This window comes from Sminthopsis crassicaudata, chromosome 4 (genome assembly GCF_048593235.1).
Source record: "Sminthopsis crassicaudata isolate SCR6 chromosome 4, ASM4859323v1, whole genome shotgun sequence".
In the NCBI taxonomy this organism is placed as follows: domain Eukaryota; kingdom Metazoa; phylum Chordata; class Mammalia; order Dasyuromorphia; family Dasyuridae; genus Sminthopsis; species Sminthopsis crassicaudata.
Window position 1 is genome coordinate 293,721,589 of NC_133620.1, and position 144,179 is coordinate 293,865,767.

General features: G+C 37.4%; 4 protein-coding genes and 9 non-coding genes across 16 annotated transcripts; 6 read left to right on the top strand and 7 right to left on the bottom strand.

The window, feature by feature from the left end:
- Positions 1 to 1,604: 1,604 nt before the first annotated feature.
- On the bottom strand, positions 1,605 to 1,676 carry TRNAP-UGG (transfer RNA proline (anticodon UGG)). Its single transcript has one exon. It is a non-coding gene; the product is annotated as a tRNA-Pro (tRNA).
- Positions 1,677 to 17,570: 15,894 nt separating this feature from the next.
- Positions 17,571 to 17,643, bottom strand: TRNAT-UGU (transfer RNA threonine (anticodon UGU)). Its single transcript has one exon. It is a non-coding gene; the product is annotated as a tRNA-Thr (tRNA).
- A 7,999-nt stretch (positions 17,644 to 25,642) lies between these two features.
- On the bottom strand, positions 25,643 to 46,228 carry TRIM7 (tripartite motif containing 7). 3 transcript variants are annotated; one of them, XR_012489373.1, is made up of 8 exons: positions 45,631 to 46,228; positions 43,434 to 43,529; positions 41,031 to 41,064; positions 38,554 to 38,784; positions 36,726 to 36,748; positions 36,083 to 36,198; positions 35,306 to 35,341; positions 25,643 to 34,388 (listed from the first exon to the last, which is right to left on the bottom strand). XR_012489373.1 is itself a non-coding variant. In XM_074311524.1 (8 exons), exons 1-8 carry the CDS (start codon positions 46,123 to 46,125, stop codon positions 33,874 to 33,876), a joined length of 1,593 nt encoding a protein of 530 aa, XP_074167625.1. In that variant the 5' UTR covers positions 46,126 to 46,219; the 3' UTR covers positions 25,643 to 33,873. The 3 variants fall into 3 exon arrangements, 2 of the variants coding, with proteins under 2 accessions (XP_074167625.1, XP_074167626.1); XM_074311524.1 differs by lacking the exon at positions 41,031 to 41,064 and adding an exon at positions 34,720 to 34,800 and having other exon boundaries at positions 45,631 to 46,219; XM_074311525.1 differs by lacking the exon at positions 41,031 to 41,064 and having other exon boundaries at positions 45,631 to 46,216.
- A 16,684-nt stretch (positions 46,229 to 62,912) lies between these two features.
- On the top strand, positions 62,913 to 62,984 carry TRNAA-UGC (transfer RNA alanine (anticodon UGC)). The gene has a single exon. It is a non-coding gene; the product is annotated as a tRNA-Ala (tRNA).
- Positions 62,985 to 63,721: 737 nt separating this feature from the next.
- Positions 63,722 to 63,794, top strand: TRNAK-CUU (transfer RNA lysine (anticodon CUU)). Its single transcript has one exon. It is a non-coding gene; the product is annotated as a tRNA-Lys (tRNA).
- Positions 63,795 to 68,033: 4,239 nt separating this feature from the next.
- Positions 68,034 to 68,139, top strand: TRNAL-CAA (transfer RNA leucine (anticodon CAA)). The gene is made up of 2 exons: positions 68,034 to 68,071; positions 68,094 to 68,139. It is a non-coding gene; the product is annotated as a tRNA-Leu (tRNA).
- A 1,160-nt stretch (positions 68,140 to 69,299) lies between these two features.
- TRNAL-CAA (transfer RNA leucine (anticodon CAA)) lies at positions 69,300 to 69,405 on the top strand. Its single transcript has 2 exons — positions 69,300 to 69,337; positions 69,360 to 69,405. It is a non-coding gene; the product is annotated as a tRNA-Leu (tRNA).
- Positions 69,406 to 74,724: 5,319 nt separating this feature from the next.
- On the bottom strand, positions 74,725 to 74,798 carry TRNAK-CUU (transfer RNA lysine (anticodon CUU)). The gene has a single exon. It is a non-coding gene; the product is annotated as a tRNA-Lys (tRNA).
- Positions 74,799 to 75,029: 231 nt separating this feature from the next.
- On the bottom strand, positions 75,030 to 75,102 carry TRNAV-CAC (transfer RNA valine (anticodon CAC)). Its single transcript has one exon. It is a non-coding gene; the product is annotated as a tRNA-Val (tRNA).
- Positions 75,103 to 76,050: 948 nt separating this feature from the next.
- Positions 76,051 to 86,380, top strand: TRIM41 (tripartite motif containing 41). Of its 2 annotated transcripts, none has more exons than XM_074311550.1 (6): positions 76,051 to 77,225; positions 79,097 to 79,198; positions 79,754 to 79,984; positions 84,199 to 84,221; positions 84,509 to 84,636; positions 84,938 to 86,380. In XM_074311550.1, the coding sequence occupies exons 1-6, from the start codon at positions 76,422 to 76,424 to the stop codon at positions 85,540 to 85,542; spliced, it is 1,893 nt and encodes a 630-aa protein (XP_074167651.1). In that variant the 5' UTR covers positions 76,051 to 76,421; the 3' UTR covers positions 85,543 to 86,380. The 2 variants fall into 2 exon arrangements, with proteins under 2 accessions (XP_074167651.1, XP_074167652.1); XM_074311551.1 differs by having other exon boundaries at positions 79,097 to 79,192.
- Positions 86,381 to 88,251: 1,871 nt separating this feature from the next.
- On the bottom strand, positions 88,252 to 94,961 carry RACK1 (receptor for activated C kinase 1). The gene is made up of 8 exons (XM_074311552.1): positions 94,695 to 94,961; positions 91,942 to 92,113; positions 91,003 to 91,150; positions 90,689 to 90,784; positions 89,742 to 89,852; positions 89,281 to 89,421; positions 88,715 to 88,825; positions 88,252 to 88,376 (listed from the first exon to the last, which is right to left on the bottom strand). Exons 1-8 carry the CDS (start codon positions 94,801 to 94,803, stop codon positions 88,311 to 88,313), a joined length of 954 nt encoding a protein of 317 aa, XP_074167653.1. The 5' UTR covers positions 94,804 to 94,961; the 3' UTR covers positions 88,252 to 88,310.
- LOC141542020 (small nucleolar RNA SNORD95) lies at positions 89,144 to 89,212 on the bottom strand. Its single transcript, XR_012482026.1, has one exon. It is a non-coding gene; the product is annotated as a small nucleolar RNA SNORD95 (small nucleolar RNA).
- Positions 94,962 to 138,232: 43,271 nt separating the features above from the next.
- LOC141541288 (putative olfactory receptor 1F12P) lies at positions 138,233 to 139,174 on the top strand. Its single transcript, XM_074265451.1, has one exon. It carries the CDS (start codon positions 138,233 to 138,235, stop codon positions 139,172 to 139,174), a length of 942 nt encoding a protein of 313 aa, XP_074121552.1.
- Positions 139,175 to 144,179: the final 5,005 nt, after the last annotated feature.

Here is a 144,179-nt window from a genome sequence, read left to right on the forward strand (position 1 = left end):
CCCATCAGTTGGGGAATGGCTGAATAAATTATGGCATATATTTATATAAATGAAATGGAATATTATTGTTCTATAAGAAATGAAGACTGAATGTGAATCAAAGCATTGTTTTTTGTTTGTTTACTTTTTCTTTCTCATGATTTTTCCCTTTTGTTCTGAGGTATTTTTTTTTCACAACATGACTAACATGGAAATATGTTTAAAATTATTGAACATATATCACCTATATTAAATTGTTTGGGGGGGAGGAAGTAAAGGAGGAAATGAGAAAAAAATTTGAAGTCAAAATCTTATGAAAATGAATGTGGAAAACTCTACGTGTAATTGAAAAAATAAAATACCACTGAGAAAAAATTTAAATTGACTTTTAATTTAAAACTATGCCTAAAGGTCATTCCCTTTAAGCAATGCCATACTAGACTTATACCCCAGGGAGATAAAAGGGGAGAAAAAAGGACCTGTATGCATAAAAATATTTATAACAATTCTTTTTGAGAAAGCAAAAAGTTGAAAATTAAGGGGATATTCGTTAACTAAAGAATGAGTAGGAGAGGGATAAGGAGGAGAGGGAATTCGGAATTCAATATTATAAAAGAATGTATAAAATAAAATAAAAGTGAGGGGAAGAAGACATGCATGGAGTATACTCATTAAAGGTGGTGTGGTATATGTTTATTAAGCATGATGCACTGCACACACAACAAAGTGCGTGGCTCACACAAAGCCCATTTCACACAGACCAATAGCACAAATGTCGATCCACAATAGTAATCAGGAAAGTATTCATTCACACTCTCTCAACAAAGTGCCCTTTTTGCCCCTGTAGTCTCCACCTCAGGAAGGCTGGGGATTCTCTACCCTTCTTCTCTGAAACGCAATGCCAACAGAGGGAAAACAGGAAATTCACCAAGCCACGCTGCAGCACAGACCGAAGGCGCAGGCTACCCTCGCTATGCAGCACCTGCACAGCAGCCTCGGCACCGCTAGCTTTTTTGCGCTGACCGGAGAACCAAAATGACATCACTACATTAGAGTGGATACAGCGCAATGTGTCTGTGGGTGACCCAATCAGCACAAATAGTCCGTACGAACATTCGGGTGGAATCCCTACATTTTCCGTCTCGTTTCTTTTGCGCTTTGCCCATAGAGCACAGCGCTCTCTCTGACGAGGGCGCAGCGGGCTGAGAGGTCCTGTGACAGTAAAGGACCGCAGCGTCTGGTATCTCCTCCTGCCCGGAGGTCTTCCGAACCTTCTTAAAACAATTCAAATGAAAAGTATTCCGTTTCATGGCTTAGCGCAGCCACACGTCACAGGTATAAAACACATAAAGACTTCTTCTCTCCCACACCTTCCTTGGGAACTTCCCGAACACTTCGCTCGCTCTAGCAAACGTGTCATCAATGTGTACATCCCTAGAAAGTACACTATAAGGAAACAGTTATTACGTCATAGACATGTTAACATATGCAAGATAGCAACATTTACTCTTCCACTGCAATTTTCCCCACTTTTTGATGTTTTGAAAAACAAAGCAAGTCACACTTATTAAATTTTTAATTTGTATTTCTAATAGGGAGAAAGTGGGGAGGGGAGAGAAAAAGGTGGGCTCGTCCGGGATTTGAACCCGGGACCTCTCGCACCCAAAGCGAGAATCATACCCCTAGACCAACGAGCCAGTTGAAAAAACTCGCTGACCAGAATGCCTATGAGTTTATTTAACTTCGTCTGTTTACAATTAATAGTCATTTATATTTTTTTTAATTAATGTCAAATTTCGCAATATTTAAGTCAGTCATCAGACTTTAAAATCTAACTCTACGATTAATCTATATTAACCCAAATTGTATAACCTCAGTAACGTAATCGTCTGAATTCAACCCCAAGTTCTGATTTTTTTTCCCCTCAATTTCGTTCTAATGGGCAATCAATTCATATTTACAGGCACTATATGCTAAGCTCTAGCGATACATAAAAAAAAAAAAAAAAAAGCAGGCAGGCTTCCTTATTTTCTTCATTTCCTCTCCCTCTCTCTGAGCCCTAATTTAGTTAGTAAATAAGTAGCTACTAGAGATTGCTCTGTGCTTTGCAAATATTTGAAGAAATACATTTGGAAAACTGCAATAACTTTGATGAGGTCCAAAACGGTCTAGGAAGAATTGTTCAGGACCACATTTTACAGATAAAAAAAAATTACAGCCTACAACTTGTAAATGTCAAAAGAGCGTTTTGAAAAGAGAGAGTTCTTCCAGACTCCAAAGTCAGACTTCTAATCACTGTCTCCACATAATCTCTGCAACTGATTCCCAAAATATCCTCTCGTGCAAAGCTAATAACAGTCTGTTAGAAGGAAAAGACTGGGGCCCAGGGGAGGGTTGAGGTACTTAACAGAATTCATAATTTCCAAACTTTTTTTGTTGGGGAAAAAAAAATCAGAGCCCTTCAAAATCAAAACATAAGACGACAAAAAAAAAAAAAAATTTAATCAAAGGCTTACATTTTGAAATAAGTTAAAGATTATGGTCTCTTAATAGTTCCACTCTCTCTAAGATCAGTCAGCTAAATCAAAGCTTAACCAAACAAACTCTGGGCAAGCATATTCATAAAACAAACAAAAATGTTCTGCTGAGGAAGGGAGAAAAGACAGGAATTTACAGGTCTTTATGTCATTGGGAATCCACTTGCAGGTAGGGAAAGGATTGTGTCAAGTGAAAAACTAGCTGGTTGAAGGGTGGGGACCAAGAGGGGAAAAAAGGAAAGCTTCAGTGATTTGAGTGTGGCCTGAGAAAGGAGAATAAAGACAGATCTTAATGTTCCAAACACTATAAATTGTACATACCCAGTACTGATTCCTATCCTTTTTTTTTCTCCCCAAGAAGAAACATAACAGAGAGAGAAGCCAAATTTAGCCATCATAACTATGAATATGAATGTGATAAACTTGGCCAGACAACAGATGTAGAATGGATTACAAAGAAGAATCCAAATAACTGCTAAGAAAAACAGATTTAAAACATAATATTCACAGAGACATGAGGCCTTGAAACAGAATTTATTATGATTCAGGTGAACCCCAAAAAAAGCAGAAGCGGCAGTCACAACCTTGAAAAGGAATGAATAAATAAAAGTAAAAGAGAAACAAGAAAAAAAAAACACATTATATTTAATATTACAAAAGGAGGAGGGAGGGAGATAATAAGGGCCTTCATAGAGTGATATCTGAAGGGAAAGAGAGAAGACATGGAGCCCTCCTATGCACTAGAACCAGTGGAATTTCTCCATTGAGGCAACCTCTCTGTCTGCAGTCTTAAGGTTATGGTGTAACTACACTGCAGGGCCTGTCCTTTGTAATGCCAGAGAAACTGAGGCAAAGCAGAGATTGGTTTTTAATCTTTTAATTGGGGACAGTTTAGGCTAGTCGACCAAATTGAACTCATGGTCAAAAATCATTCAGTCCAGAATGACTGGGGAACAGCATTTATATAGCAAAGCAAGCAGATGATACAGAAGCAAAAAGAATGCAGTTAGGTCATCAGGCAGCTGGTATACAAAAAATTATATTTCTCACAGGCTAAAGTATTAAAGGATTGCACACAATGATGGGAATGGTCTTAAGGAGACCTTCAGAGAACAATAACTGATCTTATCTGTAGAAGCACCTCACAGGTCTGATGCCCAAGTAAGCAGAAGAACAGAAATAGGCTTCCCTGCTCCCTCTTGGTAGAGTCCCATAGCTTAGCAGGCAAGGTCACTCTATGATCATACTTGTCACTTTGATCTAGTGTGTGAGGCTAATTTCAGGTTCTCATGAGAAACTTAGAGAGTCCTTTAAGATTTAGCAAACTTTAGAAACTTTACAGGGTTCAGCACCTTCAGTAGTAAGGGCTATGCTATCCCATTATTCTTGCCACTGTTGCCACCTGAAATCCTGGTTCAATCCCATGTGTGAGAAATACTCAGGTTTCCACAAGATGTTACAAATTTCAAAGTAATGTAGGATAGTAAGCACTACTGATCAATCAGCTTTCAGAAGGAAATAACCTAATTGCAAAGTCCTGATAAAGGGGAGTAGGCTAGAAAGTAGTTTAAAGTAGCTGGGTCAATAGTTGGGAGGCAGCTTTTCTTCATTGCTTGCTTAATAAGCTCAATGCATATTATCTGACATACCCTGAGGGCCAAGATAGCTGCCATTTTTGAGCATGGAATATATGACCAGGAAACATGTTATAAAGAAGTGGATAAGGAAGATCATAACCAGAAACACACAGCCCAAACAGAACTCTGAAGGGAGGAGTAGAACTAACCTTAGAATATAAAAGCTTGTTTTCCTTTTTATATCAATGTATGAACTCATATAGAGTTTTACACCGCTTCTATAAGAGTTTCTAAAAAATTTAAACTGTTTCACTCATCCTGAGGTTGTTCATTTACTGCACCCTTCTGAAGATTCAAAATTTTATTTATAAAACACAGACAACAGAAGATCTCAAATTTGACCTAATTCGTGCATGCTAGATTAATTATTGTGCTATGATAATGAATTTTATGAGGTGCAAATGATGAAGTTAGTGGTAGTGAAGAGGTCTGAGAATTGGAATCCCCTCTGTCTGGGCAGGTCTAATGCAAAAAAAAAAAAAAAAAAAAAAAAAAAAAAAAAATTTCACAAAAATCCGAAATCCATGTGGCAAGAAAAGGAAATTTTATTGTTCACTAAGAAGGAAGCTTTCTTAGTGGGCAAAACTTATTAGGAATTGCCTTTGCTAGGAAGACAGACTTCTTAATGGCAAGGGACTGTCAGGAAGGCCACAAAAGTTGAGAAGAGACTATCTTCACAGGGGGCAGTGTCCTGGCAGGAAGCTTTGCCAAGAAGAGAGGTTCTTCTGCAAAGATTGGGGGTTCAGAGTTGTCTTTTATTATCAGTCTGAGGCTTAGGGCTTCAATTCAAAATTGAATGAGATTCCTTCAATGTTCTCAATGTCCCAGGCCTAGATTTCCAGTTGTAAAGAGATTACTTATTTTGGAGTTATTCAATAGGATTATCAGACTTAGATCTCCAACTGAATGAGATCAATTAACTTGGGGAGGAGGGCTTTGCCTGGAAAAGGTATCCTTTTCCCAGGGGATAGGCTGAGACCCTGAATCTTCCTTCTTTTACAGATTAAAGGGGACACAGTTTCAGGGTTCACCCCCATCAAATTCAGTATTAGTATCAAATCCTATGATTCTATTATGTCTTAAGCTTATTAACTAGGATCATCACTTTGATATTTGATATTATCAAATAAGACTGCTTTACTTTTAGGATTTTATTGTGGAAAGGAATGCAGAATAAAAAGTGACAAAGCCTGGATTACAGACCTAGCCCCAATCCTTCCGGGAAAAATGGATTTGAGAAACTAAGTTTGAAAAAGCCCTAAACTTAAAATGGCCCAACAAAGCCAAACTTCTTTTGCATACCTTAAAAAAATCATGTCTCCTTTTCTGTCAGAACCCTCGCTGGCATAAGAATAGCAATGGAAACCTCATGCAAAACCTCTGTCTCCCTCTTCTTGTCTTTGAAGTATTTTCTTAACAGCAGCTGTTAACCAGTTGTTTGGTTTCTGTCAACCCTGCTTCCACAAATCCTATAAAAGACAAGTTTCTCTTTTGTTTAACCACCACACAATCTGGATAAGAATCCTGTGTGGTCAGTCGACTTTCAATAAATTCTCAGATTAAAAATTAATATTTCTCAACTTGCCTCTATATCGTACCATAATAAAAGTTGCTCTTCTTCTTCAGTCTTACAGACTGAAACTTCAAAAAAGGAGATGTGTGGTGAATTGAACAAACCAAACAAGGATCTTAGGAGAAGAAAAGAGATGAAAGAAAGTATATTACTTTAAATCAGTGGTTCTCAAAGTATGGAGAGCAGAACGTTTTCAGAGGAGTCAGTGAAATCAAAACTAGTTTCATAATAATACTGTCATTTTAATTTCTATTACAGCAAATATAAATATAACCCACTTAAAAACTTTATTTAAAAGGATTATCAATAAGATTTAAGAAGTTCTGAAACTAAAAATTTAGTCAAAGAAGTTCAAAAGATAAAATTTAATTGAACCCTGAGGATTTCACCTCAATCACAAAATCACAAAATGGGATAACACTGAGTATCTATTCTAAAAGAACTAAAGTAAATGAATGAATAGATATATAAATGTATTAAAAATATATAAACGAGGGGCAGCTAGGTGGCGCAGTAGATAGAGCACCAGCCCTGAATTCAGGAGGACCCGAGTTCAAAATCAGACACTTAATACTTCCTAGCTGTGTGACCCTGGGCAAGTCACTTAACCCCAGCCTCCAAAAAAAAAAAAAAAAAAAAAAAAATATATATATATATATATATATATATATAAATGAATAAATACTTTTTTAAATAGGAACCACACAATGTGAGAAATAAATCTCTTAGACTCACAAAGGAGTGAAGTTAAAAGACATAGATTCCTCTGACTCATTATATAAAGATATATGCAGTCTATATGCACATGGATAAACTATCAGGAGTCAGAAATCAGAATCTGGAATTAAAAATATAAAATTGAGTATCTCAATACAAAGTCTCAAGGGACAGCCCTGGGGGTTAGCAAGAAGGAAGAATGGGAAAGGTCTTCTGCCAAAGGTAATATCTGAGCTGATACAAAGAAAAGCTAAATAGCCAAGAATCAGAGGTAAGGAAGTAGAGCATTCTAGGCATGAGGGACAGCCACGGAATATACATTTTTTACATATATATAATCAAGTGTGTCATGTGGCAAAAACAGAAGGGACAGTGTCACTAGATAATAGAGTACGTGGAGCAGACTAATTATAATACTAGAAAGGTGGGAAGGGGCCAGGCTGTAACTTTAAAAGCCAAACAAAGGGTTTTATATTTGATCTTGAAATAATAGGGAACCACTAGAGTTTGAATGAAGAAAAGAGAGGTAGAGTGACATGATCAGATTTATACTTTGCAACTGAATGGGGGACCAATAAGAGTGAAGAAAACTTGAGGCAGAGAAACCAATTAGACATTTACTGCCTAGTCCAGAAGTGAGATGGTGGGAGTCTGTCTACACCTGAAGGGCATTAAATGGAGAAACAAAAGCTTAGGACAGACATTGTAAAGATTTGACAATAGACTGGGTATATAGGGTATATTCAAGGGAAGAGCTGAGGTTGGCATGAAGTTTATTAAATTCCTGTTATTTGGTAGGCATGGGCTTACATACTTGTTAGGATTACTAAGTGAGAACTCAGGTTTTCTGGACAATTACAAGGTGAGAACTCAGGTTGACTTGATAGAGGGGGCAAGCTCATTGGCTGGGGTGGTTCTTCCCAGAAGCCCTTGCATTATCCCACGCCCATTCTCTGGGAGGATAAAAAGAGACAGCACTGGGCGCAGAGAGCAGATCGGCCTGGAGAAGGATAAGAGTTGGAGGAGATTCAGAGCCAGGATTCAAGAAGAAGACTCTGAATTGCATCAGGCTTGACGGGGCTCTCTGCAGGAAGGGAAGTCACTTCTTTGGACAAGAGTTAACAGCAACTGCCTGGAGACAACGGTTCATTACAGGAAGAAGAATCTGTCGGAGAGATTTGAGTAGAAGACACAGCAGATCTCTTCCCAGAGAGCGATCCAGCAGCTTCTAGAGACGACAGCACGCTACACATACTATCTATGTGTGTTCTTTGGAAATGCATGCTTCCTCTCCCATGCATATTCTCTCCCAGTGTGTATGGCCTCTCCATACTGTTCTTTACATGTTTTCCTTCCCAAGATTCCTATTCATATATATATATATATATATATATATATATATATATGTGTATATATATATATATATATATATGTAAATTTTTTTTACAGTATATATGCATGAGTAATTTTTTTTAAACATTATCCCTTGTATTCATTTTTCCAAATTATCCCCTCCCTCCCCTAGATGACAGGCAATCCCATACATTTTACATGTGTTACAATATAGTCTAGATACAATATATGTGTGTAAATACCATTTTCTTGTTGCACGTTAAGTATTAGATTCCGAAGGTATAAGTAACCTGGGTAGATAGACAGTAGTGCTAACAATTTACATTCACGTCCCAGTGTTCCTTCTCTGGGTGTAGTTGTTTCTGTCCATCATTGATCAACTGGAAGTGAGTTGGATCTTCTTTATGTTGAAGATACCAAGATTCCTATTCTTGACATAATATAAAAATCTGCTGTACTGTATGTATAAAAAGATTTACACTTAGCATTTATTTTATAATGCTACTCAATGCGGCTTTGAATGAATGCTGACCCATGTTATATTGTTTGAAACTAGGGTAGCTTTCATGAGGGCCATTACTATGGGAGAGGCCTGGCTTGTAAATTTTAAGACTCAAGACCATAGGATTGTACAAATCCTATCTATTGCCCAAATTAGAGAATAAATGGCAGTCTTACAGTCTCAGTGACAAAAATTTGACCCTTCATGGCTGTCAGTCAAGATTCTCAGTTTGTGCTACTAAAGAGTTCTAGTTACTTCTTATTAACTTATTGAGATATCCAGCAGCTATCTGCTATATTTGGGTCCCTTCAGACTCCTTTCTCACTAGATGGATCATAAATAGCTGAGAATTGTATTTACATTTTTTAATTCATTCTAATCTGAGCATCTCTTCTGCTGTCCTGTATGTGAGGCCTCTCAAAAATCATTCTGGGTGGTCCATTAAGAACAGTGAATATGTCTCTTCCTTTATATGAATAATCAATTATCTTCCTCCCTCCACTTCCATCCCCTAGACATGACCTAGGCCTCACTTGCCTTACCTAAAACAAGGGTGTAAAATTAGATGGCCTCTGTCAAGAGTCTATTAGGATATACTCTGTTTTCTAGAGCTAAGGCCTGAGCTTGGCCTAACAACAATCCTTTGCCCCCACCCTCTGGATGATCTCAGAATTGTTTCACATAATTACTGTATTGCTTTGACCAGTACTAGTTGTTCTCTGAGCTCAGATAGTAGTAGGGAACAATCTCAGACAAGTTCTGCTCATAAAATCCTGCTACAAATCACACTTGTCACATTGTCATTGTTAGCTCTATTGTCAGGGTTACATTTCACTTCTTAGGCATTGGTAAAAGTATTGAGATTTCCCCACTAAAGTGGGTACCTCATTGGGGAGTAAGTGGAGGGAGGATGGGAAAGTGGAGCAACATGTATATCTACTTTCCCTCCTTGCTCAAGTAATTTCCCTCATTATAGAAAATAAACTTCTGTCTTAGTTTATACTAAATTCTTACTTGTTCTATCTGTTCATCTCAGGCCTCTGCTGGCCAAGAGGTTGGTTCCAATTGACAACTCTAAAGTCTAGATTTGTATACCCTATAAGCTTATTGACAAATAATACAATGAATCTTATCCAGTCTTACACAGCCTTGAGTCTAATTTCATTTAAAGCTGTTGGTTGATTAGATTCAGTTCAATCATTGGATGTCTATGTGTAAGGCTATAAACTGGAAGACAGAAAATGAAAAGGACACAATCCCTGCCCTGACCACATCATTTAAAATTTGAAACCCATTCATATCTCAATGTCATTTGCATTTTAAACTATTTAAGGGAATAATTTTAGTTTACATTTGTACAACACAATCACAAAATACTTTACCTCACTTCTCCAGATTCCTGCTCTCACAATCATCCCAGAGAGGTAGACAGAACAAATATCATTTCTCCCATTTTACGGAGTAGAAAACTGAACCTCTATAGAATAAGGAACACTGACAAAACTTCAGAGTTGATAAAGTACTAGAATGAAGGACTCTATCCCTTCTGACTCCAAGCACAGTGCTCTTTTCACTCTCTGCTGTATAACAGTGATGAAAGCACGTTTTGTTCTTTTAAACAAAGTTGGGATTCAACTTTGGAACTTGATGGAAGATGGGTTAAATGAGAAGAGGGGGACTAAAATCACAAGAGATCTTAGTGGGAGGGGCCTTGGACTATAAACTAATTTAAGATTCAAGACTATAAAGTTGTAATAATAGTAATCCTATCTATTTTCCAAATTGGAAAGCTAACTCCATAGCCTCAGTGACAAAATTTACTTAAAGGTAACCTGTTAGTACTTTAAAGGCAATTTGGAATTGGGGGGAGTAGCCTAGGAAGGGGGTTCATTCTCCATATTCACTTGTTATTTGTTAAATGAGTATTGTAATTACCTCCCTTCCAAGGTTCAAATGCCAGGCCTTTAATGGGAGGAAGAAGGAAAAAAGAAACTTTTATTTAGTTTCCCTAGAAACATAAACCTTAAGACCACCAGTTTTTTTTAACCAAATATCTTTTTTCATTGAAGCTTTTTATTTCAAACATATGAAAGGATAATTTTTCACCATTGACCCTTGCAAAACCTTGTATTCTAATTTCTCTCCCTTCCTCCCTACCCCTTCCTCTATATGGCAAGTAATCCAATATATGCTAACAATATATGTAAATCCAATATGTATTTATGCAATTATCTTGCTGTACAAGAAAAAAATCAGGTCAAAAAGGAAAAAAAAATGAGAAAGAAAATACAATTCAAGCAAACAACAACAAAAGAAATGAAAATGCTATGTTATGATCTAATTCAGTTCCCACAGACCTTTCTTGTGTCTGTCTGTGTATGTTTGTCTGCTTTGCATTGCTTCTGTTCTGTGTTAAAAGTTAGCAAGCTCATAAGAGATAAGAATTCAGCCTCTGTGTTACAGGCTTAGAAAAATAACAGGCTGAATTGTGGAAATTGGAATTCATTCAGAATAGTAATTCTTTCAGAGTGGTCTTAAATCATGGAATATCTAGGCATTCCCTGTGAAGGCAGAGAAATGCATTAAAATGGGCTTGGAAGTTTAGAGAAACTCTGTTTGGATTCCGGGAGGGAAGAATGTTCAAGGTGAAACAAACTTCTCTCTGGCAGCGGGAGTCCTAGGAAAAGCCTCTAGTTTGCTTTGGTGATTTAAGAGCTTTGTTAAGTTTTAAAAACAATGATTAAGAAATTTGGGAATTGATTATTTTAATGTCACTTAATATAAAAATTGTTTGTGATTTTAAACTTTTTAACCTGTTGTACCAATTTGTAAGTAAAACAAAAGAAAAAACTTGACTATTTTCAAAGCCTGCTAAAGGGGAGTAACAGCATTACAATCTTATCTGCTTAATACCATACCGCCTGAGAAACTTCTACTAGTGGCCTTGAAGCACTCAGGCAGAAAAAAAAAAAAAAAAAAAAAAAAAGAAAAACTATTTGGTTTGCTTCTGAAACATTGGGTAATTTGTTATCATTATGGGTTATGAATCTTAAAGTTTAAAGTTTAAAAAAAAAAAAAAAAAAAAAGGGGTGATTAAAGAAAAGGGACAAGAGAGATTGATTTGCAAAATTAATTAATAGTTTAAATGAAGCATCTAGTCAGAAGAGTTATTGGTTTGGAAGTGTTTAAAGTATGTCAGAGAAAGTTTGAGCAAGTAGGCATTGGGAAGAGAAAGACAGAGAGATGGGACAGGAGAATGAAGGTGATTTAAGAAGGATTGATTAGTGGGAGCAAAAAGATTTCAAGAAGAAATCAGTGGGAAAAGAAGGAACTAGTTGGAAAGGGGAGTCACGGAGAGATGACTGTGAGACAGGATGTGTTTTTACAGGGGGAGAACAGCAGTACGAAGCTGCAGCTGTTTTTGGTTGAAGAAAGCAAACTGATAAAGGGTCAAGCCACTCTTACAAGATGTTAATTGAGTGAACATTTGTTTCTAAAATACATAATGGTTTTTGTGTTTAAAGAATATGATCAGAAATGTGATATATAGTCTGAAAGGGTTATTTATAAAAAAAAAATGTTTAATTGATGTTTTTAAGAATTTTTCAGATTCCTTTATGTGAAAATAGAAGTTTTAATTAATTGTATTGATTCCAATTATTTACAGGGACTCCAAGTATAATAGTTCTTGCCTTTGTCCTTTTGAAAATGTTTTTGTTATGGCAATATGTAATTTGGGATTTTTCTGTGTATTGGGTATTTTAAAAACAAAATAATTGGTACAATGTTCAACTTATAAAACATCTACTTGGGTATATAAGAATTGTGTGAACATTCTGGGATAAATTTCTTATTGTTAAAAGTCTTACAAAATGTAGATGATCTTTTTGTGACAAAAAAAAAAAAAAAAAAAAAAAAAAAAAGTGACCTTGTCCAAGTCACTATCAGTTTGTTAAATTATTTAGGAGCACAGGGATTGAGAATTTCTTAAAACAAATTTCAATTTGTGAAACATGAGGTAAAATATAAATACAGTAAACAATGTGGCTTTAGGAGTGTTATCAGCCACAGCACTTTTGGTACAAGAAAAGTCAGAAATTAACCTTTGGGAATAGTTTAATAGTGAATGTCCTGCACCAGGTTCAATCAATTCTGAATCAAAGAGGCCAGGAGGTGGCTAATTGATTCAAGGATTTTAAAAGATGAAGCAATACTATTGGAAAGAGATGATTTGGCACTCTCACCAGATCATAACTTTAATCCAGCCATGTTCTTATCTGCTTCCCCTGGGAAACATGTGTCCCTTGAACATGATTGTCCAAATGTGATTTACCAAACTAAGGTTAGGGAAGATTTGTAGGAAGTCCCTTTGTTGAAAGGCACTGAATAGTTCATAGATGGTTCTTCACAAATAGTTAATGGGAAAAGGAAAAATGGTTATGCTATTGTTAATGGGAAAATTTGACTCTGGTTCAAGCTGGATTCTTGCCAAAAGAATGGTCAGCTCAAAATTTGTGAATTATATGCAATAAATCAAGCCCTAAAATTGCTTGAAGGACTGATTCAAAATATGCTTGGGGAATTGTTCATATATTTGGGAAATATGGGAAGAAAGGGGAATGGTAAACAGTAAAGGAAAGGGATTGGCACACAGGGCATTGGTCACTGAAATTTTGACTAATCTTATGTTACCTAAGAATGCTGCAGTGATTCATGTGCAGGAGCACCAAAGAGGAAATTCATTTGAGATAAGGAGAAACTGCTTTGCAGATGAGGAAGCAAAGCAGCCTGGAGAAGAGGAATCTGTAAATACAGAGGAGATGGTGGAGCAGGCAGATTTAGGCCAAAGCACCTGTTTCACAGCTAAGATCCTCCAATCTGTGGCCCAAGCTATAGCATCCTCCCTCATCATGTAAAGTGGAAAGGGTGGATAAGGAAATTAAACAACAATTGAGTGAATTGGCATTAGAGACACAATTGCCCTGGACCAAGTGCCTTCCCCTTGCCTTATTAAGAATTAAAACAAAACCCCTGAAGAGATGTGGAATTGTCACCTTATGAATTATTGTATGGTCACCCTTATCCAAAAGGGATTCAAAATTCTTCCTTGTATCCAATATTTGAAACCAAGGATTTGTTTTTAAGGAAATATGTTATGTCTTTACTGTAACATCTGAAAACTTTATAACTAAACAGGCTTATTGCTCAGTCTCCTCCCTTAGGATTTCAACAGTGCATGAGTTCTAGCTTGGAGATGGGGTCCTGGTTCAGACATGGAAGGAGGACAAGCTGACCCTGAGATGGAAAGGACTGTTCCAGATCCTCTTGACATCAGATACAGCAGTGCTACACAGGAAAGAGAGTGGACTCAACATACCAGAATTAAAGGACTGGTGGACTCCGAGGGTGTGGACTTCCCAACTGAATGCAGAGAACAAGCTGAGACAGACATTGAAAAGCAACTAATGAACTGTGCATGTAAAATCTTGATAGCAGTATTGAAGCCTCACTATTAGATAAAATATCTATTACTGACACCTCTCCCATTTTTCCCTGGTGTCTTTCCAAGACTTGGTCTCAATCATGTCCTACCCCATTTCTTATGTAAGCTGTGACTGAGCCCATGACGGGATTAGTGTGACCCCGGGTGGTGGATGATTTGAGGTTTGACTTATTATTTCCAGAACCATGGCAGTAAGACCACGCAATTGCCATGACGGGCAACCTCGAGAGGTCTGTTTCCCACCCACTTAAGACAGAATCTGGTATAATATACCCCTGAGTTGGTGTGGTTGACCCCGATGACCTAAGACAGCATTTGGTGGCATGCTATTGACATAGATCAAATGCTCACTCCCCACAACCGGAGGCAGGTCACATAGCCTAAGACAGGCCTGTCACCTTACAAATGAAAAAAGGGGGACATGCCAGAGCCCTTCACCCAGACATCTACAAACCATTTTAAGATTAGACAAGAGTCTTGGCCCCAAAGGAATGTCCTGGATGTGTGAGAACTCCCTGCCCCAAGGTTTTTCTGACCCAAGCATTAACTGTCAAAAACATGACGAATGTTCCAACCGCAAATCGTCACATATTGCCTTGACTTTCTGATGGAAATTTACTTTGCTACATGGCATTCGCTCCACAACATATAAAAACCCTTTGCTTTGTCTCAATAAACGAGCTATTCTGTCACTACACAGAGTAGTTTCCATTCTTTCTTTCTTTTCAGCCCATTCCCAGGCAAACGCCTTCCCCAGCCTCCGGCTTACAGACTGATGTGTGACTTCAGCCGTCCCTAGTTCGAGACCCGCAGGCCGGGTCACTTTCTTTGGGTGTAGATGGCTCTCATCAACATAAGATCATTGGAACTGGCCTGGATCATCTCACTGTTGAGAAGAGTCCTGTCTATCAGAATTGATCATCATCTAATCTTGCTGTTGCCATATACAATGATCTCCTGGTTCTGTTCATTTCACTTAGCATCAGTTCTTTCCAGGCTTCGATGAAATCATCCTTCTGATTGTTTCTTATAGAACAATAATATTCCACAACATTCATATACCACAACTTATTCAGCCATTCTCCAACTGATGGACATCCAGTCAATTTCCAGTTTCTTCCCACTTCAAAAACAGCTGCCACAAACATTTCTGCACATGTGGGTCCCTTTCTCTCCTTTAAGATCTCTTTGGGATATAAGCCTAATAGAAACACTGCTGAATCAAAAGGTATGCACAGTCTAACCAAATTTAAAGGAAATATTTGCAAGTCAAAATTCAAAACATGGTTTATATCTTTTGGTCTCATAATCTGTATAATTATCCTAGTGTGTGGGACAGTGAACCGAAATTAAAATCAAAGACTCTCAGTATAGGAAAAAAGCAAAAAAGAGATTTATTACAATCTCCCAAGAAAAGGCATCTCCCAATCAGGGCATCTCCCAGCTGACAGGATATCAGTTAAAAGTGTGCAAAGTACAAATTACAAAACACAAGATTTTAAAAAGAACAGAGGACCCTCCTTTAACCTTTTCTCCCATTGTCTAGGGAAGTCCAGGCTTATACTCTAAATGCAAAAATCTATTCCAGAAACAAAACAATAAATTGCCTTTAAAAGAAGTACTTAAATGCTAACTAAGAGTGGGGAAACAGGAGGGGATTCCAGACAATCGAACCTGCATTTTTTTTAGCTGTAGCTCAACTTGTTATGATGTGGTGCTAATAGTAGAGAATTGAGATGTGTTTGCTGTGTAAGAAATGACCAGCAGGATGAATACAGAGATGTTTGAAGAGACTTACATCAACTGATGCTGAGTGAAAGGAGCAGAACCAGGAGATCATTATACACTTCAACAACAATACTGTATGAAGATGTATGCTGATGGAAATTGATATCTTCAACATAAAGAAGATCCAACTCATTTCCAGTTGATCAGTGATGGACAGAAACGGCTACACCCAGAGAAGGAACACTGGGAAGTGAATGTAAATTGTTAGCACTGCTGTCTATCAGCCCAGGTTACTTATACCTTCAGGATCCAATTCTTAACGTGCAACAAGAAAATTGCATTTACATACATCTATTGTATCTAGGTTATACTGTAACACATTTAATATGTATGGGATTGCCTGTCATCTAGGGGAGGAAGTAGAGGGAGGGAGGGGAAAATTTGGAAAAATGAATACAAGGGATAATGTTATAAAAAAAAAATTACTCATGCGTATATACTGTCAAAAAAAATTTTTATAAATATAAAATTAATTTTAAAAAAAAAGAGAGAATTGAGATGTGAGAATCCCCTCTGCTTGGCACATAAGTCCAAAGTGAAAGAATTCACAAACTCTAAAAGTCTGAAGGACAAAAAGGAAGCTTCTTATCACTGAGAAGCCAGCTTTGCTAGGAAGACAAGACTTCTTAATGGCAAGAGGTCCTGTTAGTGAAATAAAGGTTATCACTGAGAAGAGGGTATCTTCACAATGGGTAAGAGTCCTGGCAGGCAGCTGTGCCAAGAAGAGAGGTCTCTGTAGAGATCTGAAGTTCAAAATTGTCTTTTATTGGCAGTCTGAGGCTTGGGCTTCCATTGAAAATTGAATGAGAATCCCTCAATGTTGTCTATGCCCCCAGGCCTAGATTTCCAGTTGAAAAAAGAGTACTTATCTTGGAGTTTCAAGCCACTCAATAGGACTATCAGGCCCAGATCTCCAACTGAATAAAATCATTTTGAAGGCTTTTCCTCAGAGTCTGGAATTTCCTGAAGAGGATCTGGGCCCTCCCAAAAGATCCATGGAGGGTGATTTGACCAAGATCTCCAATTGAATGACTCTGCTTAACTTGGAAAAGGCTCCTGGAACCCCTGGTTCAAAGGCTGAGTGATCCCTATCTTCTAACATGATTTCAGATTATATTCCAGAAGGTCGGACCAATTCAAAGCTCCACTAACATTAGCTTGCCTATATTCCACAGGTTCTTCAATATTGACTGTTTCCCTCAGATTATCGATTTGCTGTATGCCGGATAAAATTTCAGAGTTATTTTAACTTGCTTTTAAAAATTATTAGTGATTTGAAAGGTTTTCTCATAAGACAGGTGATCATTTTCATTGTTCTCTTAAAAATGGTTCATATAACTTTTGACCAAGAAATTGGCTTTAAAAGGAATTTACAATCTGCAACATTCCCCTTGCAGAACATAATTTATTAAGGATCTTGGAACCTTGTCCATTTTCTTATGGGCTTGACTGTTGGAAATTGACAAAATCTGCAGAGGAAAAGATGAGCAGGGAAAACTTAAAAGGACTGGAAAACAGGACAGGATATGCAGCATTCAGAAGACACACTAGAATCATACAAGTTGTTGTTTTTTTTTCCTTCCTTCTTTCCTTCCAATTTTTCCTCTTCCCATCTTTTTACCTTCCTTCTTTCCATCCATCCTTCCTTTCTTATCTGGCAGTGACTAGCACGTAGTAAGCACTTAAATAGCACATAGTAAGTGTTTAATAAAATGCTTGTTACCTGCCTTCTTTCCTTCCTTCCTTTCTTGCCTGCCTCCTTGCATCTGTATTGTTTCTAAGAAAAGAAAGGCAGAAGATGGAAATAAAAGGGAAGGTCAAACAATAAAAGAGTAATTAGAAGAAAGAGAAGTAGGCAGCCACCGATCGACATTGCTAAATATGATGGAAATCCGTGTCTCTTCTGCCCCGAGATTGTCTCCTTTTCACTAAGCAATTTCAAATGAAAACAAAACATATACCGATTTCAAAAGTGTCACGCAGGCCCCAGCGAGATTTGAACTCGCGACCCCTGGTTTACAAGACCAGTGCTCTAACCCCTGAGCTATGGAGCCGGCAACGCTTAAGCTGTGCTGAGGCGCTCCTATGTTGTTGTCGCCTGATGTGCCGTTGTACCACGTTGAAAGGGTAAGGGTGGGTTTAGCGTTGAGGGCGCGCCCGCAGCCAACCAGGCGGCGAAACTATTGGGCGAATAAAACAATGGGAAACCGGAGACCAATGAAATGCAACGGGCACGGACGGACGGGGAAAGGACCAGAAATCTGGCACCGAGAAAGATAGAGGAAAGTAGGAGAAAAATGACGGAGCCTGGATTAGGGGACAGTACGGAAAAGAGCATAGATCCCTAACCCGGTAGTGGAGAAACGTGGGCTTTAATGGCTGCTGGTCACTCACTGCCCGGCTGTGTGACCAAGTTGCCCGTGGGCCTCGGCTTCCTCATCTACAGAAAAAGCAAAGCTGGGACATTCTCTGAGATAGAGGGGTGGAGAGCTGATTCTGGGGAGGGGCTGCGGTGGCAATTGGAGGAGGCGGGGTCTGTGAGTGGCAGCACTGACAAATGGGCCCGAATCCGCCCGTGCAAATAGCCCAGAAACGGGCCCGTCCTCAGGTTAGGCTGGTAAACGGCAATGTGCCTGGCGGCAGAGCTGGGAGACAGAGAGGAGTAAGGTCCGCCTGGGGAAAATAATTCTGGCACTAGTGGAGAGGGTAGATTGGAAAGATGCGGCCGGTGGATTAGCAGGAGGAGGGAGCTCCTCGGAGAATGCTCCAGGGTCCCCGGGGCAGGAGCCTATGGAGCCCAGAAGAATGCAAGCTGCGGCCCACTTGGTGTTGGAAAGAGAGTAGTCACAGGCAAGAAAATTTGCTGATGAGGAATGGGGAATTAAAAGAAGGGGGAAAAGGGAAAGCGAAAAACTAAAATCTAAGAGGGTATTTTACATTGCCTCTTAAGATAACTGGGGATTGGTTGGACAAAATGTAGCATAGTAATATAACAAAATATTGTTTTATCTTTACAAATGATTAAAAAGTTACTTCAGGAAATCCTGCTAAGTATAAACTGAAATAGTTCAGTAGACAGAACTAGAATAATTTATACAAAGAAAGCAATATAATAAAGAAAAACCTGGAAAGACTTGAGAACTCTGATCAACACAATGACCGCGGGAGACATCAGAGAACGAATGATTGTGTGGGACAGGGAACCCAAATTACAATCAGAGGCCCTCAGTAAGAAAAAGCAGAAAGGGGTTTATTATCATCTCCCAATAAAGGACAACTCCCATCTGAGAAGGTATTTGTCGGCAAAGGAGTGCAAAGCATAAACTGCAAAATACAAGATTATTGACCAGAAGCTCCCTCCCCTTGACTTTTCCCCCCATTCTAAGTGGGAAAATCTATCCCAGAAACAAAAGAATTGTCTTTAAAAGAAGTACGTGAGTTCTGATTAAGAGGTGGTGACAAACAGGAGGGGGAGGAGGGGGAATGTTCATCCAAGACAATCAAACACCTGCTAACAGCAGGCCATAGATGCAAGCCACATCCTTATGAGAAATCTTCACCCAGTTTATCCCATACAATACCTCAATTTATTTACCTTTGAAGAGCTTACACCATTCTTGATACTTTTCCTCAAGCATCTTGTTCTCAGTCTCCTGTTCTTCTGCGTCTTGTTTGAATTTTTTCTACTGGAGTACTGCTTCTTTAATCTGAGTAGCTTGATCAATCTTTGTTGTCTGGTTAATAATTATTTTCACTGTGGCCTGGAATCTAATGAGCCTATTCAGCATACAAATTGGAGTTCTATACCCCAGATCCCATCTGAGGCCTTCACCCCAACCATTTGTGTCCCTAGTGATTTTCACAAAGAAAAATACTTATGACTAAAGTCAGCAACAGTAAAAATGCTAAAAGAAACACATATGCACCTAGCAGATGACTAGGCCAAATACTCAGTTACTTAGGATATAATGGCTACATATTTTCAGATAGGAAACTGCAAGATCTTACCTACTTGAACTGTGCTCTCTTTCTGATTATAAAAATTTGATATAAGAGGAAAAAACAGGGATATGATTATAATCAAAAACTGGTCCTCAGGCCTGAGAGCACATAACATATCAGGATAAAGCATTGTTAGCTAATTGTATGTGACAACAATTCCACTTTATAGCTAGACTCAGGAATAATCAGGTGGATTCTTATTCAAAGGAACACCACTGGGAAACGAGTTAGAAGGATCCCACCTTAAGGAGAGGCCAAGGTTGTCCGTCTAATTCTTGCCCAGATACTAATTTCCACCAGTAATAATTCAGGATCACATTCCTCTGAGTAGCTTGTAGCTTCTTCCTTTCAGATAGTGGATTGCTGGCTTGATGATCCATCAGACAATCACACCTTGTAACGTGCTCTCCCGGCAGTTACAATTACTAGTCTGTCCTAGACCCACCAGAGTACCTTTGACCACTGTCCTTTGCAGTGTGAACTCTACCCGGCTCGCCTCCTCTGAGGCCTTCTAAGGTCTCTGGCCACAATCTCTTGAATCTATAGCTTAATAACCGGTAGCGCACTCAAGAACAACCACGTGTAATCTTAAAAGCCTTTATTATACCTACTCACATAATGCCCTAACTGATGCCCTGACTTGTTGGTTCCCTGGTGAACACCTGGTCAGAAGACCCATGTGTTCACTACCAAAACCCTTACCTCTTTTGGCTACCCATCTTGGCTTGGCCACCCAGGCTAGGGAGCCAGAGTGAAGAGCACCAGGTTAAAGAGGGCGGTTGCTGCCTGCAGTGGGCTTACATAGGGCCTGTGAGGTCACACACACAGCCAATCAGCGAGAGAGTCACCCATTACAAAGCTATCTCAATATGGCCAGGATCCCGCCCAAGGGCAGTCCTAATATCCACAGAAATTATTTCTGGGCCTCAATCCCGATGCACTGTGTCCGCCCATTTAAAGGGCCCTTACAACACCTGAATTCGAAACTTCAAATAATGTCAGCTACAGTTCCAAGAGATTTTATCTTAAATAGTAAGTTTCTTTAATCAAAATTTCAGGTGAACTTAGCTCTCAAGGATTACATATCCTAACTAAATATTACTATAACCTTACATTGATAACAGTAAGAGATTCATCCAAGAAAGTTCTCAACTTGTCTTTATATCTAAGTAGATAGGTTTAAAATTTAACATTACACAAATCATTTTACTTTAAGATGCTCAATAACCAATCCATATCAAAACATGTTCAGTATTAACCATATTCAAAGGGAAAAAGACAAAGATCACTGTTCTCTGAATCTCCCTAATAAACAATGGGAATGACCAATTACAACTTACATAGAATACAGAATATACTATCCTAATTTCACACTAAAGAACCCTATCATAATTAACATTAATCATTTTTCATCCTAAAAATGTTAATTCAACTTCCTCTAATCAAAGCGTCCCTATACATTTTTCTTGAAATATGAACAACAGATTTATTGTTAAAATTCCTCTAAGCACAAACATTCTCACCTCCCATCAAAACATTCCTAACTGCAAAGTCGATATTAGAGGTTATAAATTGTCCTTAACAGTCCATTCTTGATGTTTCCCCAAAAGTCCTTTAAGCCTGGTGTTCTCAGCCTGCAGACTGCAGTTTTTGTCAACTGTAATGTTGGGTAAGGTACTTCCCATTCTGCTTCTTCAAGGACTTAGTAAGCATCCATTCTCTTGGAACTGGAAATTTCAAAGATGTCTGGGCCAGAAAGGGATGAGAATACTGCCAGTATAGAATTCCTTAAAAATGCATTTATTTCTCTTCCCAAATAAAATAAACTAACCAGCATATGGGGAAAATCCCAGATCACTTCTGGGAACAGTTCTGATTTTTTAACAAACCAATAGGCAAACATATGGTTTAAGGCAATTTAGATTCTAATATCAATTTGGTAATGTTTCTTAAGAATATGTTTCATTCTTTACACTTTTCCTGATGAGAAAAGATGCCCAGATATATGAATTGCCACTCATTTTGCAATTCCCTCCCCATCATTTCTTATAAAACCTTAGAAGTAACATATGTTCCTTTATCTGAATCAATAGTCTCTACCAATCTTAGATGTTCCAATGTTTTTTCATTAATCTCTCAAAGCAGCAGAGCCCAGAGGAAAGCTTCCACCCATTCACTATATCTCAGTTTTCCCCACTGCATCATTTCATTAAAACCTAACCTAAATATTTTGGAACCAGGCTCCTTTCCTCTGGAGAGACATCTCCTCAATACTTCTTATTTATCTTTAAGACATGTTACACACCTTTCACATTCAATTTATTCTGCAATTAGACATATCCCTATATGCCAAATTTTCTTGATTTTACTTCTTTGTTAAAGAAAGAAAGCAAGACAAACTTTAAGATTAATATTCTAAATATCTTTGGACCAAATTTCACCACAATGTTATACCACAATGATGAGGTATAGAATTGGGATACCCAAATGAAAATGAAGTCTAGTGGCAGGTTTGGGGTATAAGGAGTCAAATAGAGCTCCCCTGCAACTCCTTTGGATTCGACGCAAGGAGAGGGAGTTAAATGAGGTCTAATGGTGGCACAAGAGTCCCCTGTAAAGGAATTTATAGGCCCGAAAACCTAGATTGATAAAAGAGATATATTATGGGATTTAGAAGTAAGGTTAAAGTCTAGTTAGTAAAAGATGTTAGGTAAAGAGAAGAAGGCACTGGAAATATTATTCCAGTGGGAAGAGACCCTTGGCATGCTAGGCATAAGGCTGCCATGTTTGGAACCTCTGCAAAGAGAGGACTCCAGCTTGGCTCTTTTATAATGAGAGATTTAGCTAAAGAGGCTTGTGGGTAGAGTCCCAAGTTGGCTCAGATCCCATGGGGGTTGGGACAGGCCTGGATCTCCTATTGGAATTCAAAGAGGTACTTTTGTCGGGGATTTGTGAATCAAAGGTCCTAGCTTCTTGACTTAACTTAATGCCTCAGCCAGGAGGGATTGGGAATCAGAAAGAAATAAATCATTCTGAAAGGATTCGTTTCTTAAAGGGACCACAAGGCGCTTCAACAATGTTAAAGCACAGCTCATACAATTTTTGCAAATTACCCAATACAAAATTTAGAAAGTAACATAGTAGCTTAAATATATTTCATCTAATTGGGAGACAAACATGTGACTTCTTTAAGTAAGTTATCAGAGATTCAAAATTTTTAACTTAAAATCAAATGAAATACTGATTTACATTTCTAGAAACAATACTTAAATATTAATACACACATATTTATAAAATCTTATATCAGAATAAACAAATTCACAATCTTAGCATGCACTAGTTCATAGTAATTATTTCATACAATTTCAGAATCAGAATTCCAATTTAAACTCAGCCCCAAAATTTAAGGTGGCAGAACACTTCCCTTTCAAATCCATCTACAGGGCTTTAAGAAACTGGTGAACTTTCGAGTTGAGGGGAGGAAAATAGGGTTGGAGAAATTTAGACCCAAGTGTCCAGATGTAGGCCTGTGACTGAGTGATTAACCCATTCTCCATGACAGAAATGGGGGGGGGTGAATCGTGTCAAAGATATTGGGGTACCAGCACAAATCCCAGAAGAATCTAGGTTAGCCAGGGACACCAACCTAGGCAGGATAGATTCCACAAACCTGAGAAGTTTAGAAAACTCCAGAAAGGATATTTTTTTCCTTCTGCAGTTTTTCTATAAGCCTCAAGTTCTGGCCCTTCAAATGCTTTGTCATGTAAATTAGGCCCACTTAAAAATACAATGGACTAACTTATAAAGGGCTGAAACTCTTGAGTTAATGCACTGAGGTCAGAACAATCGAGCACTTAAGGCTAATTACTGATTGGACAATACTCTATTAGAATATGATTGGGGGCAGATAGGTGGCACAGTGGATAGAGCACCAGCCTTGAATTCAGAAAGTTCAAATCTGATTTCAGACACTTAATACTTCCTAGCTGTGTGATCCTGGGCAAGTCACTTAACCCCAGCCTAAAAAAAAAAAGAATATGCTTGGAAAATGGCCCTTCCCACTATTCTGTGCTGGCCCAATCATTTGATGGATACAGAGAATTGTAGGTGGAACTAGGGGGTGCAGTGAGACTAGCCAGAGTCACTTTGGGGCAGGAAACTAAGAGGTGAGGTCTCGGAGATCCTGCGTCCATCCCCTATACTTCCTTCTACCGCTAAAGACCAAGAATAAAGACCAAGGACTTTTGCTTATCCTGACTCTGGCTGATTCTAAGGTATCCAGGGTGTTAATGCGGTCATCACACTAACTCAAGTTAGCCGATTAGAGACAGTGCCAAGTAATTTCATGATTATTCTCAAAAACCCCAGAATCTGCAGTTCTTTTAACTATTTCTGCAGACCCCAAATTGGCCAGTTCTAGGTCCACAGAAAGGTCAGTTGTTGGTTTTTTTCCTTTTTGGTCTGACAGTTAAAAACTTTCCCTATCTCAGAACTAGTCTTTCTTCTCTCTAGCTAAAAGCTATCTGCATAAGTTCAATTATACAAAGCAAGCCCATTTAAATCCCAAATAGCCAGATCTTTTTCTAAGTACTGACTGAGACTAACACAGAAGACAAAACATAATCGAGGAGAGGAATTCTGGAGCCAAAACTTTGAATTTACACCCAGCCCTCAGAGAGGGAGGGGTGGAGAATGGACAGTTCCTGAGCCAACAGTGAGCCTGACCAAACAAAACAAAAATAGTTAGCCCCTATAAATTTTGGTACTTCATCCCAATTCTTTTTAAAGAGCTATCTTCCCAGGACACTAGATAAGAGAACCAACTAGGTTCACAGTTTCTAGTCCTCTTTATCTAATCAAAGGAAAATAGGAGAATCCTTATGGATTTGAACCACTTAGGATTTTCCTAGTATTAAAGGGAAGTAGAAACCTTTTATAGACTTTAACCACCTACACTCTTCCAATCCCAATCCCAGTCACCCAGGTAGCTCACCAGTTCTTGGTATAGGGAAGAATCTAACCATTTAGGATTCTAAATCCTTCTGGGCCATATTAATCCTCTATCTTTACTAGCCTACTTCCATTTTTGTTGTCTCCAAGTGTCTCTCTTCAAGAGTTTTTCCAAATCTGGAGTGGGAGTTCCCTAGCTGAGTCCAAGGACCACCTGAGAATTCTCTGAAGAGTGCCTGCCCAAGGATGGAAGAGACCCCTCACAAATAGAAAATACCCTGGATGAGCCTTTCAGAATAAGAAAAAGCAAAAAGGGATTTATTACAATCTCCCAAGAAAGGGTAACTCCTATCTGACAAGGTGTTTGTCAGTAAAGGTGGGCAAAACATAAACTACAAAACACAAAATTATATTAACCAAAGGCTCCTACTCCCCATTGACCTTTTTTTTCCATTGTCTGGGGGAATAAAGGCTTACATTCTAAAAGGAGAAATTTATCCCAGAAACAAAGAATAAATTGCCTTTAAAAGAAGTATTTAAATGTTAATTAAGAGGTGGTAGCAAATAGGAGGGGAATGTTCATCCAAGAACCCCTGCAGCTTTTTAGCTATAGCTCAAGTTGTTATTGAAAAGTCTCAAGTCACAATCAGGGATAGGTTGAAGCCACAGCCTTATGAGAGGTCTTTTCTCAGTTCATCCCATACATGACAAGCATACTCATCTCCTGACACATAAGTTATGGTCACAAGATGCAGACATATGCTGTAGGCATGGTAACTATGTGGATTCATTTTGTTTGGCTCTTGTTTATTTGCTATAAGGATTGCTGCTTCCTCTTGGTTTTTAATTGGGGTAGGAGATAGTGTTAAGAAAGAGGCATTAGCAATTGTGAGAGCCATTAAACCCAGAAGGAAACACAGATAAGCATGTCAGTTTTGAAAATAACATGTAGAATTTATTATACACCTTTTTAAAAAGTGATATAAAATAGAGATCCCTAGTTTCATATAGAATCATTCTTTGTGTGCTCCTGTATGTGTAGAAATGCTTTTTTTAATAGGATTTAAAAAAAAAAAGAAAAAAAAACAGTAGTCAATGCAATTTCTAGAACAAAAACATTTATTAAGATGGTACATACCAATACAATTGGTCTAAAACATTCCTCACATAAAACTGGGGAGAAGTGCCCCACAAATACATCTGTGGAGAATATGGGCAAAGACTTTAGGTACAATGATAATGAGGCACGAGTGCAAGACATAGCAATGGAAAAGGCACCTCCCAAGTCTTGGTATTTCAGACCCAGCAGCCTTTTCTCTCTTTAGGCAAGCCTTTCAAAGTTGCACTTTTGAGTTCTGAGTCTGCTGGGCTAGTTGCTCAACTGGACTCTCAAAATATTTTCTTGAGCCTCTCTCTTCTCTCTGCTGCTAATTTCCTTGGAGCTGTTTCCTCCCTTGGGCCTCTATCTGAATCTATATATGGAACATGGGTCTCTGCTTCCAGCTGAATCTGCCATTTTTCTATTGGTCAAATACTGATTCAAAGCAAAGCTCTTCCCTCTTGCTGTCTGGCAAGAATCTCTACCACAACTGCTTCCAACTCTCCAATTCTGAAATTCATTCAAGGCACAAAGGGGAAAGATAATTTTCTGTCAATCCTTGTTCCTTTCTTGACTCAATACAAAAGATTTCATATCTCATAAAGGGATCGAGTCATAGAAGGCCATTTACTTTCAACTTCATTATCACTTTGTGATTATATTCTGGGCTCTCTAGGACTAGAATCAACTGAGATATGAGTCTCTTAGACATATCTCATCTCCGGTTGTCGATAGGTCAACCTTAGAGACAGGAAAACCTAAATACAAGTCTTTTAATTACTGGTTTCATGATTATGAAGCAGGTCAAAACTTTTTAACTAAATTTCATTCAACAAGCACCTTTAGAGCACTTCACTATGTTCTTCAGACACTGTGAGAAGATATACACAGTGTATAACATAGCATATAATACTTTTTTTTCCCATTTGAGGACCAGTTTGTTCATTTTCTTTACTTTTTTTTTCTTTTTTCTTTAAAAAAAAAATAAAGGATAGCTCTCTTGAGATGGGCTCAGTGGTTGCAAAAATTTCAGAAGAAATCAACTTTTTTAAAAGTATTAATACATTGTTTTGACATAATACTTTCCTCTACCCATCTTATCATGCCTTACAACAATGATTAAAAAAAAAAAAAAAGTTCATGATGCTGAGTGAAGCAGTAGAACAGGAAAACATTGCACACAGTAACAAAATTGTATGACAACTATAATAGACTTGGTTCATCTCAGCAATTCAGTGATCAAAAGTAATTCCAGTAACTTTGGATGGAAATGCCATCATCAGAGAGATGACAGCCTATGAAGGCCGAATGTGGAGCAATGCATACTATCTTCACTTTTTTTTTTCTCTCATGGTTTTTCCTTTTGTTTTGGTTTTTCCCTCCCAACATAACTCAAATGGAAATATGTAAAAGGTGTTATGTATAACCATGTATAATCTAAAAAAAATTTTTTTTAAATTAAAAAATTCAGCTAAACTAACTGATACATCAACCATATCTGGTGTATTCAATATTCCACATCCATAGTCTCCTATTTCTGCAAAGAAGGGAGGGAGGTTTATCTTCTCTAAGGCTAAGTTGAGACTCTGACCACAGCACTTAGTTTTGTTTCCAATAGATAATCTCAAAGTATAAATTTGTCACATTTCTGCTCAAGAAGCTCCATTACCTCCCTATTCAATTCAATTCAATAAGTATGTATTAGTCAACTACTATGTACTATACACTTTGCTAGGTAACAAGCCTACAAATGGAAAAAAAAACAAAAACAAAAAAAACAAATACCAACCCCACCAAGCCCTCAAAGACCTTATAAAAAGGGAAGAGGACAGAAGCAGAAAAAAGGCAGTCCCAAAATATATATAGAAAATTAAAATAAAGTAATTTTGAAGGCCAGAACACTGCAGACTTACTGTAGGAAATAGCACATCTCTAGGATAAAATACAAACTTCTGTTTTGCATTTAGTCCTTTGCAATCTTGCTATAACCTAGCTTTCCAGACTGACTACACATTATTTGCTTTCATATCCATTTTCCTTACAAAAAGGCCGGAATTGCTATTCTCTGAATAAGGTACTTCAAGTCTCATTTATGGGCCTTTGTACAAGTTGTACCCCACAACTGAAATACTATAGTTCTTCCCTCCCTCTCCATCCCCACATAGACTATAGTGCCTTAAGGACAGGAAGGCAAGATTTTTGTTTTTTAATTTTGGTTTTTTAATCCCTAGCTTTCTTCAAGGGTAGCCAAGAAACCTCCTTCTTTAGCTGGGAAGTAACATTCTAATCACATACTGCCTAGAAAATCCTCCCTCCTCTACTACGGAAGTAGTTCAGGAATGATGTCCATGGACATACTCTTCTGTGGCAATGTGTATAAGTTTATATACCTGTCCAGAATATTAAATCTAATAACATGACGTTTTGTCATCTCTTGACAAACGTTAACTCTCAAGTCTCAGATTTACAAGCACAAATGAAAAAAAGGAACTTTTTTTTTTTTTTCCAGACTCACTTGGATAAACACATTGAGGTTCTGCTCTAAGGAAGTCTGTAATTACCAGGGGAAGGGAGAGAGGAAAGGAAGGAGAAAAGGAAGAGAAATTCCTCCTCTCTCCTTATCTGGCAGCATTGCAGAAGTTGACAGGAAACAGGTGAAAAGAAGCCTAGAAAGCTCCAAGAGGTCTATACACTTCTTTTTCACATATATAAAACACAAAATGGTGACCTTTTTTTTTTTTTTTTAAAACTAAAGTCCATCCTCTTAAATCTTCAAATCAACCAATTCACCTTTGAACCAATTTATGTCTTCCTAGGCTTCTCATTATTCATTTTCTAGATATACCATTACATTTGCTTAGCCATTTCCCAACAGATGAGTATCTACTTGTTTCCAGTTCTTTGTGACCACAAGAGAAGCTATAAACATTTTAGAATATGTAGAAACTTTCTTTTTCTCAAAGACTTCTCTGGGGTCATTATGGACAATGGAATCCCTAAAGGGTATGGACATTTTAGTCACTTCATTTGCACTCTTCCAAAATGGATTGTACCAATTCACAGCTCCACCAATAATGCATTAATCTTCATCTTTTCACTTCTCATCTTTTCATCATTTATAATCATTACCATTTGGCTGAATGTAAAGTAAAATCTCAGACTTGTTTTGATTTACATTTCTCTTAGTAGTAGTATTTTAAAGCATACTTCTATCTAGTTAGTAGTTTGCAATTTGGAGGGGAATTGTTCATATATTTTAACCATCTTCAATTAGAAAACAGCTTTTAGTTTTTATTTTTAATTCCTTGTTAATTCTGATAATGTACCTTAGGAAATCCTTATCAGAAATATTTGAAAGATTACTTCTCTTATCGTAGTTTGTACAAGTTTTTCAATTTCATATAACCAAAATTGTTTTATATCTTCAGACAGTTTAACAATTTATTTCTTACCCAAAACAGTGAAAAGTATATGCTTCTTTTAGTATGATCTTTCATATTCAGATCACACATCCACCTTTATTATTGTAGAAAAAGACGTTGGTCTAAACCCATTTTCTACAAGACATTTTTCTTAGGTGTTCTTATCAACTAAGGTCTTTCCAAGGTAATTTGTTTTGGCATTTATTGAATATGAGGTTCGAAAATTTCTGATTCTTTCTAATTTCATATGTTCTGATGATTTATTATTTTTAAAAACTGGTACCAAATGGTTTTGATGACTTTTGCTTTGTATTATGTTTAAAGACATGAAAAGATATTCTACATTAATTCCTACCTTTTTATCATTTTCCTTGATAATGTAAATATCTTCTTCCTCCAAATAGTTTTGTCATCTAGCACTGAAAAGTATCTTATTTGATACATATATTAAATCTGCATATTAACTTTGGTACTATTTGAATATAAATATTGACCCAGCTTAGCCACGTGTACTGTATATTCTTCCAAGTACTTAAATGATTCTTTATTTCTGTAAGGGGTATTTTGTAACTCAATCTATGCATGTAGTGAGGATATTTTAGAAGACTGTCTAGCAGCTTTAAAAAAATTTAAAGAATTATCAGTTTGGCAGCTTCATGAAGGATGGAAACTTTTGCAGTATCTCAAGAGATGATAAGGGCACAAATAACTCTAAAATCTAACCTTTTCAACCTTAATCTATTCATTTCTCACTTACTATCTTATCTCTTCAACCTTAATCTAGTCATTTCTTATCTAATATTCTAGTATACAGTACCAGATTACCCCTATTTATTTCATTTTCTTTCCAGTTGACCTTCAATTATTATTACTAAGTTTTCTTCCCTTATTGTTGTGCTGACTATCCCATCCCCCTCCTTAAGTGCTTAACATAATATTGCAGAGCAGGTCCAAAATCCTGTCTTAAACCTTTCAATAAACTCTCTACAAATTATGACTTTCTTAATCTCAGAACTTCTCTTTCTACACTTAGATAAATTGAGTCAATATTCCTTTAATTAAACATGACTTTCTTGCCTCTGGGCTTTTTGCTAGGTTACACCTGTTGCCTGGAAATAGCTACTCACCAAAGAATGACAAAACATATCACCACTTTTATTCAGGGTTTTCTAAAGATTTTCCTCCTCTGTATTACCTTCCTGATTAGACTCATAGGAACATGGATTCAGAACAGTAAAAGACCTTAGAGATCACACACATAGAGCAAACTCCTCATTCTACAGATAAATGAAACCAAGAAAGTGAACATTTTCCCCCAGATTACAAAGTTGATTCAATGAAACTCCAATAATATCCTGATACCTCTGAAAATACAAACTCCTATTTGGCATTTAAAGCTCTTCAAAATCTGACTCGAACCTATCTTTCCAGTAATATTACATTTTTCCCTTATTCACATGAGTCAAATTGATTTACTTGCTGTTCCTCATAATATCCTATCTCTGTGCCTTTGAAGAAACTATAGATCTCTGGGCCTGGAATGTACTTCATTATACTGGCCATTTCCTTAGAGCTCAGCTCTATGTGAAGCCTTGTCTGATCTCCCTAGAATCTTGTGCCTGTATCTCCCAAAAAATTGTCTTGTATTTCATATTATCCTATTCATGTACTATACTTGTCTCCTTCAATAGGATACAGACTTAAGAATTTTTCATTTTATATTTGCATTCCCAAATAAATGAAAAAGCTGGGGTCTGGATTCAGGTCCTTATCTTCAAACCTAGTGATCTCTCTACTATATTAAAAGCAGTCAATTCCTAGTGATCCACAGCTATAATTAAATGCCTGACTCTGAACACAAGACACAAATTCAAATCCTGCCTACTTAACTGTACAAACCCTGGATGAGTCATTTAACTCCTTTCCTCAATTTCCTCATCTATAAAATGAGGATAAAAATAGCTACTACTTCCCAGGGTTGCTGAGATAAAATATGGTATTTATTTATAAAGCACTAAACTATAAAGTTAAGTGATGTAGAAATGCTAGTTATATACACATGGAAATATATTTTTCATCAAAAAATTTTATGGGCATCTAATGAGAAAAATACTGTGTTGAGCACCATAGATTTCTTAACTACTCTATATACAAAATTAGTCATTTAAGTGTTAATTCTAGTTCCCAGAAACTGGAAGACTGAGACACATGGATCCCTAAAGAGAAAAGGGAGTTTTGGGACAAATATCTATGTCCAAAAAGAGAAAAGTTTGAAAATGTCCTTTTAAAACAGAGGACAGAGAAAAATAAAAGAACAAAAAGGGACAGTAGAAATTAAGGTGACTACAATTAGCTCAAAGGCAGGATTCCTGGATTCTAGGAGTGAGTGGATAAGGACACAGAGTTTACAAGTCAGCATGGAAAGCTGGGTTCATCTTAAGCCTGGTTCCTCAAGAGTTCTGCTCTACTGCTGCCTTCACAGGTGATAGTGTCCTACCCCATAAGATGTAATAGACCCTCCAATTCCCACAACTGCCCAACTCACCTCTGTCATTTAATAGAGACTATCATTTAAACATTTAAACATAAAGAGTGAGGGAATGAACCTCAAATCCTCCCCAGAATGGGAGAGCAGAGAGAGCCAGTCACAGAATCAAACAGAAGCAGGATGACATTACAAGTAACTGCTTTGCTGTATATACAGCCTTTCTCTGGGGCAAAGATTCTTAATCTTTTTGTGTCTTGGGGCCCCTCTTGACAATCTGATGATACCTACAGAAAGACCCCTTCTCAGAATAATATTGTGAAATGAATAAGATAAAATATATAAGGTGACAATGAAATCAATTATATTGAAAAACAGTTAACCAAAAATTTTTAAACACAAGTTCACATATCCTAAGTTAACAACGCTTGCTCTAAGGTCTAGTCTATACCAAATTTTTCCTTTCTCCCTACCCAGAGCAGCTATTAGTCAAGTCAGTATTCACTTCTTCTACAGAGACCTACACTCAATTATATCAAACTTACATGCAAACATATCTATATTATAATCAAGGACTCAAACATAATTATAGAACATTCAGAAATCCTCATCCAATAACACATAGACCCAAGAAAACAAATATATTAATACTTACAGCATAAGGACATATAAATACACCTACATTCACATAATGAGACTACAATAAATGTATACTCCCTATACACACACACTAGTATCCAGAACCACTAAATAATGTATACATTCACACAGAAATAATCACATTATCATTCAGTATAGAGAACTGCTCCATAGATACAGCCACACATGAACTCAGAAACATTTGAATGAGATCTTCCCCTTCCCATCCACCAAGAAACCAAGTAACTCAAGATGAACTCATATTCTGTATGATCAGGGAAAGCCATTCTTCCCCTTTTGTTCTGTTCCCCTCTCTGCATCACAGTTGTCAAGAGCAGGAAGTCTCACAAATTAAGGAAACTGAGGCACCATCCTGGTAAAGAGGCCATTAAAATCATGAGGGAGAACCTAGAACCTAGTGATTTAAGGTCTAGACAGTACATATGTGTGTGTGCTTCTTGGAAAGGAGTATTTACATCATTTGGTAAAACAGTGGGAATATATATTTGTGGCAGAAAGTACCTGAATATTGATTGTTATGAGATTTGTTGCCTGCGGGTTTGTACACTAAGTGGCTATGCTTGTGGAGTTTTGAGTATGGATTTACATGCATATTTGGGTGCAGAGATCCATCTCTACTGTCAATGGTAGTTGTATCTTTGTATTGGTGATCTGTTATATGGTTGAGAGTGGAAGAAGAGAGAGAAAAAGTTATGGGTCAGTGTGAGTGTGAATTCCCAAAAAGTGTGTTGGCATTTATTCCCTTAAGCAGGTACATGTCACACACATAGGCAAGGATTTAATTCTTATCTGGGCAGAGACTGATATTTTGGAAACAGAGTTCTTTCCCAATTCCAAATGTCAGCTGTAGCCAGGAAAATTGATGACCTCTGAGTCTAAAGACAAGCAGCCAAGTCCACTCAGTTTAAAGTCCATTTTTGATCCTGTTGGCTACAACCTGACAAAAGTGCAAAGCAGAGAAAATAAATCATACTGCCCCAGGTCCAGAGCTGCCTTCCTCCTCAGCTGAGAGAGCACAGAGTTGAGATTCAAGTAAGCAGGAACTTATACTTAGTCCCTCTTCTATTTCCTACTACCTTTCCCCAACACTTTCTGAGGTCTGAGGGAAAATGAAGATGCAGAAGAAAACTAAGATGAAAGCCAGTATAAATAGCCAAAGAAAGGAAACAGAACAGTTTTAAGATCTAGAGATGAATCAAGACCAGGAACAGGAAGCCAGGCAGATATGTTCAGCCTAAACTTGCTACTTGGCAACAGTGCTGCCACCTGCCAAAAAAGCCAAGGGGGTTGGCCAAAGTCTCCAGCATCCACAGTCTTCAAGGTTAAATACACAGATAAATTTGGTGAAAAGGTAGTCCAAAATAAGGAGGGGAAAGAGTAAAAAACCGAATGAGATAATCTGGCTGTTTCCTTGTAATAAGCCCCATCAAGAAGTTGGAGAAGGAATAAAGCCAGCATATAGCAAACAAGAAGCCAGGATTTGGTAGAGACCTATACATACATTAATTTGTTGCTTGTACCCCATTTCTCAGGAAGAAAACAGTTTGGTCTGGCCAGGTGGGAAGCCAGGGTCGGGAGAGAGATCTGTACAGGATTAACTTCTTGTAACTCCCAGTACGCTAGAGGTATGAATCAGCCCCATCCTCTGAGTGACCTGGCCCCTATATCATGGCCAAATCCTCAAGTATGTCCCAGTGGAGCAGACAGAGAAGAGAGGAAAGACTCGCTCTCGGAAGGCCACTCGGAAGGTGTAGATGTGTCGCATGTCCTCAGCAGCATAGAAAGACACTGCACCTGCCTCTAAATCCAGGGCCACCCGAACCCGGGCCAGCCGCCCCCCAGGGCTCAGTGAAGTACGTTCAGGAGATGTTACAGCCCAGTACTGCCCACCATTGAGCTGAAGGGCCCATACACCCTCTTCAGGAGTAAAAGGAGTAAGGCCCTTACGCCGGACACTCTCGCGGGCCACCCCAAAGGCCCAGCCATCAGCTGAGCCCACCTCCACCTCCCAGTGGTGACGGCCTGAAGTGAATCCACGAGAAGCCAACACTCGAGTATTCGTATCAAAGCGCCGGGGATTAGGAGGCAAGTCTTGGGGTCGTGGGCCCAGGCGGACACTCTTTAGATCCAATGAGAGGATAAGGCGGGGATTGGCTGTGTCAGGATCCAATGTCAGTTCCACTTTGGGAGAGAAGAAAAAACAAAGGCAGAGAAAGATATCATTTGATATAGCTCCCTGACACGCAGTGAATATCCCCCCTCCTCTCAGACAAGCTGCATTTCTCTTCACTTGCTAAACCTGACTCAAAAAAAAAAATCCCTTTTCCATTAGGAAACCTTTCAGGATTCCTACATCCCACCAGACCCTGATCATTCTTTTTATCCTGTGTACATTCAGATCTCACTCTGATCATTTGCACTGTGTTCTATGTTTAAAAAAAAAAAAAAAAAAAAAAAAAAAAGTAAAAAAAAAAGTCACTGTTAAGTGTATGCCCTGTATCCCCCATCATACCAGGAGTTCTCCAAGGGCAGGGACCATGTTTCTTCCTTTCTTCTGTCTCTCCCCCCCAATGTGCCTGGTACAGGGATCTATCTGTACAGGGCGGGCGGGAATGGGGGGGAAAGAGGCACAGCAGGGTCAGTACATGTTGTAGACTGACAGACCTCCCCAAAATAACGTATCCAGAGTCCCAGGCCATAGTGTTTCTCCCTCCCCCTGGAGAAGTTACCCCACAGACCACTGAGCACATGCCCCATTGCCCTTTGGCATAATCCCATCTGTATCATGAAAAAGGCATAGAAGAGACATATCTATAGGAAAAGATCCACAACCCACACACATACAAGACAAAAGTAAAATAGAATTTCAGTTTGGGAAGGCTCTTAGGTACAGTCTCAATTTACAGAGAAGATGGAGGCCCAAGGAAAGTGGATGTGATCTGCCCATGGTCTCTCATCTGGTTAGATGCCATGGGGGGCTCTCTGCCCTACAGCACACACTGTCTCCCTCTGACAGAGACAGAGACATTCTGGGAGACAGAGTTACAGAGATAGGGGAAATTGCTTTATTTGACATCTTTACTACTAACAACATTTACCTTTCTCCTCTTTTTCCAGTTCTCCTCGAAGATCCTCTGAAAGGAGGAGGAACACAAACAGCAAGAATGAATGTTCTAGCTAAGTTAACAAACCAACATTCATTCAAGCAATATTTTATTAAATCTGCTATAAGACCAAGCACTGGAAGAGACAGAGTTGGGAAAAAAGAAAACAAGCATTTAGAGGCTCCTACCATGTGCCACACACTGTGTTAAGCATTTTACCTGGGAGGTGAGTTATATTATTGTCCCCATTTTACAAATGGGGATTAAGTGACTTGTATGGTCACAGAGCTAATAAAAATCAGAATCAATATTTGAACTCAGATCTCCCTTTTTCCTTGCCCACTGCTCTTTCCACTTTGTAACCTGACTGCAAGTCCCTCAAAGAGTTTACAATGCCACTTTTCTCCCCACCCTGCCTTATTCCAGTGCCTGCTACCCACTCAAAAACCTTTCCTACACATGTATTCTTTCTTCAGGATAAATAATGGAACAGTCTTTAGTAAGATAGATGAGATACCTTTATAGGAAGACCCTGTTACTATTTATACTTTTCCTCCACCAGCTCCACCAGGATTAGAACCTAAGCACAGTTCCTGTCACAGAGCAGGTATTTAATAAATGCTTTTGAATTAATCAGCTAATAAAGCTGGATCTAGAGTCTCTTGCCCCTTCTGCTTGAGCCTCATTAGACATAGTTTAGGTCCTGCTATCTTATATATAGTATCTTTATTCACACCCTCCCAGTTACTCATCTCCAACAAAACCCATCACCTTTGAACTTCTTTAGCAGTCCCTTCAAAACAAAGGTCTTGAGTGAAATATTCCAAACTTTACTTTTCATTTCAGAAGAGACTGAAGCTGGTTTGGGGCCTGGTACATTGTCACACCTTGGATGAAAAAACAGAGAGGATGTCATTGGCACCAACTACTGTCCCTGATCTTTTTTCCCTTTTGGTCTCTGCAAAATGGAGCCATGAAACTATCTGGTAATGAGAAAGGCAATATCATAGAACTTTCTAGCAAGGTTCTTGCATTTTAGTCTGCAGGAATCTCTAAGGTAGACTCTCTATGCCTCTCCTGACAATGTCAATTTCTTGCAAACAGGATTTAATGTAAGCCTCCCCTCCAGGGAGCCTTAACTCAGTAATACTTCTTAGTTCCATTCCTTCTACTTATACAGGGAACCTGGGGAGGACCCTGGAGAACCACAAAGTATATGCTTGAAGACCTTGGAAGGGATGGAACCTATGCTGTTCAGAGGTTGTTGGTAGAGAAGAGAGCCATTGTTCCAGAACCCTTTGCACTATGGCTGGATATCAACTTTCTTTGGGGAAGGCCCTCTGATTTTTCCTCCCCACAATTGTACAACGAAGAGAAGAGTTATTTTAAATGCAAAGATTTGTAGTTTACTTACCTGCCTAATGTGTTCTTGAATTCCTAAACAGAAATAATGAAGAAAATAATCATTACTGAATGTGCCTCATTCTTTATACAGAAAGAAAAATCAGGTAAGGCTTCAAACAAAGAAACCATGGTCATTTCCTCTTTCTCTCAGATTTTCTTTGACCTGAAAACCATCCCTTTAGGAAATCTCATTTTCCCCTTCTTTGTAGAGAAAAGTTTTCTCTCCCAGGTTTCTGGGCCCTAATATAGGCTAACTTTGTTGTCCTGAGGTCTCCCCCTTCTCACAAAATGACATTTTCTTAGCCTTCTACGAATCCTTTTATATCTGAATCCTACCTAGTCTTTAAAATCTAATTCAAGTCCTATCTCCTTTATGTCTTCTAGGAATAACTTTCCTCCTCTGAACACCTGGCACTTAGTTGCTCATTGCCTTGTATTATCTTTTCTTTTTCTGTTTCTTTTTTTTCTCTTTAGTGCTTATGCTTTCTATTTTCAATTGGACTGTATAAACAACCTCAGTCAAATATCCTTAAACTTCTCTATATTTCGGTATCACTACAAAAAATCTTTTGCTAAGCCCATCATTCTAATTCCTTTGCTCTGTTGATTGCCTCCAATTTATTCTACATATGTCTTGTTTGGATGTAATTGTTTGCACACTGTCTCTTCCATTAGACTATAATCTCCTTGAGAGCAGGGATAGTTCTTTTACCTTACTTTGTATCTTTAGCATTTAGTGAAGTGCCTGGTATACAGCAGAAGTTTAATAAATACTAGCACAAAGCTTTGTATATACAAATTATGAATCAATTGAATAGAAACTACAGGAAGCTACAGGAAGAACATATGGTCTTCCAGCCTTCCAATAACTCCAGCCACAAATTCCTTATCCTTTCATGCTATTTGTTACATACACAGAGAATTTGGGGAAGAGGAGGCACAGGGATTAAAGAAAAGCCATGATGTTTCTTAAACCAAGACCAAAGACACAAAAAGGGTACCAAGATAAAAACTCAGGCTTTAGAATTAAGATTTTAATTGTAGTCCTGCTATTTGCTACTATTGGATTTGGGGTGAGTCATTTTTCTTTTTAGGGTCTCATCTATAAAATAGGGACTTTTGACTTTCCTTCCAGTTCAAATCTATGAAATACTTAACCAGCACATAATCATCATTAATGATTTTAGAGAAAAGAACAATCAGTCATGTGTGCTGGATGGTTAATCAAACAACATAAAATAATGGATCATTAACATTAGTACTGTGCTAGATGCTAAAATAAAGTTAAAAAGCACAATAGTCTCTGCCATCAAGGGTAGGTGGTACCATTATCAAGGTACCATAATGGGTAGACAACTCTCACCTAGAGCTCAGTCTCAACGTACATAAAAATAGTTAAGTAGAAAAGGACCAAGTACATAAAGCTAGACTCAAGAGTTGAGACTTGAGCCCCAGGTTTTCTGAATCTAAGTCTAGTTCTAGTCACATGAAATGAAAGGAAAGCAAAGTATAAGCTAAGTGTAAAATTAAGATAAAACACTATCAGTACTCAAAGGAGAAGAAACCATTTAGAAATTCTGCTACCTGAAAGCAGGAGTTGATTTCTCCCACTCCCTCCCAACATGAGGATTCCATGATCTTCATTAAATCACAGAATCAAATTCTAATATCCTATTACTCTAATATTGCCCTGTTTATTACTTTGTCCTCCCCTCCAAAAGAAGCCCTGATAACAAAACAAACTTAATATCCCACAAGTATTTCTCTTCTATATATCTTAAACAATCTCAATCTAATTTCTAATGGTTGTAATTCTTTGCAAGTCAGTCCCAGCTCACCTGAAGGAAGTCCAAGTCAGGTTTGTGGGATGTCTCTTCCATCTCAGTGGTGAGTTTGGACAGCAGGGATATTTCACTGCCAAGTTGGTTCAAGTTCTCAGTTTGTCTTTGGGTCACTTCTCTGGCCAGTTCTTCCAAACGCCCCACCAGCCTACTTTCCTGCTCCATCAGGAAAGCCCTCAGTGCTTGGAACTCCGCCCCGACCTTCTCCCTTTCCACAGTGACTTGCTTCTGCTCAAGGAGAAAGTATGTGGGAATAAGTTAAAAGGAAAAGATCTCTCAACACTGAGATTACACTGTGCAGCCCATAAAGGAAGAACACACTCTCCCAACTCTTAACCAAAGATCAGAATAGGCACACATACACCTGTCTATATATATCCATATAACTGAACTTGTTCTTCTCCTGTATATTCTCATCTATTTTACAAACATATTCTTTCTTCATGTTTATCAATTTTTTCCTATATAGCATTCATTTTGTGTGAAATAAGACCATATATTCACAGAATCTATTCTAATGATCTTGTATTCTATCATTCCAATTAGTCTCTTATTCAGCTTATTGTTTAAAAAAGAAAATAAAAACAACTTATACATTTATAATGAAGTCAGGAAGCCTGGATTTCAGCAAGCTGATAACTTTAACTGTATTATATTAGGCAACAGATCTTCTGGCCAGGGTGATAATATCGTAAGTCCTCTAGTCAGAGCATAATATCTTAAGGGTCTATGGCCTAATACTACAGCCAAGCTTCTTTTTCCTCCTCCAGGTTTTCTCTTTGTTCTCCATAACAAAATAACCCTCTCTTCTCATGGAAATAAATTCTCGGTCAGATAGACTTTTGTTTATTATACAAGTATGCTGGGAAATGTACCCAGATTTGCTACTGCCCAACTCCTCATTCCTTTTCTAAATGAGAATTGTCCTTTTAAAGTGGTCATATGGATTCAGCTTAGTTCCAATAATCTTGTGATGAAGAGAGCCATCTATACCCAGAGAGAGGAATGTGGAACTGAGTGTGGACCACAACATTTTCACTCTTTCTGTTGATGTTTGCTTGCATTTTGTTTTCTTTCTCAGTTTTTTTTTTCTTCTTGATCTGATTTTTCTTGTGCAGCAAGACAAATATATAAAATTGGATTTAACATATCTTAACATATTTAACATGTATTGGATTAGTAGGGAGAAGGAGAAAATCTGGAACACAAGGTTTTGGAAATCAGTGTTGAAAAATTACCCATGCATATGTTTTGTAAATAAAAAGCTCTAATTAAAAAAAAAAAGATAAATTGAAAAAAAATAAAGTGACCATCTGCTCTTTCAAATTACAGAACTATGCAGCTGCTTGTCTTTAAAGCAAGTTTAAAAACAACACTAAAAAGTGCAGTCTATTTTATAGTTAGATATATCTAAAATCAAATTTCTTTTCTAGTATTGAAAAACTCACCCACAGAATCCAATTACAATATAAGTGGGAAATGTTTAACAAACTAAATAAAAATATAGTACAATATATATAGTGTCAATTTGTAGTTTTCTCTATCAATATGAGGCCTTCAGGGATCTGTGTGTATTTGAATTGACATGATGGATGAAATGCAAACCATTGTAGTATCTTTGCTAAGAATACCATTATAGGATCACAAAGAATCAGAAAGGACTGAAAAACAACTGAACAATATTCACTAATTTATGGATAGGTAGGTTTTACAGTTGGATAGAGTGCCAGGCTTGAAGTCAGGAAGATTCATGTTCAAATCTGATCTCAAATCTACTTCCTATATGTGTGACTCTGGGCAAATAAAAAAAAAACCTGTTTTCCTCAGTTTTCTCAACCATAAAAAGATGAAAAAGGAAATGATAAACCATTCAATAACTTTGCCAAGAAAATCTAAAGTAAGGTCACAAAGAATTGGACATGATCAAAAACCTATTGAATAACCATAAATCTAAAAAGGCAGTATAGTTTAAATTCTAATCAAGAGAACTGGGTTTGAATCTCATTTCTGATGTGATTACATACAAGTGACTTAATTCCTCAAAACCTCAGTTTTTTCATCTATAATCATATTTTGCACTATCAATCCCTACTTATCTCTACCTATCAGGATTATTGTGAGGAAAGCACTTACTCTAATGCAGTTATTGTGAACAAAACTACACAAACCTTAAAGCACCATATAAATTATTCTGTTTTGAAATAATAACAACTTACATTTACAAATTATTTTATAGTTATAATTATAGTGTGCCTTCTCTCTAGAACCCATGGGACAGGGCAGATAAGTATTTTCCCCATTTAATAGATTGATAGATCATCAAAAGATTTAATAGATCATCTTCTCAATGAGATCCACCAACCACTTAACTAAAGTTATAAAACTAGGACTCAAATGAAAGGTCCTAACTCTTTCTACTAGTCCAAGGTAACAAAAAAAAAAAAAAAAAAAAATCATTCAACTTGGTTACTTACCTTACTGACTGGGATTGGCCATGATGATCTTTGGCTGTTTCCAAAAATCAAATCCAAATTAATTAGAAAGATTTGCAACTAATGAAAATATTCTTGAACCTGTAATACATTCTTGTACCGAACTTCCAAAAGAATTCAAAAATGTTTTGGAGCAATGGAAGAATCATTAGAATAAATTGCATGTTCTCCCAAAGTGACTACTTTGAAGAAAGTAGCACTGACTTGGAGCATAAACTAATTTTTAAAAAATCAGTCATTATCTCCATATGTTTATATATTTACTATCTTTTCTAAGCAAAGAATCTTGTATGCCCTCCCTATTTTTCAATTCAGTTTCCTAAAGACCCACAGGTTCTTATTTTTTCATCTATTCACAAAGTCAACAAGCATTTATTAAAAGCCTATTAAGTCTCAGGCACTGTGGTAGGCATAGGGTAAACACAGAGAGAAACAAAATCATCCCTTCCCTTAAGTAATATAAGTAGGGAATATAAGGAATATAAATAAAGAACAAAGGTGGGAAGAGGGAGAGGGGGAGAGACAATGGTGTCTGAGGAAAGATCAGAAATGGTCTCAAGTGAGAAGTTCTTAACATTCAACTCTTTCATATTTTGGAATGGGCCAAAAACTTTCCACCTTCCTTACTCATATTTATCCTTCTCTCAAAAGAAGGGAAGAAAGAAGTGCTCCTAGGTATTTGCTAAACTGGTTGATCTGTATGAAGGAGAGATTGGGATGGGGGTAGGAGGATAGGAGAGACATGAAATAGAGATGACCTATTCTAAGGGGATCTGCCTTTATCTACCAACCAGCTTTTTGATTGAATGACAGAGGCTATTTTGGACTTAGCATAGGATGGAGTGTGTGTGTATGTGTTTTAAATGTCAAATGCCAGAAAGTAATAGAGGAATTTGGGGCAAGGGTCAAACATGAAGGGCCCTACAGAATTAAGCATGATAACAGTCCTCTGCCTCTATCAATTTTCTAGCTTGAGATTTTAACTTATTTTGCTTTTCTCCTTAATTCCTCACTAAAACCTTTTTTGAATCTATTGTGTATTAACTGTATTAGCACTATAGCTGGCAGCTAGTGGTACAGTGGACAAAGAGCAAGGCCTGGCGACAGGAGACCTAAATTGAAATGCAAGTACAGATACTACTAGCTGTGTGACCTTGGGCAAGTCATTTAACTCTATTTGGTCTGGAAAAGGAAATAGCAAACCATTCTAATATATTTTCTAAGAAAATCCCCAAATGGTATTATGAAGAGTTGGACACAACTAGAAAAAAAAAGACTAAACAAAAAACTCACATAACTAACTAGTTGCATGATAAATTGGGAATTTGGAGAGAATGCTGAAAAATAAGTTGTATACAGCATCCAACCCAAGACAAACCAAACATCAGGTAGAATCCTTCAGAATGAGATTTTCAAGGCAGACACAAAAAGCATAGAATCTTAGAGATGGAGGAAGATTATCTTTAAACTAGAACTCTGAGAATATCATATGGAAACCTTTTCAACATTTTATAAAGTAAGTGCCTGTTGAAAAGTCATTCCAAGTGCCCTAAGGCAACTTTATGACCTTAAGTTACACAGGAATTATAAATTTTGTTGGAGAGATTCCACACCAAGAACCCTAACCCTACTGAAATCACAGCACTCATAGACTAAAAGGTGTGTTTTTGACCTAACAAAAATACACATAGTTCTCTAGCAGCAAAAGACTGAAAGTTATTAGGGGTGGGTGCTACAAATCACAGAAGGATCATGAGCAGAGGGACTTTCATATCCACTTTTCGGGAATTCTAGAAATCCAAAAGTAAAAAATTGCCTGAGTTCTCAGACTTCCTGTTCTACTCAATCTCCCCACTAATTGTTCATGTGCCTGCCAAAAGTGGTAGGAGTGGCAATTAGGGAGGAGACAAAAGACAGAAAGAGGGAGAGAGAGAGAAAGAAAGCAATATACATGCACCCTTATCCATTTCAGATTTCTCTCTCTCTCTCTCTCTCTCTCTCTCTCTCTCTCTCTCTCTCTCTCTCTCTCTCTCTCTCTCTCTCTCTCTCACACACACACACACACACACACACACACACACACACTTCTCTCTCCTACAGAAATTCTAACTCTTTAATATGAATTCTTCTGCATAAAAAGATTCCTCCCTCCCCTCCGCCATCCATCAAGTCTATACAGGATGTTCCAAGAGTCTTAGTGCAGTTTTAATAGTTTACAACTGCACCTAGACTTTTGGGACACCCTGCATATATATTTCTGCCTCTTCCACCCATAATTATATCTGGTCTTACTTCACATTTACCCATTCAGAGGCAGTGCTACAAACTGGGTTCTCAGACTGTAGTACTCAATAGAAGGTACCTCCCTAGCCTCTACTTCCTCACCAGGAGCTCCCGGCTCTCCTTCTCCTCCATGGATTTAAAATCTTCAAACTCTTCCAATTCCTTCTTCAGGGCACCTAGTCGGGACTCCAACATCTCCTGGATGAGAGAAGCAACAAGTGAATTCACTGACTTTGGGTGGGAGAGAAGGAAATTTAGAACATCCCACTTTTACATCATGCTTTGCTCTCGGAATATAGGGCTGATTCTACTGAAGAAAAAGCAAAAATAACCTTCCGTGACTGGAGGATTATGTGAGAATGTTGGCCTAGAGCTATGATAAAATTTGAACAATGGGACAAGGTCCCACTACCCAAAAATACATCCCCCACAGGCCTGCAATCCTCACCAGCCTTCCCTATTCTTCCTGAGCAAACAATCAGAATCACAGACCTCGAGAGGGACCCCAGTAGCCAGCCACCTAATACAACTCATACCAGAAAGGAATACCCACTGAAGAATACCTGACCATTGGTTCAACTAGGTGCCTGTGCAGCTGAATGGCAAAGTGGAATATCTGAGCTCAAAATCTATTAGAAACTTACTGGCTGAGTAACCCTTGGCAAGTTCCTTAATCTGTTTGTCTTAATTTTGTCATCTGTTAAATGTGGGAAATAAAAGCAACTACCTCATAAAGTTGGGAGGCAATATTTGTAAAAAATCTGGAATAATGATTTGAGTATTTTGCTCCAGGCTAAGGCTTCATGAGGAAAGCCCACTTAGAATAAGGGGAGTGGGATGGATATAATAAGTTTATACAGCATTTTTTAAAAGTAAGTAATTGACATATATTTCCGTAGAGATGAGGGACTTAGCTTTTTTCTTTTGTCCTCAAGGACCCTTTTGACCTCTGGCAAATGAGTCCCCTTCTCATAATGTTTTTAAATGAAATAAAATCAATTACATTGGACATAATTGCCAATAAATTTACCCAAAAATAGTTTACAAAAAATAAATTTAAACAGGTTCGCAAACCCCTCAAAGCTTCACAACAATTCCCTGAACTAATATTCATAAGTAGTAATTTCTTGTTTCTACAGAGGAGGAAATAAGGTTTATTACAGTAGTGACTCGTTCACTGCATCAGTACTTGGCCGGGACTGAAGATAAGCTTCTGAACTCAGCTTTTGCCAGGATTACCATCCCAGTTACTACACCGCAGTGCTTCTAAAGTAATAGCAGGTACTGAAGATGCACAAAGCATCATTTTCCCGTGAGATTGTAGGGGAAGCACTCCCCCTCAGTAAGAGCTGAGCAAGCTTTCCTCTAACAGGTGACTCCGACTAGGAAGCTTGCCACCTCTTGGTTGAAGTTAAGCTAGTTTGTGGCATCTAGTGGCTGGATGAGGTTCCTCCCACCCAGGCCCAGGTATTCCAAAAACCTCCTCATGCCCAAGGGAGAAAGAATGTATCTAAAAAGGTTGTAACAGGTTTAATCATTAAGACGTTCTTCCAGATTTCAAATCTCTCTCTCCCCCCCCATATAAATGCATACATGCACGCGCACACGTATGTATATATACATGTCTATGCACACATATGTACACACGTGTGTCTCTTTGTAACTTTCACTCAGCGTTCTTGGTTCAGAAGGTAGCCTCTAAAATACGGCAGTTAAAGTACCCAGGCTACCCACAAAGTACCTCAGGCCAGAGCTCTCTCTTATAAATTCTGCCAGCTTAAGAGGAGACCGTCCCACCTCGCTCCCCGAGCCTGCGCAACCCAAGGCTGAGGCAACTTGGCGAAATCTCTCTCTTTAAACAGGAAGATGATCCGAGAGGGGAGGAGGAGGAGGAAGTGAGGGACCCAGGGGGATCATCCCTTAGGTAAGGCTCCACAGCAGGGGCTCACCAAAAGATCACCTGGAGCACAATCCGCGGGCGAGCATTGAGATTCTTACACGCTAAGCTAAAGGGCCGAAGCCAGTTCAGGTTCTCAAGGAAATACCGATCTAAAATGGGAGAGAACAATCCCAGAACTAAAAATCTACGTAGGCTGGCGGGGGCGGGGGGCGGGGGGAGGCCCGGAGGGGAGACCGAGGGGGTCGGTGCCGAGTGAAGGGTCGGGAACAAAGATGAAAGAAGGGGCCGTGGGTCCGAGGGCGGCCGCGGAGCCGGCGCAGCGGGAAGCCAGCAGACCGCCGCAAGGAGTCGCTCACTGTCCAGGGCTGGCCGGGGCGCGGACGACGGGGTCTCGCTCACCTTGGCCTCCTGCACCGCCTCGTCCAGGGGCAGCACGGCGTGAGCGCGGTGCTCCCGAGCGCGGTCGCACACCACGCAGATGGCCCGCCCATCGTCCTGGCAGTAGAGTTTCAGAGGCTCTCCGTGCTGAAGGCAGCCGGACACCAGGCTCCCCGCGCCCTCCCCGTCCCCCTCTCCGGACGGGGAGAGGCTGTAGCGGCGGAGCAGGCTGGCCACCCCGGCCAGCTGGCGGTTGGGGCGGAGCTGGCTGGGCCGGGCTGGCTCCCGGCACTGAGGACAGGGCAGGGCGCGCGGAGCAGGTGACACCGGGATCCCCGGGCGCTCCCAGCAGCGGGCGATGCAGGAACGGCAGAAGCTGTGGCCGCATTCGATGGACACGGGGTCCTGGAAGAGCTCCAAGCATATGGAGCACGTAGCTTCCCCGTGCAGCTCGGCCGCCAGAGCCAGAGCCTCCGCGCCGGCAGCAGGGCCGGATCTCTGCCCCACCGCAGCCATCGGGTTAGGCGGCTCTAACTGCCGCTGGCGTCGCCCCCGCCTCCGACCCCGCCTTCGCCGCCTCTGCTGCAACACCCCCAGTTCTGGGACGCCGGCCGCCTCCGCTAGGGCCCGGGGACTGATTGAAGGGGTGGGGCTCCGAGGAGGGGGCGTGGCCTAAATCTGGGCTCGAAGGGGCGCGCCTGAGGAGGGACCAAAATGGAGGGTTCCTGGAGGCAAAAACCCGCTGAATTTGTCTCCTCTTCTGGTCCTGGTGACTAGTCTGGGGCAGTAGAGGCCGGGCACCCGCTTCTGCAGTGTGCAAAGGTTCAGGCCGACTCTATTCTCCTAGCCCCTACCCCGCCCCAAAAGAGAAAGCACCGACAGCCTTAACTACTCCCTTCGCCCTTCGCAGCCCTGCTCTTACACGGATTCTTTATATACGCTGGGGGCAGAATGTAAGAGCCTGGTTACCTTCCACTACCGCCGTCTGTCTGTCAACTTCCCATTCTTTCTGTCCGCCACAATCAATAAACCTTATTAAGCGCGCTCAATTATTTAATTGATTTCATTAATAAACGTTTATCAAAGCTCTGGGTTAGGCCTTTCGGATAAAAAAAAAAAAGGCAAAAAGACAGTATCTGCCCTCAGAGGGCTTACAGTCTAATCGGGGAGACAACATAAAAACAAACATGCAAAACGAACTATGTGCTGGACGAATGGGAAAATTTAACAGAAGGGGGTAAGAGCTGGCTGGGATTTTAGCTGTTATTTAAAGTACATCAAGTGTCTGTCCGTTTCAGTCTCCGCCTCTCAGCTTCTGTCTGTCTCCCTCCTTCCCCTTCCTTTCACAGCTCTTTCACTCCTCTCCTCACAATTCCCTTCCTCCTACTCCCTCGCCATTTTTCTGGCTCTCCGAATTTGACCCGCTCAGCTGAAAGAAACAGACCTGAGCAGGTGGAAAAGCAAAGTCCAGGATCAGATATTTGCATTCCCTCTGTAAAGAGAAGAGACTCCGGATAAGCATCCTGACCCATTTCTCCCTTTCCCAAGGAGCCAACTCCTGCGTCAACCCTGGCTCCATAACCATAATCAGGCCTAACTGGGACAGAACATGAATCTGACAACCAGTATTGAGTTTCCTAAGACCTTGCCCAGACTCCTGTACGGTACTAAATATAGGACCCCTCACTCAAATCCCTAGCAACCCCCTAAATGTCTTACTTTAAATAGATAAATTCGTAATAACCAAGCTCAGTCCTGGAAAAGTTAGGAAACATACTTACCTCCCTTCTTTACAGAGGTTGTGAAATAAATCATTAGATCAGCTGCATATGTTGGTTGATTTTGCAGAATTGTTTTTTAATTTATTTTTAAATTTTGTTGCAATGTAAGTCTCGATGGATAAGGGCAGCATATATTCACAATTTCAACTAATGTAAAAGCAAAAGGTATAAATAAAAAAGACATTTTTACAACATAAACAAAAAAAAAATTTGATTTAAACATATTTTCCATCCTTCTGTTTCTCTTTCCTTTTTATTTTTGTATTATCTGATCCATATGGTTCAGGAAGGCAGTTCTCAACCCACTGACTATACATACATACATACATATGTATGTGAGTGTGTGTGTGTGTATGAATATAGATAGATGTTTTAAGGTTTTAATTACTAGTATTTCTCCCCCTGCACACACACCCAGAACCCTCTCTCACCCCCTTATCCCCCCCCTTTGGATATTTTACTTCCTGTCTGCTTGACTTATTCTCAGGACACTTTGTGGTTGTCATAGCCTCTTGTGTGTCTGTCCCTTTCTCCAACCTACCCTTACCTCAATCTCAGTCCTTTTTCAGCTCTCTATATTTATGACATATTGGCCTTTATCTTGCTATTATTGCAATAGCTTTATATTCCTATCTGTCCCTCATAACTGGAATGTTCTCTCTCTTCACCTCTGCTTCCTAGCTTTCCTGGCTTTCTTTAAAAAAACTCAGCTCAAATCCCAAGTTCTAAAGGAAGTCCCTAATTACTAGCCTATTGTTAATTGCCTTCCTTCTGAGATGACCTTCCATTTACTTTGTGTATGTGTAAAATAAATATTCATTTATTCATATATGTACATAAATATTTATATATACATACATGCTATATTTGTGTGTATTTGAAGCAGGTTGTTGTCCCTTTAAGAAACTATTTCTTATTGATCTGTGATTCAGATTCCCAGGCCCTCTTGGCTAAGACATATGCTCCCCAGACAAGTTGTCTTTCAGGGATGCCAGAGCCTTTGATGCAATTACAAATCCTGGTCAAAAAGCACCAATGCTTTGAATTCCAATAAGAGATCTGGGTTTTGTCCCAGCCCCCACTGGATCTGAGCCAGTCTGGGCTGCCCAGACCCCATCAAGACACTCCATATAATAAGCTTCCATCAACTAAAGTCTTTGTAGATAGACCTTGGCAGCTCCTTTTGCTGTCAGGACTGTCTGTCCACTGAGAACTGTATTCTCAGTACAAAACTCCATTTTTCATAGATATGCCACCATAGAAGTCACTCTCTTGGTAAACTAATTGCTATCTAACAATAAACTTTCATTTTGCAACGAATATTCAGGAATGAGTGAATTCTTTCACTCCTAAAACCTGCAGCCAATTTAAAGGGGATTCTTAATAACTCTTTATATATATATATATATATATATATATGAAACTAACCTCTAGACCACCAGGAACCTAGCCCACTCAAACAGCATCATATTCACATGCCAAAATATATACATATATATTATATAATAATTTTTGTATATTATTTTCTCTATTAGAATATTAATCCCTTAAAAGCAGGGATTATGTTTTCTTCTTTATTTGTATCATCAGTCTTAGCACAATGCTTGGCACATAGTAAATGCTTATTGACTTAAGTTCCTTATATCTGGGACTATCCCATAAGAGACAATCTTTTCAGATAGTTTACCTCTCAGATCTATGGAGAAGAAAGGAATTTGTGGCCAAAGAAGAGCTTGAGTACTTATTGAATACACAATGGAATAATTTTGATTATATTAAGTTAAAAAGTTTTTGTTCAAACAAAATTAACGCAGACAAGATTAGAAGGGAAGCAATAAAATAGGGGAAATTTTTTTTTTTTACATTCAAGGGTTCTAATAAAGGCCTTATTTCTAAAATATATAAAGAATTGACTCAAATTTATAAGAATTCGCCATTCTCCAATTGATAAATCGTCAAAGGATATGAAGAGACAATGTTCAGATGAAGAAATTGACACCATTTCTAATCATATGAAAAGGTGCACTAAAAAAAAGCCATCAATTATCTAGAATTGGAGAAATTAAAAGCAAGAAATTTAGAGCAGAAATTAAAGCAAATGTATTTTATGAACACATTCCTGAAAAAGCTCTGGCCCTTCCCAAGTCTCTTTTCCCATGTTTGGTAGGAACAGGACCATTCCAGAATCAAAGGGATTTTGGATTTTCCCTCTTTCCCTGGTATCCTAACTGAATCCCTTGATCAACTGGTGGTAGTGTCTGCATCAGAAGACAAGAAGAAAGAGTGACAAACTAATGGAGAAAAAGGATTTTCAGAAACCAGGAGCTGTATTATTCCTTTGCCACATGTGCTTTTGAATGTTGAGCTCAGTTTCTCCATAACCATATATGTATTTGTGGAAGAATGTGTCATACTTCAGCTTCTAGGGAAAATATAGCAGGAATCCTTAGAATAGTCCTATAAACATTGCTGACTGTCAGTTGGTCAGTGATAACCAAGTTTCTGAGATAATAGTGATCACACTTCAATTCTATCTCTGGGCCATAAAATTAGCATATCAGTAACATGGAGAACCAGATCTCTCAGTCTTTTCCTATAAATTTTTTATCCTTTTGCTCCAGGTTCTTAGATAAATCCTTTTGGAACTTAACCCCCTTCAAATTGGTGTTACAATTACAATAAACTTTGCTCTTGACTTGAAGATAGGTTCAAGCCTGTAAATTCTTTTGAGACACCTTGTGGTGATACCAGTCTGTGACCCCGGCTGGCTAATTCAAGGGTGAATCTAGCAGAGTCCGTATCAGGGAGATAACTTTAAGAGAAAGAGAAACAAAGATTAGGTTGATATGCTAATTTTACAATTTAAAGGTACCTTTGGAGTGATGGGGGTGAGGTATTTCCTATCATTGGCCAACAGAATCGGTGAAGTATGCTATTGACCAACATTGTGTGTGGCATCCCCAAGGCTGGCTAGCCTTAGGGTTTCTCAGGCCTTGCCACTTTCTCACACTTCTTCAGCACATTTGTAAATATTTCTTTCTACAAGATGCTTAAGGCTGATTGTTTCTTAAGTGAAAGTCTACATAGCTGATGTAGACACCAGATGATGGTAGGCACCAAATGTTAGGGTTCAGTCATGAAGAGCTTGTATTTATACCATAAATCTTGCAAAAATATCTGAGATAAAATACACTATCTAGTCCTAATTTCCATATCTTTTGTAAAAAGACCAAATGAGCCCGAACAACATGCTATTAGAAAAAAGAAAGCTGCCATCCCTTTTAATAACAAACACTTGGAGATGCTAGCTTTTCCACTAGCTTATGATAACCATAACCTCCAGAAAATAGGAAAAATTAGAACACACATTACCTCAGGCTTGGTATCCTAGCTAGAGGCTATAATTTGATTGTGCAGTTACCATAACAACCTAGCAAATCCGTGCTCTGAACTCATGAAGTCACTCAAGAGTCCCTTTCGTGTTTAGAATTTAATACATATTATTTATTTATAAATAATACATATTACAAATTACATACAAATATAAAAGTTATATTACATATAAATTAATATAAAGATATCTAATATCTTATATAACAAGCTATAATATACATATACATATGTGAAAATTCATAAGAAACAATTCCAGAATCTATTTCATTGACTTATTTGAGCATCTCCTATCACTAAACTTAATTATATATGTGTTTATATAAGATTATCAGAGCTGACTACTGGGCTTATATTCCAAAGAAATACTAAAGATGGGAAAGGGACCTGTATGTGCCAAAATGTTTGTGGCAGCTCTTTTTGTAGTGTCTAGAAACTGGAAAATGAATGGATGCCCATCAATTGGAGAATGGTTGGATAAATTATGGTATATGAAGGCTATGGAATGTTATTGTTCTATAAGAAATGACCAGCAGGATGAATACAGAGAGGCTTGGAGAGACTTACATCAACTAATGCTGAGTGAAATGAGCAGAACCAGGAGATCACTATACACTTCAACAACGATACTGTATGAAGATATATTCTGATTGAAGTGGATATCTTCAACATAAGAGATCTAATTCAGTTCCAGTTGATCAGTGATGGACAGAAACAGCTACACCCAGAGACAGAACACTGGGAAGTGAATGTAAACTGTTAGCACTACTGTCTATCTACCCAGATTATTTATACCTTCGTAATCCAATACTTAACGTGCAACAAGAAAATGGGATTTACACACATATATTATATCTAGGTTATACTGTAACACATGTAAAATATATGGGATTGCCTGTCATCTAGCAGAGGGAGTAGAGAGAGGGAGGGGAAAATTTGGAAAAATGAATACAAGGGATAATGTTATAAAAAAAATTACTCATGCATATATACTGTCAAAAAATTATAATTATAAAATTTTTAAAAATAATAAATAAATAATAAATTTTTAAAAAATAGTGGAGAATTTGGACTAGCTGATACTTGCTGGCTGAATGGGAGTCTTGTCTCAAAGCATCCAGCATCGAACAAGTAATTCCAGAAACTTTTATAGGGATCCAGTTATCAGGGAAACAAAGGACAGAGAGGAGGAAAGGGAGGGAGGAGAGGGGCAGAACATTGTGTATATCATAATTTCAGAAAGGACCATAAATTTTGATAAGAAGGTCAAGAGACAGAAAGTCTGGGGCAAAACTATAGTGAGTACATTTGAGTGAAACCATCTAGAGTTTTATGACTCACTGGAATGTGAGAGTGTTCAGAGCTTAATGGGGTAAGGAAATGGGGTGTGGCCATAATATTTTATTCAAGTTATAGCATAATAATTCAGGGAAACTGAGATATTACAGAATGGAAGTTATTAGGGACAGTAATCAGGAACCTCACCCAGAGGAAAACTGGGGAGTTGAGGTAGATAATGCTATCATGAATGTCTCACATTCATTCAGTTTTTCCTAGAATAAACCAAAGAACATTTTCCCAAAATCTCTGCTTTTGTCTCCTCAAAGGAGTAGGGGCAATGGACAGAGCAGTGATACTATATATGGTGAAAGACTCAGATGGCCTAGGGTGCAAGCACCCATAATGTTTAAAAGTGTTAAGCATTAGATAGAGAAGATGACAGGCAGAGTGGAGATGATAATTAATTATTTTTTACTTATTTATTTTTGCTGAGGCAATGGGGGTTAAGTGACTTTCCCAGGGTCACAAGACTAGGAAGTGCTACCTGTTTGAGATAACATTTGAACTCAGATCCTCCTGACTTCAGGGCTGGTGCTCTATCCACTGCCATACCTAACTGCCCCATGATAATTAATCTCAACCTCAACCACAGCTTGGGTTATTTGAGAAGTGATGGCTGAGCCAGTGTTGCTCTGTAAAGAGCTGGGCAAGCCAAAATGAGATATGATCTCCTTTAGCAAAAACTCTGAGTTTTGCAAAGGAAGGCCTTTGGCTAATTAATAAAGTTGTCATCAAAAACTAGTTTGAAGCTCCTGAAAGAGGACATAAGTGTAAAATCAATCTGTCAGTCCTCCCCTGGGAATGTAACCCTCTTCTAGGTGGAATTCGGGAGGAGGCAGTTTAACAGCCCTTTCAGGATTTACCTGAACACAAACTGGGCAAGTCTGGCAGATCTGTCTAATTGTTTCTCCTAGTTTGTGGCCAGTGAAAATGAGTTTTATAAGGGATTAAAGGGCCTTTCCCCAATTCTAAAGTAATGGGTTTGGCCCTTGGAGCAGGGCTTAGTGTTGCTTTCAGGGTCATAAAAACCTTGTCCTCATCAGGGTCTCAATGGAAGGAAAGTGTGTCAAGACTTTGAATAGAATCACAGAGGGACTTGGCAAATAATCCCAAAGTTAGATATTCAGATTCTACTAAATCTAGCCAAGCCTAGGAAAGTACACAGTTGTTTCTTTGAGACAGGTTCAGAGAGTGATAAGATTGCTTTCTCTCTAATGGGAAGGAACTGGAGGAGGGAATTAATTCATGGTCCAAATACTTAACAGACTGACAGGTAGTGTGGATCTTAGACCAAGGAATTTTATAATTTGGGGGAGACCAGAAAGTTAAGCATTTTTATAGCTGCAGATTGTGCTCATGGCTTCTACTGATCACTTGCTCTGATTATAGGCATTTGATATGAGGAAAAAATGGGGACAAATTATAATAGCTTCAGCTTGAGCATATACATAACAGGAAAAAGCATAGCTATTTTTGACAATCATGCAGTGACAATTCCATCTCATAGCCAGACTCAGGACTAATCAGGTAGGAAACAAAGAAACAGAACTAGAAAACTGAGGCAGGGAAACTGAGATATTACAGTTTGGGAGTTACTAGGGACAGTAATTAGGAACCTCACCCAGAGGAAAACTAGGGAGTTGGGATAGATAATGGTATCATGAATGTCTCACATTCACTCAGTTTTTCCTAGAATAAATACCAAAGAATGAAACTAAGTCAGAAGGATCCAATCTTGAGCAGAGACTAAGGTTGTCCTCCCAACTTTTGTCCAGCTAAGATATCCACCTATGACAATTCTTTGAATAACTTACATCATTTCTCTCAAATGGTGGGTTACTGACTTAATGATCCATCAGGCAATCATATCCAATTCAAAATTCAAAAGATTATAATTACAATTCCAAGAGATTTTATCTCTAATAGAAAATTCTATTAGTCACAACTTGGAGCTAGATATATTATTTTTTAAAACGTACCAGGACTTACACACATAGGAAACTTTGTTTAAAATATTTTATATATTTAAGCTCATCCTGGTACAAGGACTAATCAATAAACAACCCTATAGATTCTTAGTAAACACATTCCTTGTTTAGGAGCTATACTTCCTAAATAGAATAATTTCTCAGGGCTGATGTCCTTTTATTTTAGGGAAAAAACAAGACAATTAATAAAATTCAGAACAAACAGAAGCTATCTCAAAAATGAATAGGGGTCTCATAATTTACAGTTAAATTTCCAATTTTAATAGACACAACAGTATAGAAGTCATTTTAAAATTGACAACTTTAATACTATCAGTGCAAACAGATTACAATTTACATAAACCTTTAGTGGGCTTTGATTAGATCTCCTTTAAAACTGCTTTTGCTGTCATATTTTAAATAACAAATTTCACTGAACTAAGTATATTTTCTTTCTCTCCCTTTCTCTTCCCTGCTGCAGTCAGGGAAGGAGGTAAAGGGGAAGAAAGAGATAGATATTCTCTTTCTATTATGCATTATCCTCCTAGCTCTAGGGAGCCCAAGTGTGATAAGCCTAATTTAGTTGAATTTGCTTCCAAATTACTTTGTAGTGTGCTTTCAAGAGACCCCTGTGGGGTGCCAAAATATAGTGTCCTCACTAGCTCTGTGGAGGATCTCGGGACCTGCCCGAATGTTTGGTTTAACAAGAGGAATGATGAGGCAGGCTCCCCATAGATGGTGAAATATGGAATCTTTTATTTCAAGTTCTCTCAGCCTTAAATACCTTAGTATAATTACATCACCACCGCACATTGAGCAAGTATCTCTGCTTCAAGTACAACACAGATTGTCACTCCCCCCTGACTTCTCAGGAAGGCTGAGATCCCTTAGGGAAGATAGGGAGACAAACCAGACATTGTCAGCAGGTTCCCCCTGGGCCATAGGGTCTTACACCTCACCTAAAGTTCCCCCACTGTCTCTGGCCCTCTACATTACTTTACACTCACACAAAAAAAGTCATTTATCTCAACACAGTGTATATTGGTTGTGTTAAAAAAAAAAAACAAAAAAAATACAAGCAATTATATTCAATAAACCAGTTAATATCAGTTAACATTTATGCTAAATACTTTTGCGATCATGTGACCTTCACAACAACAACACAAAAATCTTCACAACAATATTTCTCTTTACAAATCAGAAAACTGGGCAGAAATAAAAATAATTTACATAGTTAATACACATCTAGAATTGGAACAAAAATGGTGGAATTACCAAATACAGAGGCTTTTATGCTTGGCTTTCATGCCAAGAGCACCCAGATTCTTCCCATGAAGTTTCTGGACAGAACCTGATGAAGGCTGAGAAAGCTGGTCCTAGGATCGATCTTTCTTTGATAATAGTTTCAGGTGCCAGGGTTCAGGGAATGCTAATATGGGGCCTGACCCCACTCCATTCCCATCCCCTGACCTGAATTGGGGAGGTACTTGGGCAAGGTTGTGGGGTTTCCCCCTGCTGTTGCTTCTTCCCCCATTTCTACAGGTGGGACAGAATTTGTGTTTCCTTACAGTTCTTGAGCATTCTCTTTTCCTAATCTGATTTTGAGATTAAGAGGGGCTAAAAAATGAATGTAGGCTATACTGGTCGTGTTATCAATCCTCACAAATAAGATATCTCAGGATTCTAGTGAGTGGAACATGCCGAGTGATCATGGTTGTGGAAGGGGTTCCTTAATATCTTCTGAGGTACTAGCTTAGTTTTAAGTGGACCATATTTTCCTTTCTCACTTGACCAGAAGGGGATTCTGGATAAGATAGAAATGAAGAAGGAGTTAGCAAAAAATTACTATTTACCTAGTTTTGTTTTGTTTTTTTTCACTCTCTTCTTTCAGAATGGGGTAGATTCCTGGAATTATCCCCAATGTTTCAGGAATCTTTTATTTATTTATTTATTTATTTATTTATTTATTTATTCATTCATTCATTCATTTATTTATTTATTTATTTATTTATTTATTTTTTGCTGAGGCAGTTGGGGTTAACTGACTTGCCCAAGTGTCTAAAGTCACATTTGAACTCAGTTCCTCCTGACTTCAGGGCTGGTGCTCTATCCACTGCATCAACTAGTGTCAAATTCCTTAATTGTTCTCAAAATCTTGAAAATCTGCTAAAATGTTATTTTAGTTCCATAATTTTAATTCTCTAATTTTATTTCTATGACCCCCTAACTTGGCCAGAACTGGGGTCCACAGCAAAAAAATTAGGTTTTAGCCTTTTTCAGATGAGAATTAAGGATGTTTAGAAATGTTTCCCAGCATTCTAACTACAGTTTTTTCTTGCTGGCTGCATTTTAAATCTTTCCAGGTAACAAAATCTAGCTCACAGAACAAACATGACACAGACATTCTGCATAGAGATACAAACACAGACAAAATGATATGGAAGAGAACTGTCTTATCTTTGGCAAAAGCCATAAATTTTCTATTGCCATAGCACCTCACTTCCTCCTGCATTCCAGGGAAGGTGAAAAAGGTGACAAAGATTCCTTAGTTATTTGCCCAAAGCCATCCTATTGAATATAATAAAGATGACAATACTCCCCAAACCAATCTATTTATTTAGTGCTATACCAATCAGACTCCCAAGAAACTATTTTAATAACCTAGAAAAAATAACAACAAAATTCATATGGAAGAATAAAAGGTCGAGAATTGCAAGGGAACTAATGAAAAAAAAGTCAGATGAAGGTGGTCTAAGTGTACCTGATCTAAAGCTATATTATATAGCAGCAGTCACCAAAACCATTTGGTATTGGCTAAGAAATAGACTGGTTCACATGTAAAATGTATGGATTACCTGCCATGGGGGGGGAGGGAGTGGAGGGAGGGAAGGGATAATTTGGAAAAATGAATAAAAAAAAAAAAAAAAGAAAGAAATAGACTGGTTGATCAGTGGATCAGATTAGGTACAAAGGACAAAAAAGAGTACATCTATAGCAATCTAGTCTTTCACAAACCCAAAGATACCAACATTAGGGATAAAATTTATTATTTGAAAAAAACATTGGGAAAACTGGAAATTAGTATGGCAGAAATTAGATATGGATCCACACTTAACACCATATACCAAGATAAGATCAAAATGGGTCCATGATTTAGGCATAAAGAATGAAATCATAAATAGATTAGAGGAACAGAGAATAGTCTACCTCTCAGACCTGTGGAGGAGGAAGGAATTTATGACCACAGGAGAACTAGAGATCATTATTGATCACAAAATAGAAGATTTTGATTACATCAAACTAAAAAGTTTCTGTACAAACAATACTAATGCAAACAAGATTAGAAGGGAAGTAACAAATTGGGAAAATATTTTTACAGTTAAAGGTTCTGATAAAGGCCTCATTTCCAAAATATATAGAGAACTGACCCTAATTTATAAGAAATCAAACCATTCTCCAATTGATAAATGGTCAAGGGATATGAACAGACAATTCTCAGATGAAGAAATTGAAACTATATCCACTCATATGAATGAGTGTTCCAAATCACTACTGATCAGAGAAATGCAAATTAAGACAACTCTGAGATACCACTACACACCTGTCAGATTGGCTAAGATGACAGGAACAAATAATGATGAATGTTGGAGGGGATGTGGGAAAACTGGGACACTGATACATTGTTGGTGGAGTTGTGAAAGAATCCAACCATTCTGGAATTATGCCCAAAAAATTATCAAAATGTGCATACCCTTTAATCCAGCAGTGCTACTACTGGGCTTATATCCCCAAAGAAATACTAAAGAGGGGAAAGGGACCTATATGTGCCAAAATGTTTGTGGCAGCTCTTTTCGTTAGTGGCTAGAAACTGGAAGATGAATGGATGTCCATCAATTGGAGAATGGTTGGGTAAATTATGGTATATGAAGGTTATGGAATATTATTGCTCTGTAAGAAATGACCAGCAGGACGAATACAGAGAGGTTTGGAAAGACTTACATCAACTGATGCTGAGTGAAATGAACAGAACCAGAAGATCGCTGTACACTTCAGCAACAATGCTGTATGAAGATGTATTCTGATGGAAGTGGATATCTTCAACATAAAGAAGATCCAACTCACTTCCAGTTGATCAATGATGGACAGAAACAACTACACCCAGAGAAGGAACACTGGGAAGTGAATGTAAATTGTTAGCACTACTTTCTATCTACCCAGGTTACTTATACCTTTGGAATCTAATACTTAACGTGCAACAAGAAAATGGGATTTACACACATATATTGTATCTAGATTATACTGTAACACATGTAAAATGTATGGGATTGCCTGTCATCTAGCAGAGGGAGTAGAGAGAGGGAGGGGATAATTTGGAAAAATGAATACAAGGGATAATGTTATAAAAAAAAAATTACTCATGCATATGTAGTGTCAAAATTTTTTTATAATTATAAAATAAAAAAAAATTATTAAGTTTCTCAAAGTTGATTGTTTTTACAATGTTATTATTATAGTATAAAGTGCTTTGCTTCTGTTTACTTTGTCAATCAGTTCATACAAGTGTTCCCAGGTTTGTTTGTTTCCTAAAATGTACTTTGTACAAAATGTGTTTGTTTCCTAAATCAGAGGTGACACCATTATAAAGACATTTAGGGATCCATTTTAATTCATCAAAGAACAAAAGTCTGGTTTGTTGGAACGATCACAGAAGTTTTATTTGGTTAACTGTTATTTGGAACCATTATTGGTTTTTCATTTAATTAAGCTTACATTTAGTGATTTTTTCGATAATATAGTGTGTACAGTTTAGTTTTCCTAATTTTACCTTGCATCAGTTCACACAAATGTTTCCATGTTTCTCTCAAACCTTATATTGGTAATTTCTTTATATATAATATTATTCCATTATATTCATATGCCACAAGTTATTCCACCATTCTTCAATTTATAGGTACCCATTTTGTCTCCAATTAACTAATTAAATTTCTATTGAAAGGTATGGCAGTGATTATCAAATATTCCCTGCTACAACAAAGGCTCATCCTTTTAATAACAATATTTTGACAAGATCATGAATCACAAAAATTTCAAGTGACCTATAGTGCAATTGGGAAAATATATGTATGTTTCCAGCATAATACCAATAATGATAAAAGAATGAAACAATAAAATAGAAACCATCAGGGATATGATTAACAAAAGAAAAAGATTTGAGCTGTTTTTTAATAGAAAAAAAGATAACAGATAGCCCAAGTGCCTCAAGAATATTATGTGAATTCTCTATAGAATATTTAGGAAAAATAAGAAACAAAATATAAAGTATGTGTGGATGAATTTAACCAGTTCTAATTGACAAGGTAATCAAATCAATGGCATTAGAGAAAAATAAAAATAAAGCAAACTAGAATCTAATCAACTACAGAGGATAATATTAGTATCATACTGTCAAAGTTAAAGAGCATCTTTTTTTTTTTCATTAGCAATAAACTGTCTTTCAGAGAATGTACCTTTATAGATATTTGTTGGGAAGTATGTGTATCAAGACATACAAATGTGTGTACATACATGTGTGAGATGTAGAAGACCCTTACCCAAAATGACTACTCAGAGATCACTCATGGAAAGCAGAAAGGCTGTTTATTAAAACCTCCAGAGGATGAGCCCTTCTATCATGAGATAAGGCAAAGAGAAAGCTCATGGTAGGAGGGCTAAAGAAGTAGTAGTAAAGAAAGTAAAAAAGTAAAGCTTTTATACAAGAGAGCATTGAGAAAGGAAGGAGGAGACATCTAATTGGTTGTTGCTATCCAGAGAGATTGGAATGGAAGGTTTCGGTTTCCTGAAATCACCTGATTAATCAAGCAAATAGTGGTGAAGCAAATAGTGGTCAAATACTAATAAATGTCATCAGCTCAGTTTAAGTAAATATGTTTATAGCTGGCCAAGGCTCAAGTAAATATGGGCCTGTACATATTATACAAGTCATAGGGAAAACATAGAAATAATGAAAATAAAGTACAGAAAAAGAATTCACATATTCCTGTAAGTTCTTCATCTTATTCTCTATTCCACTTATACATATATGTATATATACAAATATGTGTGGGGGTAGATAGATAAGTATGTATATGTATGCATATGAATATATATACATATATATATGTATATATATATATATATATATATATATATATATATATATATATATATATTTTAAAATTATGTGTTAAAGCACTGCTGTAACTAAATATATGAATGGTAGGAGCTGGGAGAAAAAAATGGGGAAGAACTGGCACATATAAAGAGCACCTTTGACAGTATGGAGATGCTTTCAAGAGAAAGACATGAGGATATGTAATACAAGTGCTTTGGAGAGGCACTAGAATACATGTTAACTAGTTCCACTTGGCTAACTATTTGATGAATAGGAAGGAGGTTTGACTAGCTCCATTCTTCTTGTCCATTCCTTGGTTTAATTTTGATGGATGTCAACAATGCCATAAGGGGAGAGGTCTTGGCTGTTTTTCCCTCTGGGGCCTACTTGTGGTCTTGGTCCTTTTGTCTCCCAATTTGTTCTTTTATATTCATTGTAGGTGAAAAAAGTTAATTGCTTTGTCCTTTGTGACTTTAGAAAGTTTAGAAGAGCAAGTTTCTAAGAACCACTAGAAGTGGTAGAACCAGTAATAAGTAGAAACTGTGGTAAGGGTGAACCTGTACTTCCCAGAGTAGAATAGGGGACAGTGCCCCCAGGTGCTGAAAAATATTTGTACTTTCCTTCTTGTTATGTTCTTGTTCTTTGAGACAAATATCCCTTTGTAAAACTTAAGCCATGCCAAGTGATAAAATGGAATTGAGGTACCAGTCACTGGCATCCAACAATATGGAAGAGGAACACAGCTGCTCAAACACTAGAAAAGACATTCCAGACTCTTTATGGTACACCTAGAATCCCAAGGAGTAGGTATATCAGCCTAGGTCTGGCAGAATGAATCAGAGCACATTTTCTATACAAAGATTACTAGCATGATCCTGGTCCTCAAAGAATTTACTAAATTGTGAAGGAAAAGGGATACATAAATAAATATTTAGAAGACAAATAGAAAGTAAGGGACATAATCACTCAAATAGCTTTAATTGATTTAGCCTATAGAAGTCAATCCCAGGGATGGATCCTCTGGGAAAACCCCTGGAAGGTTCTGGAGATTCTTAGGACACAAGAATGGCTGTGTCTTTCAGGGATGATAAACTTGCTGATTGATTTAATTTATGATTAGAAACAGTTCTGTTCTAGAAAAAATCCTGAAGTTAATCCCTTAGTCCTCCCCCACTTTGTGATAATGGGATTGGAGGGGAGGAGAAGAACCTTTGAGAAGAGAGAACTCTGTTCCTTCCATCTTTTACTTGACATCAGGTACTCCAAGGCTTCCAATGATGCTGGGAAGGATTGGCAGACTTTTTCTCAGCAGGACATCATCTCCTACTCTAAAAGTGGAAGCTGGAATAGGGGTGTTCCATCAGCTAGCTTTGCTTGAATCCCTGGTTACACTTTCTTTTCTTTCTTTCTTTCTTTTTTTTCTTTTCTTTTCTTTTTTTTTTTTTTTTAATACATATTTCGTTTACCGAAGGACTGACAAGGTTGATATCTTTGAGTCTGACAAATATGGAAATCCTTTGTCCATTGAGTAAAGTTGACCGCAGGAATTTTCCTCAATCAGTAACAAAGACTGAAAAAAGAAAACAAAAAATAAAAAACAAAGCTCCTGGCCTAGGTGGCCAGGAGATAAGGATTTTTGAGCCAATACAGAGATTAAGTGAAATGTAAAATTCAGCTTCTGCAGGCCTGCAAATTGTTCTAAATTCTGATAAGATTTTAGTATCAGTCCCTCCTCTCCAGCAATAACAGTGGTTATAAATTAAGTCACTTAATCCTGGTTATAGTCCTTAATCAGTCCCATAATACTTTTTCTGTGAGGCTTTTATATTTAATGTTTCATTTATGTATAGGAAACAAATACCTATCCCATACCTGCTGTACATCATACACTGAGTAACTTTCTATTCTCTTATTTGGGGGACAGTTACACAACCTAATCTTTAAGTAATTGAAGGTAGAAGCAGGGAATTCAGTGATGATTCATGGCAGCTATTATAGCGTTTGTATAACATTGGTAGTTAGGTCTTGGAGGGCAAATAGTATTCAGTAATAGGTGATGATGGAAAAAGTTCCTTACAGGCTTAGTTTGGAGTATTGGAAAAGGCCGCTGGGAAACGGGGAACAATTGAGTTTGTAGTAACTTTAGAGTAGTTTAAAAGAGAAAGGAATGGGGAAATGATCTTACATTAAGGTAAGGCGTTTGGATTTCATTTTATGGGCATTTTGGAGGCTATTGGAAGGTCCTAAGAACACTATAACCACCTTATATTTATGCATAAGGGATGTGTAAAACCTCAATGAGACATGGGAGAACATGGATGGAATCAGTGATACTAATAAGGAGACTACTGCAATAGTCCTTGCAAGAGTTAAATAAGGGAGTAATTACAGATATAAACTATCATTATTCTCGTGGAGATTTGTTGCATAGGAAGATCTACATTGTTATTGAAAAAAAAATTTTTTTTTTAATTTCCTACTCCCATCTATCCAATAAAAGAAAAAGCTTGGTAACAAATATACAGTTAAACTGACATTCTAAAGGCACGAGATTATCCTTTTCTCTCCTTCCCCTTATTTTCTTTCATTTCCTTCATTTTATTAACAACCATTTAATTGTACAAGTCTGTCTTCTATCATGTAAGTGATGAAAAAAGCAGTGTTTCCCACGGAGGGGATGTAGCTCAGTGGTAGAGCGCATGCTTTGCATGTATGAGGTCCCGGGTTCGATCCCCGGCATCTCCACTTGCTTTTCTTTTCTCTCTTCCCTTCTAGCCACACCCTTTTACAATTGCAAAATTAAAAAAAAAAAAAATTGGAGTAAGAAATGTATACTCGTGTTAAAGAATGCAAGTAAGCAAATAGCCAACCCTGACGTTACGAGTGACTGCTTCCTGTTGCTCTCCGGCCTCTGCGACGTGGCTTCTTCAGCGCCACAACCTTTAGCAGACTACCCTCCCAGGATTTGCCAAGAGTTTCACATGCGCAGACAGGATTTGCGCGAAGCCCCGCCCCTAAGTTTAACATTTCACTCGCCCCTTACATCCCATCCTCCCATCCCTGCTCCATACAGTACGTCTGCTCGGTTTTGGACTGACTTCCTTAAATACTGAGTCGAATAAGGGGTGCGATTGCGGCCGCTTCTCTCTCCTGGGTGCGCTGCCCTCTAGGAGGACTTTTGCGGCGCCCGCTGTTTTCCGTAATCTGATTTGACTTGAAACAAGAGGAAACCGTTCAGAAGGGGAAAAATAGGAGGAGAAAACTGGAACTAATGGTAGTTAATTTAGCATTGCTGTTAATGAAGGGGTGCTGGCAGGATACCAAAGAACGTCGTTTCATAGCCAGCAGGGAGTTCAGCTCCAGAAGAAACGTTTTCTCCTCCGGTGCTTTTGTTCACTGGAAGAAAGGGAAAGAAGAACCCGTTAGTTTGGCACAACTTGATACTTTTTGAAAAAAGCAATTGGCAGAGTTAATGCCCAACTGCCCGGCTAGCTCAGTCGGTAGAGCATGAGACTCTTAATCTCAGGGTCGTGGGTTCGAGCCCCACGTTGGGCGGCTATTTTGTCCCCTGCACCTACTTTTAAAAAAATTCTTTTAAACTCCAATATTAACATAGATGAAAAATACAAGTGCCCGCAGTTCTTTAAACTTTAGTGTCTGCGTGAAGGGGCTAATCCTGCTCCCTACGTAGACTATAATCTGCAAAAGGTTGAACTTTTCAAATTACGGCAAGTAAGTAAGCATTAAGTGACATGCATACAGACACTTTGTTCTCACGCAAAGCTATCAATCTTGAAGAATCAATGCGATAATATTACAACTTTCTTCCATAATTAGAAACTTCTGGTTTCTAGTTTTCCTAATGAAGTGGTTATAACATTTGTTTTACACGCAATAGGTTCTATACCAGTCTAAAATAGCAGCTACTTTTTTTCTCCTTACCTTTGTTGTCAATACAACCTCCAACTTACTGTTTTTCTTCTCTCTACCAGGATACTAAACCCAGGAGTTCAATTACTAGTATTTGCAATTCTAATTCAATTCATAGCAAAGTCACATTATGCCATTTTATGCCATAATTACATATGTATTCACCATTATACTAAATATAATTTTATATTCTGTATCCTTTCATATTTTGTGTATTAAAATTTTCTGGCCCTTAAGAGATGTATCTGGGTTTCCAAAGGAAACCTCATTTCAAAATCATTTATGTTGTCTCTACAAACCCCACTATTTTCAACTGCCTCTTTCTCCTCTCCCGTGCACCCTGAGTTCTATGGGGATTGTTGAGTCCTGCGACTTTGTTTTTACTTAATATCATCTCGCAAAAAGGAACAATATTTTAATTAAGAATTTTTGTCTGGGGTTTAAAGGAAGATAACAGTGGGAACAGATCCTTTAAGAGGCAACGCAAAAATTAGGTGGCATATTCTGGAAAATGTAGAAATTTCTATGCTACTGAAGGAGCAGACACCAGAAGGGGAGAAATCTGATGTATAAACTGGCAGTACTGGGCGCTGCCTCCCACCCCTTCCCTTCCTGGACATTGAGTCTTACACACCACTGTGACACAAGAAGTCTAGAAAAGAAAAACAAAGATCCAAGTGCCTGCCTTATCCTTAGTGAGAATAAGATGAACACACCAGGATAGAACTATTAGTGTCCTCTAAATTTCACTGCCCTAAAACAGAATTTCCCTTCCACTCCCCAGTCCTATAGTATATGCAGCATGGTACAGTGGAAACAAAGGCTCTGATCAGATGCTTACGGTGGGACCTTTGGTAAATCATTTTAATTCTCTTGGCCTCAGATCCTCATCTTCAAAAAAGGGGAAGAGTGTAACCACATGACCTCTAAGTTCTCTTTTAACTCTAAATCTAAGATCCTAAAGACCATGTGAAATGGAAATAATCAACATTTAGGCTACTCATTGCCAGGTACACATAAAGACACAAGCTAGACCCTGTTTTCAAGAAGCTCAGAGAGGGTCAAGGAGCATACAAACTGTGTAAAAATTATATGTATATTTGTCATGTACATATAAATATATACATATACATATATATGCAGATAAATTGGAAAGTCAACAAAGTGAATTACAATTTCAAAAACATTATAAAAGTACAAATGATCATTACATAATATACAAACACTTTCTTGTTATAAAGATATGAATACTTTTCTGTCTTAGGTTACCAGGTCTACCTACCCCAAGAGCATTTTCTTAAGGTCTCCTTATTTGGGGGTATGAGTTGTTTTGATCAAGGACTACAACAAAGTGGGTACTTTGTTTCTCTAGAAGGCCTTTAATATTATTCTTTCCCAAATTCAACAGGTTAATTTTAATCATCACCTCTAAGTAAAAGAAATGATTATTTCTCTCTTGTATTAATAACTAATTATTGAATCAGGACCAAGATTTTTCCCCTTTTTTACTTTCTCATTCAGAAATCAATCAAGACTATTCTTGCTCATTGTATTTACTCAGACAAGCCCAGGAAAATATAGATTGTCCCTTTTGTCACACAGGTGATATTGAGATTGATAAATCTCTTTGTCCAAGACTTGGGTAATGACTTGGTCATTACCCCCAAGATTTCATTAAAATTGATGGGGTGAAAAAGTAGTAAAGCAAAAGAAGTAAAGTAAAAAAAAAAACATAAAAACAAAAGCAAAAGAGTAGGTCCTTGCTAGCCACCAGATGGGCCATGACAGGGGAGGGGGAATTGACAGGATAGTGCCCTTGTCCCTTGTTGAATTTAAGTGAGCCTTTGTTGCCTTGGTACCTTTTAAATTCCCAGTTATTCTCTCAGGCAAGCAGAGAGGGGCATTGACTGAATTATTTTAATCCATAGTTACTGTATCCAATTGTGATGCCAAGGTATATATGTCACCCCAAGGTTATTCCTTTTCAAGGTAAGGCTCTATTCTCCCCCTGTTTAATAGCTAATTCATTAGAAACTTAGCCCAATGAAAAGAGCATAATAAAATCTTTGCTTCTTGATTTGTAGTTGTCTAGGTCTACAAATTATTTTGAAACAACTAACACTAGCCAGGATCCCCAATATATTTTTGAATACCCTCAAAATTTCTTATAATATTCTTTCATTGTTAACCACTAATTGACTGCTATCCTAAGGAACACCTACTCTGCCACGGCCATGTAAACTGAGTCCACCGACGTGTGGAGATCTTGACATTATAGAGTGGCACTGATCTCTTTTATTAAAATGTTAGTTGTTAATAAAATGAGTCATTATTCAGAAATTATTTCTCTCTAACATTTTAAACTAACAGAAGAAAGCGATTCTTTAAACGGGGAGAGAGGGACAAAGGAAAGAAAAATTGCCTAAAGCCACTTCCTCAAGTTAGGTTTATTCCAGCCCATTTATTAAATCTCCCCCTCAGAAAACTTCCTATTCATCTCATGTACAGTATAGTATAAGGATTCAGAAGCTATAATCTTATGTTCCAATAACATATCTTTTGTTTCTTCTAGAACCCACAGGTTCTAGAGATTAAAATGATAGTTGCTATATATAGCTAGCTTCCCCCTCTGCTCTGTCCTTGGCATAAGGCAACAGGGTATCCCCTAAAGGGGTGCTGTCCAAATATTGTCAATCAAGGCTTTATCTTAATAGCGACTTTTTAGAAAGAGACGAAATAAGCTGAAACGAACTTTTTTTTTTTTTTTTTTTTTTTTTTAAGCTAAAGAGTTTTGGAGGGAAAGTGCAAGTCCTGCCAGGGGAATTACGGAATGGGGGCCCATCCTGGCAAAAGACAAGTGGACCCCAAGTGGGAGAGGATGTTTCAGCTCAGCTCTCGATTTCAGGGCCATAAGGCAGTTTTGCAGCAGTCTCCCTCGGGCCGCTTTCACCTCTGGCAACCACTGGCTTTCAGCGATCTACCTTTGTAGGCTTAGGGACGCGTTCGCAGGTACGACTGATTGGAAAACAATTGTCTGCCACACCGCTTCCGGTCTGGAGCTGCCCAAGCTTGGGCTCGGAAGGGGTGACTTGCACCGTCTCGGTTCCCTAAGGATAAGATTTCTCTTGTCAATTATGGTCCTTGAGGCTTAGCTGAGTGAGAATTAACTTTGGATTCCTGTCCGGATCAGCTCAGGATCCACCCCCGGAATGATGCGGAGACATTTCATTATCATTTCAGTGTTAGTTTATTTTCTTTCCTTTGTTCCTCTCGCGTTAATCTTTGTGCAGTCAGGGAACTTCCCAATTAGCTCCATGTTCTGTGGTTATTTATAACGCTTATCTACAAGGGTACAGCGGCTGAGCTTGTTAATTTCCCTCTGAAGACTGGCTCGTCCTTCACCTTTATCCAGGAAGCCAACATATATTTATTAAACTTCTACTGTGGGCCAAGATACTGTGCTAAGGACAGAGGATACAAAGAAAGGGAAAAGGACAGTCCTTACAGCATGCAAACAGTTAAATATAAATAAAATAATGACATTTTGAGGGTCTCAGTCCGGAACTGATTTTCCTTCCCGGAGCTGTCTCACTTTGGTCATCTCTGGATCCCGCAGTCTTGTCCATTTTACCATTTTTTAAAATCCCTTTGGATCCCCATGCCGAGGTTGCTATGTCTATTATGTCTCACTGATCTGTGCTCCAGAGAGAATTTTCTTGGAATATCTTTTCTCATAATTTCCCTCTGGAAATCGCTGTGACATCTCTTCTAGAAGATCGGAGACTTCACGTCTTTTATTAACATCGTTCTTAAAAAACGAACATACTCCTTGAATAGGCTAAAAAAGCCACCCGTACTCGTAGTGTCAGGATGGCCGAGTGGTCTAAGGCGCCAGACTCAAGGCACTGCCTTCCTCTCTGAGTGTTCTGGTCTCCGAATGGAGGCGTGGGTTCAAATCCCACTTCTGACACATACAAATTTTTGATTTAAAAAGTGTGTTTCAATAATTTAAATATGCATCTTTAATAAGAAATATATTTTTTAAATTTTTATATTGTTCCAAAACAGTACACGCTTTTTAGTTTAAACTCACTTAAGAAACTGCCAACCTGAGCTAAACTCATTAAACCTTTAAAAAACCTTTTTTAAAGAAAAGTTTTTATTGGGTTTTTTTCCCAGAAAATTTCCCCTTCCCCCAGAAAGCCATTCCATATGACAAATAATTCTTTCTATTCGCATTAATATCAGTAATATGTGCAAAGCACTTTGAAAACTTGAAAGGAATAATTGTTATAATTACTATCAATTAATCTGTAGTGGCCAATGAATTTCTTCACTCTGGATGCTACAGGGCAGGATTTGCTGGACACTGATATCGGGGAGAATTTAACTTGTATAAAGGGTCTAATTCATTTAGATCTTTCTGAATTAACCCAGATTTACTTTTAAAGTGGATCTTTGCCAGTCATTCTTTGCAAAATATTTCTTAATGAAGTTGACATGCTAAGTCTGAGTTCATAGATTTAGAACTCGGAAAAGGCATTCAGTCCAACTCCTTCCATTTGTACATAAGAGAAATGAGTCTGGGAGAGGTAATTTGGTTTATCAGTAAGCATTTATTAAGTCCCTACTATGTGCCACATACTGTGCTAAGCCCCAGATTTGCCCAAAATCACCCAACAGTAAGTGGCACAAGGAGAAATTAAGATCTAGTGTTCTGATATGAAATCCCTTATTTCATTTTTTTGTATTCTGAACCCCTAGTAAAATGCCTCATATCTGCTAGGTCTTTAATAAAAGTTAGATGGGCTTAAATTTGTTGAAAGAAGGAATAGAAGCATATCCCTCATCTTAGTGTGTCGTGCATGAACTCTCTTGAGGGGAGCCTCAATTTCTCCATCTGTAAAATGATATTTGCACTATATACAGTGTGAGATGCTGCTGATTCCATCTTAGGGTAAGGCCAAAATTCTTTTTAAGTATTAAAATACTGTAAAAATATTCATTTATCAGTAAGTCAACAATTATTTATTAAATGTCTATTATGTGCAAATACTCTAAATGCTGATATAGAATTAAAATGATTTTAGTACTCTTGACTTTAAAAAAAAAGAAAGGCATACCCGTGGTGTCAGGATGGCCGAGTGGTCTAAGGCGCCAGACTCAAGGCACTGCCTTCCTCTCTGAGTGTTCTGGTCTCCGAATGGAGGCGTGGGTTCAAATCCCACTTCTGACACATACAAATTTTTGATTCAAAAAGTGTTTCAATAATTTAAATATGCATCTTTAATAAGATATTTCTTCATTAAGAAATAGACCTACTCCAAAAAGTTATCAAACTGTGCAGACCCTTTGATTCAGCAGTGCTACTACTGGGCTTATAACCCAAAGAAATACTAAAGAAGGGAAAAAGATCTATATGTGCTTAAATGTTTGTGGCAGCTCTTTTTGTAGTGGCTAGAAACTGGAAAATGAATAGATGCCCATCAATTGGAGAATGACTGGGTATATTGTGGTATATGAATGTTATGAAATATTATTGTTCTGTAAGAAATGACCAGCAGGATGAATACAGAGAGGCCTGGAGAGACATATCAACTGATGCTGAGTGAAATGACCAGAACCAGGAGATCACTATACACTTCAACAACAATACTATATGAGATGTATTCTGATGGAAGTGGATATCCTCACAAAGAGAAGATCTAATTCAGTTCCAATTGATCAATGATGGACAGAATCAGCTACACCCAGAGAAGGAACACTGGGAAATGAGTGTAAACTGTTTGCATTTTTGTTTTTCTTCCCAGATGATTTTTACCTTTTGAATCCAATTCTTCCTGTGCAACAAAAAAATTCAGTTCTGCACACATATATTATATCTATAGCATATGTAACATGTATGGGACTGCCTGCCATCTAGGGGAGGGGGTGGAGGGGAAGGAGGGAAAAATTCGGAACAGAAGTGAGTGTAAGGGATAATGTAAAAAATTACCCATGCATATGTACTGTCAATAAAGTTATAATTATAAAATTAATAAAATAAAGTATTAAAAATAAATAAATAAGTAAGAGATTTAAAAAAAAAAAAAAAAAAGAAATAGGCCTGCTAAGGGGAAAGCCTATTAGTGTAAAATAAAAACTCCTCTTTTTGCCATAGCCCTTGGAGTTAGCGAATTCTTTCGCTTCTGAACCTCTCTGCCTCCAAGCAGAAGGGATCTCATTCATTCATTCATTCACACACCTCATCACAACTACTCCATAGAAATCAGGTCCAGATCTCCAGCTAAATAAGATTGAGGAGGGGAGCCCCCAAACTCTTTCTCTTTCCCTCTCTCTGACTTTGAAAATGAGCCATGAGTATTTGAAGCTCCTAGAATGAGAAAATCTCCTTGAACCTTGCCACTGAAAAGACCCTGCCCTAGGACAGTTTCATTCTGTAATCTAGGTGGGGATAGCTGAGTTCAGAATTGGAGATACCAATCCCATTGAATTGGAGAAACACCCATTCAATTCTAAGATTTCCTCAATTCCAGCTAAAGTTGAAATCCAGTTTGTAGATAAAAAGAGCCAAATTGGAACTCCACCCACTAGCCTCCACTGGCCCTCTTTGGCTTGTAGCCAAAGCTTCTATTATAAAAGAGCCTCTCTTTGCAGAGGAACTAAAATGCCAAGGAACTCTTTCTTCCTGGCATAGCAAACTCTGTCCGCTGAAATATTCTTTTCTAGTGCTACCTTCTCTTTATCTCCCTCACCTATTTCCCTAACGAGACTTTATGCCTCTCTGTGGGGATTTCTCTAAACTTTACTTCTCTGCCAGGACTTCTCCACTAAGGAATTCAAGCCTTCCTATTCATGCTGACTTTCCAATGCCTATAATAAACCTCTTTTATCAATCTAGGTTTTCAGGTTCATAAATTCCTTTATGAAGAACCTCTCCACTGCCAGAAGAGGGCCTTCCCAAAACTCCCTACCCATGCGCCAAATCCCAAGGGGCCTAACTTCTCCATTTGATTCCTTGCAACCCGAACCTGCCACTAATCTTATCATTTAACTCCCTGACCACCTGCAACCCTAATCTCATCATTAGGTTCCCTGACCACCCTAAATCTAGACCTCATCAAGATCACTTAAGTTTGAGCTAAGTAGGGAATGGTCCTGAGCTAATCTTAATGAAACCACTTAACTGCCGCAAGGGTGGGTCTCTGTCACAGGAGAGTTACATAGTTCACCCCAAAAGTCAAGGACGACAGTTTCAGGGTTCCTCCATCAGCAAAAATGGAAGTCACTTTAAGACTGAAGATCAAGATTAGAGTATTTTATGGAGTAGGTTAAGATGAAACAATGAGTGATTAGATTATGGTCAAAGATATTTGGAACTTATGAAAATAGAACTTTAACACTGTGGCAATTTAAAAAGTTCCAAGGGACATAGTTTGTGGGTAATTTAATTTTATTAATAAGGCCAGGATATTTATTAATAAAAGGATGGTCATTTGGCCATCTCTTTTAGATCAAAGACCCCTCATTGAGATGGGCTTAGAGTTTATATGTCCTTCAAAGAGTAGGTATTTCTGAGGGGATGACAACCAACTCTGACTGGTTAATGATGAAAAATTAAACATTACAATAGCATGCGAGATTTATTAAAATGAGGGTTTGGGGGTAAAAGATTTTGATTACCCAATCTTAGTCAAAGAGACATTCATTTCCATATCATCTATCTGACAAAAATTAGAAGAAACACTTCCCCAGACCTGCCTAAGCAACCACAAAGAGCAGGAAAGCACCCACTAACCCAAACTTGGAATTTGTCTGATTCGATTTTGGCCTTGATAAATCTTTGAGATTTCCCACACTGGTTAGTTTCTGGATGAGGAAGTAGAAAAAGGGGAAAATCTTGGTCCTAAAGTTGAGGTGTGAGTAATCAGGAGTGAGAGATACTGTAACAGCAATGGAATCCCCAGGCCGGTGTCACAGGTTTTTTGCGAAAAAATTATAGAATTTTTAGAAATTATAGAATTATAATTATGTTATATACAAATATATATATATATATATTATATAATAACATATTATAACATAATAATATATATTATAGAATTATATAAAATATAATTAGAATTATAGAATTATGGAAGTCCTGGAGGTTTTTGGCAAAAATTGGGTTTATTACACTGAGAAACAACTTCCCAGACTGCTAGTTCCAAAAAGGAATTTAGCAATGGTTTGGGGTATAGAGTTGTTTTTTATTTGTCTTCTATGGTTTGGGGCTAGGGAGTAATTAAGGGCTAATTTTCAATTCAATAAAGAGTGGTGATTATACCCTAGGACAAGATCTCCAATTGAATTACAGGTAGAGATCACCCAGGCAATTTCCCCTAGGAAACCTAATGGAACCCAAAGGTGGTGATGAGGACTGAGGGTACCAAAGAAGAGGTGAGGCAGGAATGGGTGAGCATCAGCTGTACAAGGCTCGAGTTTGTGGAGAAGGAATTTCACTAAACCCAAGGCTATGGCAGAAAACCTTTATTGTTAAAGAAACACCAAGATCATTCTCACGAGAGAAGTGATCTGCAAAGGGTCATTTTCTGAAGACCCATTTTAAGCATGAGTCTAAGGAGAAGTCTCAGTGGATGTGAAATCTTGCCTGGAGTCATGACTTTCTTCAAGAGAGTACTTATCTTTCTCCAGAGGATGCAAGACCATTTGGGTTTGTAGATCAAAGGAGACATTTTACATAATTTTACTCTCATCAGTAGGAGGGGTTTCAGGTCCTTTCCAACCCCGGTCCACTCCGCCAAAGATTAGGGGGAACAGTTCCTACTACATCACTAATACAATAATTAGTTATTAAATACAAAAGGGAAATAATAATTTCTCTCAAATATGGATTGAACCTATGCCTCAGCAATATAAGCAACCAAACCTCACCACTCCACTTTGTGGGAAACCAGATTAGAAACATTTGGAAGGAATCCTACTGTTATATTGAATGTTCTGGATGTTTCTCGAACTGTATGTTTTCACCTGTTACTTGGTGGTTGACCAAGGTCACAGAACCTTGGATTTTCAGCCGAAAGAGACTTTAGAGATCATCTAACCCAACCCCTCTCATTTTTTTCTGGCAAAAACACTAAAGGACTGAAACGTTTTCCCACCTCTTGGGCACGTTGGGCAGCCTCATTCTCAGAGGATTAATCTGAACACGCTCCAATGCCCCAAAGATTATGGTTTACCAACCAGTAGTCTGATTTTTCAGGATTCTCTCCAAATTTTTTTCTCAAAGAACACTGCTGCAGTAAAGGCCAGACACTGGCTTCCCGGTCTGATCGAAGTGTGAGAACCTGAGGTCCTGGTTTTCTTAAATTAGCGAAGCTGAGAATGGAAAGAGAAGCCTGGAGCTCTGGATCTTGGAGAGCGGGGTAGATGGAGCAAGAGACAGGGGAGTGGGGAGCATGGGCCCTTGGGTCCTCAAGCCCAGCATCGTGTGGAGCAGCATAATATAAGAGGGTGAAAAGGGGTATAGGGAGAGGAGAGGGAGAGAAAAGACTCCTGGATCTTTTTCATTTTCTTTCCACTACCCCAGTTTCCGGGGTTCTCGGTTTACCCCGATGCTCCTTCTTCCACATCCCTTACCCCAACCGCATCTCCCTTATCACTCTTCTGCACGTGGTTCAGAACAGGTTCCCAGAAGAGGAAGTTATCTGGCTGGGTGCTTCCTTTGCTTTTGCCTCTTCTGCCAGTTCTCTATTCCTTACTGTACCCTACCCCCGCAGCCCGGTGTCTACACCGAGTTCCCCTCCTCACTGAAAAGTGGAGCAGACAATTAAGTGAATAGAGGACATTAAGAAAAAATACAGAAACAGACCAGATGAAAGAAACAAAATATAGAACTCAGGGCTTCTCAGAATAATCACTTGATAATTCCAGATTTAGCACTAAAGGACTGTTAAAGAAGAACAGAGACTTTCCAGGAGGAACATTTAAGAGATAACTGCTTAGAGAAGAATGAGACCAACTATTGAATGGCCTGGAGATATTCCAGAAGTGTCCAAACTGGCTAATAACTATGTATTTATTGAGAAAAGCCTGAGGTAAAACCAAGTCTCCTTAAACTATTTTAATTATTAGATACCTTAGAAGCAGAATAGACTCCTTTCTTTCGAAGCAAGTCTTGCATGATCAAGACCCTAGTGTTACAAAAGTCCTCATCTAATCCAGAGAGATCGAGTTTGCCAATGATTTTAGTGGGTGGGTGAATAGTTTCTGTAATTTTTTTTTTTTTTTTTCTCACTGACCATTTAAATTATCTCACAGCCTTTGTGAGACCGACTCTCCTGCCTCTGGGACTTCAGAGAGAGGATTGTCCGTTTCTGGCGAGAGCCTAATAAAACTTCTGTTCTTCATTTTGAGATATCTCTTAAGTATTTTTGAATTGGGGTTTGCCGTAGTATACATAAGTAATTTTTTTTTTCACAATAAGAAACTAGGAGATGAAAACAAAAAATATACACAAAGACAAAACCCAAAGTTATTTCCTCAAAAGCACTTGCGCCCAACGTGGGGCTCGAACCCACGACCCTGAGATTAAGAGTCTCATGCTCTACCGAACTGAGCTAGCCGGGCTCTGAGAATTTTAGTTGACTCACCTATCTCAGGAGGCTGGGATTCCCCATTAATTAAAAAAAAATTTGATTTTTTTTTTTGGTTCCCCTCGATTCTATACTTATTTCTTTTCTAATGTTCCCACATTATCTATATAAGGTGGGGGAAGGAATGAAACACAAGGAAAACAATCACTTAAAACTGGGGGAAAGGATAAGGCAGGACGGAAAAATTTTGTCAACTTTCAAAATTTGTTTCCGCCCGGTTTCGAACCGAGGACCTTTCGCGTGTGAGGCGAACGTGATAACCACTACACTACGGAAACCAACTAGCTACTCTAGTCTTTTTCCAAGCCCTAAAAAGTTGGCCTATTTGACCTGCTTCCCGGGTTTTCTTGCTTTTTGTTTTTCTCAAATCCACGCTATCCAGGGCCCTCAACTAAATGTCATCTCTGCTTTGGGGCCCCCATTTTAATGCATTTTAAGCTCGAAGATCGACTTCTTTGGAGTATGAAATCTTTAATGCTCTAAGCTCTCACACCTATTCTTTCATTCATTCCTTCGCAAAGTTGCAACAAGCATGGACCCCAAGGATTTCCAACAGCTCTCACAACTTTATATATTTCAGTCCCGTAGTCTTGTTTTTTTCACGCCCAATTTCTTTGGTGAGGTTCATTTTAAAAGCAACTGATCTCTCCCCAAAATTCCTCCGCAGTGAAATCGCCCAGAGTCCTCCTAACCACAAAGTCCTTGGGCTAGAAAGACCGGAAGCTTACAATAACGTAGGCGTAAAATTCCCTACTCGCTTTCCAGTTCCCCAAAACTTTACTCCATTTCCGGTAGCTTTCGAGGAGAGCTGCCCAACAACTCCGTTGAGGGCTAGAGTGTCTACGACGCTAGCAAAATTCTAAAACGCTTTGACGGATGGCCTAGAACAGAGTCATCCTTCCTATTCCTTTCCCTCCTTCAAATTCCTTTGTATTCCATTTTGGATGGAAAGGTAGTGAGTTATTTTCCAACGAAGGAGACGACTTTGGCCTCTTTAAAAAGTACCATAGAGACTTGAACTTTCTATGCCCGCCCCTGCTTCCGCTTCGGGCGCCTCTTACTAGTCACTTCCCGTTGGCTTAGAGTGCGATAGTAGAAGAGAAGGGAGGGGTGGGGCAGCCCAAAGCAGGAGTGGAGGAGCCCGAAGTGGAAGGAAATGAATGTGAGACGTAACCCGGAAGTCACGAAAAGGATACAGGAAGTGAAGGGGAGGAGTTAGGTGTAAGGGGAGGGGGCCAGATGAGGAGGGGGAAGGGGGAACTTAGGTAGAATTTGCATTCAGAACCCAGACGAGGTAAACAGTCGAGGGGACCAAAATAGTGCTATATTCCCTTCTACAGCGTAGGACTTGGGGTGGGAAGGGCTATTTATCAATTAGGTTTGGAAATTAGAGCTCCTTTCTTGTTGGAGCTAGAAACTGTGTATTCGCTAGAGTGTGTGTTGGGGTCAGGGTATCTCTGTGGTCTCCGTTGGGAGTGAGGAAGAGAGAGGGTCCAGAAAGGGAGATTGGTTGTAGCGTTAAAGGAGGAGTCTCTCTTCCCGACTTCCCTTCCCTAACCCTTTGCTTATAACCTTCCCTGATTGATTTGAGACTAAGATGGCTGCCGTTGCTATGGCACCCAACCCAGTCCAAACCCTCCAAGAGGAGGCAGTATGTGCTATCTGCCTGGATTACTTTACGGATCCCGTGTCTATTGGCTGTGGGCACAACTTCTGCAGAGTGTGTGTAACCCAGTTGTGGGGTGGAGAGGATGAGGAGGAGAGGGAGGAAGAGGAAGATGAAGGGGAAGAGGAAGAAGTGGAGGCAGTGGGTGCCAGTGGTGGGTGGGACACTCCTATGAGAGAGGACGAGTACGAGGGGGATATGGAAGAAGAAGTAGAGGAGGAGGAAGATGAGGAGTTTTGGACCAATAGCATCAATGGCCCTACCTGGGACAACATGGATTATGTATGGGATGAGGACGAAGAGGAAGATTTGGACTACTACTTGGGGGATGTGGAAGAGGAGCTAAGGGGTGAGGAGGAGGAAGAAGATGAAGACGAGGAAGTGTTAGAGGAAGATGAGGAGGAAGAAGAAGAGCTAGAGCCAGCTACCCCTCCACCACCAGCCACCGCTCCTAGGCGTAGATTCACCTGTCCCCAGTGTAGAAAAACTTTTCCACGTAGGAGCTTTAGACCCAATCTACAGTTGGCCAACATGGTGCAGGTAATTCGGCAAATGCACCCTGCCCCTCGGAGAGGAAGTCGGGGAAATGAACAAGGAGTATGCCCCAAGCACCAAGAGGCCCTTAAATTGTTCTGTGAGGTGGATGAAGAGGCTATCTGTGTGGTATGCCGAGAATCAAGAAATCACAAGCAACACAGTGTGGTGCCATTGGAGGAAGTGGTGCAGGAGTATAAGGTGAGAATGAGAGAGGGTTATAGTTTTGGGGTGGTGGGATGAGGTAAACTTTATTACTTCACCAAAGATAAGGAAAAGCCTAGAGAAATAGAGATTTCTGCTTTGCTATTTTCTCCAAGTTACCCCACAAGGACTGTTATTTTAGTGATCCCAAGAACTCCTAGTGGCAGGGATGGAAAATTATAGAAATTTAGGACAAAAACAATTTGGGGAAACATTTTAAACTGAAAGTTAGCTGATGACTATTAATTTGTCAGCTAAAAAACCCAAAATAATAAGGGCAAGGTGCTTTTCAGACCCACACTTGCTTCATTCTCTGGCCTTGCTGACCTATTCAAACTAATTGGATAGTATATACTGGAAAATAAAAAACACAATGTCTTTGTTGCTTTCAACGTTAGCCTACCTCTTTTTTTTTTTTCTTTTAATGGGTGACTTCTGATTGAGATCTCACTTTTATATTCTGATTATAGATTGGTCGATACTGCATTTATTTCTGGGCCTGACTGTTTTGTTGAACTTGACATTGAAAGGTTAGGTTATAATAGAGTGAATTGTACATTGAGGCCAAGTTGGGTTTATCTAAATATCATGATCCCTGCACTTAACCTAAAACTGTAAGCTGCCTGAGGGGGATTGTTTTTCTTTTTTTCCTTTGAATCTCCTATACTACTTTGAACTGCACCCTCCATAATGGTATATAAAAACTAATTTCATTAGTATTGGTATTGGTTCTGAGAATAAATTGAGTTATTGCCCAGTTTCTCCAGACATACTCCTAGCAGAATTCTAGGCCTGAATTTAAGTTCCCCTGGCAATATGTTATGACTTTTACCTATGCAGACTTGCACTAAATACTATATCAAAATTTCATTGGGAAAGAGAAGGCTACAAAGGACAACATAGGATTCTTGCTCTTGACAAACTTTGTTGCACAGAATGAAATATCATATTAACAGATGGAAACTTATAAAAAGTTGTAACAGATTAATAATTATGAATTACTAATTTAATATAATTATTATAAATTATTTCATCAAAAACTATAAATAAAACTCTACTATGAGAGAAATGTTTTCCTTTTTTACTTCATAGAATCTTCATTCTCTTTGAGTCTGAGGACCACCAGTAGGGTTTACCAGTACTATTGCATAATCACCAAAGCAGAGGAGAGAGATAAGGGGAGGGAAAACACGAGAGTAGAAGATTGATAGAGAATAAATGCATATAATTTGGAAAGGGTTGAGCTGTCGATGGATTTTCATTGATACCACCCATATGTTCTTGTCCTGGCCATATAATAATTCTTTTTAAAGAAAAAATACCTTCAGTTAAATTGTTCACAAAGATTATCTCATTTAGGCATTGTGAAAGTGAAAATTGGAGAGCTAAACTAGATCTCATTTTCTAACTCTTGTTGAGAAATACCTTCCTATTCCTTTTACTCCTAACTTTAAATAATCCAAAATAAAATGAATGCCCATTAAAAATACAACTGCAAACCTAGGACTTATAAGCCTTTAAAGAGTTGTGTCAAGGTCTTCTCCCTTTCTTTCTGGCACAGTGGGAAGAAATGTGGTATGTTTGTGCAGGCTGACTCTATAAAAAGAGCACTGAAGCCATATGATTCTAATGGTAACAAGGACTGTAAATTGCCAATCCTTTATAAAATTAAAATTCCAGGGCCTCGATAAAGGAAAGCAGGGAGAGGTAAATGTAAATATAATACACTGCCCTTTTTGCCCATTTGTGAAGTTTTGTTTTTTTTTTTCATTGCCCATAAAGGGAGGCTGAGTATTTTATCTAGAGATAAATTATAACCTATTTCTGTAAAAAACCAAATTTACTTGTCCCATTCCTACATGTGACAGGCCAAGCTGCAGGGTCACGTGGAGCCATTGAGGAAACACCTGGAAGCTGTGCAGAAACTGAAGGCCAAGGAAGAGAGGAGGGTCACGGAGCTCAAGGCAGGTGTATGTGATTGGGAGGATGGGCACAGTCCAAGGCAAGAATCTTCTTTCTAAAGAGGATAGGTAGAAGCAGAATTTGAAGAAGTCAGATACTGGTGCGATGAGGGAACAGGGAGGGAAAGGGTCCCATAGTGGAAGGTAGAGTAAAAGTGACAATCCAGGGCCAGATGCTGTTTTAGAGAAGAATGGGAGTTTAGTGTAGAAAATGTAATACTAGGAGAATCTTTTGGGGCATATTAGGGAAGAGGGATTGGAGGGGAGAAATAATAAAAAAAAAAAATCTAAGCGGGTAGAAGGGGCCTTTGAAATCATCTGGTCCAGCTCCCCTGTTTTACCAATGAGGAAACAGGTTCAAAGAAATTAAGTGACTTTCCCATCGTCACAAAAATGAGAAGCAGGGCCTACCGACTCTTGGTGAGTACTCTTTCAACAAGTTGCTTAGAAATCTTTGATTTGGTATACCATGGCAAGTGCCACGGATAAAGGAGAGGGGTAAAAATGAACTCATGATATATGAATGGCCAAGTGATCATATTGTCCCTTTTTTATCCCTCCTAGAGCCAGATGAAGACAGAACTGGCAGCGGTAGCATCAGAATTTGGAAGATTGGCACGATTTCTGGCTGATGAACAAGCTGGGCTTGAACGGCGTTTACGAGAACAGCATGAAGCCCAGTTAGGGCGAGCAGGAGCAGCAGCGGGACGCCTAGGGGAGCAAGCTACACAGCTAAGTCGACTGTTGGCTGAGGCACAAGAGCGAAGTCAACAGGGGGGACTTCGGCTGCTCAAGGTGAGGGGAACTTCAAATTCTATTCCATGTCTAACTATCCATATCTTCTTCTGTTGTTCTCTTCAATCACAACTCTTTCCATTCCTGCTGTTTTTTCCTTAGTCAGCATTTACCGAAAATCTATTAAATATAATCATTAGCATATATTTATTTGTCATTCACTATGAGCAAAGTGAAGAGTCATGGTCTTTGCCAGTCTAAGTTAGAAAATAATAAATATGTATTTATGTGGTCACATACTAAACTCTATAGCAATTCAGAACAAGTTCAGCCCTGGATGGTTGATACTCTATAGTTAAGTTATTAGAAGGAATTGAAAGTGGCTGAAAACACAAGTCTAATTCCTTTTCTACACAACAGCCCCTTAAACATTCAAAGGCACCTATGATGTCTCTGAATTTTCTTTTCCATGCTAAATATATCCCCATTGTCTGTAATTAATCTCATACAGCTCAGGGCCCTATTCCATTTAATTAGATCACCTAGACAAGATTGGTTTGTACTAAAAAGCATTTTTAAAAGATATATTTGTAGTTTAGAATTTATAAACTCAAAATTGTAGAATATATCTAGCATAAGAACTGGAACTTCATGGATATGTCTAATCAGAAAAATCTTATTAAAAGATGAAAGAGAACAGAAAGTTTTAAAGAAGAGTTTCTTTAAGATCCCACTAGAAACAAAATTTTTACTTCAGTACATAAATGTAAAGGCCTGTTTCCCAGCTTGTCTATGTAACTATAGTTTGGAAGATGGGAACTACTTAAATTCAAAGAAAAATTTAATTTCACTTATTTTGTACAGGGCACTATACTCTAGGTTCTACTGAGGAAAAGATGAGTAAGGCATAATCTCAGATATAGAAATAATGAAAGTTCCTAAGTAAATAAAATACAAACTTAAATCCATGAAAGGTCTGTAAAGAAAATAAGTGTAATCAGAGTTCAAAGCAAGGTAAGGCAGAATTAGGAATGGTTTTAGAAAGGAGATGAATTGTAAGGCTGAGCTTGAAGGATAGGTAGGATTCTGAATTGGTGATATGTAGAAAGTATTACGTAGGTGTAACAGTGAAAAAATACAGGGCATGTTGGAATAGTAGCTGTATCCATTTTGATTGGTCAGTGTATGAGATAAACCTGGTAATTTAGAAGCAGTTAGTGGAAGGCCTTTAAACATCTAGTGAAGGAATCTGGGCTGAATCCATTGTATCAGGAAGCTGCGTAGGGGTCAAACAGGGCTTGAAGTAGAAAGATTGATCTGGCTTCAATGCATGAAATGAATTGAAGAGGAGAGAGACTAGTTTAAAGGCTGTTTCAATAACATAAGTAAATAATGAAATCCTGGACCAGAGAAGTGGAGTGTACAGTAAGCTGTGTACAGTGATTTCAGAAACAAAACTGACTATGTGGAGCACCTGGATGAAGAAAAAGTAAAGGATCAAAAATTACTGAAAGAATCCATGAGGGCCAGCTGACAGGAGTAGGTCATTTGGATAATAGAGAATTTAACTCTGTTTTAGATGGGTTTTAAGGTGGGGGGGAAAAATACATAGGCCTAGTCTCCAAGTTGTGGTGACTCTAGGAATTAAGAAGCCATGTGGCCATGAGTTACTTTATCCCTGACCTCCAATTTCTTACTACTGTAAAATGGATATATAATAGCTATACTTATCACTTCACAGACTTCTTAGGAAAGTGTTTTACAAGGTGGATTCAGTTAAATAGAGATGAAGAAAGAGGGCATTTCAGCCATGGATAACAAGTGCAATAGATTGGAGGCAGGATTGAGTTTATTGGAGGTAACAGTGAATAAATAACCTGACTGATGCCAAAATAGCTTGACAAAGTAGTTTTTAAATATAATTGGATAGTAGGACCTGATTATAAAGCTTCAAAAGCTGTATGTATCAACATTCTGAAGACAGAATGGATTCTAGAACAGGGTTTCTCAAACTACTGGCCAGATGCAGCCTGCTGAGGACGTTTATGCGGCTATCCTGGTTATGGCAAATGGGCTGAGGGGCTGAGACAGAGTGTGAGTTTTTGTTTTTACTATGATCCAGCCCTCTAACAGCCTGAGGGACAGTGAACTGGCTCCCTATTTTAAAAGTTTGAGGACCATTGGATTAGAAGATCAACTAGTTCAGATTTCCCCTTTGCCTTTTTTTTTTTTTTTTTTTTTTTTTAAAACATTGATATCTTGGATTAGACAATTTGCTCATAGTTAGTGGCAGAGTTTGAACTAGAACCCAGGACTTCTCAACTTAGTTTCTTGTTTCTTCATACTCTTTAATACTCATTACATGCGAGGCTACTGTAAGATATGCTATATAGAATGAAATGAATTATGATTTAAGTCTAGACCTCATCTAGGGGAGAAAGTGTGAATAATGGAATTATGTTTATGAATCTGAGAGGTATTTTTTAAAAGGAGGGTGTAGGAAGCTTCCCACAAATTGGCTTTAGCGATTGAAGGAGAGGGAACTATCTACTTTGTTTAGCAATTTAGCAAAGCCTGCTCCTTTTTACATCAAATCATTTCCCAATATACACCTCCACCTTCCTCCCTAGTAAACTCTTTGAGAGCAGTAATTATACTCTCTTTTATCTTTGTATCTTTATATATAATAACTGCTTAATAATTATTGAATCTAGTAGAATTTAGGATCTTAGAAGGATGATAATACTTTTTGACAGAAATTAATATTCTGAAAGAATAGAGGAGGGCTGTGAATATTTTTAATGTTCACTCACATTTAGGAGGCAGAAGAAAAATGATTAATGGAGATTGAGAAGTATCAAAAAAGGAAGACTGCAGCATCACAAAAGCCAAAGGAGTAAAGTATTTCAAGAAATGTCATCAGTATTAAAGTCAAGGAAGAATGTCTTTTAAATTTCACAAAGGAGGTTATTAGTGGCTTCAGAGTAGTTTCAATAAATTTATAAGAACAGAAACTGGAGTTTCAAGTTAAGAAAGAAACAAAAATGTCAAATGTGGAACCGATAGATGCCAATCCCATGTTTGAGGAGTGAGGCAAAGAAGGGAAACATTGGGTAGGTAGAAAGAATATTTGGGTATTTTCTTAAGACACAAAAGAAAAGAGAATATGGAAAAGGAGAGTAAAAGAAGCTATAAATGATTAGTTAGCATGTAAGAGAAATGGGGTATAGCATTTAGATAGAATTTCATTTCAGGATTGGACCAGATACTCTTTCCAAGGCCTAATTCATTCCTGACATTCAGTATATTAGAGAGTCAAGGGTGAATAAAAGAATTGCCAGAGAAATAAATGATAAGGTAAGATTGGACAGCTTAAAGCTGAACTGGGGCCAAATCTTAAAGGTTGTGCTGCTTTTAGCAACTCTCCTTGACCTTGCAGAAAAATGGAATGATGATAGTGGTTGAGAGTCATGAATTATCAGAGAAGTTGAGAGAAGAGAGAAAGGTAAGAGAGGCATTAAATAGGCAGTTATTTGTGACAGATTTGTTTTTTCCCTAAGACAGCTTTTCTCCAATCTCTCAGCATATTTCTGGGCTACTTTTCCCCCAGAGTATACTTAGGTTTCTGCTGTTCATAATATAATTAGGAAGCTAAACTCAATGTTGGGGAAGGGGTTGGGTAAGCAAAATCATAAAACATTCTAAAGTAAATAGAAATGATACCTTGGAATTGTATTTTTTGGTTTATATTATTAGTAATTTTAGTGTTATTAATTATTGTTACTATTTCCCTTCAATATTGTGGATCTTAAAGGGTTGGTTGTTATTAGGTTGTCTCTCCACAGTAGAAAAAGACTAGGATGATTCAACCTAAAGAGAATGGAGCCAGAGTAATTGACATGAGTATTTGAAGGCTTATTTTACAGAACAAAAAGTAATGTAATAAGAATTAAATTTCAGTAGGTGGGATATTAACTCAGACTTGAGAAAAAGTTCTAACATACTGAACCAAGTAAATAGGAGATGTGACATTGCTTTTTTTAGGGCCCCTTAAAAATGGAAAAGACCCTCAGTGGATATGGGTTGAATAATGGGAGGTATAAGGGGTTGGAGGAGATGAATTAAAAACTCCTCCATTTCCTCAAACATCCCCAAACTTGGTTCTTCTGTTTTGGGTTAGATATCTAAGGGGATGAGGAAACCAACTGTGAAGGGCTGACTTTAATCTTTCTTTCCCCTTCCTTATCCCCGCTTTTTGTCTCTATTATTCTCAGGATATCAAGGAGACTTTTAACAGGTAAGTTTGTATTCCTCAATTTCAGAATACAGATTTTTGTTAGGATCAGTGCATCTAATTTTCTTGGCCCTGTCTTACATACCTTGTTAATAAACCTAACCAGATATTTAGCTCATCTTACCCCCCTTCCTGGACCTACACATATTATCCCCACCCCCTGAATCCTTTTCTTTTCTCAGGAACTAAATGTTATCTCCCAACTCCCAGTTCTCCTCCCCTATCTTTCTTTCCCTCTCCTTTCTCTTCCTTTATTGTCCCATGTGTACCAACCTCTGATCTTCTCCCAGGTGTGAGGAGGTACAGCAGCAACCTCCAGAGATCTGGTCCCCAGATCCCAGTCATCCCCACAGTCATGACTTCTTGACAGATGCCATTGTGAGAAAAATGAGCCGGATGTTCTGTCAGGCTGCCCGAGGTACAAGAGCATTCACAAATATCCTTCATTCATGCAATCTATGTAATCTAGAGCCAGAATTTGGGGAAGGTATATGTATATTGATAGAATTGATGGGAAAGGAAGATATATAGGTGATTACTTTGGATTTTAATGTAGGCTACTTAGCTGCTCAAAAAATGGCTAGAAGTTGAAGGATTCAACAAGGATTGGTTCTTTGAAGGGGAGTAAGAATCTTGAATCAAGACACCTAGGTTGGGAAAAGGGAAGAAATGGGACTGACCCAAGTAAACTTGAAAATCATCCTTCTTTTTCTTTCCAGTGGACCTGACTCTGGATCCTGATACTGCTCATCCAGCTTTAGCCCTTTCACCAGACCGACGTGGGGTCCGTCTGGCAGAGCGGCGCCAGGAACTTCCTGATCACCCCAAACGATTTTCAGCTGAATGCTGTGTGCTGGGTGCCCAGGGTTTCCGTTCTGGTCGCCACTATTGGGAGGTAGAAGTCGGGGGGCGGCGTGGCTGGGCTGTAGGGGCTGCTCGTGAATCAACTCGTCACAAGGACAAGGGAGGACCTGCAGTGGGTCCTGGGGGTGGTAGTGGGGATGCCACACCATCCCGCCACCACCATCGCCGCAGACGGCCCCATTTGCCCCAGCAGCCAATGTTTCAAAGGGAGGTATGGTGTGTGGGCACCAATGGAAAGCGCTACCAGGCACAGAGCTCAACTGAGCAGACACCTTTGAGCCCTGGTGACAAGCCACATCGATTAGGGGTATACTTGGACTATGAAGCAGGACGACTAGGCTTCTATAATGCTGAGACTCTAGGACATGTACATACTTTCTCAGCTGCCTTTTTGGGTGAGAGGGTCTTTCCCTTCTTCAGGGTGATTTCCAAAGGTACTCGAATCAAACTGTGCCCCTAAAGCTTCCCAATGCTTGCTCTCCCCTCCCCCAAACTTCCTTTATCTTGGAAGAGGTTAAGGGTGAGTCCTCAAGCTGGGGAGGTTGGTTTTCTTCTACATCCCTATTCTTTTCTCCTATGTTCCCACCTCCAGTTTTCATATCTTCTCTCTCCTCTAAATCCTTTTCTATGGTTGGGTCTCTGAAAGAGAAAAATTGTTAAATCTGCTTTCCCCATTTTCTAGCTTTAACCCTTTCCAATTCCACCTGTATTGTTTTACCTAAATGAATTTTTATTTAGGAAAGGGGTATTGTTTTGTTTTGTTTTCTTTAATGGTATGAGACCCTTTCCCATCTTCGAATAAATAAATACCTATCAACTGTTTGTAGCTGAGAGGGAGAGATGGGAAGGCTGGATTCCTCCAAGTTCTGTCTCAGATCAAAACCATATTGGTTTCACCCTCATGGTTTTTTTTTTTAACCTTAGATGTCTCCACCTTTTTTTCTGTTCTGCTACTCACTTGCCTCCATTTCCTGAAGGGGAGTTTGTCACCAAAAAATATGACTATATTCTCAGGCCCAGATTTCCCTTGCCCCTCCCCAGTTTGCAGCATCCTCTACTTGGCAGCCCACTAGGAGGTAGGGATCAATTTGATCCTTTGAGAAGTCTTGGGCATAGTCTATATTTTTCTAGAACCTTCCACTTAAAATTTGAGAGTAACCCTTGCTCCACTCCATTTCTTAGCCTCCTGCCTTTCTCTGTACTGCTCTTTAGCCGAGGTTGGTTGGGGGGGAGGGGGAATTGAGGGGTGGGAGTGGAATTCTGTGTAGAAATGGACAATAAAAGTTTACTGTTTATCAGTTGCAGTGAGTATGGTTTTTTATACTTTCTGGGTTAAGATGCTGTATTCTAATTGCTTTAATTTCATAATGCTTTTCCTTATCCCATTAAACCACCTGCATTGCCCACTAGAGTTAGATCCTCCCAGGGAATGCCAACCTGCATGAAATAGTGACACAGCAAATAACTAGAATTAATTGTGCATCTCTGGTTTAGGGAGTACAAAGATCACTCATATTTTATATACATATATATTGCTATGAAGCAAAATAGGGACTTGTTTCTCTCATTTTTCGATTTTGTTCTTTGGATTTCCCTTTCCTCTTTTCCCAGGCTCATCCTTGATCACCTTGAGTTTTGTCCATCACTTTTTGCTTTTATGCTTCTCATTTTCTAAACCTTACTTCACCCTAGATCCATGTTCTGCAGCTAAGGCCTCATTTCACAGCTGTACCCCTCACAATACCCCTTGGGGGACAGGAAAAAAAATGTGCTTAAGGTATATGCATATACAATAACCAAGTATCTCCCAAATAGAATTATAAACTAATTAAAACATGCTAATTTGTGATTTTCTAAGCCAATGTAATTTAGTAGAGATCCATTTCCACTTGAGCTTGGATAGGACTGTTGTAGTGAATATATTGTTTAAGATTACTTCCAAGTAGTCCTTATAGAAAGTCCAGGTTTTTAGCTGCATTTCTTTTTGGGAATCTGAATTAGGGTTCTACTCCTTGCTGTACTTGTTAATCAGCCTTGCTTTCACTTTGCATTCTGGGCTGACCTGAAATTACCAATAAACCCAACAGATTCCAAGAGCTGGAACCTTCCAAGTGTCAAATCTTAAGTTTCTAAGGAATGGGAGACCTAAAGAATACCTAAGCCTTGGATGTTGTAGTCCGCCTAATGTTGACACATCTTTGCAATTCCCAAGGTTCCACCCAACTATATCTAAGACTATTCTCCTGCTAGTGGATTTCTGACACCCTTTTACAATGGTTTGGTTTGACCTGATATGAATTAGAGGATATTGTTATAGAGAAGCTCAATTATCTGCTTTCAGAAGGAAATCTTGAATCAAAGGCTTTTGTTATGGAACATTAACATGCAACAATCATAAGTATTTCAGTATTTGTAGCCCACCCACCTGCCCTAAGGAAAAAAAAAAGCAAGCCTTCACTTCTCTTCCACCTTGGCATAAAACCTTTAATATAATTCAGTTTCTAAATCATGTTTCAAAAGTTTTGTCATTCATTAAATTTTACAAAGAGCTGGGTGACACACAAAAAGATAATTTATTGCCCATCTGGGAAATGGAGGGCCTATTTATAATCCTGTGCTGTTAACAAGCAAAAAACAACAACAACACCCTTGATTGATCCAGTGTCACACAGGAAGTCACACACAAACCCAATTTTGATACCAATTCCACTGGGATTTTATTCCCTCATGTTCAAACATGTTTAAATTATACACTCATCCTAATACTATCACTGAATAGTTTAAACATAGAAAAGATTGTTAATCCCTTTCCTGTGGTGTAATAACTATGTTATGTTCACTCTAGGATGGAAGAACTACTAGATGTTACCTAAAACAGTGCTATGTTCTCAAATAGAAAAATAGCTTTTTAACATCAAGATCAACTTCCCACATACAAAAAAAAAAAAAAAAAAAGAGAGACAAAAGACTTTACTGCTCTTTTCTATTCCCATGACTACAATTAGCCAGTCATTCTGCCAGACTTTTCCCCTTAGTAATTCCAATCTTCTTTGGTTTTAGTTAGGAATCTGTCCTCAAAAGTCATCTGCCAGATTTTAGGGAAAAAAAAAAAAACCTGAAAAAAAACCCTTCAAGAAACCTGAAGAACCATAAAAGAAATACAACTTCATTTTTCAGATGGCAAAAATTAATGTCTTTATTTCAAAATATGAGTTATGATTGACCCTTTTACCGAGTGCCAATGGTCACTTGCCACACCCGTACCAAGTTGTCTGTGTATCCAGCAAATAGAGTCTGCAGGAAGAAAAATATAATTTGTCACAACCACATAAATTGCAAAATAAAATGACCTTTCCCTTTCACCATTTCTTAACAATGACAACAGCACTTCCAAGGCTATTCTAGATTAATTACAAGTTCAGAAATTCCTTCCCTTTATCTAACCAAATTTTTGCTAAGATCCCATGAAAATGTGCATGTATATATTTCTACTTGCATATTATCTCATCTCTTGAACTGGAATGTTAATCCAATCAAAGAAATTCACTCAAACCCATAGAGTTCATCTAAGAAGGACCCAAGTTTAAGGTTTCCTTGGATCAGCTGTCAGGGAGGGCAGGATGAAGATTTACCTGGCCATCAGCAGACCAGGCTAAGGAAGTACACTGGGGAGGCTCAGCCTTGCTGCTCGTGCTGATCACTTCTTGTTTAAGCTCATCCACAATGATTTTGCCCTCTAGGTCCTGAAATTCACAATAACTAGAATTATATCACACACACACACACACACACACACACACTTTCCCCCCTTTATTCTTATTTATTTCATTTGACTTCACAACAATGTCAAGCTAGATACTATCCCCAATTTACAGTCCTTGACAATACCAAGAGATGTGTGGAGACAGACTCAGTCTATCAAGTATCAAACTATTTCATAAGACAATTAAAAAAAAACACACCAGGATGACATAAGATATATACATGACTTGTATAATCCCTACTAGTTTAGTGAACATCCCAGATCTTTCTCTAACTTCAGACCTTGGGGTGCCAGAAGATAGCTCAGAAACAGCCTCTGGTTTTCAGCAGCATTAGTCAGATGGCATGTTGGTGTTCATCACAGCTCTCCCATGGCCTTTAGACCCCCCCTTCAATTAATATTTCTTTGAAATCTAGAGAATAATACATCACTCACCCAGATCTTAATGCTGGGCCCAGTGGCAGCACAGAGCCAGTAGCGATTGGGGCTGAAGCAGAGAGCATTTATTATGTCACCACCATCCAGAGTATAGAGGTGTTTACCCTCATTGAGGTCCCACAGCATGGCCTGACCATCCTACAAAGAGAATTCAGAAATATCCCCATACAGTTCATTTCCTTAAAATCAGCCCAACTCATTCAAGTTCCCCCTCCTCCCTCTAGGACTGCTTGTGAATCTTTAATTCCTTTAATTTTTTACAATGGCTGAAAGAGACAGGTTAGAATTAACTTTATTCTTCTAGCAGCCCCTACTCTACAACACTGCTTTCTTTCCATCAAGAATAACTGAATCCCTTTTAGATTAAGACTCATGAAAGTCAATTACCACAAACTAAGATTTTCTTATATTTAACTTTGGGGCAGTCTTTTGGATGAAGGTCCTCCAATTTCTCATACCTTCCCTCCAGAGGCACAGAGAGAACCATCAGGAGAAACTGTAACTGTGTTTAGGTAACCTGTGTGGCCAATGTGGTTTGTCTTCAGTTTGCAGTTGGCCAAGTTCCAAACCTAGAGGTACAAAAGAGGAAGAAGTTTCAGAGAGAAAGAGAAAAATATCTGCTCTGCATAGAGAATTCATATAATCAACTCATAATTTTTCAGTTTTCCTTAGGCTGATAATCAGTCCAACAATGAAAATTCAATTGAAACAACTTTAGAATGGATTTGTCTTCCTTAGACACAACATTGCTTGCAGTTTGATACTAATTTGTACTCTTTAAAATCTATCAGTCATTAGTAGCAGTTAAAGTGGTACAAGGATTGATTGTTTTTCCCCCCTTAACAGGTAACTTTAAAAAACCAACCAGATAAATTGTTACTTGCTAATTTAGGCCACAAAGTACAGTTGAAAATGTAACCAGGCCTTTGAATTTCATAGCTTTGTTAGATGCTCAATATATAACTAAGAACCATTTAATTATTAGGGAACATTTTTCCTAAGTTTGAGTTCCGAATTGGTATATTTGCATCAAATCACAAAATAGAAAATTTACCTCCCAATCTGATTAAATAAGAAGCAACAAAAGTATTAGGAGTGTTCAGAAAATAACCAGTTTGCAAAACTGAGAATCAGTCCCACGATTTTGGAACAAAATTTCTGCAAATATATTCAGTTCTAATTTCTTTGGTAACCATAAGATAAAACAAAATTGGTGGCCAACAAATTTGAACAAACTTAAAACAACTAACAAAGTGTCTTTAGCCATTTTACAAGTAGAAACCTTGAATTGAATTAATTAGTCATACAATTTAAACTGCCAAATATAGAGAAATCACCAGTCAGGAGCAGATTAAGAATAATTTTAGTAGATTAACATTAGCAGGTCTAGCTTGATCACTTTTACCTTGACCAATTTGTCCCAGCCACAGGAAACAATGATAGGATTGCTGCTATTGGGTGAAAAACGGACACAAGACACCCATTCTGAGTGGCTCTCATCCTGTGGAATATTCAAAAGGGGAAATTAGGCACAATTATTCTTATCCCTGTCCTCAGGTCTAAGGCTGTGGTTCTATTGACTTTTGGTTGAAAAGAATTTAGAGTAGATGAAATACATCCTGCTCTAGCCATGCATGCATCACAGTGGGAAATTAACCTTACTACACAATAAATCCCAAGGTCTTTGACAGGAACGAGAATCCTGTACTGATTTTTTACCTGCACAGTGTATTTACAGACACCCAGGGTATTCCACAGCTTGATAGTCTTATCCCGGGAACCAGAGACAATCTGGCGGTTGTCTGAAGAGAAGGCTACACTTAGCACATCCTTGGTGTGACCAACAAAGCGCCTGGTGGTGGTGCCACTAGAGGAGAAAATAGTATTCCTCTAAAACACATGAATTCCCTTTCTCCCAAGACAATTTTCCACATCCCTCTTTTATAATGACCTTCTATAACTTTATAATCTACCAGGAAAAACAGTTCCTCCTTTATATGCTAGCCAGAACTCCTTGCTGAAAATCTGGGCCCAGTGATTAATACTAGTCTCAGAACACAAGATAATGAAATACCTTCTTTCCCCTAGATTTGGGCAAGGAAGCACAGGGAAGAGATAGGTACAAATTTTTTTATATATTGTGTCAGATTATGTCACTTTGTTTCACCTAAATTTCTTTGTTATAAAGCTGAGTGAGTGCAGGGGAGGGGTTTGGAAATACTATGAAGTCTTACTGTAAAAAATCTATGTCCCATCAGAATTGCAGGACTTGTCTTCAGTTTCCAAGAAGATCAGGTGACAATGTCATACACTCATCACTGGGACATCATACGAGGTCTTTTCAAGACAAAGTCTCTTGACCTCAGAACAATTCTCTCGGCTACCATTTAGTAGCTTGATCCAGGCTACTTCTTTAATTACCTAGGCCTAATAAAAACTGTTCCAATTCAAATGAGCAATAGTTTTTTTGGTTTGCTTTTTTCCCTTACTCAATATCCCTGAGGACTATTCTTCCTTGGTTCAAACTACCATTATCTTGCCACCTAGAACACACACCAATTTTATGTAATTGTTCTGTCATTTCAATTGTGTCCAACTGACACTCCATTTGGGATATCCATAACAGGTACTATTTCAACTATTCAACTAGGTACTTACGTTGTGAGATCCCACAGTCTTAGTGTACCATCCCAGGAGCCTGAGAGTGCAAACTGGCCATCCGAAGAAATGACCACATCACTAACAAAATGTGAGTGACCTCTGAGGGCACGCTGAGGGATCCCATAATTTGTTTCATCTCTGGTTAGCTTCCACATGATGATGGTCTTATCTAGATAGGAGGGAACAAATGAAGAGAAAAAAATATTTACCAGTTGGGCAATTACTAGTTTGATTCTAAAATGCTTTTAATTTTCCTATTGTTCAAGCTATCTATAATTTTATATCAACTTACTGCTCCATAACATCTACCTGCATTTTAAGAGAATACAAACTCTCCTTGCCCTCATGGTACTTGTTCCAATTAACTTGCCCTCATTCTTTATTCATTTTCAACCTTTGTCCCTACCCAATTTACCTTTTTTCTCTAAAACCCAAATGACAAACCTATCATGATAGAATATGCTATACAATCCAGAAAGAGCTATGACATACTATTTTCTCCTTTTTTCCCCCCATTCTTCTTTCACCACATAAATAATGTTTAACATGATTATACATGTATGAATTGTTTGCTGTCTTAGGTGGAGGAAAGTGACAGAGGGGAGAAAAATTTGGAACTCAAAATCTCATAAAAACAAATGTAAAAACCATGCCTCTCTGGGAAAAAAATCAAATACTATAAGTCAACAGATCATAACTCAATTAAGTACTTTATCTTATCTGCAACATCCATTTTAATGCTTGGGGTTGAAAAGGTTAATGGCATGGATTAGAAGCTTGGATCAGATCATTTATCCAAATTCTTTTACCTAGAATTAAAAAACTAATTTCAGCTACCATTTCAGTCTCACATTCCTTAATATGTATCCCCAAGAACCTGGACTATATTATTTCCTAAACATTCTTAGATCGTCTCTAAAAGCTTGACTCAATTGCCAATTCTTTACAACGACCTATTTATCTAAGCTTAGTAGTGCCCCAAACACAAAAATGGCTTCAGGTATGGTCATTAATTGGAATTAAAGGATAAGATTGGAGAAGAGACTTGATATTGTACACATATAAGTCCCCAATAATCTCATTTTAGGCATGGGAAAAATTTATTTTCCTGTAGTTTTTATCCCAAAGAAGTTGAAATTAAATTAGGAGGTTAAGTAATTTAACCAAGGTTACAGGACAATTAGAACCAGATAGGTCTCCTCACTCCCACCCATAACTCTTTTCAATACATCACAATATTCCAAAGTAAAATTGTTTAGCCAGCACTTGGATTTGACAAGATCGTTTCATGAAATCACTATATAAATGCCAAGCCTGGCAAAACTATCCACTCTTTTAGAATTAGCCTTCATATCTCCAAAACTCAGAAAAGTGCCTGCCACTAAATAGAAGCTTTATTAAAACTAGCTGAATTAAAAACTAGTTCATCAGGACAAGGCAGAAGCTCAGAAACAGCCTCTGTATTCAGCATAAGCAATCAGATGGCATGTTAGAAAATCATCATTGCTTCTCTCTGGCCCCAGAACACTTCCCTGAAAGAGGACAACCAACCTCCTCTGCTCTTCTCCCATTCCTCCCCCCACCCTCTTCCTCATTCCTAAAATTACTTACTGTCTTTACAAATCTTTGTCTTAAAAACTATTCTCCCTAGCAAATGTCCAAAAATAATAAGTTCTAGGTCTAGCATGAAGACATGCTTTTTGTCTAATAAGTTATCTTGGCATCAGGCATACAAATGAGAACAGGATTAAATGCACAAGTCAAGTAATTGCATTAGAAATTCGGAAAAACTTCCTGGTAGTGGTCTATGTTGGAGCCCCATTAATAAGCACATCCTAATGATAAAACTGGAAGGAACCTCAGAGATCGCACAATTCAATTACTTACAAACAGGCCCGGAAAGGTGAGACAGCACACGGGAAGGAATAGAGCCAGGTTTTTATTAAAATGAAAATCCAAGACAAGGGGAGTCCAATAATCAGGATTCAAAGACTCCATTCAGACATTCTTGTGCTTGGAAAGAAGTGTGAGGTGAGCCAAGGGTGCCGAAGTGGGGGTGGGCCCAGTGTCATAAAATGGGGCTTAGGCCATTAGGTTTCAAAGAAAAAAGTCGGTCCTCAAACTCAGCTCAGATCGCCTAGAGTGAGGCTGATTCTGCCTCTCTCCTTTTCAGTAAACACGGGTGCAGTCCTTTCCACAAACTTAGGCCGGGTCGGATGGAAAAGCCATCAAACCACCAGCTTTCTTTCGTAAAAGTCCAGGGCCAGATTCGAACTCTTATTCTGACTCTACGGCCGGGGATCCACTTTGTCACCTTTCAGCCCCTTCAACCAACTTGCAAGAGGGCCGTCCCCTTCCACCCATTCCCGTACCTAAGAGAATGCTTTTAAAGGCTCACCACTCACCACGCTGGTACTTTTCCCCCGAGACAATTTTATGAGCACTATAACCCCGCCCCATGCCATACACAAGGACCGGGCTCCCATCTCCCCTTTGATTAGTTCCATCCAGTAACGTGCTCGTCCCAACTTTCCCAAAGTGCTCTCTTCCCTCCCTCTCCTTGGGTCCCGCCGCCACCCCGCGCTGGAGCTTTTGCCGCGTCCACCAGGGCTGAATAACCGCTCACTACAAATGCTCTTCCATGTTCCCGAACCCTGCGGTTCGTCCTCCAGCACTCGCCTCTCCCATCTTCCCTGGTCAGTGAGACAGCCCTTCCCCCCGCCCCTCGCAGGCGAGATCCGGCGCGGTACCTCGGGAGGCTGACAGGATCATGTCTGGGAACTGAGGAGTCGTGGCGATCTGGGTCACCCAGCCATTGTGGCCTTTAAGGGTACCCCGAAGGGTCATCTGCTCAGTCATGACGACTAGACTTCGGGGATCGCTCCAGGAAGAAGGATGGATCCAGATTGCACGGAGAGAGAGTAGCCAGCTCTCCTCCACGCCAGCAGCCCAGCAAGAAAAGAGAGAACAGCTTCCGGCCGGAATCGGATATACCCTAAGTTCCCGGATCCTGTTCAAAATGGTGACCCGACGCACTGACGCAACACGTTTCCGTAAGAAATGGCGGAACTATTGTCCATAGGCAATAGGCGAAAGGCGATTGGCGGAGCGCTACAAAACGAACGTGCGTCATGACGTCTTCTTCAAGGGAGCAGCGAAGTGTTATGTCCTCCTGTCTTTAGTGTTTATGTTCCTATGTGTTCCTTGCTATTTTATCATATCCTTCGATTGGAAAACCAGAACAGTGATCCACAAAGAGAAAGTCAAGAAGGACCTTGGTAAAGAGAAGGGAAAATTGTCTTGCAAGTGAGCATGGGGCACGTGTTTTTGCTTTCCTTCCCTGTGTTTCTATGTACTGCACGATCTAAGCTCGTGGGAGATAGAGAATGCTTTCAGCATCTGGGGTTCACGCTCTTCGCTGGCCACTTCTCTGGTTCTGTGCTACATCCTCCCCTTGGCAAAGCACTCCACCAAAAAGAGGAGCCTTTTTAAGAAAATAAAACATATAAGGAAGGTTGAATTAACAATATTTTAATACTGCTTTTAAAAAATGTATAAGGCAACACTTTATTTTCAGTACCACCTCTGCAATTATCTGCTTCTTTCTTAACTTTCCTTCTGTTCTCTACATGCTTTGAAAAATGTTTCACTGATCCTTTTTAAGGTACGGGTGCATCGCCAACATCATGTGCCCTTTATTCGTCCCCCCAACCGTCATTAAGAATAGAGAAATAACTTAGTTTCCAGAAATTTTTTCCCTTTTAATTTTCCTCTTGAGAATCAGGAAGGGTCTTTTACTTATATGTATTCTCTGCACCAAATTATATATATAGTATACATGTATGTACATAGGTATGCTTGTATATACACTATGTGCTTTTATACCTATAGATGCACACATACAGAAAGAAGGAGAGAGCCTCGCATTGAGAAAAGTTTATATTGTTTTGAAAGCCACTGCTGGTCACTATTATTACTCAGCTACTTTTGTCCTCTCTTTTAGAGAAGATGGTTTTCCTTTAAATCTAACCAAAACAAGGGGGAAGAAAATGACCATGACCACTTATTGCCTCGGCAATAAGAATTGAGAAAGAGATTAAAAGAATTAGAGTAGGTCATGAGGAAACCAAATTATCACTCTTTGCAGATGACATGATGGTATACTTAGAGAACCCTGGAGATTCTACTACAAAGCTACTAGAAATAATTCACAATTTTAGCAAAGTTGCAGGATACAAAATAAATCTACATAAATCCTCAGCATTTTTTATATATCAACAAAATCCAACAGCAAGAGATAAAAAGAGAAATTCCATTCAAAATAACTGTCCATAGCATAAAATATTTGGGAATATATCTACCAAAGGAAAGTCAGGAATTATATGAGCAAAATTACAAAACACTTTCCACACAAAGTCAGATCTAAGCAATTGGAAAAATATCAAGTGCTCTTGGATAGGTTGAGTGAATATAATAAAGATGACAATACTCCCCAAACTAATCTATTTATTTAATGCTATACCAATCAAACTCCCAAAGAACTATTTTAATGACCTAGAAAAAAAGAACAACAAAATTCATCTGGAAGAACAAAAGGACAAGAATTTCAAAGGAATTAATGAAGAGAAAAGCAAGTGAAGGTGGTCTAGCTGTACAGGATCTAAAACTATATTATAAAGCAGCAGTCACCAAAATCATGTGGAATTGGCTAAGAAAGAGAGAAGTTGATCAGTGGAATAGATCAGGTTCACAGAACAAAATAACCAATGACTATAACAATCTAGTATTTGACAATCCCAATGGCCCCAGCTTTTGGGATAAGAATTCACTATGACAAAAACTGCTGGGAAAGTTGGAAACTAGTATGGCAGAGAGTTGGCATAGACTCACACCTAATGCCATATACCAAAATAGGATCAAAATGGATTTATGATCTAGACATAAAGAATGATATAAACAAATTAGAGCAACATAGGATAGTTTACCTCTCAGATTTGTGGAGGAGGAAGGAATTTGTGATCAAAGAAGAACTAGAGATCATAAAATAGATAATTTTGATTATATTAAATTTAAAAGTTTTTGTACAAACAAAACTAATGCAGACAAGATTAGAAGGGAAGCAATAAACTGGGGGGGGAAATTAAATCCAAAGGATCTGATAAAGGCCTCATTTCTTTTTTTTTTTTTTTTTTTTTTCCTGAGGCTGGGGTTAAGTGACTTGCCCAGGGTCACCCAGCTGGGAAGTGTTAAGTGTCTGGGATCAAATTTGAACTCAGGTCCTCCTGAATTCAGGGCTGGTGCTCCACCTAGCTGCCCCTCATTTCTAAAATATACAGAGAATTGACTCAAATTTATAGTAGTTCAAATCATTCTCCAATTGATAAATGGTCAAAGGATATGAACAGACAGTTTTCAGATGAAGAAATTGAAACTGTAGCCACATGAAAAGGTGCTCCAAATTACTATTTATGAGAGAAATACAAATTAAGACAACTCTGAGATATCACTACACACCTGTCAGATTGGCTAAGATGACAGGAAAAGATAATGATGAATGTTGGAGAGGATGTGGGAAAACTGGAGCACTGATGCATTGCTGGTGGAGTTGTGAACAGATGCCATTCTGGACAGCAATTTGGAACTATGCTCAAAAAGTTATCAAACTGTGCATATCCTTTGATCCAGCAGTGTTTCTAGTGGGCTTATATCCCAAAGAGATCTTAAAGGAGGGAAAGGGACCTGTATGTATAAGAATGTTTGTGGCAGCCCTCTTTGTAGTGGCCAGAAACTGGAAACTGAGTGGATGCCCATCAATTGGAGAATAACTGAATAAATTGTAGCATATGAATGTTATGGAATATTATTGTTCTGTAAGAAATGACCAGCAAGATGATTTCTCCAAGGAAAGACCTACATGAACTGATGCTAAGTGAAATGAGCAGAACCAGGAGATCAATATACATGGCAACAACAAGACTGTATGATGATTAATTCTGATAGATGAGATGATTCAAACTAGTTCCATTTGTGGAGTGATGAAGAGAGCCATCTACACCTAGAGAGAGAACCATGGGAACAAAGTATGGAATACAACATAGCATTCTCATTCTCTCTGTTGTTATTTGCTTGCATTTTGTTTTCTTTCTCAATTTTTCTTTTTCTTCCTTCTTGATCTGATTTTTCTTGTGCAACAAGATAACTATAAATATGTATACATATATTGAGTCTGACATGTATTTCAACATATTTAACATGTATTGAACTACCTGCCAGCTAGGTGAGGGGATGGGGGAAGGAGGGGAAAATTTGAAATAATAGATTTTGCAAGGGTCAATGTTGGAAAAATTATCCATGCATATGCTTTGTAAATAAAAAGCTTTAATAAAAAAGTGATATTATAAATAAATCAGAAGAACATAGGATAATTTACCTCTCAGATTTGTGGAGAAGGAAGGAATTTGTGACCAAAGAAGAACTGGAACTCATTATTGAACACCAAATAGATAATTTTGATTATTTTAAGTTGAAAAGTTTTTGTACCAACAAAACTAATGCAGACAAGATAGAAGGAAAGCAATAAATTGGGAAACACTTTTTCATTTAAGGGTTCTAATAAAGTTCTTATTTCTAAAATGTATAGAGAATTGAATCAAATTTATAAGAAGTCAAGCCATTCTCCAATTGATAAATGGTCAAAGGATATGAACAGATAATTTTCAGATGAAGAAATTAAAACTATTTCTAGTCATATGAAAAGGTGTTCTAAAATCACTATTCATCAGAGAAATGCAACTTAAGACAACTGAGATACCACTACACACCTGTCAGATTGGCTAAGATGACAGGAAAATATAGTGATGAATGTTGGAGGGGATGTGGAAAAACTGGGACACATACATTTTTGGTGAAATTGAGAACTGATCCAACCATTCTGGAGAACAATTTGGAACTATGCTCAAAGGGCTATCAAACTGTGCATGCTCTGATCCAGCAGTATTTCTACTGGATCTTTGAGAGATCTTAATGAAAGGAAAGGAATCCACATGTGCAAAAATGTTTATGACAGCCCTTTTTGTAGTGGCAAGAAACTGGAAACTGAGTGGATGCTCATCAGTTGAAGAATGACTGAATAAGTTATGGCATGTGAATGTCATAGAATATTATTGTTCCATAAAAAACAATCAGCAGGATAATTTTAAAAAGGTCTTGAGAGACTTACATGAATTGATGCTAAGTGAAATGAGCAGATTGAAATGAACAGATTATTGTACGTGGCAACAACAAAATTATAAGATGATCAATTCTGATGGACATGGTTCTTTTTAACAATGAGATGATTCAGGCTCGTTCCAATAATCTTGTGATGAAGAAAGCCAATCACACCCAGAGAGAGGACTATGGGAACTGAGTGTGGACCACAACATAGCATTTTCACTCTTTCTGTTGTTGCTTGCTTGCATTTTGTTTTCTTTCTCAGTTTTTTTTTTTCCTTTTTTGATCTGATTTTTCTTCAGCAAGATAAGTGTATAAATATGTATACATATACTGGATTTAACATATATTTTAACATATTAACATGTATTAGATTACCTGCCATCTAGGGGAGGGGATAGGGGGAAGGAGAGGAAAATTTGGAACACAAGGTTTTGCAAGGATCAATATTGAAAAATTACCGATGCATATGTTTTGTAAATAAAAAATTCAAAAAAAGGTATAGTGTGTCCAACTATGGCTGGTCACACCGATGTGAGCTCAGAAGGCTCTATCATGAGTCAGGCCCAAATAATCCATATGAACATTTGGAGTGGAGGTATGTCTAAAGTTGCACATTTCATATTTCTTTTGAGCTATTGCAGTTCTTTACACATACAGCATAGTGCCTTATTTAATGTAGGCATACCATACTGGGTCCAGTGTTTCCCACATCATGTAATTTATTCCAAAGTTCTTAAGAGACCTGGAGAGCATCCTTGTATCTTTTCTTCTGAAGAACACTCACCATGTGATTGTTTTCCTTGCATGAGTTCTCATAACATAGTAGTATTTTAGTTGAATTTAGTTCAAGGAACCCAGTAGAAAAGCTATACCATATAAGAGAACTATCTTGATAACTCCAGAAAAAAGGATTTCCAAGAACATTGAATTACACCCTTTACCATTTATATTTCCTAAATGTAAACCCATTCCCTCTGAACTTTACTTATACTGATGGAAATGTATCACAGATTTGGGGGAAGGTTGTTTTGTATCAAGACTACCATCACAATATAATAATTTACTTAATTAAGTACGTTAATCATTTACATTAATTAAAGCTAATTAAGAATGACTAATGGAAATCATCTGTTGAGCATGAGGCTCATGAACATTAGAAAATGAACCTACTACCCCTAGAATCTTGAGGAGAAAGGCAGTTAGTAAGGACCTTGACATTAGAGATTTTGGAGAGACTATGAGAGTCTATTTATGTGATAACTCTTCTACTATCTTGACTTCATAATTCTTCAATTTCTTTAATTAAAAGATTTGCTGTGGTATAAATTGCATTGTATTTGAAGTCAGAAAACCTAGCTCTAATCAAATTCTGGCTCTAATGCTTATCAGTTTGGTAAGTCTATGAACTTCAGTTTCCTCATCTGTAAAATGTGGACAATAATATTAGTTATTTTTGTGAGGTATTTTATAAATCTTAAAACCTTATATAAATATGAATTATTAAGTGAGCATAATCAGACTTTTGGAATTCTGAAAAATGTGTTACTTTTATTTAATATATGTTTTAAAAATTATTGTTGTTTTTCTTTTTTTTTTTTTTTATACATTTCCCAATATATGGCCCCAAAATAAGACCTAGCCTCCCTTCTCAAAAATAAAAGTATTAACTTCATGAGCATCATACAGTGTGTGGACCATTAGGTATTCATACTCACCTGCTTTATCAACTGTTCTCTGGTTTGGTCAGTCATTTCAATAATGCCTTGGGAATTTTTGCCTTCAAAATAGTTAATGCTATATGGGCTATTTTCATAAATATCAGGTAATTTGTAAGGTCTGGATATTTAGAGAAAAATGTACAATGAAATTAGGACTAAAGAAGTCCTCTACAAGAACACCCTCACAACTATATGCCATGCACTTAGACTGGCTAAATCTTTGGATCAATTAATTACAGGCATCTGCCATAGCAAGGACTTTATTTCTTTTTGTTTGTTTTAGTTTATTTATTTAATACTTTCCCCAGCTACATACAAAAAAAAATTACATTTGTTTTTAAAATTTTTGAGTTCTAGGTTCTCTCCCTTATCCCCACCCACAATTAAGCAACCACACATGAAGCTCTGCAAAACATTTCCATAAAAATCACGTTGTGAGAAAAAAAAAAAACAGATCTCACCCTAATGAAAATGAAAACCTTCAAGAAAATTTAAATTGAAAAGAGAGAGAATGCTTCAATCTGCATTCAACACATTCAGTTCCTTTGTGTATAGATAGGATTTTTCATCATATGTCCTTCAGAGTAATTGTGGATGATTATACTATTAAGAACAGCAAAGTCAATCACAGCTGGTCATCCCAGAATATTACTATTACTTTGTATACAGTACATTTCACTTTGCTTGAGTTCATGGAAGCTTTCCAGGTTTGTTTGGGTTTTTTTCCCCTAAGAACATCCTGCTCATCATTTCCAGTAGAACAAGAACCTTATTTCTTTGGTTACTACAGAGTGTTACCCCCAAGCTATTGATAAAGTCTTCAATAATAAGTTTCAAGCTAATAGAACTGGACATCGCACATGTGATCTCCATTATGATTTTATTCTGTTATTTAGAGGAACTCAGAAATGGTTTAGACTTTGCTTTCACACTCTATGTAGGAAGTCTGCCCTCTAAAATTAATTTTTTATGTGTTTTGTTTGCCCCTAACATTAATATTTATTCCACATTTTTAAGCAAAGTTGTTCTATATTTTTAATGTTTTTATTTGATATTAATGTTTATAGCTAAGAATTTTGGGGTTTGTTTTGTTTTGTTGCTTTCATTGTAAAAAAAAAAAAAAAAAAATCCTGCAGTGAAAGGTAGCATTTATTAGATTCCAATCAAAGATGGTGCCATTTGAGCCTTTAGGGACCATTTTAGCCTCTAAAACAGATAAAATATCTCAAATTTAATCATGGTATTGAAGGGAGAAGGAAACTGTGTTCCCTTTAAAATTATCACTCTGAAACTATGTTGCTTTTTGATCTGTGATCCCTTTTGGAGTCTCAGGTCCTCCTGGGGAAGGCAGATCTTTTCAGATAAGTTATCTTTTGGAGATGCTAGACCCTTTGATTCAATTAGAAATCTTGATCAAAAAGCACCCCTTTGAAGTGTCTTTAATTCCAATTGGAGATCTGGGATAGATACCGATAAGCATCTAGGCCTGGGGACTTTGGCTTTCTGAAACCTGAAGTCTCAAGACTCGTTTTTTGTTTGTTTGTTTGTTTGTTTTGGTTTGGTTTGGTTTTTGGTTTTTGGGTTTTTTTGCTCTGCTTCTAGGATCCTGCCCTCTAAGAAGGCATTCTCTTCCCAGTGCCAGTCTCCATTTCCCTAATAGGACTTTGCTACTAAAGAAGTCAGTCTCTTAGCAAAACTGGCTTCTTGTCCAACAATAAACTTTCATTTTTGCCAATTAATATTTCGGTTCATGAATTCTTTCATGAAGAACCTGTGCGCCGACCAAAATGGGATTTTCACAACTCTCTGACTGCCACTAACCTCATCAATATGACTTATGTTGAAGGAAATTTGGTCTGTAATAAAGAATGTGATAATTTTAAAAATGTAATACTGTGACTGATGTAATAAGATTCTATATCCCCCTGATCTTTGTGGAGGATAGGCTACCTGGCCTGGGGAAGTTCTTAAAAATGATCCCCACCCACCTGAATCTCCCAGCTCTGGGAAAACTACTAGGTTCCCATGGGAAATTCCTACTTCCGACTGATCTGGGAATCATTTTCATCTGGGAAACAATCACCAACCTTATTGATTTGTACATTAGCCCCTAATTGCTTGTTAGGATTACTAAGTGGAGACAACAGCACGCTACAATTGCTCCCTAGCCCCAAACCATAGAAACCTAAATAAAAAACAAGACTGTACCCAAACCTTTGCTATCTTCCTGATCAGGAAGCAGCCCACTGAGGGAAAGAATTTCTCAATGAAATTAACCTATTTTTGCCAAAAAAAAAAAAACTCACTTGCAGACTGGGACTGGGACCCCCATTTCTGTTAGGGTATACTCACCCCTCAACAACTATCTTCTCAAAACTTATTCAATTTTTTTTATCAGTTTGATGAGTATGACATGAAAACTTTGCATTCTTTCATTTGTGTTTCTCTTATTAGTGACTTGGAACATTTTAAAATGTTGCTGATTTGCAATGCTTTTGAAAACTGTTTATTCATATTCTCTGACCTATTGAGTACTAGCTCTTTTTTTAATTATAACTTTTTATTGACAGAACATATGCATGGGTAATTTTTTTACAACATTATCCCTTGCACTCACTTCTGTTCTGACTTTTCTCTTCCCTCCCTCCACCCCTCTCCTAGATGGCAGGCAGTCTTATACATGTTAAATATGTTATAGTATAGCCTAGATGCAATATATGTGTGCAGAACCGAATAGTTCTCTTGTTGCACAGGGTGAATTGGATTCAAAATTGGTAAAAATAACCTGGGAAGAAAAACAATTATGCAAACAGTTACACTCATTTCCCAGTGTTCCTCCTCTGAGTGTAGCTGATTCTGTCCATCATTAATCAATTGGAACTGAATTAGATCTTCTCTTTGTGAGGATATCCACTTCCATCAGAATACATCCTCATATAGTATTGTTGTTGAAGTATATAATGAGCTCCTGGTCCTGCTCATTTCACTCAATATCAGTTGATGTAGTTCTCTCCAAGCCTCTCTATATTCATCCTGCTGGTCATTTCTTACAGAGCAATAATATTCCACAACATTCATAAACCATAATTTACTCAACCATTCTCCAATTGATGGGCATCCATTCATTTTCCAGTTTCTAGCCACTACAAAGAGGTGCACATATCCAAACAAATGTTGAGAGTATAAAGTATTTGGGAATCCATCTACCAAAGAAAAGTCAGGAATTATATGAGAAAAATTACAAAACACTTGCCACAAAAATAAAGTCAGATTTAAATAATTGGAAAGACATTCAGTGCTCTTGGATAGGCCGAGCGAATATAATAAAGATGACAATACTCCCCAAACTAATCTATTTATTTAGTGCTATACCAATCAGACTCCCAAGAAACTATTTCAATGACCTAGGAAAAATAACAACAAAATTCATATGGAAGAATAAAAGGTCGAGAATTGCAAGGGATCTAATGAAAAAAAACTCAGAGGAAGGTGGTCTAAGTGTACCCGATCTAAAGCTATATTATATAGCAGCAGTCACCAAAACCATTTGGTATTGGCTAAGAAATAGACTAGTTGATCAGTGGAACAGATTAGATACAAAGGACAAAAAAGGGTACATCTATAGCAATCTAATATTTGACAAACCCAAAGATACCAACATTAGGGATAAAAATTCATTATTTGGAAAAAACTGTTGGGAAAACTGGAAATTAATATGGCAGAAATTAGATATGGATCCACACTTAACACCATATACCAAGATAAAATTAAAATGGGTCCATGATTTAGGCATAAAGAATGAGATCATAAATAGATTAGAGGAACAGAGGATCGTCTACCTCTCAGACCTGTGGAGGAGGAAGGAATTTATGACCAGAGGAGAACTAGAGATCATTATTGATCACAAAATAGAAGACTTCGATTACATCAAACTAAAAAGTTTCTGTACAAATAATACTAATGCAAACAAGATTAGAAGGGAAGTAACAAACTGGGAAAATATTTTTAAAAGCAAAGGTTCTGACAAAGGTCTCATTTCCAAAATATATAGAGAACTGACCCTAATTTATAAGAAATCAAACCATTCTCTAATTGATAAATGGTCAAAGGATATGAACAGACAATTCTCAGATGAAGAAATTGAAACTATATCCACTCACATGAAAGAGTGTTCCAAATCACTACTGATCAGAGAAATGCAAATTAAGACAACTCTGAGATACCACTACACACCTGTCAGATTGGCTAAGATGACAGGAAACAATAATGAACAATGTTGGAGGGGATGTGGGAAAACTGGGACACTAATACATTGCTGGTGGAGTTGTGAAAGAATCCAGCCATTCTGGAGAGCAATTTGGAACTATGCCCAAAAAGTTATCAAACTGTGCATACCCTTTGACCCAGCAGTGCTACTACTGGGCTTATATCCCAAAGAAATACTAAAGAGCGGAAAGAGACATATATGTGCCAAAATGTTTGTGGCAGCTCTTTTTGTTGTGGCTAGAAACTGGAAGATGAATGGATGTCCATCAGTTGGAGAATGGTTGGGTAAATTATGGTATATGAAGGTTATGGAATATTATTGCTCTATAAGAAATGACCAGCAGGAGGAATACAGAGAGGCTTGGAGAGACTTACATCAACTGATGCTGAGTGAAATGAGCAGAACCAGAAGATCACTGTACACTTCAACAACAATACTGTATGAGGATGTATTCTGATGGAAGTGGAAATCTTCAACATAAAGAAGAGCCAACTCACTTCCAATGATGGACAGAGGTAGCTACACCCAGAGAAGAAACACTGGGAAGTGAATGTAAATACTTGTTGATTCATTCCACTTATTTTATTCATGAAAAAATCATTTTAACAATTTAATCAAAAGTATTAAATTTTTGGGTGTGTGTTCTCTTGTGAAGTTGCACTTCTTATGCATGTCCACAAGGTGGTGTAGATACAATAACGATATTGCTGCTTTCTAGTTCTGGAAGAAGGAAAAAACACTTTCTTTGAAGCTATAAGATTTTTAGAGATTGGTATGGGAATGGGAGAGGGAGATTGGATTCTCAGAAAATCTGAAAAAGATTGTATTTAGATCTTTGGGGAAAATTCTTAATATCTGTGTATCCTTGCCTCCTGCCGTAGCTAGCTTAAAATTTGGTTAAATTTAATTCAGTTCAATTTAATAAAAAAATTTTTTTTGAGTCTGTATGCCAAGCACTGTGGTAGATACAAAGACAAAAATGAAATAATCCTTTATGTCAAAGAGCTTGCCGTTATTTTATACTCAGAGCCATTTCCACTTACTATGTATCCAAGGGTCAGGAAAAAGAACTAAGAATTGAAGCTAGAGAAAGGCCAGCTAAGGCTCTTATATCTTTTCTTAGTATCCTAAGATTACAGTCATTTTACCTAAAGTCAGAGAAACATTTTTTAATAACAATCTACATTGTTACATCTGTTGATGCTGCATTTCTGTCTCACCCAGGCAATATGAATTCTTTTCATACTTTAAAAGTTTCTGCTATGTTTCCTATGGAAGAACATTTCCTATCTTCATATAATCACTTCCAGATTAAATATTTCCTATCTCGATGGAAAAACTGTGGAATGAGAATTAAAATGAGATGAGCATTTCAACCTATTCCAAAGGAAAATTGCCATATGTTTGGAAACTAATTAGCTTCACCATCACTATTGGTGATTGGTGATCACCATTTGGTGATCATTATTTGGAGCCAATTGTAATTCTATTTACTCAGCATTGAATCATGGTTATGTGTGGGACAAGACCACTGGCTCAAATAAATAAAAGAGATTTCTTAAAGTAAAACCAGAAAGGCTATCTTCCTCCCCACAAGCAGTTAGGCAAGGAGAGGCAAGGTTAACAAACAAAAATTTTATTTATAGGGGTTGGGGTAACACTTTCTATAGGCTGGACCTTTGCCCTGATTAGTCAGGACAAATGACCTTACATTTTAAGTCATAAATGAATAAAAACTCCTAACCCAACCACATCTTTAAGATTACTAAATTACCTTATATAGGAGTTTCAATGCCAAAGTAGCATTGAACTTAGTCTCACAAAGAAAAGGTCTCACTCCTTGTAAGCCACTTGATCTCTGGAGAAAGAAACCTGGCCCTGGGGCACAGTTGACCTTCATCCAATTTTTAGAACTCTGTCTCCATCTTGTGAGACAGATTTCACAATTCATTTCATTCAGTCACACCTATATTTTAGGAAAATTGCCTTGGCAGCTAAATGGAAGTCACACTGGAGTGAAGAAAGTTTTGAGCTAGGAATGTTATACCACAGTCTCCTTGTCCTGAGCCAGCATGCAAACCCCACCTCTTTCCTGTCCATTAGAGCTGTACTACCCACTCTAAACATTCTAAAAAATAAGACTATCTCAGATACCTAATTGACATCTTTACCTCTGTTTGTTCAGACATTCTGATTCTGGCCTAGTTTTCCCCCCCATCCTGCTAGAACCGAATTTATGGTCCATCCCTGAAACTTACTGCTCTTTGCTTCCTGCCTTTGTTTCTCTTCTTACTAGAGTCCTATTAAAAAAAGCTGGGAGTCTCACATTCACCACTGGATTCTTTGAGACGAGAGTCCTATCCAGTCAATCAATTAAGCTCTCCAATCTCCAATAAATAAAATACTAAAACTCTCTACTCTCTATCTTGCCTCAGTTTCTTTGGCATTATAGGAAGAACAATCAGAAGACTATATAGAGTAAGTCCTGTTCCAGAGCCTATTTTATGGAATCCTCTCATTATTGATAGATATAAAAGTCCTGCCCTGAATGGAAGGTGAGGTGGAGTTGGTGAGAATCAGGAGACCTCCAAACTTTGGACTCATCTAGATTTTTCAAACTTGAGTCCTTTTGGACATTTATGGCTTCCTGCTTTGAGAAAAAAGAAGAGGCCAATCTCACGTCAGGTTGCTAAAGGGAAAATAAGATGCTGGTGTGTGAGACATATCTACCACAAAAGCAATCAGAAACGCTCAGAATTTCAGCAAAAAAGGATTTATTGCAATCTCACGAGAAAAGGCAACTCCTATCTGACAAGATATTTGTCAGTACATGTATACATATATTGTATTTAATTTATACTTTAGCATATTTAACATATATTGGTCAACCTGCCATCTGGGGGGAGGGAAGGAGGGGAAAAATTAGAACAAAAGGTTTGGCAATTGTCAATGTTGTAAAATTACCCATGGATATATCTAGTAAATAAAAACTATTAAAATATTTTAAAAAGAAAGATATTTGTTAGTAAAAGCAGTAAAAACTGCAAAACACAAGATTAAATAGCTTCAATGCAGAAGCTCCCAACCCCCTGCCTGGCCTTTTCTCCCATTGTTTGGGGGGGGGGGGGTCAGGGTTTACATTCTAATCACAGAAATCTATCCCAGAAATAAAAGAATAAATTGCCTTTAAAAGAAGTACTTAAATACTAATTAAGAGCTAAATGGGTGGGAGCAGCTAGGTGGCACAGTAGATCATCAACCCTAAAGTTAGGAGGACCTGAGTTCAAATCTGGTCTCCACTTAACACTTTCTAGCTGTGTGATCCTGGGCAAGTCACTTAACCCCAATTGCCTCAGGAAAAAAAAAATAATAATAATGGGAAACAGGAACACCTTCAACTTTTTTAGTTATAGCTCTATTATAAAATCTCAAATCACAATTAAGATGTAGCTTAAGGATATATTCCCAAGAGAGTGTCTTCACTTAGTTTATCCCATATCCTGGGAACATATGGAAGAAACTGCTGGTCTCCATCATGTCTCTCTCCCTAGCTTTCTACTTTAGAGCCTTCAGGGATTTTCCCCTTGGGTGACATGTAGGACTTTCTCTTGGTTAAGCTGAGTACCCAGTAGGAGAGCTCCCTCACTCTGTATTGTCTAGCTTGTATTCTCATATGTATACCTTCTCTGGTTTCCTTTTTACTACTGATTTGGATAATAATAAATACAGGTGTTTCTTTGCTATTAATTCTATGCGTTTATTGTAGAACTAGTTTAGGGTAGAAAAGGGATCAAGCCTCAGAATATAGAGCTTGTTGTTCTTCCATTCCAGTAATGACATAGCAATTAGGAGTTATACTTAATCATATCTCCTTGACTATTTAAGGGAGCAGACGGCTATAATTCTTTTTTTTTTTTTTAATTTAATTTTTATTTTATTTTATAATTATAACTTTTTTTTTTTTTTTTTTTTTTTTTTTTTTTTTTTTTACAGTACATATGCATGGGTAATTTTTTACAACATTATCCCTTGCACTTACTTCTGTTCAGATTTTTTCCCTTCCTCCCCCAACCCTCTCCCCCAGATGGCAGGCAGTCTTATACATGTTAAATATATTACAATATATTCTAGATACAATTTATGTGTGTAGAACCAAATTTCTTGTTGCACAGGAAGAATTGGATTCAGAAGGTAAAAATAACAGTTTACACTCATTTCCCAGTGTTCCTTTTCTGGATGTAGCTGATTCTGTCCATCATTAATCAATTGGAATTAGATTAGCTCTTCTCTATGTTGAAGATATCCACTTCCATCAGAATACATCCTTGTACAGTATCATTGTTGAAGTGTATAATGATCTTCTGGTTCTGCTCGTTTCACTTGGCATCAGTTGATGTAAGTCTCTCCAAGCCTCTCTGTATTTCTCCTGTTGGTCATTTCTTACAACAATAATATTCCATAACATTCATATACCATAATTTATCCAACCATTCTTCAATTGATGGACATCCATTCAACTTCCAGTTTCTAGCCACTATGAAAAGGGCTGCCACAAACATTTTGGCACATACAGGTCCCTTTCCCTTCTTTAGTATTTCCTTGGGATATAAGCCCAGTAGTAGTATGGCTGGGTCAAAGGGTATGCACATTTTGATAACTTTTTGGGCATAATTCCAGATTGCTCTCCAGAATGGTTGGATTCTTTCACAACTCCACCAACAATGCATCAGTGTCCCAGTTTTCCCACAGAGATGGCTATAATTCTAATATCAATCCCCTCTCTCTGAGGAGAACAGAGTGATGGCCTCTGGCTCCAACTTCCTGCTTCTTCTCCTCATATTTCATATCAGCTTCTTCCCAGCATCTTATTTTTCTTTCAGCAACCTGAAGTGGGGTTGAACTATCTTCTTTCTCAAACTGATGGGGGTTGAGGTCCCTTTAAGATTCCTTTCTGATTGCCCAACCCCCATGGCTGACCTTGATTCACAAATCCTGGTCAAAATATCCAGGCCCAGCCCGCACTATCTGCTCAGCTTCCCCCAGACCCCACGGGGTCCGAGCTACCTGCCAAGAACTTGGAACTGCCCCCAATCTCTTTTTAGATATAAAAGAGCCAAGCAGGAGCTCTCTCTTTGCAGGAGCCCTCCCCCCCCAACACATGGTATCCTTCCAGCCATGTAAGGGTTCCTGCCCGCCCAGCGGCCACCTCTGGCCCTGGCGTCTTTCTAACTGATCTTTTCTTCCAAATTTCTACCATAAACCTTTTATTTATCAATCTAGGTTTTCGGGCCTCATGGGATTATCTTGCTATTATCTTACTATTTTTGCACCAACAAACGGGGTTCCCCCTTTCCTTTCTCTCATCAAAAGTTAGAAGGTTAAAACACCTGAAGCAACTGCAGTCTGAAATATAGTTGGGATCTAGGATTGTTTGGCTGATGAGGTTTAGGTTTTGGGGGTTTCCTTTAATAAAAAACTAAATGATAAGGTCTAGATTTAGGGAACCAAAATGAGATTGGGGTTTCTGGTGGTCAGGAAGTTAAATGATGAGGTCTAGTGGCAGATTCAGGGTTCAGCTAACCAAATGGAGAGGTTTGGCTCCCTACACCCCCTTGGGATTCGGCACAAGGGTAGGGAGTTTTGGGGCTCCCTTCTGGCAGTGCAGAGATTCTCTGTAAAGGAATTTACAGACCCGAAAACCTAGATTGATAAAAGAGGTTTATTATGGGGATTGGAAGTAAGGTTAGAAATCCTGACAGAGAGGCATAAAGCCTGGTTAGGGAAATAGGTAAGGGTAAGAGAGGATGGCACTGGAAGAGAATATTATTCCAGTAGGCAGAGGTCTCCTTGGCATAGCATGGCATAGCATGCATGTTTGGAACCTCTGCAAAGAGAGGATTTTAGATTGGCTCTCTTTTAATAGGAGCTTTGGCTACAAGCTGAAGAGGGCTAGTGGGTGGAGTTCCAAGTTCACTCATCTACAAGTTGGCTTTCAGCTTGAGTTGGGATTTGAATTGAATTCAATGAGTTTCTTTAATTCAATGGGATTGGAATTCAAACCAACCCCACCTAGATAACAGAATGAAACTGTCTTGTTTCCCTTGAGTGGGGTCCCTTACTGAGGCAGAGTTGAAAGAGATTTTCTCTTTTAAGGAGTTTTTGGGGTCCCTTTTTCATGGCCTCTTAAGACATTTTAAGAACTTTTTCTCCTAAATTCTCTTCAATTCCACACCTTTCTCCCCCTACCACCTTCCTTCCCCCCACCCCCAACACACACACAGTTGCAGGGCCCTGATCTTCACCAAAGAGGAGAAAGTCCCTTACAGTGGGTTTTATTAAAATCTTTGACTTCTAAAGTCCTTCATAACCTGTTTCCTTTTTACTTTTCTAATCTTTACTAACTTCTAATTCATTTACACTGTCTTCATTGTTCCTGGAAAAAAAAAATTTTTTTCAACTTTATGTGATTCTCTCCATAGTTTATTTAGTCATGAACTCCACTATTCATAAATCAGAAATATAATTTCTTCGTTGTTCTAATGTGTTTGTAATGTGACCTTTTTTTTTTTTTTTCCCTAGCACAAAGTCCCATAGATTTTTAAAATATTAGACTTTTGAGGGAGGGGTGACCTAGAGGGACTAGCTCAATTTCCCTTTACTCTGGATAACTGAGCAAGGTAGTGAGTTCATGAAAAGGGGTAGAGTATATGGGAGTTTGGAGATAGATTTATAACTTCAGACCCCAGATCAGGGAGAAAATACCAGTCTTGAATCAGACTTACATCCTATATGGGATGGGTGCTAGACCTCCTTTCCCAAAGATGTCACAAAGTATGCCAAAGGAATTTGCAGGCTTGAACTCATCTCTTAATCAAGAGGCAAAGTTTATTGAAGGTAATGATGCTATTACTAAGTGAACTGAATTCTAAGGGAATGCAGCAAAGAAATTGAAGCAAGGAGATACACTTATACAGCTTTCAATCATAACTATGTTAATTCTCTAGCCGAGGGTAAGGCAAAGGAGTAATCTCCAGATAAATTGAGGGTTGTCTCCGAAATTTGATTATCACTGACTAGATCATCAAGTCAGCATGAACTCAGAAGTAGTTTATTCAAAATCAGACAGATTGGGCGAAGGAGTTTCCTAAGGCAGACTCCAAAGCCAAAAATTTTAGGATATCCTATTATATCACAAGCTTCTCCAGGATCCCATTGCATAGCAACAGGCCTCCAGAGTCTTCCCACTTTTGGGGTCCCCAGCACAGACCAGCCTGGAATGATGGCTTTTCTGCATCCTTCTTGAAGAGGGAGGAAAACTGTTCTCTTTACTGAAACTGTGTTCCCTTTAAGATGATCACTCTGAAGTTGTGTTCTCTTTAAGATTATCACTAAACTGTGTTGTGTACCCTTTCTGATCTCAGAGATCAGGATTTCTCAGGCTCTAATGAATTTAGAGAAGGCCCATCTTCTAAGGATAAGAGAAGCAATATTATTCAAAAGCAAACCAACTCCCATAGATCTTTTAGAAATTCTAAATTCTCATTCAATTGAGAAATCCTGGTCTGATCAACCCAGGCTGTCCCAGCCCTCCACCAAGATGCCCATATAGCAGGATTCCTTTGACTCAGCTCCTTTTAGAAAGCCCAAGCAATTTGCTAAGACCCTGCCCTGATTCTCAGCATAAAATTCCATTTTATAGGACTCTGCCACTATAGAAGTCGGTCTTTTAGCAAACTGGTTTCTATCCAATAATAAACTTTAATTTTGCAATTAATAATTTACGAATAAGTGAATTCTTTTACTTTAAAGCTGCAGCTAATTAAAGGGGATTTTTAACAACTCTCTTATTGCCACTAATCTCACCACTAATAGGAATTGAGGGGATTCAAACCTCATAACTTCATCAAATAAAATTTTGATGGTCAGGCACTGAAGGATTTTGGGATATCTGACAAAAGGTCTGGAAATAGATCCCCAGTTAGACACTATGAAGGAGGTCCTAGGACTGGAACAGTCTTTTTCAAGCTGAATGGGCTTAACTTGAGAGGTCAGCTTTACTGACCCCTGAAGGCAGAATAACTTGAAGTTATTGTTTTTGGTTCTGGAGTTGTTCCTGAGGAGGGATATCTGTTGTTTTACTCTTTTTGCTTGTCTCAAGGGCTCCAGGCACCAGAACCTCCAAGATCACTTGGACATATCACAGCAGGACATTACCACAATGGAAATGTGGAGAGGCAAACAGGGCAGCTGCCAGGTATAGGGGTAGGAAATACACATTTGACCACCAATGATCTTTTCCTTATTAACTTTGACTTAGCTTAGTTAGTGTCCCACAGAAGAAAATCTGAAGGATGCCAAGACAGGGTGAGAGAGGTCAAAAGATACCCAAGCAGAAGAGACAATCAAATTCCTTGAGAGACTGCTCCAAGGAATCAGATAAAGTGGTTTATCTAGATGGGGTTGGTTCAGTCTTTTTTTTTTTTTTTTTTTTTTGAGGCTGGGGTTAAGTGACTTGCCCAGGGTCACACAGCTAGGAAGTGTTAAGTGTCTGAGACCAAATTTGAACTCGGGTTCTCCTGAATTCAGGGCTGGTGCTCTATCCACTGTGCCACTTAGCTGCCCCTGATTCAGTCTTGAGCAAAAGAATTCCAACCCTATTGCATTAAAGAAACACATTCAATTCTATTCAAATTCCAGCTATAGCCAAAACCCAGCTTGTAGATAAAAAGAGCCAACTTGAAACAACTCCTTGCAGAGGTTCAAAATGTGCCATGCCATGCCAAGGAAGCCTTTACCCACTGGAATATTCTTTTCCAGTGCCACCCTCTCTTTACTCTCATCTATTTCCCTAATGAGACGTTATACCTCTCTGTCAGGATTTCTTTTTTTTTTTTTTTTAATTAATTTTATAATTATATATTTTTTGACAGTACATATGCATGGGTAATTTTTTTTTTTTACAACATTATCCCTTGTATTCATGTCTGTTCCAAATTTTCCCCTCCTTCCCTCTACCTCTTCCCCTAAATGACAGGCAATCCCATACATGTTAAATGTGTTATAGTATATCCTAGATACAATATATATGTGCAAAACCAAATTTCTTGTTGCACAGTAAGAATTGGATTCAGAAGGTAAAAGTAACCTGGGTAGATAGACAGTAGTGCAAACAGTTTACATTCAATTCCCAGTGTTCCTTCTCTGGGTGTAGCTGGTTCTGTTCATCACTGATCAATTGGAACTGAATTGGATCCTCTCATTGCCGAAGATATCCACTTCCATCAGAATTGATCCTCGAATAGTATCATTGTTGAAGTGTATAATGATCTCCTGGTTCTGCTCATTTCACTCAGCATCAGATCATGTAAGTCTCTCCAAGCCTCTCTGTATTCATCTTGCTGGTCATTTCTTACAGAATAATAATATTCCATAACATTCATATATCACAATTTACCTAACCATTCTCTAATTGATGGGCATCCATTCATTTTCCAGTTTATAGCCACTACAAAAGGGCTACCACAAACATTTTGGCATATAAAGGTCCCTTTCCGCTCTTTAGTATTTCTTTGGGATATAAGCCCAGTAGTAGCACTGCTGGGTCAAAGGGTATGCACAGTTTGATAACTTTTTGGGCATAGTTCCAAATTGCTCTCCAGAATGGTTGGATTTTTTCACAATTCCACCTACAATCCATCAGTGTCCCAGTTTTCCCACATCTCCTCCAACATTCATCATTATTTTTTCCTTTCATCTTAGCCAATCTGACAGGAGTGTAGTGGTATCTCAGAGTTGTCTTAATTTGCATTTCTCTGATCATTAGTGATTTGGAACACCCTTTTATATGAGTGGAAATAGTTTCAGTTTCATCATCTGAAAATTGTCTGTTCATATCCTTTGTCTGTCAGGATTTCTAACCTTTCAATCCCCGTAATAAACCTCTTTTATCAATCTAGGTTTTCGGGTAAATTCCTTCACAGATAATCTCTGCACTGCTAGAAGGGAGTTCCCAAAACTCCCTATCCTGTGCCAAATCCCAAGGGGTTGCAGGGGAGCCAAACCTCTCCATTTGGTTCCCTGAATCTCGAACCGCCCAAAGACCTTATCTAAATGACCACAAGAAACCCTAATCTCATTTTGGTTCCCTAAACCTAGACCTTATTATTTGGTTCCCTAAATGGGAGCCCCAAAACCTAAACCTCATCATCCTGAAGTGAGGATTGTAAAGGGTGGGAGAAAGAGGGACCCTCCAGGGATAGGTGTCTCATAGAAAATAGTTGGTGCAGGAAAAAATCCCTTCTTTTTTCTCCTCTCCAAGTAGTCTTGGGTGATTTTTATCTCAGATAGAGGCAGTTGATGTGGCCTTTTATACTGAAGTAAATGAAAACAGAGTTTGAAATGAAATGAAATGAAAAATGAGGTAAATGAAAAATAGATTGGGATAATTAATAATGCATTTATTAATTAGATTGACAAAATAAATTCACTGATCTTTCTCATAACTAAAGACCCTTCGAGGAGATTGCTGATTGTTTCAATACCTTTAGAAAAGTGTGTGATCCTAACAGAGATCATCCCTGATTGGTGAACAATCAATTCATTTGAGAATGAACATTATAATGAGAGATGGAGATTTTCTTTTTTTTTTTTTACATGTATTTTTTAAATTAATTTTTATAATTACATTTTTTGTAAAAAATGAATGTACATGTAAATAAAAATATAGTTTACACTAACTTAGGAAAATAAAAATAATTTTTTAAAAAGAAGATACTTTGCATCCTCCAAATTTTCACATATTGTCTCACTTTTGTCATTATGTTTTATGAAATAATATAGTATGTCTATTATTTTGAAATTAGTTGATCTGTAAATGTTTGACAGAATTCATTTGTAAATCTAACTTTTCCTGATGCTTTGTGCTTAGTAAACTAATTTATGGCATGTTTAATTTCTTTTTCTAAATTAGGTCTATTTAAAAATCCTATTTCCTTTTCTGCTAATGTAGGCTGTTTATATTTTTTGTAAATATTCTTCCATTTTGCTTAAATTCTTATATTTATTGGCATATAATTGGGCAAAATAACTCCTTATAATTGCTTTGGTTTCATCTTCTTTAATGATATATTCACTCTTTTCATTTTTAATACTAGGGATTTGGTTTTTTTCTCTCTTTTTTAAAAAATAATATTAACCAATAGTTTACCTATTTTATTGATTTTTTTCATAATACCCAAAACTATCAGCTTTCTTTATTAATTCAATGGTTTTCCTATAATCAATTGTATTAGGGGCAGCTAGGTGGCGCAATGGGTAGAGCACCAACCTTGAATTCAGGAGGACCAGAGTTCAAATCTGGTCTCAGACACTTAACACTTCCTAGCTGTGTGACCCTGGGCAAGTCACTTAACCCCAGCCTCAGGGGGGAAAAAAAAAACCAAAAAAAACCACCCCCCCAAAAAAAAACCAGTAGTCTGTATAATCAATTATATTAATCTCACCTTTAATATTCAGAATTTCCAATTTGATATTTAAGTGGAAATTTTAAATTTGTTTTTTTTTCTAGTTTTTTAAATTGCATATCTTAATTCATTGGTCTGTGCTTTCTCTGTTTTATTGATGTAAGGACTTAGTGATATAAATTTTCCTCTGTCTCTCACAGGTCTCATTATTGTTAGGCATAATAGGTCAGAAAAAGGTAAAAAGAAGCAAATGTAGTGATGGGGTAACCCTGAAATTATCCTCCGACTTTGGGAGGGAAGCCATGGAGTAAACTCTTGAGAAACTCCTTGAACTCTCGAGAAACTTGAGATAAAAAAGAAAAAAAGAAAGGAAAAAAGAAAAAAAGAAAGAAATCTGTCATTATTGTATCAAGTTCTCTTAAAATATCCCTTTGATAATTTTAATGGAATAACATCAAAACTATGAATTAACTTGGAATGTATTGTCATTTGTATTAGGTTAGCATGGCCTAACTATGAGCACTGAATATTTCTCTAGCTATTTAAGATGTTACTTACTTATCTCTTTAAGGAGTACCTTTTAGTTAAATCTACACAAATTTTTTTTTTGTAATTTAGTAGATCAATTCCAAGATATTTTATGTATTTTGTTGTTATTTGGAATGGTATTTACCTTTTAATTTTTGTTTCTTGGGTTTTGTTTTTATTATATAGAAACATTAATGACTTGAGTTTATTTTGTAGCCTGGAGCTTTGCTGAAACATTTATTGTCTCATCTTTGCTGATTCTTTAGGTTTCTAAATCATATTATAAGCAAATAGTGACTGTTTTATGTCCCTTTTAACTATGCTTATTTCTGTAGTTCTTTTTTCTTGTTTTATTCCCATTGCTAGCATTTCTACAACTATGTCAAATAATAGTGGGAAAAGCAAACAAACTTGCATCACTCATATTTATTGGTAAAGATCTTAGGGTATACCAATTAGATATGATGACTTTTGATAGATGCTTTTTATAATATTAAAAAAGTCTCTTTATGCTTATCCTTTATAGAACTTTTAGCATAAAAGAATGTTGTACTTTGTCAAGAGATTTTTTGCATTTAGTAAGATGATTATATGGTTTTAGATGTTTGGTTTTTTAATATTACTAATTACATTGATTGTTTTCCTAAATTGAAGATTCTTACAGCCATAGTATAAATCCCACTTGAGCATAATACACGTTGTTTTTTTTTTTAAATAAATTGTGGTCTTTTTGACAAGATTTCTTTAAAATTTTTGAGTCAATATTCATTAATGGCATTAAGCTATAGTTTTTCTTTGGGGTTTTCTATTTCATGTGTTTAGGTATTAAGACAATATTTATTTCATTAAATGATTCTGGTAAGGCATCTTTCTCCAAATTTTTAGAATAATTTGTGGCACTAGCTATTATTTTTTGTGGAACTAATTGGTACTAGATATTCTGTGTGTGTGTGTGTGTGTGTGTGTGTGTGTGTGTGTGTGTGTGTGTTTAATAGTATTCTATTTTTCTAAACATTTGAAAAGGATAGTTTTCAACACTCATTCCTGCAAGACTTTATGTTCCAAATTTTTCTTCCTTCTTCCTTTAATTCCCCCCTCCTCAAGACAGCAAGCAACCTTATATAGATTAAATATGTGCAATTCTTTTAAATATATTTCTATATTTGTCATACTGTGCAAGAAAAATCAGATCAAAAAAGAAAAAATCCCACAAGAAACAAACAAGCAAACAAACAAAAAATGTGAAAATACTATGCTTTGATCCATTTCAATCTCCATACTTCTCTCTGGATGTAAATGACATTTTCTATCTCAAGTCTATGAGAATTATCTTAGATCATGAATTTTTGAGAAGAGCTAAGTCCATCATAGTTTATCATCCCATAATTTTGTTACTGTGTACAATGTTCTTCAGGTTCTGCTCATTTCTCTCAGCATGTAAGCTTTTCTAGGTTTTTCTGAAACCAGCCTGCTCATCATTCCTAATAGAGCAATAATGTTGTATTATATTAGTATACTATAATTAATTCAGCCATTTCCCCAATTGATGGGCATCCACTAAATTTCCAGTTCCTTGCCACTAAAAATAGTGCTACTACAAATATTTTTGCACATGTGGGTCCTTTTTCCTCTTTTATGACCTGTTTGGGGTACAGACCCAGTAGTGAAACTGCTGGCTTAAAAGGATGCAGTTTTAGAGACCTTTGGGCATAGATATTAGCTATTCTTTAAAAATTTTGATATAACTATTAATCCATAGGAAATATATTCTCTTTCTCTTCCCCCTAGACTGTGGTAATTCTTTCACATTTAGATCTGTTTCCTTGTTTTGAGATTCGTTTATTTACAGTCCTATGATATGATATTTTATATTTTTAAATACAATTCTCTATTTTGTGTTTTCAATTTTGTTAGCAAATACTAAGGGTAACATTCTGATTTTTCATTTTTTATGAAAATATATTTCACTTAGCTCATTTTTTATTGTTTTTCTGTTATCTTAATCTTACAATTTTTATTTTGTATTTGTATATTTATCTTTTCAAAGAACCAATTTTTAGGTTTGTTTATTATTTCCCATTTTCTCTGAATTTTTCTATTTCTCTTCTAATTTTTAAAATCTCTTTTATTTAAGTTTATTTATATATTTGGCTTTCTCATTTTATAATTCATATTTTGTTAATAAAGCCTCCTTTTTTTCTATTTAATGTATGTTTGGAGAAAGATGATTTTTCCTGTAAAAATTTCATTATTTGCATACCAGACATTTTGGTATGCCATTTCATCATTATACTTTTCTTTCACATAATTTCACTTGTTTCTATAATTTGTTCTATAACTGCTTATTAAATTTCCATTTGTTCTCTTTTTTTAATTTGTTTGTAGTACTTGAACCATATTTTTATTGTACTATGACCTATAAAAGATGTATCAACTATTTCTGCCTTTTTATATTCATATACAACATCTGTGTCCTTACACATGATTAATTTTTTAAAATTTCCATGCCAAGAAATATATGTATTCTTTTGCTTTCCATTTCAGAATATATTACAAGTCTTTTAGCTCTAGTTCCTTCAGCAATATATTCAATTGCATTTTTTCCTTTTCTTTGTCTGTTAGATTTATCCAAACTGAGAGGCATATTGAAATCTTCCGTATTGATGTTTATGTCTTCTTTTAGTTCAGTTAATGTTTTCTTTGTGAACTTAAGTACTAAGGCATTTGGAGCATATAAGTTTATTCCTGAAATTATTGGTTTGTTGCCTATGATTTATTTCAGCATAGTATGTGTTTCCTCATATCTCTCTTCAGACTTCAGGGAGGAGATTCAGCCAAAGTAAAGTTCAAACACGTCTAAGTAGGCTGTCTTGGCTAAAACAATAAGGAACATAAGGAACAAACTCTAGGAACAGGTAAGTTGGGAGGTAGCTTCAGTCTCAAGCACAGGAATTCTCACCTCACAGACAGTGTGAGGGGATCAGACATCTTAATCGGGAAAAATTGAAGGACCTTCTGCTATCCGTAGACAACACACCCAGCTGTGCTAATAAAGACTGGGTCTGAGCTGCAGTTGAAGGCAGAAAGGAACTAGCACAAGCAATGGGATAGGAACACTGATGGCTAGGTACACTTAAGAAGTGAGTTCCTAGTTTCACTTCTAAATTATCTCTCCTGGATATATTTTCCAGGTTTGTTGCTTTTCCGATGAGGTATTTTACTTTTTCTACTAATTTTTTATTTTTAAAAAATTTTGTTTAACTGATTCTTGATATCTCTGAGTCATTTGCTTCTATTTGTCCATTTCTAATTTTTAATGAATATTTTTTCTGTTATTGTTTTAAACTTTTTTTTCACTTGTCCAATTCTACTTTTAAAGGAGTCATTTTGTTCAGTGAATTTTTCCCCCCATTTTACTAATTACATTTTTGTGTGCTTATTTTTCCAAGGTGTTAACGTTTTTCATAATTCTCCTGCATAGCTCCTCATTTCTTTTCCCATCTTTTTTTCATCCACCTCTTACTTGATTTTAAAAATTCTCTTTGAGGTCCTGCAATTCCTTTAGCATTTTTACTCTTTTTGTTGTTGTTTGCTTGCATTTTGTTTTCTTTCTCTTTTTCTTTTTTGACCTGATTTTTTCTTGTCCAGCGAGATAATTGTATAAATATGTATACATATGTTGGATTTAACATATTTTTAACATGTTTAACATATATTGGATAACTTGACATTTAGGGGAGAGGATTGTGGGAAGTGGAGGGGGAATTTGGAGCACAAGGTTTTGCAAGGGTCAATGTTGAAAAATTATAATGCATATGTTTTGAAAATAAAAAGCTTTAATTCAAAAAAAGAATTTTGACTAAAACATTTGGAACATATGAATTTAATGTCAGTGTTGGTTTATTGTCTATGGTTCCTTTCAGCATAATATAGTTTCCTTGTTAATGTTTTTTATGTTGTGCATTTTGGTTTTGCTCTGATACTTGATTACAACTCCTGCTTTTTTAATAATCAGCTAATACCTAATAAATTTTTTCAACCCTTCATTTTAATATGTGCACATTTTTGTTTTTTAAATGTGTTTCTTGTTTTCATGTCTAGTTTGTCACTGTTATTAGTTTTATTTACTTCCTTAATCATCACCAACACTGTTTTCTGTTTACTTAAGTGGAATAAAACTTCATGGATGCACCTTTGCAGCAAAAATTGATATTTAATAGACTGTGTCATTGTAAGGAGAAGAGACAAACAGGATGTGAGAGTGATGAAGACAATGTGTGGAACAAAGTCTGGAACAGACTTATCTTCTCCAAATTCAATATTCACACAACAAAAGTAGCAGTCCCAGGGCAAAAAAATTACCAGAAAAATTAATCTTTGCAGATTGGATAGCTTCTCTGAGAGGGAACCGTTTGTTGCTAACTTGAACCACACACAATTAGTAAAATGGAGCAGAAAATGAGTGGGCAAGTTTCAGAGATTTGGTGTACATTACTGCATTTACTCATCTGAGTCAGAACATTCACAAACATAAGACTGGTTCAACAAAAATGTTAGGGAAATTCAGAAGCTGCTCAATGAAAAACAAGAACTCCACAATCTACTTTACTAACATGCTAGTTTGTTGTGACCAGCACAACACAAATGGACTAGTGGCAGTTGAAAAATAAGAAGACAGAGTTGCTGATAATTCAACAGAGATGTTTATTGAAAGAAATCATGTTGCTTATATATCTTAACACCATATATTACTATGAAAGGAATTGTTCTGTAACCAACCCTGGTTTCTGTTTTCTATGATCTAACTCTCTGAAGCATATTGTTAGTTTCTAGGGATTCCATTTTATTTAAAGTTCACAATTCTCCAGTAATTGTGCTAGAACCTTGTTTTCCCATGATGTCAAGCTTAAATGCACTCTTGATTTATCACCTGGAACTCAGCCTTAGGGGGTGATACCAAGATAATACAGGAGGTCTTAGAGTGAGGTGTAAACCACGTGAATAAAGTTTAAGCTTGTCTGCCAAAACTCTCAGGTGCTCTGTTGTGTTCAAACTTCGTCCATAGGAGATAACAGCCAGAGGACTTTTGAGGACCTCAAAAAGAAGTAAGATTGATATTATATTTATCATAGTTTTTTCTGATTAGACCTAGGAACCAGGATAGATTAGCGGTAGTTGAGTGCGAGAATGGTACTTAACATGAGTTTTATTTCTATTGATGTCTTTGATTATTTGTCTTTTCTCTCCCTTTTTGTTTCTTTCTTCTTTGATGGTGATTTCCTTAGAAACTAGACTTCAAAGACATCTTATCACTTGTACATAATTCCTATTTTGAGGGTTTTGAGAGATCATGAGGACCAGATAGTTTCATTTTTAATCTTGTTGATCATGTGACCTAAAACAGTTCTCTAATTACTTTTAATTCTTTATGATTGGTTATTGAACATAATTTTTATCACATGATAAGTAAATGATATATGTAGTATTTTTGCTTTTCCATATTTTGGGGAAAGTCCAAATACTAATACATGGTCAATGTTGGTAAAGAGATATATGTTCATTTCTTTCTATTCCAGTGCAATAATTGCCCAAAAACTTTGATCTCTACTTTTTCTAAGATTCTATTCAGGTCTTTAACTCCCTTTCTTAGTTATCTTTTGGTTAGATTCATGTAGCCTAAAATAGATACATTAAGTTACCCTACCAGTTTTATTATGATTAACTGTTCCTTAAATATTTAGATTTTATATTATTATTTATATTATTAGGTATAGATAGATATATTGATATATTGAGTACTGATTTGTAGTCATTGCTTGTGGTATTTTTAAGCATAATATAATTTCTTATAAGGAAAACTTCTTATCCTTTTTTTCATCTTATCCATATTTACAATAGCTTTCTTTGAAAGAATGATTGCTGTGTTGGATTTTTAAAAATTCAGTTGAAGTATAATAGATTTCATGTAGAAGCATAATAAATGTCATACTTATCATTCATTGTGCCTTTATGTAGCTTTTTACTCTTTTTCATTTTCATTTTTCTCCCTCAAACATTTAAAATTTTGTAGTTTGTTTTTGTTTATAATTATCTTTTTTGGGCTTTTTTATGTTTTATGACATTTAGATTTCTCCCTTCTCAGGGCTGGGCAGAACTGGGGGTCTGAGGCCAGCTCTTCTAGAACAATAATTTTTCAGTGAAGTTACAGAAATTAGAGCTTAGAATACAAATAAGGCCCTCCTTTCACTCTCCTTTTAGGAAAGAAGGTGCTATATTTTATGCGTGTATAAGAAACATTGCCAAGAACTTAGGAGTTGTATTTCTTCCCAGCTTGGAAAAAGTCAAAGCTAATAGAAGATCAGGGCTAAGAGGTGATATTTTTTTTCCCAGTACAGATAATGTTTTGAGGATCTCTCAAGACAAAGAGAGAGAGAAAAAAAACAAAAAGACAACAAGTAGCTGGTACAGATCCTTGACACATGGGACACAATCAGCTTAATCATGATTAAGGGTGACAGCAACATTTGTAATCCCCTTCTTCAAATCCAAGGTTCTATGGGATACCATAAGAAGTGATATCTTTTTTTCTTTTTCATTCTTTTTTCATTTTAATTTTTACTTTAAATATTATTTTATTTTTTCAAATACATGCAATGATAATTTTCAACATTCACCTTTGCAAAACCTTGTATTCCAAATTTTTCTCTCTCCTTTTCTCTTCTCCCTCTCCATGACAGCAAGCAATCCAATATATTTCCATATTCATCATACTGCACAAGAAAAATCATATCAAAAGAGAAAAAAAAATCAGGAGAAAGAAAAAAAAAACAAACAAGCAAACAAAAATAACAACAAAAGAACAAAGGTGAAAATACTGTGCTTTGAATCACATTAAGTCTCCATAGTTCTCTCTCTGGATGTGGATGGTACTTTCCATTACAAGTCCAGAGAAAGTGTCTTGAATCACTGCCTTGTTGAAAAGAGTCAAATCCATCACAGCTGATTATCACATAATTTTGTTGTTACTGTGCACAATATTTATTTGATTCTGTTCACTTCATTTAGCATCAGTTCATGCAATTCTTTCCAGGCTTTTCTGAAATTAGCTTGCTTATTATTCCTTTTAGAACAATAATATTCCATTATATTCATATACAATAACTTATTCAGCCATTCTCCAACTAATGGGCATCCACTCAATTTCCAATTCCTTGTCACTATAAAAAGAGCTGCTATAAACATTTTTATACATGTGGGCCCTTTTCCCTCTTTATGATATCTTTGGGATACAAATCCAGTAGAGATACTGCTGGATCAAAGTTTTATAGCCCTTTGGGCATAGTTCTGAGTTGCTCTCCAGAATGGATGGATCATTTCACAACTCTACCAATAATGCATTAGTATCCCATTTTTCCCACATCCTCTCCCTTTTCCTGTCATTTTAGACAATCTGAGAGGTGTGAAGTAGTTGAGAGATGATCTCTTTAAAGCTAATCAGAGACATATTTTGGTATCTGGAGCACTGAAAGAGAAAAAAAAAATACAATTCAGTACCTCTCTATGTACATGTAAAAATTACCATTTTGAAGAAGAGACCTACTATCTATTTTTAATCTCTCTCCTCCCAAATCTCTTTCTCTTTGGTCTTTAGAGAGAGAAAGATTAAAGATTGAGTGCTTTATATTATGCAGAATTATGAATAGTATAAAGATGTAAAGAGGCAAATGAAGGTTTTGAATAAAGAAAAACTTCCTGAACATTTAGAACTATATCCCAAAATTGAAATGGGCTGCCTTGGGAGTTAAAGTTTCCCTCTCACTGAAGGTCTTTCAGAAAAGTCTGAATGAATACTTGTTGTTGGTAGAATTCTTATCCAGGTATCTTTCATTACAACTGCAAGATTCTGTGAGAGGTTCATAGTAGGGTTCATAGAATGTCAGAATAGAGGTGCCTAGAATTGCCATTTTGGCAATGCTTTTGTCTATGAAACAAAACATCTTGCATATAATAGATGCTTAACAAATGCTTGTTGGATTGGATTAGATTGGATGGATTGAATCTAATGTTAATCCTTTTAGATAAAGAAATTAGAGGCTGGGGAACAAAAGTGTTTTATTCAACATCAAACAATTAGCAACATGAATTTCTTCTCTTTTCAGAGAACAACTGGGTAAAAAGAAAACTAGCTAGAGAAACAAGTAGTGGCAATAAACCAAAGAAATAGGTCATTCAAGCTCAAGGGTTCTCAGGGGAGAAGATCATGAGCATACAGGGAGCCAGCCAAAGATTAAGAAATGTCTCAGAAGGCTAACTTCAGCAGAACTCATCTCTTGGAACTGAAGTCTATCCTCTGAGACTTTAAATAACAAGGTCCCAAGTTGAAGCAGTGATAGAAATAACTTACAAATAGAGAAATCCCATGAAATAAAGGCACAGGGGGAATTAGAACTAATTTTGATTCTAATAAGGCACACTGCTTATTTTAGACACATGAAGTCAAGAGGAATGCTGCATTATAATCCAGATATAAGCTCTACTCCCTGACCTGGAGAACTAGGGTAGGGATCCATATTCTCCCACCTCAACATGTCTTGATTTAGCTCCTCTTCACTCCAGTTTCTTATCCTATCTCTCTTTGGTTTGTAAGGGAGACCATCTGGTCCTTTCCAGCTTTCTACCCTACAGAAAGAGAGAAGTAGAATAAGAAGAACAAAGCTTCTCCTTTTTCTCCTTCCTTTCACTCCCTATCCCCAAAAATCTTATTGAAGATTAGCCCAGGCCATAAAGGTCAGTTTGTGATTGAGAGGAAGAATCTCTTTCTGGACCCCAAGTCTAATCTGGAAGGCAGAAATATTGAATCACGTTAGAGCAAGTTGAAAGGGATAATCTAGTCCAATACCTTCATTTTATAGATGGAGAAAATACCCTCCGTGTCTCCAAATCTCAGGACTTTCTTCCTATGCCCATCATTTAACCCCTTGATCTTGAATTTAACTTGCATGCCAAGATGAAGGCTTTGAAAACCAAAGAATCACAGAATTTTTATACATGAGAAGGACTTTAGAGATCATGCAGTCCAACATCTTCATTTTACAGAGGTCATTGGAATCCAGAGAAGGAAAGGAAATTGCCCTCCATCATATCTATTAGTGGCATAGTTGAAATGAGAACCAGGTTTTCTGGCTTTTGAATTAGAGAAAATACAAGCACGTGCGCAAAGTCTGGTTTATAATCAAAATAGAGGACTACTCATACTATGTGAATTAAGTGGAAGACCCAAGGAACTCCCCCATGCTCCAGTTAATGTCTGAAACTTCATTTTTACACTATTTATTCTTTAGTTTTGATTCCTCATCCAGAGAATCCATGTGTTCAACTTCGATTCTCACAAAAATTTTAGAATGTCCTTTAGAATGTAGAAATGTAGAAAGGGAATATTTGTCAGCTGGCATATTAACAAGTACAGTATTGTACTCAGATCTGGGTACCATGTTTCAGTTTAAATTGAAACATACCAAGAAAAAAAAAATGCCCCTCTCAGAATTATGAGAGGGACTAAAGACTACGTAGTACAAGGATCAGTTATGAGAGAAACTAGTTTGGAGAATAGAAAACTTAATGGAAGGACATGATAGCATGAATTATGTGGGAGAGAGATGTGTCCTTTTCTGCATGATCTCAAGGAAATACTAGATAGAAGTTGCAGAGAAGCAAAATTAGATTTTATTAAATGAAAAAATGTCTTCCAACTGGAAAATGGAACGCGCTACTTTGTCCTTTTAGCAAAGGGCTTCAAGTGAAGGCTGGGTGGTTATTTGTCAGAGATTTAAAGATTAATGTTCAGAGCTGGATTAGTTTATCAGGTCCCTATCTATGATTTGGGGATGAAAATGAATGCATTTTATGGGCAGGACCTTGAGTTCTTTGCTAAGCCTGGAGCAACTGGAACATACTCAGTTTGACACAGTCAAAGTCACAGATTAATGTCTTATCCCTGGACAGTTTACCTCCCTCCTAGACCTCTACACCAAATATCATGAGACAAGTAGTTTGAAATAGGAAGGAAATGTCTTCTTGGGTATAGAAAATTCTGATCCGGCCAAAAAAAAGAAAAAAAAAAAAAAAAAGAAAACAATTCTGATTCAGCTTGGGATGAAACCAGTTAATTTTTTTTTTCAATGTTTTTTCTAAGAAAATTAAACCTACTCAATGATTCAATAGAGCTGTGATTTTATTAATGAAAGCATTTCCTCCCAGTGATGCAGATCATAACCTAGCTATTCCTGACCATTCTATGCAATTCGTAAATATGTTCCTCTTCAAAATGATCAGAGGAGTTTACCCAAAATTCTTGGGATCCCCTCAATACAATACTTTTAAAAAATATCCTAGTTTATCTAATAGTGTTTAAGAAAACAAAGGCAATATGGGAAGATAACTAAAAAGTCATTGCAAAATAAAATAAACCAAAATCTAGGAAGGATGAATCCTTGTAATTTCTCAGAACAAAAAATCGAGACAGATAAAATAGCAAAACCTCCTAAGATCAGGGGGAGACCAGGTTCTTTTCCATGAAGCAAAATTTATCACTTCCTTTTGACCTTTTTCAGTATAAACTCAGAAGCTGAGTTGAGTAAAATATTGAAGGAGAGAGACTGACCCCCATAGAAGGAGAAATGTGCTAGTAGAGCAAGAAATGCAATAGATTAAGAAAGAGAAAATCAATTCTATGACTCTCTAAGAAACAGGAACAGAAACTAGATGGAAAAAGAGAGGCTTTGAGAATAAGAATGCATTGGTAAGTGTAAAAATTGAAAAGACCATTGTGTAGAAACTCATACAGGTTTCAGAGCAAGGAAAGGGAAGAAGTAGGAAACTTGAGCATTAATTAGTTTATGAAAAATTATCAGATTTTGTGCTAAATTGAAATATTAGGTGCTGTGTCTTCTTAAAGGTGAGATGAAAAGTAGGGGAAGGATTATGCTTTCTGTTAATATCTATATCTTGTTATGCTCTGGGACCTGGGAGAAGAGAATGATGGAGCTGACTCAGCTCTACTCTTTGAAGGAAATATCATTTTGGTTTCATAGGATTACAAGACTATGAGAACACATATACTGTCTTTGGTCCAACATATGGTACCTGTATCCATACAAGCCAACGTGTACCTATTACCACTTAGTTTGTGCCAAACACTGTGCTGAGCACTATGGGATACAAATACAATAAATAGAAAGAAGCTGAAAAATGGGCAAAGGGAAAGGTAGAAACTGCTGCCACAGAGTCTGGAAAGTCAGAAGCATAGCTAAGAGAGGAATAAGGATAACTGTTCTGGGCTATCCCTTAAAAGAGAGGTTCCAGGAGGAACTCACTAATAAAAGAGGGAGCCACAGTAGCAAAGGGAACTTCCAGAGTAAGAAGGTTGAATGGGACTGAAGAAAGAAAATAACAGAGACATAGTATTGAAGTCCAGAGATTCAGAAGCAAATCCAGGAGAGGAATGAAGAATAGCTGGCCTGAATCCTTTGATGGTCTTTTACCATGTTTTAACAATACCATTGGCACATCATCTTCCTAGAGTTTTTTCCTCTCCTACCTCCTCTTTGTCTGGCTTGAGAAATACTTTTTCTACCCCTAAATCATGTCCTTTTCTTCCTTCCCTTCTTTCTCCACATAGCCTAACCATTCCATAACTAAGTCTCCAAAGTCTTGAAGTTATTCTCTATATATTTATACATATTTTTAGTCTCTGTAACTGTATCTTTGGGTTCCTTTGTAGAGTTCTTGTGACTCCTATTAGCTTGAAAGTAAATGTAGACTGTAAATGAAGACTATCTCATCGTATTTTTCCTCCCTGTATGAAATCATGATTTTTCCTTGTCACTTCTTTACATCAACCAGTACAAAATCCATTGTGTTAACTGATTGAGATATCTCCATGCTTATGGAACTCAGATCTCACAGCATGAATTGTCTTGGCAAGGGGAAAGGGAGTGGTATGGAGCAAATTTTTGTCTTCTTATTTTGGACTTAAAAAACACCAAATAAAATTAGCATTTCTATATATTAGCAGTCTAACAGAAAAAAAAAATCATACAAGAAAATACAAATTACTTTTATGTAAAGCTTGCTTTTTTTTAAGTCTATACTTAATTTAAATTTCATTTCATTTAATTGAACATTAACTTTCAAAGTTTTCCTACTCAGTTTTCTTCTATTCCCCATCTCCTCCTAGCCCCCTAATACCTCAATTACTCTTTTTTAGTTCTTTTCTTTTTCTTTTAGAGCTGAAAACTCTATCTTTACTTCCCCCCTCTTCATTTCACCTCACCCCTCCCAAATGAAAAAGTAAAATAAAACCTTGCCACAGAATGCCTAGAATATCAAAATAAATTCCTACTTTGGCAATGTCCACAAATCTAAATATCATTCTACATCTTGAGTCCACCACTAATCTATCAGGAGTTAGGTAAGCTGATTTATCTTCAGGATACTGGAGTCATACTTAGTTATTACACTAATCAATATTCTTAAATCTGTCAAAATTGTTTTTGTTATACTATGCATTCTTCTGATTCTGCTTATTTTACTCTGCATCAATTCATGCATGTCTTCCCAATTTTCCCTGAAACTCATTGTTTATGGTGCAAGGGAAGGGAAGAAATAGGAGTGGGGAGAAGAAAAGGGGAAGGAAATAGACATTTATTTATCATTTCTTAATCATTAATCAGGTCAGGTACTATGCTAAGCACTTTAAAAATATTATCTCTTTTGGTACAGGAATATTCCATATCATTTTCCATTATGAAGAAAAGCACTATTTTGTTCATACAGATCCTTTCTTGGATATAAACCTTTTAATGGTATTACTGGGTGCTAAAGTATACAGTATTTTGTGACTTTTTAATATTGTTTCAAATTAATATCCAGAATGGCTGAACAAATGCAAAACTCTAGCAAGAGTGTATTAATGTCCCTGTTTTCTCTTAGCCCCTTCTATCATTGTCATTTTCTATTTTTGTTATCTTTGCCAATCTGATATATGTGACAAGAAACCTAAGAATTGATTCAATTTGCATTTTTATCATTATTAATTATTTTTTTCATATTGTTGTTGATAGCTTGTATTTCTTCCTTTGAAAACTGTTTTTATATTCAGACGATTTATAAATTGAGTAATGATTGTAACTTCAAATTTAAATTAATTCTTCATATATTTTAAATGTGAAATCTTTACCAGAGAAACTTTCTGCAAAAAGTTTACTCTATCTTGACTGTTTCTCTTTTAAAATTGTCCGTTTTATCTTCCATGTTTGATGCTTTGTTTGAACCAAATACTTCTCCAGTTCTGAAATGTAATTTCTTCCTTGTTCCTTTAATTTGTTTATAATTTGACCCTTTATATTTAAGTCATTAAATATAGTTGGAACTTTTCTTCATAGATGGTATATCTTAGTCTATACTAATTTCTACCAGAAATTTTGTTGAAATGTAAGTCTTTTATCTTAGCAACTTGAATCTTTAAGTTTGTCAAATACTAGAATACTAAGTAAATTTGCTTCAACATATTGTTTAACTAATCTGTTCTACCGACTTCTTTAGCCAATCATTTTTCATGATAATTGTTTTGTAGTTTAATTTGAGATCTAGTACTACTAGGATCCCTTCCTTCCTTCTTTTTTTCATTATTTCCCTTGAAAATAAGACTTTTTGGTCCTCCAGATGAATTTTATTTTATTCCCTCGCTCTATAAGGCAATCATTTGCTAGTTCAATTAGTATGATATTTTAAAAATTAATTTTGATAGTATAGTTACTGCCTTTGTCTAGCCATAAGCAATGAATACTTCCCTAATCATTTTGGTTTGTCTTCTTTTCTATAAAGTGTATTCCATAATTGTATTCATTTTTGTGCTTGATTTTATGCATGTTTGGAATGGAATTAATCTTTCTATCACTTCTTTTTGGGTTATGTTGGTAACCTACAGAAAAGCTAATAGTTAATGTTGGATTGATTTTATATCTTACAAATCTGCTGAAGTTGGTTGTTTCAATTAATTTTTGGTTGACTCAAAGGTTCTGTAAGTAAACCATCATATAATGTACAAAAAGGAATATTTTTGTTCCTCTTTGCCTTTATTCCTTCAATTTCTTTTTCCTTATCTTATTCTACAGCTAGCATTTCTTGCATTATATCAAATAATACTGATATTAATGGACATCCTTGCTTTATATCAGATCTACAGGGAAATCCTTGTGTTTCTACCCATTTCACAATGCTGCCTCATGTTTTCACTACTTATACTAAAAAAAAGGTCCATTTATTACCTTATTTTCTATTGAGTTAAAAAAAAAAAAACTAGATGTTATATTTTGTCAAAAAGATTTTTTCTACATCTGTTGATGTAATCATGTGATTTCTAATCATTAATATGGTCTATTATGTTGATAAGTCTTTCTAAGATAAGATATTGATAAGAATTTTCTCAATTCTTGACATAAACTCAACCTGAACCTAGTTTGTAATGTTTGTGATATACTGTTCCAAATTCAATTTCCCTGTCACCAAATGTTCCAACCACAACTTGTCTATTTAACTTCTGTATTTAATTTCTCTGTTATAACTACAAGACATTGTATCAATTACTAACCAGTCAGAAAACTCTTTAAACATGTTACTAAAGATTATGTAAATTGGTTAGTTTCTCATTATTGACTATAAGAACGTTGTGTTAACTACCAAATGGAGTCCTTGGTTTCTGAGGAGGCTTGGATCCCTTTTATTGGCAATTTGTCGGCTTTGCTAAAAAATCGATCATGTTTGTAATTTTGTTTCCTTAGTCTTTATCAATTTCACTTGTGACACTGAGAATGTTGGTCTATTGCTTTATTTCTTTATTTTGATATTCTGCTTTAGGTAACAATATCATACCTGTATTATAGAAGGAATTTGGTTGGATCCCTTCTTTTACTACTTTTCCAAATAGTTTATATGATATTGGAATAAATTGCTTTTTGAATATTGAATAGAATCCACTTGTAAATATATCTAGTTCTGAATTGTTGCCTTTTTTCCCCCTTTGGGAATTCACATATAGCATGTTCAATTGTTTTTCCTGAGACTGGGTTAAAGTTCTCTACTTCTTATTCTGTTCATTTGGACATTTTTTGTATTTATAAAATATTTGTGCATTATTTTGAGTTGTCATTGTTTCTATGGATAGTTTTGATTACATTAAATTAAAAAGGTTTTGCACAAACAAAACTAATGTAGCCAAGATTAGAAAAGAAGCAGAAAGCTGGGAAATAATTTTTACAGTCAGTGTTTCTGATAAAGGCCTCATTTCTCAAATATATAGAGAACTGAGTCAAATTTATAAGAATATAAGTCATTCTTTAATTGATAAATGGTTGAAGGATATAAACAGGCAATTTTCAGATGAAGAAATTAAAGCTAATTTGAAAAAAAATAGCCATATTAAAAATGTTCTAAATGGCTTTCTTGCTTTAAAAAATATATATCTAGGTCTGACACAAACATACTGAAATCCCCAATTAGTACAATTTTTCTGAACTATTTCTCCATATCACTCATGTAACTTTTTATTTAAGTATCAAGTTGCAATGCCATTTGGATATGTTAAACACTTATATTAATTCATTGTCAACATGATGCATTTAAACATAATTTCTTATTTGTGTCTTTTAATCAGTTTGTTCTTTTCCTATTATCTTTTTTACAATCATGATTTTCATTTTTGCTTTTTAAAATTTACCTAATGCATAATACATTTTCTCCAGACCCTTAGTTTTTATAAAATGAAAGATTATGACAAACTTTTTCATGAGATTATAAAAATTTTATGTTTCAAATATATTTTTTCTTAACAATATATTGTTTGAGTCTATTTTTAAATCCATTGATCTGTTCTTTTCCATTTCATTGGTGTGTTTATCTTATTTATGTTTACACTTATGATCATAAATTTTCCTTAATTTCTACTCTCTTGTGCTATTTCCTCTCTTTATCTTCTAGCCTTCTCTTTACAAAAAGATGATGGTGACTAAGAGGAGTATTCTCCAAATTAATGATCTGTGATACTATTTGCTTCTTTTCCCCAAACCTCTTTTCTTTCTAAGATCACCCCCCAGTCATTATTTCTTTCACATTAAACTCTTTTTCATAAACAATCTTCTGAAATTGGAATTTCTTTTGCTTATAATCTGCCTTAGAATCTATTCTCCTTTTTATTACCCTCTTCTCTCTTCCAATTTTGTTTCCTTGTTGAGCTCAAAATGTTTTACACCATATGGTATATATTCTATCCTCATTCAAATGAAAGCGAGTTCCCTACTCTCCTTCTTCCTGTTTTTACAGTCCTTTGTATACCTTGATTTCATGAGGTTATAAATTCCCTTCTTCCTTCCCTTCCCATTTCTTTACTATTTTTTCCTTTTTTCTTTCTGCTTTTAAAATAATCAAAGCATAACAAACTACTCCTGGTCCTGACTTTCTCTATGACCTCTTATGACATTTCCTAAGGAAAGCAATCATTTGTTCCCTCCACTATAAATTCCCTCTGATTCTAATAGGACTAGACAGTTTTTACATGATTTCTTGACATATCACTTACAGACTCTTTTTGTGTATGTGTCATAGATTTTCAATTAGTACTAATTCTTTGATTTCCTTCCTTCTCTCTTGCCCTTGACTCATTTTCCATTAGGTCACTTGACACACACACGTAGGTGTGTATACATAGATATGTATATTTTATTGGTTTTTTCAAAATTGTTGTTTAATGGAGCTATTAACTTCTCAGTGTTTTGTTTTGTTTTGTTTTGTTTTTTTAATTTTCAGAGATCCTACTACCTGAGTAGCTATTTGGGTTGAAACTCTTGTACTAAGTTGTTAATTCTCCTTCCTTTAATTCTTTCCTTTCTTTTCCAATGCTTTCCTCCAAAACTTTCATATTGTTTATCACATAATTTTTTTTAAAATTCTTGTTTCATTTCTTTCAGTAATTCTAGTTGACTTTGAAACTGTTGCATTTTCCTTTGAGACTTTGCTGGTAGATGTTATTCTTGTCTTTTCAGTTTCTTGGGTGGAATTGGCTCTATACTATTTCTATATAAGTTTTATCTTTTTCATTAATTTATTTACCAGACTTACTTCTTGAAATGAGAATTAGTGTTATGGAGCTATGCATTGCTTATATTTTTGTATTACTATATTACTTGGAATTCTGCCTCTGTTTTCTCTGGGTGTTGGGTTATGTGTTCTTGATTCTGTTCTGTTGACTAGAAACTTTGAGCACACTGTGTAAGCTAAATTGTCAGATTTAGGTTGTTTTTCAGATTCCTAATCCTGATTTGAGTCTGGGTGACATAACTCTATTTTTTCCTGATTAGAAAATTGTTAGAGAACTACTGATCCCAACACTTGCCAGCTTGTTGGAAATTACTGTAGGTTAAGAATAAAAGAACTACAGGTTCACCAAATTATTTGGCCTTCTTGCCCTGGTTACTTAGTTGCAGGCCCCACTGCTATCTGTGTTGGATTCTCAACACTGCTTGGGATCACAGCAACACAGTGGTAGGGTTGCTCCTGTTTTGGATTCCATGCTCTGGTACTCAGCTTCAGATACTAGTTCGTGCCAAAAGACTTTGGAACCTGGACTCATTGTAAAAGTAACAAAACTACTAGTTTATTTCTGATCCTACTCCCTCCCACCAAACAGTATTGCATATCCCATCTCTGTACATGTTGGGTTCAGACTTCACAGAATTAATGACTTATCTAAATTCTTGTACCTTGCTTTTGGTACACAGGTGCTTTCTACAGACCGTTTCTAGTGCTGAAAGCCTTTGTACTTGATCTCTCTAATTAGACCATTTCCCAATTGCCTTTTAGCCTTTTGATTGTCTCTCTGTACTAAGGTGGGTTTAATATTCTTTTTCTATCTTTGTTGGAATAGTTGTGAGAAAGAGATGAATTATAACTGCTTCTCCTTAAATTGTCTATATTTAAGCAAATTATCTTTGCCATATGACTCTTCCTCTTTAAGAATCTGCATTCTTATTTGTGAATCTTTCTTCCATTTGTCTTTTGTTTGTTCTTTGATTGTTTTAGTCATGTCCAACTTTTTGTGACTCCTTTTTGGGATATTCTTGGCAGACATACTAGAGTGGTTTGCCATTGCGTTTTCCAGCTCAATTTACAGATGAGGAAACTAAGGTAAACAGGACTAATGACTTGCCCAGGATCACACAGCTAGTATATATCTGAGGCTAGATTTTAACTTATATATATTCTTGCCTCCAGGCCCAGCACTCTATACACTAAGCCATCCAGCTGCCATTTATCTGTAGATTCCCAAATAAAAGCATCTCTGATTGAATGCTCAATCTTCTATTCTAAGAAATTTATCTTGGACCTAACTTACTAATTTGTTTGACCCCTCAGATTGCTGTAGGTAGTAATCTCCATCCTACTATAACTTGTCCAATCCCATAGACCACCATTTCTCAACCAAAATGTTTATCCATGATTCTCCCCTTCTCTTGTCCCTCCTCCCACTTTATAGTAGTGGTATCTGATGAGGAGTAAACTGAGGTTCTAAAACAAGATGGGTCAGTTCCTTTTCTCCTTCCCAAAATAACCAAGGGTGGGGTCGGTAGCAAATGAATTTGCTACTCAATCCTGTATGGAAACAAAGTCTTTATTGATAGTAAAGGGATAGACAGGCATTTGGCCTTCAGGAAGACCAGACTGCCTGCAAGGGGACGTCAGTTGATGGGCATTGGCTGGTATACACCAAATGCAAAGATTTTCTTTTTTAACCTTCCTTATATACATAACTAGAGTCATCAAAACAATGTTTGCACAGAGATGTTATCCAAGAGGTTCGGGAGATATTTGTCAATAATACAAGAATTCTCTGTTGTTGTAAATAATACAAGAATTCTCTGTTGTTATCTCCTTCAGTCTCTCCCCAGAAAGGAATTTCAGATCATTAGAATGGGGGCTAAAACTGAAACTAGCCCAAAGGAAGTTGGAGATTAAACAAGGAATATCAAAGGGGGCTACAGCCCCCAACAGTATCCTCACTGCCACCTCTTGATGTTTTTTCTAATTTCCAGTGTCACCTCTATGATTATAATACTTCACCCTGGTAGACATTCTTCAGGTAGAAACTCTTGAAATCCTCCCCTCTCCCCTCCCTTCCTATTACCTATTTTGTGTCTTATTTCTTCAAAGTACTTCTGTCAATCATCTATTTTTCTGAAAGTCATTCTTTTGTATCCTTCACTGTTTAGGGGATGATGTGGCTTTCCTCTCTATTACAGCTAATCTGTACCAATGTTTTAAGTATCGTGTGCCATCAATTATTCCCTCTCTTTTCTGCATCTTCAATCTTTCTCATTCCATTAACTCTTGCTTCATCATTTAAGGAGCAAGCTGCTGTCTCTTCTAGCTTATTCAAAAATTCCCTCCATGCTGCTAGTGTCTGAAGCCTTCTTTTCTAAGTATTCACATACTTATTGAGTATTCACTGTGTAGCAACTTCATCCAGAGCCTAAGCAATAAGAGCAATATTGTGATAGGTGCTTTGTTGTTTGCAAAAAGCTGCTATTGAAGGCTCTTGTAATTTATGCTTTTATAAAGGACTAAATGTCTCCTGAAATTTTACCACAGGAAACTAATCTGCTTTGAAATTTTCCCCCTCTATATGTCATGGGAGATAGTAGAAAGGAAGAACAACATACCTAGAGGAATGAACTCTGAACTTTAAATCAATAGTTGTTGTTTTTTTTGGTGTGTGTGTGTGTGTGTGTGTGTTGTTTTTTTTTCCAGATCCATTTCTGTCATTTACTGTGTGACATTAGGGAGCCACATTCCAGACACCAGCTACTCCCAACAAATGACACCCTATGCCTTTGCATAAGTGATCTTTCCATTATGGGAATATATTCCTTTTTCTCCTCTGTCCTTTGGATTCCTAGTTTCCTTTACAAGGCTTTTCTTGATTTTTCGACCCTATTCTCTCTAGTTAACAGCCATTAAAATTATGGCATACTTTTATTTGCTTATCTGTATGCATGTTGTATATCCCCAGAAAGATGTAAACCTCTTGAGGGGCAGAACTGGTTCATTTTCTCTTAGCATCACTACCATCTACAACAGGGACTTGCATATAATAAATGCTTAATAAATGGTCCTTAAATTAAATAGATTTGAACATTATTGAATTAGTTTTCTCATTTGTAAAATTAAAGGGTTGTTCTGGATATTTTTAGATTCCTTTCAAATCAATAATCCTTTAATTTATGAATTCTAGTTCATTGAGATCAGCAGTCATTAAGGTTTTCATTAATTTTGCTGTCAAAGTTTCAGTTCTGCTGAATGATGTAAACATGTTTCCTCTCCTTCTGTTGCCAGCAGGGGCAGTTCTTTCTCTGCCCCACATACCTGGAAATAAGAAAATTCTTCCTGGATGAGCCTTGGCAGAAAGGCTAGCTGTGCCATTCCTGGTCAGCAGGTCTTTCTATCAGTGCTCACCCTGACCTAACCCAACTCAGAATATTATCACCAAGTCCCAAGCACATAGGAAGTCAACAAGAAGCATGAGATTCATGGAGAAAGCAGAAACTTGAACCTTGGGCTCAAGTAGATAGGAGAATAAAAGAACATGTGAAAGAAAGGTTTGGAGAGAAGTGGGGAAGAAAACAGGGAATGGATATAGAGTTCCCACAATAAGTAGCTTTGTCATCATTAAGAACTTCTCCTAATATGAGTGGCAGTAGGGCCTTTTCTAGGACCTTTAAAATCAAGAAGCTTTGGAGAAAATTCTAGCACAAAGCCCTTTGATTTGGTGGTCTCTGTTATATTTAGGAGCATGACATAAAGTCTTCTCAAAGCTGTGAATTCTCTGGCTTCTGGGGAAGGAGTGGGGTCTCAATGAGTTATGAGGGCCATGCAGCTTTTGAGAGAGTTATATGTTGTAGAAGGACGGGTTGCAGAGGAAAGGAAACTTAGAAGCCCTGTGCTCCATAATTCATGAGATGACTTTTCTCACAAACAAGTCTTTCTAAACTATGGAGAATGGAAACTATAGCACTGTCTCTGAATTCATCCTATTAGGCCTCTCTAGCAATTCAGAGAAGCAAGAGCTCATCTTCGCGTTGTTCCTGACCATGTATCTGATTGGAGCAGCCGGGAATCTACTCATCATCCTGGCCATCTGTATAGATTCACACCTCCATACCCCTATGTATTTCTTCCTCAGCAACCTGTCCCTGGTAGATTTCTGTTTTACTTCTGCCACAGTCCCTAAGATGTTGTTTAACATCCATATGAAGATTCTGTCTATTTCCCGTGAGGGCTGCCTAACCCAAATCTATTTCTGCATCTTGTTGGCAAATATGGATAATTTTCTCTTGACCTCGATGGCTTATGACCGTTATGTGGCCATCTTCTACCCCCTTCAGTATACTACTATGATGAGCTTACAGCTCTGTTGTGTGATGCTGGCTGGCTCCTGGCTCATTGCTAACTTACACTCCCTGCTTCACACTCTCCTTATGGCCCGTTTAGACTTTTGTGCCAAGAATGTTATGCCATACTTCTTCTGTGATCTTGTTCCTCTCCTTCAGCTCTCCTGCTCCGACACAAGCCTCAACCAGTTTATGATCTTGCTTGTGGGTGGGCTGATTGTTCTCATTCCCTTCCTTTGTATTCTTATCTCCTACGCTCACATTGTGTTAGCTGTCCTTAAGGTTCCATCTGCCCGGGGCAAGCAGAAGACCTTCTCCACTTGTGGCTCTCACCTCACTGTGGTTATTTTGTTCTATGGAACCATCACTGGGGTCTACTTGAATCCATCATCGTCTCACTCTACGGAAAAAGATTCAGTGGCATCAGTACTGTATATGGTAGTAACTCCCATGCTAAACCCCTTCATCTACTGCTTAAGGAACAATGAGATGAAAAGGGCCCTGAGGAAGGTGTTTAGCAGACAAACCTCTCATAGACTATGATGTGAATTAAGATATTTTTCCCCCAGGATTTTTGTGCTGGTAGGGACCTGATCTTACCAACAGCTCCATTGTTTAAAAAAGACTTTTAGGAATTTTACTGTTCTAGTCAGTAGAGTTTGACAATCTCCAGAAGCAGATGAAGGAAATATAAAGAAAGGAGAAGGTGTGGTCCTGAAGCTGGTTGTGGTCCCTTTAAGAAACTATTTCCTTTTGATCTGTGATCCCTTTCAAATTCTCAGCCCCTCCTGGGAAAGGCATATCCCCTTAGATAAGTTATCTTTCCAGGATGCCAGAGTCTTTGATTCAATTAGAAATCCTGGTCAAAAAGCACCCCTTGGAAGTGTTGTTAATTCCTATAGGAGATCTGGGCTGTCCCAGCCTCCACTAAGACCCAATATAACAGCTTCCTTCAAAGAAAGTCTTTTGCAGATGGATCTTGGTAGCTTCCTTAGCTGCCAGGACCTTCTGTTCACTGAGAACTGCATTCTCAGTGCAAAACTCCATTTTCCCATGGATCTGCCACTATAGAAGTCAGTCTGTTGGTAAACTGATTTCTATCCAATAATAAACTTTCATTTTGCAACTAATAATTCGGGAATAAGTGAATTCTTTCACTCCTAAAACTAGCGGCCATTTTTCTCTTCCCCTGAGGCTGGAGTTAAGTAACTTCCCCAAGGTCAGACAGCTAGTAAGTGTTAAGTGTTAAGAGACCACATTTGAACTCAGGTCCCTCCTGAATTCAGGGCTGGTGCTCTATCCACTGCGCCACCTAGCTGCCCCTACCAGTGGCATTTTAAAGGGGATTCTTAAGAACTCTCTTATAGTCAGTAACCTCCAGACCACCAGGAATCTAGATCACTCAAACCGAATCAGTCCCTTTTTCAGAAAGACCCAGACTAATGAAAGAGAAAGAAAAAACACCTCCACAAGAGAAAAAACTTAAAGAGAAGTAGATATGTAAATATATAGAGCTATATTGGCTATAGATAGATTACGGAGATTGATCTTTTATTCAGTGGCTGGCATACCCAGTTTCCTCAGATTCTTGGTTCTCACACATTAAGCTTAAAACACATAAGTGCAGATCAAATGTTATGCCCATAATGGTTTTTTCCATGTAGTTAATAGAGAATCTTGTAGCACAGTACTCCACAGATAGTGGAGCATTCAAAATAATTTGTTGGGTAAATAAAAGAATTAATCCCTGGGGACAGGCATACCTTTGACTTCTGATTTTGCCGGAAAATCTAATGTTGGGAGGAATCTTAGAGAACATCTAATCCAATCCATCATCTTACAGGTAAGGAAATTGAGACCTAGAGACATATGAATTAGTCACATCATTTTAAAATTACAAAGCTGGGACATGAACCCAGCTTTCCTGATTTAATTTCTTTATACTTTTGACTCCATTTTTTCCAAGTCAAACTTTTATGACTCAACCCTTTAGAGTATGACAGTGAATAAAGACAGTGAATGTCTCACCACTGACTATTTAGTCTTATAATCTTATTTTTGTGTTTTCTTCTAGTAAGAAAAGTCATCTTTCTACTATTAAGGAAAAAAACAAAAACACATACACACACACTATATAAGCTCTAGGATATGAGAAAATGGGCCATAATAAAACTCCAGGAGGCATTCTAGAGGCATAAGAGGGAGAATGTCTTATCAATCAATTTTCTTTATTAAATACATATTATGTGACAGATACTGTACTATGCTCTAGGGATAAAAATACACTGAATGAAATAATCCCTACTTCCTGGGAGCTGACATACTAATTGGGGAATATGTATATTTATACATACATATATTATAAACATTTGTGTGTGTGTGTGTGTGTGTATATATATATATATATACATATATATATATATATATACCTATTTATATTTATGCTATATATATATTTATGTACATATACATAGAATAATTTTATTTTTATTTTTCTAAATTATAGTATAGGCAGTATATTGAATGACTCCTTCACTTGAAATCTATCATAGCCAAGCCAGGAGACAGGGACTATTTAGGTTTCTTTGCTTGCTCTTTGTGATATGTATATCTACAATTATATGTCACATATACATGCACATATATGTACAACAGGAATACAAAGTGAATAAATACAATTATGTAGAAAGTAGTTTGGGAAGAAAGGCATTAATATTCTAAGATATTAACAAAGTTTTCATGTAGAAAATGGTTCTTGAATGCATCTTTAAAAGGAAATTCTAGAGCACCATTTGAACATGAGTTCAAATCCGGTCTCAAACACTTCACACTTCCTAGTTGTATGACCCTGGGCAAGTCACTTAACCCCAATTGCCTCAGCAAAAAAAAAAAAAAAGGAAATTCTATGAAGTGAAAATAAAAGGGGACTATATTTCAAACATGAGTAATAGCCAATACAAAAAGAAACCAAAGATGGAATGTCAAGATGTCAAGTGTGAGGAACAGACAGAAAATCAATTTGACTAGATCTCAGAATATTGGAGTGGAGTGGGAGGAATAATGTCTGTGTGGGACAGTATTGACCACAGAAACAATTAGAGACTCTCAGAATAAGAAAAAGCACAAAAAGGGGCTTATTATGATTTCATGAGAAAGGGCATCTTCCATCTGACAAAATATATGTCAGCAAAAGGAATGTCAAGCATAAACTGCAAAACACAAGATTAAATACTCTGAATGCAGAAGCCCCCACCCTCACCTGGTCTTTTCTCCCCTTGTTTGGGGAAATCCAGGCTTACATTCTAATCGGGAAATCTAATCCACAAATAAAAAAATACAAGTCAACAATTATAAGCTCTTAATTTAAATTTTCCTAAAGAACTGAAATACAAGCAGATATTCTCAGATAAGAGAATTCAAAGTCATCATCACCTTTGAAAGAAGTATAAATGGGAATACACACCTCTCAAGATTGGCTAAGATAATAGAAAAAGATAATAACAAATGTGGGGGGATGTGGGAAAACTGGGACACTGATGCATTGTTGGTGGAGTTGTGAAAGAATCCAACCATTCTGGAGAGCAATCTGGAATTATGCCCAAAAAGTTATCAAACTGTGCATACCCTTTGATCCAGCAGTGCTACTACTGGGCTTATATCCCAAAGAAATACTAAAGATGGGAAAGGGACCTGTATGTGCCAAAATGTTTGTGGCAGCCCTTTTTGTAGTGGCTAGAAACTGGAAAATGAATGGATGCCCATCAATTGGAGAATGATTGGGTAAATTATTGTAACATGCCCTCCTGGCAGTTACAATTACTAGTCTGTCCTAGGCCCAACAGAGTACCTTTGACCACTGACCTTTGCAGTGTCAACTCTACCTGGCTCGCCTCCTCTGAGGCCTTCAAAGGTCTCTGGCCATGATTTCTTGAATCTATAGTTTAATAACCGGTAGCACACTCAAGAACAGCCACATGTAATCTTAAAAGCCTTTATTATACCTACTCACATAATGCCCTGACTTGATGCCCTGACTTGTTAGTTCCCTAATGAACACCTGGTCTGAAGACCCACGTGTTCACTACCAAACTTCTTACCTCTCTTGGCTATCCATCAGCCTGGCTTGGCTTGACTACCCCAGGCTAGGGAGCCAGGTTAAAGAGCACCAGGTTAAAGAGAGCGACTGCTGTCTGCAATGGGTTTATAAAGGCCCTGTGAGGTCACACACACAGCCAACCAGCGAGAGAGCCATCACCCATTACAAAGCTATCTCAATATGGCCAAGATCCCACCCACAGGGCAGTCCTATATCCACAGAGATTACTTCAGGGCCACTCAAATCTCCTGTTGTGCTGTGCCCGCCCATTTAAAGGGCCCTTACAATTCCCTTCTCTTGTTTTGTGGAACCGCATCCTTACAAATTATGGTATATGAATGTTATGGAATATTTTTGTTCTGTAGGAAATGACCAGCAGGATGAATACAGAGAGACTTGGAGAGACATGAACTGATGCTGAGTGAAATGAGCAGAACTAAGAGATCATTATACACTTCAACAACAACATTGTATGAGGATGTATTCTGATGGAAGTGGATGTCTTCAACATAGAGAAGGTCTAATCCAGTTCCAATTGATCAATGATGGACAGAATCGGCTATACCCAGAGATGGAACACTGGGAAATGAGTATAAACTGTTTGCATTTTTTGTTTTTCTTCCCAGGTTATTTTTACCTTCCGAATCCAATTCTTACTTTGCAACAACAACAATAACAACAACAAAATTTGGTTCTGCACATATATATTGTATCTAGGATATACTATAAGATATTTAATATGTATGGGAATGCCTGCCATCTAGGGGAGAAGGTGGAGGGAAGGAGGGGAAAATTCGGAACAGAAGGGAGTACAAGGGATAATGTTGCAAAAAATTACCTATGCATATGTACTGTCAAAAAATATTGTCATTATAAAATTAATTTTAAAAATTAAAAAAAAAAAGAAATGAGCAGAACCAGGAGATCATTATACACTTCAACAACAATATTATATGAGAATCAATTTTGATGGAAGTGGCTATCCTCAACAATGAGAGGATCCATATCAGTTCTAAATGATCAGTAATGAACAGAACCAGCTACACCTAGCAAAAGAACACTGGGAAATGAGTGTGGACCACAACATAGCATTTATACTCTTTCTGTTATTGTTTGCTTGCATTTTTGTTTTTCTTCCCAGGTTATTTTTACCTTCTTTCTAAATCCTATTTTTCTTGTAATGCAAGATAACTGCATAAATATGTATACATATATTGTATTTAACATATACAACCTTTATGGGACTGCTTGCAATCTAGGGTAGGGGTGAAGGAAAGGAGGGGAAAAGTTGGAACAGAAGTTTTTGCAAGGGTCAATGTTGAAAAATTACCCATGCATATGTTTTGTTAATAAAAAGTTATTAAAAAAAAAGAGGTGGTGGGAAACAGGAAGGAGCAACCACCTACAACTTTTAACTATAGCTCTTTCCATTCTTCCTCTTCTGACAAAGGT

Bases quoted from the DNA above. Each gene is read 5' to 3' on its own strand.
- LOC141541288 (XM_074265451.1), top strand. From the start codon at position 138,233: ATGGAGAATGGAAACTATAGCACTGTCTCTGAATTCATCCTATTAGGC.
- RACK1 (XM_074311552.1), bottom strand. From the start codon at position 94,803: ATGACTGAGCAGATGACCCTTCGGGGTACCCTTAAAGGCCACAATGGC. The intron at 91,151-91,941 runs GTAAGTACCTAG...TTTCTCCTCTAG, and splicing joins AGACTGTGGGATCTCACAAC to TGGCACCACCACCAGGCGCT. The intron at 88,377-88,714 runs GTAAATCTTCAT...TTCTTCCTGCAG, and splicing joins CCTGGTCTGCTGATGGCCAG to ACTCTATTTGCTGGATACAC.
- TRIM7 (XM_074311524.1), bottom strand. From the start codon at position 46,125: ATGGCTGCGGTGGGGCAGAGATCCGGCCCTGCTGCCGGCGCGGAGGCT. The intron at 36,199-36,725 runs GTAAGTAAACTA...TTTTCATCCAAG, and splicing joins TTCAAGAACACATTAGGCAG to GTGTGACAATGTACCAGGCC. The intron at 34,801-35,305 runs GTAAATGTTGTT...CGCCCTGTACAG, and splicing joins ACTGGAAAAAGAGGAGAAAG to ATAGATCCCTGTACCAGGCA.
- TRIM41 (XM_074311550.1), top strand. From the start codon at position 76,422: ATGGCTGCCGTTGCTATGGCACCCAACCCAGTCCAAACCCTCCAAGAG. The intron at 84,222-84,508 runs GTAAGTTTGTAT...ATCTTCTCCCAG, and splicing joins ATCAAGGAGACTTTTAACAG to GTGTGAGGAGGTACAGCAGC. The intron at 84,637-84,937 runs GTACAAGAGCAT...TTTTCTTTCCAG, and splicing joins GTTCTGTCAGGCTGCCCGAG to TGGACCTGACTCTGGATCCT.